Raw genomic sequence first — 136,821 nt, 5'->3', positions numbered from 1 at the left:
CGTGCGCCGGGCCTATTTTCAAAAGGCCCAGCGAAGCACGTGTAAGACCCGGGGCTTGCAAGAGGGGGCACGAAGGAGCGGTATGGGGGGCGGGGTCAGAGGCTCCCAGCACAGCGGCCATTTGCCGCTTGGCGCGCATAGCTGAAGTATGTTTTAAAACAAAAAAAAACAGAAGAAAAAGGTATGGGAAAAAGGGCGGGGTAGGTAGGGGAAGGGAAGTTCTCCCAGGCCGCTCCAATTTCAGAGTGGCCTGGGAGGGAACGGGCGAAGGCAGCGCGGCTTGGCGTTGCGCAAGGTGCACAATTGTGCACCCCCTTGCAGGCGCCAACCCCCGATTTTATAACTTGCATGCGCAAGGCTTAAAATCAGGCGTACATGTGTGCATGCTGTTTTGAAAATCTACCCCTAAATTTTCATCTTCCATATGAATACCCAATCTTCTAGTCTTTCAGGGTTTATACTGCAATTTATCACAATCCGCATGTGATTTAACTACTCTGAATAATTTTGCATCATCCACAAATTTGATTACCTCACTCGTCATAACCCTTTCCAGATCATTTATAAATATATTAAAAAGTACCAGCCCAAGTAGAGATCCCTGAGGCACTCCACTGTTTACCTTTTTCCACTATGAAAACTGTCCATTTAATCTTACTTTTTCCTGTCTTTTAACCAGTTTGTAATCCATGAAAAGACATCGTCTCCCATACTATGACTTTTTAGTTTTCTTAGAAGCCTCTCATGAGGGACTTTGTCAAACACCTTCTGAAAATAAAAGTACACCATATCTACCGGTTCCCCTTTATCCACATGTTTATTCACCCCTTCAAAAAATGTAGCAGATTTGTGAGGCAAGACTTCCCTTGGGTAAATCCATGTTCGTTGTGTCCTATTAAACCATGTCTATCTAAATGTTCTGTGATTTTACTCTTTATAATAGTTTTCATGATTTTTCCTGGCACTGAAGTCAGGATCACTGATCTATAGTTTCCTAGCTCACCTCTAGAGCCCTTTTTAAATATTGGGATTACAATGGCCGCCTTTCAGTCTTCAGATGTAACGAATGATTTTAATGATAGTTTACAAATTACTTGTAATAGGTCTGAAAGTACATTTTTGAGTTCTTTCAGAACCCTGGGGTGTAAACCATCTGGACCAGGTTATTTCCTACTCTTCAGTTTGTCAATCTGGCCTACTACATCTTCCAGGTTTACCATGATTCTTGTCAGTTCATCTGAATTTTCACCCTTGAAAACAGTCTCTGAAATGAACCCTGAGGAAAAACATTCCAACGGGCCAATTTTTAAGGCTCTGTAGACTTTGCTCTACTCGGGGTGAATTTTTGGAGCAGGCAAACATTATGTCCACAAGATTTCTATCTAGAGGCTACCCGCGTAGGGTTGTGAAAAATGCTTTGAAGCGTGCATTATTCATTAATCGTGATTTGCTTTTTCTTCCGCACTCCCGCACATCTGACACCGTTAATAACTGTATTTTACCCTTTTCGGTTTTAAGTCGTCAAGTTACAAATATTATCCGCAGGCACTGGCAATCCCTCTCTTTACATCGTCTTTTCCAGGGACCCCTCCATTTCACCTACCGTAGAGGAAGAAACCTACGTGACAGGCTTATCCGTGCAGACTCTACTGTACCCAGTGGGGGACCTGCCCCCATTACTATACATCAACCCTGCGGCCATTGTTCCATGTGTTGTCATATGGCACCCCTTTCATCTTTTATACACCCGGGTACCCATAAATCTTTTTCTCTGAGATCATTCTCCGATTGTACCACTCAAGGCGTTGTATATGTTATCACGTGTCCATGCCCTTTACTGTATGTTGGAAAAACCTCTTGAATGGTGAAAACCCGTATGATTGAGCATTGCTCAAACATATGGAACGCCCAGGAAAATGAACCCTTAGTTGAACATTGGGTCCAGCATTCACACACCATTTCAGATCTTTTATTTTGTGTGATTGAAGTAGTTCCCCGCTCCCCTCGGGGCAGTAATTATGCTGACCAGCTTGGGCGAAAAGAGCAAAGATGGATTTTTCTATTAGATACAGTCATCCCTAAAGGGCTTAATTGCGAATTAGAGTGGTATTTATTCACCTGAGGTTTGAGTGTTATCCGTGTGTGTGACTGCTAGTTGCGCTTCAGGGACGGGGACCAACTTGATTGGCCCCCTGGAACCACATGACCTGTTCACCTGAATTTGGCACCATTTCTGCAGGGTTCAAATACCTGTCTTATCTAGGTTGTATGCACTCCCTGTCAAGTGTCAAAGATATCTGCATTCAGGTAGGCTGAACCCATGTACCTTTGATATGCTGTAAGTTGGGTCGGAAATAAGTCCATTGATTTGTCCTGATCTGTATATATGTTTTTTACAGCTTTCCCTTTGAAATGTGTGTGTTCCCTCCCGATGCAGCCCGAGGCGAAACACGGGACCGTGTCGGGGGATGCTTATAAGATGTTTGCATTTTAAGTCAGTGGAGTTGCCGCATTAAATAATAAACAACACTTGCTTCTTAAAATCTGCATTGAAAGAGATTGATTGGGACTCAATATATAGATCTGCACTTTTGTTCTGGATGCTATTGTTTGAAGTGCAGCAGGTGCTCCGTTGTGTTTGGGTAATTGAAATCTCCCATTATTACTGCACTATCAATTTGGTTAGCTTCCCTAATTTCTCTTAGCATTTCACTGTCCATCTCACCATCTTGGCCAGGTGGATGGTAGTCTACTCCTATCACTATACTCTTCTCCAACACACAAGAGATTTCTACCCATAAAGATTTGATTGTGCATTTAGGGCTGGATTTTAAAAGGGTTATGTGCTCCGGGCCTATTTAAAAAGGCTCAGCGATGCGCGTAAAGTCCTGGGGCTTTACAAAAAGGGCGATCCGGGGTGGGGGCGAGGCCAGAGGCCTTCGACAGTGCGGCCATTGGCACCGTGTCAGAGGATTGCATGCCGACAGCCTGCCGGCACGCACAATTTGCGCCTGCACAGAGGCAGGCACAAAAGGTAAGACAAAGGACAGGGTGGGGGTTAGAATAGGGCTGGGGGGGAAAGGTCAGGTTAGGGGGGAGGGAACGGGGGAAGGCAGTGTGATTCGGCGTGTGCAAGGTGCATAATTGGCCGTGCGCGCTTCTTTTAAAATCTACCCCCTTAGTCTCTTGCAGGATCTTTATCCTGTTGGACTCTATGCCATCCCGGACATAAATTATCACCCCACAGAAAGATGCTCCTCTCTGTCATTGCAATATAATTTGTACCCCGGTATAGCACTACCCCATTCATTATCCTCTTTCCACCATGTCTCAGAGATGCCAGTTAAGTCTATGTCATCATTCACTGCTATACGTTCTAATTCTCCCATCTTACTTCTTAGACTTCTGGCATTAGCATACAAACATTTCAAAGTGTCTTTTGTTTGTATTAACAACCTTCTTTTCAGTTGATATGGATAATTTGGAATTCTTTAACTCTGGTGATTCTTTACTAAAAGTCACATAGGCTACTTTTGTTTTTATTGGAACTTCTCTGTTGGGATGCCCTAACTCTCCTGTTTCATCAGTATCCTTGAAAGGTCCATTCCTCCGAACGATGCACTGCTAAGTGACTGTTGACTTTCTAGTTTCTTTGCTTACAGGTTTCAGCATCTCTGAGATATGCTTATGGGATTCTGTGCTGGTTCTTTACCAAGTTTGAGTCTCTGCAGTGGCTGAGTCCAGTGTTTCTTTGGATCAGTGGCTGTGAATGTCAGTGTTAAACAGTTATCACATCTATAAGATTCCTTTTTGAAAGATCGCGTTCTTCGTTTCTATGACTTCCAGGGTCACTTTATGAAATTTCAGCACCAGCCAGTTTCTTGCCAGTCACTTTCAGTTCCAGCGATGTTCACATAGGGCCGGATTTTAATATTTAGGCGCGGGCGTAGATTTGTGCGCGCACCTGGTGCTCACAAATATATGCCCGATTTTATAACATGCGTGCGCAGTTGTGCACCTTGCGCGCACCTTGCGCGCAGCCTTCCTCCATTCCCTCCAAGGCTGCTCCGAAATCGGAGCAGCCACGGAGGGAACTTTCCTTCCACCCCCCCCACTTTCACCTCTTCCCCTACCTAATCCACCCCCCAGACCTACCTAAAACCCAGCCCTTACCTTTAACTTAGAAGTTGTGCCTGCCTCCCGGGGCTTGCGCATAGCCGGGCCTATACAAAATAGGCTCGGCACGTGCAGGAGGAGTTTTAAAGGGTTACGCGCGTAACCCTTTTAAAATCTGCCCCATAATGGATTTCAGTATTTACAAGCTAGTGATTTTCTTTTCTAGTGTCTTTACCATGGTGGCTGGTTTCAGTGCAGTGAGCTTTCCTGTTGACTGCCTCATTGGATTTGAGTTTCAGGATCTGTGCATTATAGAGCTTATGAATCTTATTTATTATAAGATTCTGTGCTGAGTTTTGATTCTCCATGGTGGTTAATTTCAGTGTTGATAAGTTACAGTGCTTTTGTCTTTTGAATTTCATTGGTTTCGGTGCACCTTCCCTGCAGCTGTTATCTAACTCCCCACCCCTACTAACATCAGCAGGGGATGGCTTAAAGACTCAGAAGGCCACCAAAGTCATGCATGCTGAAGTATGTGTTCAAAGATCCTTTGTGCGCTCCTTCATGCGTGCATAGTGCATGCAGGGGCATATTATTGGTCACTTTGATTTGTCTGTGGTTCCTCCTTGGTTACGCTATGATGAAGCTAGACCTTGTTGCTTGCCCTTCTCATCCCATTCCAGTTGTGACCGGTAATGGAAGGTAGAGTGGCTTAGTTTGGGTTAACTGTCATAGTCCGTGGCCATTAAGTATGTTTGTATATCCTAAACTACAATCTGTATCTCAGTGTTACAAACGCACCTGGCAGGCCCTGAGGAGAGATGCAGGGACGTGATCGTTGCTCCTGGGAGAGAGTGAGCCCTTGGCCCATGAAGCGACTCAGGAAGGAGCCCCAAGAACATAAGAACATAAGAAAAATGCCATACTGGGTCAGACCAAGGGCCATCAAGCCCAGCATCCTGTTTCCAACAGTGGCCAATCCAGGCCATAAGAACCTGGCAAGTACCCAAAAACTAAGTCTATTCCATGTAACCATTGCTAATGGCAGTGGCTATTTTCTAAGTGAACTTAATAGCAGATAATGGACTTCTCCTCCAAGAACTTATCCAATCATTTTTTAAACACAGCTATACTAACTGCACTAACCACATCCTCTGGCAACAAATTCCAGAGTTTAATTGTGCGTTGAGTGAAAAAGAACTTTCTCTGATTAGTTTTAATTGTGCCACATGCTAACTTCATGGAGTGCCCCCTAGTCTTTCTATTATCCGTAAGAGTAAATAACTGATTCACATCTACCCGTTCTAGACCTCTCATAATTTTAAACACCTCTATCATAATCCCCCCTCAGCTGTCTCTTCTCCAAGCTGAAAAGTCCTAACCTCTTTAGTCTTTCCTCATAAGGGAGCTGTTCCATTCCCTTTATCATTTTGGTGGCCCTTCTCTGTACCTTCTCCATTGCAATTATATCTTTTTTGAGATGTGGCAACTAGAATTGTACACAGTATTCAAGGTGCCGTCTCACCATGGAGCAATACAGAGGCATTATGACATTTTCCATTTTATTCACCATTCCCGTTCTAATAATTCCCAACATTCTGTTTGCTTTTTTGACTGCCGCAGCACACTGAACCGACGATTTCAATGTGTTATCCACTATGATGCCTAGATCTCTTTCTTGGGTTGTAGCACCTAATATGGAACCCAACACTGTAATTATAGCATGGGTTATTTTTCCCTGTATGCATCACCTTGCAGTTATCCAAATTAAATTTCATCTGCCATTTGGATGCCCAATTTTCCAGTCTCACAAGGTCTTCTTGCAATTTATCACAATCTGCTTGTGATTTAACTACTCTGAACAATTTTGTGTCATCTGCAAATTTGATTATCTCACTCGTCGTATTTCTTTCCAGATCATTTATAAATATATTGAAAAGTAAGGGTTCCAATACAGATCCCTGAGGCACTCCACTGTCCACTCTCTTCCACTGAGAAAATTGTCCATTTAATCCTACTCTCTGTTTCCTGTCTTTTAGCCAGTTTGCAATCCACGAAAGGACATCGCCACCTATCCCATGACCTTTTACTTTTCCTAGAAGCCTCTCATGAGGAACTTTGTCAAACGCCTTCTGAAAATCCAAGTATACTACATCTACCGGTTCAACTTTATCCACGTGTTTATTAACTACTTCAAAAAAGTGAAGCAGATTTGTGAAGCAAGACTTGCCCTGGGTAAAGCCACGCTGACTTTGTTCCATTAAACCATGTCTTTCTATATGTTCTGTGATTTTGATGTTTAGAACACTTTCCACTATTTTTCCTGGCACTGAAGTTAGGCTAACCGGTCTATAGTTTCCCGGATCGCCCCTGGAGCCCTTTTTAAATATTGGGGTTACATTTGCTATCCTCCAGTCTTCAAGTACAATGGATGATTTTAATGATAGGTTACAGATTTTTACTAATATGTCTGAAATTTCATTCTTTAGTTCCTTCAGAACTCTGGGGTGTATACCATCTGGTCCAGGTGATTTACTACTCTTCAGTTTGTCAATCAGGCCTACCACATCTTCTAGGTTCACCGTGATTTGATTCAGTCCATCTGAATCATTACCCATGAAAACTTTCTCCATTACGGGTACCCTCCCCAACATCCTCTTCAGTAAACACCGAAGCAAAGAAATCATTTAATCTTTCTGCGATGGCCTTATCTTCTCTAAGTGCCCCTTTAACCCCTCGATCATCTAATGGTCCAACTGACTTCCTCACAGGCTTTCTGCTTTGGATATATTTTAAAAAGTTTTTACTGTGAGTTTTTGCCTCTACAGCCAACTTCTTTTCAAATTCTCTCTTAGCCTGTCTTCAATGTCTTACATTTAACTTGCCAACGTTTATGCTTTATCCTATTTTCTTCTGTTGGATCCTTCTTCCAATTTTTGAATGAAGATCTTTTGGCTAAAATAGCTTCTTTCACCTCCCCTTTTAACCATGCCGGTAATCGTTTTGCCTTCTTTCCACCTTTCTTAATGTGTGGAATACATCTAGACTGTGCTTCTAGAATGGTATTTTTTAACAATGACCACGCCTCTTGGACATTTTTTACTTTTGTAGCTGCTCCTTTCAGTTTTTTTCTAACAATTTTTCTCATTTTATCAAAGTTTCCCTTTTGAAAGTTTAGCACGAGAGCCTTGGATTTGCACACTGTTCCTCTTCCAGTCATTAAATCAAATTTGATCATATTATGATCACCATTGCCAAGTGGCCCCAACACCATTACCTCTTTCACCAAGTCCTGTGCGCCACTGAGAATTAGATCTAAAATTGCTTCCTCTCTCATTGGTTCCTGAACCAATTGCTCCATAAAGCTATCATTTATTCCATCCAGGAAAGTTATCTCTCTAGCGTGTCCCGATGATACATTTACCCAGTCAATATTGGGGTAATTGAAGTCTCCCATTATTACTGCACTACCAATTTGGTTAGCTTCCCTAATTTCTCTTAGCATTTCACTGTCCGTCTTACCATCTTGACCAGGTGGATGGTAGTATACCCCTATCACTATAGTCTTCCCTGACACACAAGGGATTTCTAGCCATAAAGATTCAATTTTGTATTTAGTCTCATGCAGGATGTTTATCCTGTTGGACTCTATGCCATCCCGGACATAAAGCGACACACCTCCTCCCGGGTGCTCCTCTCTGTCATTGCGATATAATTTGTACCCCGGTATAGCACTGTCCCATTGGTTATCCTCTTTCCACCATTTCTCTGAGATGCCAATTAAGTCTATGTCATCATTCACTGCTATACGTTCTAATTCTCCCATCTTACTTCTTAGACTTCTGGCATTAGCATACAAACATTTCGAAGTTTGTTTTTTGTACTTTCATTCTGCTTTTTAATTGATAGGGATAAGTTAGAATTTTTTAGCTCATTTGAGTTTTTAGTTACAGGCACTTGGACTATTTTTCTAATTATTGGAACCTCACTGTCAGGATGCCCTAATTCTAATGCATCATTAGTATCCTTTGAAGATACCTCTCTCCGAACTATGTGCTGCTGAACGACTGTCGGCTGGGTTAACTGAGAGGGGGGGCTACAGGCAAACAAACTGGCAGGATTTGGAGGACCCAACTGTAGACTGGGCAAACTGGTGGATGAACTGATGAAACTGCTCATGCCATGGACATGTGCTGTTACAGTTATGCAGCTAAAACCCAACTTATGCTGCTGGGCGCACATAAGCTTAAAATTAGTCAGACATATACATGTAACTAGCCTATTTTATAACAGTCACATTTCTGGCCGGGCGCTACACAAGCACATATATGTGTGCCTGTCCACATATTTTGAAGTTACCATCCCTGTGCATTTGGATTTTCAGAAAGTGTTTGACAAAGTCCCGCATGAGAGGCTTCTGAGAAAATTAAAAAGTCATGGGATAGGAAACCATGACCTTTTGTGGATTGCAAACTGGTTAAAAGACAGGATTAAATGGTTTGTTTTCGCAGTGGAAAAGGGTAAACAGTGGAGTGCCTCAGGGATCTGTACTTGGACCCGTGCTTTTTAATACATTTATAAATGATCTGGAAAGCAGAATGACGAATGAGGTGATCACAAGAGAGAGAGTTATACTTCACCTAGTGCTCACTAATGGAGATAATGTCTCTAATGTCCGGTTGGGTGCCCTCCTCAGCACCAGTGATCATCAAACAGTATGGTTTAATATTGCAAATAGGATCCAGAGACGATACACGAAGAACCAAGTTTTGAACTTCAAAAATACAGATTTTGTGGAAATGGGGAAATATCTGGGGGCAGAACTAGAATACTGGGAGAAAATGAGAGAGGTGGAACAACAGTGATCCAAACTAAAAGAAGCAATTACAAAGGCATCTAATCTATATGTTAGAAAAGCAAGAGAAATAAGAAACCGATCTGATTCTCAAAGGAGGTGGCTGATAAAATAAAAGTAAAAAGAATAGCATTCAAGAAATATAAAGGATCCCAAAAAGAGGAACACAGAGAAGAATATCTGGTGAAACTGAGGGAGACAAAGAAAGAAATCAAAAAAGTCAGAGAGAAGAAATGATTGCCAGAGAGGTAAAGTGAGATGACAACATTTTTCAGATATATCAGAGAAAGGAGAAAGATCCAAAGTGGTAAAGTGAAATTTAAAGGTGATAAGGATCAATGTGTGGAGAGAGACAAAGAAATGGCCGAAATATTAAATGAACACTTCAGTTCAGTGTTCACTTTAGAAGACCCTGGAGAAGGACCGATGCTACTTAACAAGACATTGGAGGGGGGTGGAGTAAATGAAACTCCGTTTACAGAAGAGAATGTATGGGAAGAGATAGAAAAACTGAAAGTGGACAAGGCCATGAGGCCTGATGAGGTTCATCCCAGGATACTGAGGGAGCTCAGAGATGTGCTGGCGGGTCCATTGAAGGATCTGTTCAATAGATCCATGGAAACAGGAGTGGTGCCATGGGACTGGAGAAGAGCAGTGGTGGTCCTGCTTCACAAGAGCGGGAGCAGAGAGGAGGCCGGAAACTACAGGCCAGTTAGCCTCACCTCGGTGGTGGGAAAATTAATGGAGACTCTGCTGAAGGAAAGGATAGTGAACTATCTACAATTCAGTGGGTTGCTTGACCCAAGACAGCATGGTTTCACCAGGGGAAGTTCCTGTCAGACAAATCTGATTGATTTTTTTGATTGGGTGGCTAAAGAATCAGATCGAGGAAGAGCGTACAATGTGATCCACTTGGATGTCAGCAAAACATTTGATATGGTCCTGCACAGGAAGCTTATGAATAAAATGAGAAGCTTGAGAGTGAGCACAAAGCTGTTGGAGTGGATTACAAACTAGTTGAAGGATAGAAGGCAGAGTGTAGAAGTGGGTCAGGTGCTGGACAACCCCCCATCCCCCTCCTAGGAGAGGACGCCCAGCCCCAATGTGGGACCACACTGATCAACTGCAAAGGTACAGAAGTGTTGAATATACAAATGTTTGTTATTTGATGTTTTGTGCATGTCAGTACCCATTTAGGGGTAGATTTTAAAAGGTACGCGCGCGCACATGGACGCCCAATTTTATAACATGTACGCACGTTATAAAATCGGGGGTCTGTGCACGCAAAGGGGGTGCACATTAGTGCAACTTGCGCACACCGAAGCCCACGGCCTTTCCCCGGTTACCTCCGATTTCGGAGCGGCCTGGGAGAGAACTTCCCAACCCCCTAATCTAACCTTCCTACCCCTTACCCTAACCTTCCCGCCCCCTAACCTTATCCTAACCCCCCCCCCCCCCCTGACCTTTACCTTACCTTTTGTGCCTGCCTCTGGCCAGGCACAGGTTGGGCATGCCGGCAGCCTGCCAGCACATGATCCCCCGGCACGGCAGCAAATGCCCCAGGACATACGTGTGTGGCTGAGCCTTTTTAAAATAGGCCAGGAGCGCATTAGCCCTCCAGATTTACACGCGTAGAGCTTTTAAAATCCGGGCCTTAGTGTGTCGTTAAAATAGTGCACTGTATACACTTGTGCCATCAGTTCAGTGAAATACATGTTATACATCATGGTCTCTATGTGGTGCGACTTGATGAATAGTGCCTGCAGGGATTATTACATACAAGAAGTTATTCTAGAGTTTTTTATTTACTTAATTTCAGTTTTTATGCATCTCATATCAGGTATTAATCCATAAACACAACCATCTGACCTAGTGATGAGAGTGCAGAGGCTGTACTTCAAGAACAGCTTCCAGAGTGCTGTGCTGCGAGATTTGTGCACATCATTTGTCATTGACCTCATAACTTGAAATTATTCCACCCTTTGCCACAGAAGATATCTCAAATTCTTCATTTCAAGAACTGAAGTGCTTCGAATATTGTTTTCCTTTGCTTTCTGTGAAATTTTATCACTGATACCTAGTTAAATACTTACTTGCAAATGCCACTATTCTGATTCTCATGTTAATGCTACAGTCCAGATTAATGCAGTTTTATTGGTCCTGAATTGTGCTACTCTTTGTGTTCATGGTTAGCAAAATCTGCTATCTGAATGCATATAGTAATTTTTCTTTTAATAAGGTACTTTGCTGTCCTACTTCAGTAAACGTATTTTGCGTGTCGCAGACCGGGGATACAGTACCTGAATGTAATCCACTTTGAAGCGCTGAAAAAGTGCAAAAAGCAGAATATAAAAAATCTAAATAAAATAAATAAATAGAACTATTTGGGAGATGGCTGGAGGTGGACAGAGAGAAATTAATAATAGTTAAAGGGAGACTATAATGTTACAAATTGTACTTTCGGTGAGAAATGTTTTTTCCTCTAACATTCAAGGGTTACTAGATAATTTTGTACAATACTTTTCGGTCTTTTTGAGAATAAAATGCTGTCAGTTTTTATAATGAGTTTTGTGTCACTGTGAGGCAGATCTTGCTTTGTGCTGTGAATCTCCTCCAGCCCCCACCTTTGTTCATCTTGTTGATACAGAACGTTCAGTTTAAACTCGCAACAGAGACAATATCTTGTAATAAAACTGGCTGATAAAGGAGGAGCAGTGGTGGTACAATTCATAACACAATATGAGTCTGAAGTTATGAACCAACCAAATAATTCCACTTATTATACTAAATTAGATGAAGACCTAACTCCATACATACAATTGATTGATAGAAAAATTTCAGTAGCAAGGGAACTTGGTTTTTTAACTGGGAGAGAAATTAATGTTTTGATTTCAAAATTTCCCATTACTCCACAATTTTATATAATTCTGAAAATTCACAAACGGTTGCAAAATCCTCAAGGACGTCCCTATTGGCTCTATTTTGGAACCTCTATCATCATTGATTGATATGTTTTTTTTACATGATGAGGTTAAACAGGCTAAGTCTTACAGTCGTGACACTACACATATGCTTACCCTTTTACATGTTCTTATTCAGCAATCAGATTTTTTTTATACTTACTTTGGACATTAGTTCTCTATACACGAATATTCCACAACAAGCAGCTCTTCAACTATCCAGCCCATACTATCGAAACGCTCTAGATCACAACGCATCCCTTCAGACTTCATTTTTAATATGGCAAAGATTGCATTAACTTGGAAATTTTTTGGATTTAAAGGAGATATTTTTTTTACAACATCACGGTATCACCATGGGGTCTACAAGGGCCCCCAGTGTGGCTAATTTATACATGGCCTCCTTTGAAGACAATTTCCTGTATTCCTCTTCACATTTTGAAAATAACCGATATTGGTCAAGATATATTGATGACATATTTTTAATTTGGACTGCGATAGAACAACTAATTGCATTTGTGAATTGGCTTAATAACGTAGATAAGAATTTTCACTTTACTCTCACGTTCCATTCCACTCAGATTGCTTTCTTAGACATTTTAATTTTTAAGAAGGGCAATACAGTTGGTACAACGTTGTATTGTTAACCAATGGAGGGTAACTCTTTATTGCTATACTCCAGTTTTCATCTGCATAACCTTTGAAACCATCTCCCAAATTGGACAATTCCTAAGAATTAAATGTATTTGTTCTGAGAAAACTGATTTTTTGGCCTGGATTTATCAAAATGTGGTAAGTACCACATGTGATAGAAAAAGGGGGGTGTTTTTTGCTAATATAGCATTTATCACAATTTGCGCTAATTACCTGTGCGAAGAGCTAAGTTAGCACAAATTGCGATACCCTTTTCAGATTCTGCGATAAGTGCCAACCTGCTGTATTTCCTGCATTCAACCACTGGGGGACCATGGTCCCAGACACAAGAGAGAGAGAGAGAGAGAGAGAGAGACTGGCCATAATGTCATGGCCCATAGGTAGGTATTTGTATCCCTATGGTAGGCCCACCTAGTAACTCGAGGTGGGGATTAGGTAAGAGTGTAGGGGATTAGGGGCCACTTTGACATTGTACATGACACCTACGAACAGAACAGTGGTCTCATGAAGACTTGATGACCTTTGGAGTGAGGAAACTCACTCCAAGATGAGATTTGGGCAAGGTTCTCTCCATCAAGCTAGGACCTGAATGCTTCTGGAAAGCCAACAACATTATGTTGGTTAGTAAACAGTCCCCCGACCATTCCCAACCCTTTCGGACCTGCTGCTAAGTATCGGCAAGAAGCAGCAGGCCGGATTGAGGATGAGGGCAGACAGAGGCCTTGTGACACAGAAGACTCAAGACAAGATGAGAAGACTCTGAATATGGACCAGGAACTTGGAAGACTCTAGACGAGACAGGAAACTTGGAAGAGTCTGGATGAGACGAGAAGCTTGGAAGGTTCAGACATTGGCACTGTCTCTCAGGGCGCCCAACAAAGCCCACCTACACAGGCGGACCCAATGGGCTGGTCGTGGACCTCCCTGTCCCACTGCGCGCCCTACACAACCTGAAGAGGCTGGTCACGGACCATGCGAAGAGCGGGACAAGCGCAGGAAGGGAATCCAGCTGAGACGAAACTCCAATGACGAGGCTAGGTGTCATCTGGAGAACCACAGGAGATGGAGGGTCAAGAGGACTTGGAACCACAAGACGAGAATCCAGCCAGGATGAGACTCCAATGACGAGGCAAGGTGTCATCTGGAGAACCACAGAAGCTGGAAGGTCAGGAGGGAATCCAGCCGAGACAAAAACTCCAATGACGAGGCAAGGTGTCATCTGGAGAACCAAAGGAGCTGGAGGATCAGAAGGACTCGAAGCAGGCGAAGGAGGAGCGAAACATTGGAACATCAGGAAGTGGAACATCAGGAAGTGAAACATCAGGAAGCCTGGAATATCAGGAGGTGAAACATCAGGAAGCCTGGAACATCAGGAAGCCTGGACTAGGAACCTCAAAACATGAAAACATGGAACATCAGGAAATCACAGGAAGCAACGGAGACTCAGGAAGCAAGACGAGACATGGCGCTCCCACGAAGAACGAAGACCTGACGGAAGCACTGGAAGACGAGACTTCCAGAGACAGGAAACTCCAATGCCAGGCAACACAGGAGTGCAGGAGAAGCCCTTAAATAGGGCTGACACAGGAAACTAGGTGAAGCTGCCTTCCGGTGGGGCCAGGAGGATCCCACCTACGCTGCCCCTTTAAGAAGGGGAAGAAGTCGCGGGCCTGCCCCTTAGTAAGGGGACAGGACCTTGGAGAGCGGCCATGCTGCCGCAGAGACGCTGAAGGCAGGAGAAGCTGGGCCTGCGCACAGGCAGGCCCCGACGTCGGCAGCAGCTCCTGCCGCTGCCAGAGAAATCGAAGGCGGCTCCGGCCGCCAGGAGAGACTGGGGACTGCGGCCTCATGCCACGAAGATGGAACGGACGTTGGCGGCTGAAGACACTGAAGTCTGCGGCTCCTGCTGGCGTGAAGAGGAGTCTGATGGATGGCCTCCTGGCCACGTGGAAGGAAGCAGGGTGCGCGGCTCCTGCCGCGATGAAGGCCCGCTGTCGGCGGCTTCCAGCCGCATCGAGAAGGCAGCGCCGAAAGGTAAGAGGCCTGCTCCCGGGGAGTAGCTCTGCGGGCAGGAGTCATAACACTTAATTTAGCACTTGAATGGTATTCAGTAATAAATTAGATTTTAAGCACCCTGGGGATAGGGAAATACCTACAGTACCTGAATGTAATCCACTTTCAAGTGCCGAAAAACAATATAAATTAATAACATGATGTTAGGTTCCATATTAGGAGTTACCACCCAGGAAATAAATCTAGGCATCTTTGTGGAAAATGCATTGAAATCATTGGCTCAGTGCGCTGCATCGGTCAAAAAAGCAAACAATATTAGGAATTATTATGAGGGAATAGTGAATAAAATGGAAAATGTCTTAATGCCTCTATATCGTTAGGGCTGTTCAGCTTGAAGAGACGGCTGAGGGGGGATATGATAGAGATCTATAAAATCATGAGAGGTCTAGAATGGGTAAATGTGAATCAATTATTTACTCTTTCGGATAATAGGACTAAGAGGCACTCCATGAAGTTAGAAAGTAGCACATTTCAAACTAACTGGAGGAAATTTTTCACTCAACGCACAGTTAAGCTCTGGAATTCATTGCCAGAGGATGTTGTTATGGCAATTAGTTTAGCTGGGTTTAAAGGAGGTTTGGATAAGTTCCTGGAGCAGAAATCCATAAATGCTATTAATCAAATGGAGTTAGGGAATAGTTACAATGTAATCATGGTAGAAAAAGACAAATAGTCCATCCAATCTGTCCAGCAAGTTTCATAAGTGTTATTTTCTGTTATTTATTTAGTAGAGTAGTGGGTGGATCCTTGGGCCGGTGGCAGATGACCATGCCCCCGGGGGAGATCCCGAGAGAGACCACCGGTCAGGCTCAAAGTTAGGAGACAAACACACACTAGTTCTTTATTTAGACAGTATACTGAACCACCAGAGATGGCAGTAGTGAGCTGGTAAGCTCAGCTGGGTTGTAGTCCCTCAGATACTGGAACAGCGATCCCTGGAGGCTGAGCTGAAGAGAGACTGAGAATATAGTGAGTGTGCAGGGTATGCAGATGATAACACTCACACAACGTCCCAGTGAAGCCCAGGAGCTGGAAAGTATAGGCCCTCGAGGAGCGAGTACCTGGTTCCAGGGAAAGCTCAGAGAGAAAGCTGGTAACTTACTGATGTAGCTGATATAGTTGGTAGTGATGACTTCCAGGCAGAAGAGTATACGAAGCAGGCTTGGGATCAGGGCACTCAAGGAGCGAGTACCGGTTCCAGACTGTCACCTGAAAAAACAAGGAGAGAGCGAGGCCCCCGAGGAGCAGGTTCCTCTGGTAAGTCCGAGGAGGCAGAGTAGCTTAGGTAGCGAAACGCCGAAACCCTTGCTAACTCGATGTGTTAGCAAATTCTGAGACCTTAAATATCCGTCGCGGGTGACGTCATCCTCGGGGGAAGCCCCCGAGGTTCTCGCCAATGCCGGTACTTCAATCGGGGCCGCACCGCACGCGCGCCCCTAGGCCTCCAGGAAACATGGCAGTTGCAGCGTCGAGCTGGTCCGGGAACGCCCGAGAACAAGTGGCAGGAGAACGCCGCGGCAGCCAAGCTTTTCCCGCCGTCGGAGAGGGAGGCGCCGGAGAGGTAAGGAGGGCGGAGAGAGGGCGTCGGGCACTGACGGACACAACAATAAGGTAGTAACTGCTACTCTGTGCAGGTTACCCCCAAACTTTATGTTAAGGGTAGTAATATTAACCATCAAAATGAAGCTACACTCAAATCCGTGACAAAAATTTCTGCTAGCAACATTTTGCAGGATGAACAGCCTTCCTGATAATTCATACAATGCTGCTTGAAAGTTCTTTGCTTTTGGAGGTGGTCTTAGAGCACTGCTGAGCTTTTTCCTTAATGTCTGCGTATCAGCACCGCAGACTGTAAAAGCCATAACCCAGTGTTGGTTGTTGTCGGAATCCAATCCCCCCCCCTCCCCCAAGTCGAAGTGGATAGTGATGCTGCCTTTGTGTCAAAATCATGTAAGCTTATTGGATTCAGGTTGTAATCCCCATGCCGTTTGTCAAGGGTGGTAGCTGCCACTCCGTGTAAGTTACAACCCCCCCCCCCCATGCAGCCTTTTCTTAATTTCCAATTCTAGCCTTTAGAGATCCACAGTGCTTATCCCATGCCTCTTTTAATTTGTTTACTGTGTTTGTCTTTACCATCTCTTTCAGAAGGTCATTCCAGGCATCTACTACCCTCTCTGTGAAGATATATTTCCTGATGTTGGTTCTGAGTCGTCCCCCCTGGAGTTTCATCATCCTCTAGCTCTAGTTTCCTTTCCAGTGGAAAAGGTTTGAAGGACATACATCATTAAAACCTTTCAGGTATCTGAAGGTCTGTATCACATCTCCCCGGCACCTCCTCTCTTCCAGGGCGTACATATTCAGGTCCTTCAGCTTCTCCTTCTAAGTCTTCTGATACAGACCCCCATACCAGTTTGGTCGCCTTTCTCTGGACAACCTCTCTAGCCTTTTTGAACCTCCTTGTACAGGTCCTTGGTGAGGCCTCATCTGGAATACGGAGTTCAGTTCTGGAAACCGTATCTCAGAAAGGATAGAGACAAGACAGAGGCAGTATAGTCACTGCTTATTCATTTGTTTGGGTATTTGCCAGGTTCTTATGGCCTGGATTGGCCACTGTTGGAAACAGGATGCTGGGCTTCATGGACCCTTGGTCTGACCCAGTATGGCATGTTCTCATGTTCTTATTGTAGCACCCCAAAGGCACAGGGGACTTTGCTTCACAGTGCCAAGGGTGATTTCAGTGAGGTTCAATGTCTGATGTTATAAGTTGTCTGCTAAATTCACGAGGGTCTATGGATGGGGGACGGGGAATCCTGCCACATTTTCACTGCAAACGTATGCTTTACAGGGCTATATTCCCACTCTCTCAATAGGTATCCTGGGGCTTGGAAGCAGATTGGTCATAATTAGGAAGCTCAGGCAGTTTGCGTTTGAAGGATGGGTATTCCTTTACAGAAAAAAAGCAAAACTCTATATTCAATCTTCTAGCTTGAATAGGATCTAGTACAGGTAAGAATACTGCCAGCTTTGTCTCCAGACCCAGTACTTCTCTTCTCCATGAAGATAAGTCTGGGTGTCACCTCGTACCAGTGCTAGGGGCGCTTTTCCACTCGCCTGCATTCAATTGCAGGGACACGCTGTAAATTGACACTAAATGCTACTGATTGTTCTTTACTTTGTATTTTTTTTTTTTATTTTGTTGTTAGCCACCTTGGGGTTTTGGGGAAGGCGGAATATAAAAACATATAACTGAGAAAGAAGCGTACGTGATAGGAGGCAGAAAGCACCCTGCTCTGAGTTAATTGTAATTTTGTGCACAAGCAGCGTCCGCCCTTAACAGCAACGTAACTTTTGGCCCCTGAGCCTCATGAACGGTGTAAGAGCCGCGGCTGAGGAAACGGGCCATGTGAGACCTCTCGCGGCAGACCCGGCCCGAGAGCGTGCCCGGGCTACGCGTGTCACTTCCGGCGGCTCTCAGCCTCTGCCCGGAGCTCAGTGACTGGGAGAGAACAATAAATAAAACCCGAGGCGTGAGCAAACAGTGGCCCGCTCAGCGTGCACCGCCCTCAGACCTGAAAACACATTGCCAATGGTGAAATATTAAAACCGCCAACAGCATCACTGGGCTGATTGGTTAACTGCCTCATGCAATCACGGATGCGTCACTTCTGCTCGGCCAATGAGAATTATCCGCAGCAAAGCATATTCTCATAGCTTTATTAGCATGACAATCAGGCCAATACAGTAAACTGCAGCCGCGGTTACTCTGCTTCTAACCCGCGTTAGCCCAACCTGCGATTCACTATCCCCTTTAACCCATCCTTACCGCCTCTTTAACTCAACGGGTAACCCTTTCTGCCCGCGGCATGTATATGAGATGTAAGCGATCGGATTAGCTATTCCCTCCCATACAGTAACGCGCGCCTCGACTATCGCTTTTTAAACCTGCAGTTTTCCCGCACGTTTAACCTGCTAACTTACCGCCTACTCTTACCCCTGCGTTAGAGGCAGGGGTAAGGGTAGGCGGCAAACTTTCCCCCAGCCCCCGCTCACCTGCCCTGGACGCGTCCATGGGTGCCGGTCTCTGGGGCAGCCCCAGTCCTCTCAAACTGACGGGCCAATCCTCCCGGGGTCTCCGGAGCAGCAACCCAGCTCTGCCCCAGTCTTGCAAAAAAAAAAGTTTCCTTTCTTATTGCAAACGCGTTTGTTAACGGCAGAAATAATTGCAACTTCTGTTCCTTGCGTGAAGCCGGGTTAAAACACAAGGGAATAAAGTGTGATAAAAGTAAACTTACAATTCGGGCGCTCAAGGCGTGGCGTCACGAACGCCGACGTCACACGCCGTGACGCCAAACGTCGTGACGTCACGCCTTGAGCGCCCGAATTGCACAGGCGTGCATTCATTCACCGCCGGCGGGGGCTGTTGGAGGCCGCTTTCGCCGCTGGCTCCCGCCGCCTCGAAGAATGCACGCCCGCCGGCTCCCACCGCCTCGGTGAATGCGCGCCCACCGGCTCCCGCCGCCTCGGTGAATGCGTGCCCGCCGGCTCTCGCCGCCTCGAAGAATGCGCGCCCGCCGGCTCCCGCCGCCTCGAAGAATGCGCGCCCGCCAGCTCCCGCCTCGAAGAATGCGCGCCCGCCGGCTCCCGCCAGTAAGTTTACTTTTATCACACTCCCTTTTGCTTTAACTTTCGCCCTGCGCCTTGCTTCGGGAGGGAGGGAAAGAGGACCATCCACTTCCTGGTACCTGTCATTTCAAATGTCATTTGAAATGACATTTGAAATGACAGGTACCAGCGCACCCAGGATACTGTATAGGCGCTGTATAGCGCTCTATACAGTAAAATGGATTGCGCGGGCCTAACGCTTCATGGACGCTTCTTGGACGCGGCTTGCATTTGCAAGCTATTTAAATACAGTATCGAGCAGTAGGTGAGCCGGACTGTGCGTGCGGCAAACGCGGGTGCGCCCAGCACTAACGCAGCTCTTCCTACCGCTCCTTACTGTATCGGCCCGAATGTTAGGTATGCTGCCGGAATGATTAAAATAAAAGGGTAGAGATCTGTAACGTATCTCTCACAGCCAATCACATGATGGCTTCTGTCACTGTGACAACCGTGCAGAGGCACGCTTCAGCACGTGCCCCAGTGCTTTCCCCAGGGAAAAAGGGCAACAAGGACATTGGCAAGCACTGCGCACCCAAGCTCGAATTCCCTTTTCCTCCCAAGTCTGAGGCGATACTACATCGTCAGACGAAACAGTAACGGGATTCCAGAAAATGAGAAAGTTTCAGCAGTGGAAGGCGCTCACATTATCCCTAAACGAGACCTTTACATATCAATATAGGACATAAGAACATTAGGACTGGTGCTAGTGTTTTTTCTGCCCTGTGTGAAAGATTACTATGCTGCCCTCCCCCCGATTCATTCAGTGTTTGTTCTGGACCTATCAAATAAAACCCAGCTCCCTCCTGCAATCTATATTTTTAAAAACTGACAAGCCCCCCTGCCCCCGGCTTGGGTGGCAAACTGCCCGGTGTTGGACCAGAATGGCTGCTTACAGAGGTAATCAAAGTTGCTTACCTGTGACAAGTTCTCCGTGGTCAGCAGCACATAACAGTCACACATGCTGGGTGACGGCACCCACGGCGGACCAACGAACACTCTTAGGGGCTGATGCAATTATATGCGCTGAAAGCGGGCGTTGACATTTCAGTGCCCACTTTTTTAATGCATGCATGGTGCCCGCAAGGGGGGTACCATGCAATATGGAAATTATGGGGTCACGCTAGGACCTTAATGCCTCCTTCCTAACTGCCAATTATGAAGACCAACTCTGGTAAACTCGGCATCAGTTTTCATAACCAGCCGTCTGGCAGTAATGAAAATGGCCGCCGATAATGCCAGGTAGGCATTAATATCTGAGCGATAAATGTTCGTCTGAGACGTACATTTATCTTTTTGCATTCGAAGTGAATGAGTAATAGGCTCATTCACATGCATTTGCATGTGATGAGCACTATCTCATTCACTCCACATCGGATACGCTTTAATAGGCGTTAATCCCCAGGGCCGGAGGAACCACTAGGCGAGCTAGGCCTGTGCCTAGGGCGCCGAGACTTAGGGGGCGCCACGGCAGGCAGCAGAATTTTGAAAGTGCAAAAAGTGCCCTTTCAAAATTCTGCCAGCCTCCGACTCACCTAGGTGGAGACCAAACGCTGAGACTAGGGGGCGCCGCAGCAGGCAGCCAGCTGCTGACTCCCCCTACCTCCCCGCCACTGCCACCCTCCCGACACCCCCCTAATGGTCCAGCAGAGGTCCCGGGAGCACTCTGCCACTCCCGGGGCCTCGGCTGCCACTAAGCAAAATGGCACCATTGGCCTTCAGCCCCTACCATGTGACAGGGGCTACCAGTGCCATTGGTTGGCCCCTGTCACATGGTAGGGGCTGAAGGCCACCGGCGCCATTTTGCTTAGTGGCAGCCGAGGCCCCGGGAGGGCAGATCGCTCCCGGGACCTCCGCTGGACCACTAGAGGGATGTCGGGAGGGTGGCACTCGGGGGGAAGCAGGGCGAGTCGGGAGCTGGCTGCCTGCCTGTCGCGGCGCCCCCTAAGTCTCGGCGCCGATCTTCTTTCTGTGAGTGTGTGTGTATGTGAGAAAGGAATCTGCCAGTTTAAAAAAATGAAATATGATAATACATATAGCTGAACTTTTGAAAAGTTGGATGAAAGATGAAATTACTGAATTTTAAGCATCCCTCTTCTGGAAAATAAAATTTAACAAAGTGGGTAGAGACAAATACTAAAGCAAAAAAAATTAAAGTATTTAAAATGTTCATCTCAGCAAAATCACAAATTTAAGATACTGATGCCAGGTGGGGTTTGGGTTTGTTTTTTTTAAGCATAATTTAAGCAGGAAGACTAGAATAGAATCTGAAATGTTTTTTGTTTTTTTAAGCCTTTAGAAAATGTATATTTTTAAATGACTAAGACTGGATTCTTCCCATTTAAAAGGGAAGCCGACTAAGAATGTCTTTCTGTTCCATATCTCCCACATGAATAATCATATGACTGATAGTTTGAAGAAAGACACTTGCTTTATTGCCTGAAAGCGTAAAACAAGAGAAGCTGTACGGTGTGGGTGGCCGTCCCTTGGAAGGACAGAACCTGAAGGAAGGGTGTCATTTCGCCTTTTGATAGGAATGTGGTACTCTTATTTAACGTTGGGAGCATCACTTTAACGTTTAGTAAAAGTGAAAAATGCTACAAGTCTGAAAGCAAGGTGCTTCTGTGAGAGTGTAATGTGTATGTGAGAGAGGGAGGGTGCTTCTGTATGTGTGTGGCGTATATGTGAGACAGGGAGGGTGCTTCTGTATGTGTGTGGTGTATATATGAGTCAGGGAGGGCGCTTCTGTGTATCAATGTGTGTGTGCGAGAGAAATGGAGCATGTTTTTGGCTGGCTTGTGACTGTGAGAGAGGGCATATGTGTGTGATTGAGCCTGTTTGTAAGTGAGATAGAACATGTGTGTGATTGAGAGCTTGTGTGTAAGTGAAATAGAGCATGTGTGTGATTGAAAGCCTGTGTGTAAGTAAGAGAGAGCGAGAGCTTTGTGTGATTGAGAGAAACTGGCCAGAGAGGTGACGTGTGTATGTGTGAGAAAGACTGATCAGGGAGATGACTGGTGTGTGTGTGTTTGTGAGAGAGAGAGAGAGAGACTGTTTGGGGAGATGATTGGTGTGTGAGAGACAGAAACTGCTCCTGAGGGTGTGACTGGTGTGTATATGTGAGAGAGAGAAAAGAGACTGGTTGTGGTCCCTAAGGAAGAGGACTGTGAGGACAGCTTCAGCAGCTACTGCTGCTTCTGGTATGGCCTGCAAGGGAAAGGAGTAGGAGAACTGCTGGAGAGGGTAAGTAAAGGTGGCTTTTTAAGTTCATTTTTCTTGATTGACTACCATTTTAATTATTGGGTAGTATGTGATGTGTCTGCTGTTTGAAATATTTTATTGGTGTTTGGTAAAGCTTTCAAAATTTGCATGAGTCTTTAATTATTGGATATTCTATTCATCAGCTGTTTTGAAATTATTTTATTTGTATGATTTTATAATTATGATTAATGATTTATATATCTTTATTTTATTGATTTGTTTCACAAGGAATGGTGAAATTTTGTTTTTCCATTGTTACACTGTATAGAGTCTGGTGTGATGCGTTTTACAGTTTAGTTTTTGTCTGCACATTTCTATTTATACTTTATGTGGCTTTATTCTGTATTTGGTGAGGGTTTGTGTTCTGCATGCAAAGACTGAGATGAAGCATTCTTTTAGCATGTGGTTTCTCTGTAGGGATCTGTAGTAGCTTGGCCTGTTCTGTATTCCTGATAGGAGGTGTATTGATATTTTAGATTCTGGTGTAATATTTCTGGTATTCTTTTTCATAGGTAGGGTTGTTATTCTTTGAGTGTTGGCAGATAGTACTGTGTTGATACGGGAGGACCATGCTGAAATATATCATAATAGGTATGATGCCATATGAATTCCAAGTTGCAAAGTTTTCTTGTTGGCATCACAACGGTGCATGAAATATCACAACAACTTGTATATTAATTCTACCTCAGAATGTCATTTTTCATGTAAAATATGTTATAAATGCATAATTTAAAATTGTGTATGGGGAGGGGGCATCAGACTGTAAGGTTTGGCTAGGGTGCCTAATACCCTTGCACTGGCCCTGTTAATCCCCTTATTGCATTAGGGGGTGGATTAGCACCTATTTATCCCATATCCGACTGCGGATTAAACAGTGCGCTCGGCTGAGCGCACTGTATTGCATCGGCCCCTTAGCTCCTAAAACTCTAGAAGAATCTTAGTAACTTTTGTTTTTAACATGTGAGCTGTAACTTGAGATGGGAGGGAAATAGATAATATGAGTAGCCAGGACTTACACTTCTCTCACGCCCGTCCCTTCACAAAAACAATGCAATAAATATACATACAACTGAGTGGGATTGTTGCGCCCATCGTTCGCAGATGGTTGCGACCTTTGCTGCTCACCTCTCTTTTCCCTGCACCAGCGATTCTCAGAGCATTGGTGGTCTCAGCCTGCAAATGCCGCCTTCCCTGGCGTCCCCGGGACGGAGTTGGGGTGGCCTCAGGGCGGGCTCCATAACGACTTTGCTGATGCGAAAGGTAAGAATCCTTATTGCCGCCAGTATCGCGCCCAATAATACCACCTTTCACGGTGGCGCTATTGGGTGCGAAAGCCGGCAGCGTGTGTGTCAAATTTCATTTAATTTGTATATAGGACCATCATAACACCCACGGTATGCAAGCGGGTAAGCTTGTATTTTCAACCGCTACGGGTCATGTTTAATCATCGGTCCAATTATCTCACTGTCCTTTTTATTAATGAATATATCTTTCTGCTTTTTCTTTCTTTTTCTTTCTTTGTTCTTTTTATATTTATAAAAAAGATGTGGAACAGTACTTCCCTTGTTTTGATGGCGCTACCACGCTTTGGAGATCCAACGATTTAAATGAGGTCCAGTCCGACGTACGTTTCGCAGGGCTGCTGCTTCAGGGACTGTAATGGACGTTATTCTCCAAATAATTCTGCTGAGAAGAACTCTGTTTATCGTATCCACATAGCTCTGGTCCTAATTACTTTCACTCTAAGAAATTTAGATTCAATGGACCATCCTGGAAATCACACCAGCACATTGGAGAAGAGGAGACAGAATCAAACGTCTCTGTCAAAGTGAACAAAAGTGGATCTATCGATTACAATCAGTGGCCCCGCACGGGCTTAACAGGGAGATTGAGTGGATTCACTTCATGTGAGCACCATCTCATCAGACAACATTGACATACAGGTGAAACATGGAAATTTACATATAAACCACACTGGTCTCGCGGTCTCACCATTCAGACGCCGACAAGAGGAAATGGCGGTAAGGTTTGGTGAGTTGCGATTTCAAACATATCCAAGTAACCCTAGGGATGTGCAGTAGGGATGTGAATCGTTTTAGGACGATTAAAATTATCGTCCGATAATTTTAATATCGTCTTAAACCGTTATGGAACACAATACAATAGAGATTCTAACGATTTATCGTTATAAATCGTTAGAATCGTGAGCCGGCACACTAAAACCCCTAAAACCCACCCCCGACCCTTTAAATTAAATCCCCCACCCTCCCCAACCCCCCCCCCCAAATGAGTTAAATAACCTGCGGGTCCAGCAGCGGTCCGGAACGGCAGCGGTCCGGAACGGGCTCCTGCTCCTGAATCTTGTTGTCTTCAGCCGGCGCCATTTTCCAAAATGGCACCGAAAAATGGCGGCGGCCATAGACGAACACGATTGGACGGCAGGAGGTCCTTCCGGACCCCCGCTGGACTTTTGGCAAGTCTCGTGGGGGTCAGGAGGCCCCCCACAAGCTGGCCAAAAGTTCCTGGAGGTCCAGCGGGGGTCATGGAGCGATTTCCCGCCGCGAATCGTTTTCGTACGGAAAATGGCGCCGGCAGGAGATCGACTGCAGGAGGTCGTTCAGCGAGGCGCCGGAACCCTCGCTGAACGACCTCCTGCAGTCGATCTCCTGCCGGCGCCATTTTCCATACGGAAAATGGCGCCGGCCATACGCGTATGGCCGGCGCCATTTTCCGTACGAAAACGATTCGCCGGTTTTGCGATTTTTAGATTTTTCACGATTTTTCACGATATTTTACCCCCCCAAACGGCAACAATACGATTCCCTCCCCCTCCCAGCCGAAATCGATCGTTAAGACGATCGAGGACACGATTCACATCCCTAATGTGCAGTATATATATTTTTAAGAATATGTATGGTAAATTGTTTGAATCTAAATTTCTTAGAGTGAAAGTAATTAGGACCAGAGCTATGTGGATACAATAAACAGACTTCTTCTCAGCAGAATTATTTGGAGAAAAACGTCCATTACAGTCCCTGAAGCAGCAGCCCTGCGAAACGTACATCAGACTGGACCTCATTTAAATCGTTGGATCTCCAAAGCGCGGTAGCACCATCAAAACAAGGGAAGTACTGTTCCACATCTTTTTTATAAATAAGAAAATTATAAAAAGAACAAAGAAAGAAAAAGAAAGAAAAAGCAGAAAGATATATTCATTAATAAAAAGGACAGTGAGCTAATTGGACAGATGATTAAACATCACCAGTAGCGGTTGAAAATACAAGCTTACCCGCTTGCATACCGTGGGTGTTATGATGGTCCTATATACAAATTAAATGAAATTTGACACACTGAAATTTAAAATCCTTGTTTACAACGTGTTTGTTTTGAAAAAAAGGTAATTGAAATCCCCAATTATTACTGTGCTGCCAAATTGGTTAGTTTCCCTAATTTCTCATCATTTGATTGTTCATTTTGGCCAAGTGAATGGTAGAAATCCTCTGCCGCTATACTCTTCCCCATCACACATGGGATTTCCACCCCTAAGGATTCTCCTGCAGGATCTTTCTCTATCCCTAACCTAAAGTGCCACCCCCTCCTCCCACAAGTTGATCCATCCTATCATTGCAATATAATTTATACTCTGGTATAGCAGTGTCCCAGAATCAGGGAGATATAGAGGGATTGTACCAATTTTTGCATTTATATTCCACCTTTCGTGGCAAGCAGATTATATTCAGATACTATAGACATTTCTGTTCCCCTGGTGCAGTGCATGGAGGATGGGAAGAAACACATAGGAATGAAGTATACGTCAGACACATTAATTTATTATTGGTTTTACTGGCATGGGACTGGCATCGAGGCAAGTGTAAGTTGACCGATTCTAAGAGATTTCAGCATAGCAGGTATGATACACTGTGCCACTGTAAAATAATTATTGTATGCTGGCTTTTATTATAGGCTCATTTTTAGCTGCTATTAAATTACATTTAAAACCATTTCATGGGAAGTCTGATTCCTTTCATTTTCCCTGATGCTGGGTTAATAGGCAGATGTGGAAAGCGCTATAGTTAGACGGACAACTTGCCCTCTACAATGTGAGTTATCACAGTGCTGGAGGGGGGGGGGGGGCTAGTCTGCTTCCAAACCTCCATCACCCCCATTGTGCAAGACGTGAAGTCTTCTGTCTGCTATTGATCTTCATCCTGATGGATACATCGGGAAGTCAGTGAGCCCCAGAATGTCATCACTTGAAATATTGATGCTCTGCATATTAAATAAACTGATTTTTCTGAAGGTTTTGGTTGATGTTCAGGCCATAGACACGTCAGTGGTAGACTTCTGCTTGGGAGATTACAGATTAGTATCATGTGGAGCCAAACAATAACCCTGAGAAGGAGGAGTGCATGTACTCTGAGGCATACAGACCATTGGAGTCTGCACTAGGTAACTGCAGCCAAACTTGATCATTTTCTGTTAATTCTAAAATGGCGCTGCCAGAGGCCTGGTCAAGATGTCCTTTTTTGTATTCATCATATGTGTACATGACGGGGTTGCTGTTCTTATACAGGGCAACCCAGACATTGGTACCTTTCACATGAACATGGTAAGAGAAATAGTAAAGTCCTGGAATCCTGCATGTAAATATTCCTGTTCTGGGATCATAATGCTGCTGCCTATTATACAGGATTTTGTCAAATTTGATGGGAAATCCTGAGAGTGGGAAGGCTTTGTTGAGCATGGCTGTAAAAGCGGACACTGGCCTTCCTGTTAAACCTGGAATTTGTCCTGTCTTCATGTAACCATCTGGCATGTGGTAAGGAAGTATTGCTTGGCCTGGTGTGCCAGGGGGACCAGGAGGACCGGGTAAACCTGGCTCTCCATTAATACCTCTTGGCCCTGGAAGTCCAGGTGGCCCTATTGGTCCAGTTAAACCTTTTGTAGAAATGGCAGATGGCCCTGGCAATCCAGGCAACCCTGGTTCCCCCTTATGGCCAGGAAGTCCTGGGATGCCTGGAGGCCCAACAGGGCCCCTCATACCAGGTATTCCAGGAGTTCCTCTGTGACCCGGCTCACCATTATATCCTGGTATCCCTTTAAGTCCTGTTGTACCCACTGCACCAGGTAGACCAGGAGGCCCTACAAACCCAGTATCTCCTTTCTGGCCTGGTAACCCTGAGTCTCCTTTAAGGCCAGTAGGACCCTGCTTCCCTGGGTATCCTAGCTTTCCCTCTAAACCAGGTAAACCTCTTTCACCTTTGACCCCTGGATATCCAGGTGGACCATGAGGTCCTACCTCACCTTTAAGTCCTTGCAGCCCAGGTTCCCCTGACATCCCTTTTAATCCTTGAGGTCCCACATTGCCTGGTAATCCAGATATTCCTGGTGCTCCAGGAAGTCCAGCTGGTCCTTGTTCCCCTTTAATTCCTGGAAGACCTGGAGTGCCTTCATGTCCTTGTTGTCCTTTAATTCCTGGTACACCTGGTTTACCAAATCCTGATGGTCCCTGAGGCCCAGGCATACCTGGAGATCCAGTTATTCCTTTCTGTCCAGGAGGCCCTGGCAATCCTGGTATCCCACTGACTCCAGGTTTTCCTATTCCTAGTAGCCCAGGCTCTCCTCGAGGCCCTTGAGTGCCTGGAGTACCTGGCAGTCCTGGTTTACCAGGTAATCCTCGATCACCTTGTCTTCCTGGTTGTCCTTGAGGTCCTCTTTCACCAGGTTTCCCATTGCCATTTATTCCAGCAGGCCCTGGTTGTCCTTGCAGTCCTGGAGGACCTCTTTCACCTGGACGTCCAGGAACACTGTATCCATTTTCTCCCTTTATTCCATTTATACCAGGCATGCCAACTTCCCCCTTCAGTCCTGGAACACCTCTTGGTCCTGGGGCCCCTGGGGGTCCCATGGGTCCTGTCTTTCCAACAGCAGAAATTCCAACAGGCCCTGGAATTCCAGGTGGCCCTTGTGGCCCTCTTGGTCCTGGGAAGCCAGTGAGTCCCACATCTCCTTTTTCTCCAGGAAATCCCCTATCTCCTGGCTTTCCTAGAAGACCTGGGAGACCTTGTTTTCCAAGTACAGGAAATCCTTGTGGTCCTGGGAGACCTGGGGGACCCTGTAGGCCTGGACTTCCATAACCTGTCTTTCCTTGTGGTCCAGGAGGTCCTGGATGCCCTCTTGGGCCAGGTGGGCCAGGAGGTCCTTGTTGTTCCTTGCCTTGCAAAACTGAAAGAAAAAACAAGTTTATTTTTCTTTAATTTTGTATTTTTCAAGTTTCAAGTTATAATACATTGCATAGAAAATATCATTAAAATAACCAAGCAAACTGATTAATTCTATATGTGCCAATACTGGTGTTTTCTGATAGTTTCCTAGACTTGTAACACTGTGATTCATATAAATATGCAATTAATTAACCCAATGTATTAAGTTTTCAGATTAGATTCAACTAAAGACCAATATAACTGTGAAGAGGCTTTATCAGAAATTCAGCTGGCTGTTGTGTCAATAATGTAAATAAAATTAATATTTGAAAATATGTTCTTCCATTTTGTTTTCCGTTAACCATTTCTAAGGCAATAAACGCTCCAGAGAAAGCTGCTGACCAACTCTACGTGTAAGGAACCTCTGATTTCCTTCCCAGATGGAGTGTACTAACTAGCTGGGTAGGTTCGGGGCCATGAAATAAAAAGTGAGGTTTGGGTTTTACTCTCCCATGTGGGAGAGTAAAACCCAAACCTCACCAGGCATCCTTCCTAGGAGCATGGATTTTAGTTTGGATTTCCTGAAGTTAGACGCTCTTTGTCTCCTATTATTTATTTTTGTAAATTATTCTAGAAGGGCTGTCTCTTTTTTCCTGTAGTGCGTCAGGTTGTTCAACTGACCTATTTGCGATTGCTTTTTGCTCTTTTAATTCATTTTTGGAGACCTCCATTGTGAGACCCATGTGTGGACTACTCACAGTGGATTGGAACATCTTTGTGATTGGTGAAATCAAAGATAGGGAAGAGCGCTATCACTCCTCCAGAGGAAAGACCTGTTAGTGACCTGATGCAGAGGAGTTTTAGCTTTAAAGGATCTGTTTTGTGCTAGGAAGTTTTTCTATCCTTCCTGTCTCTGGTTGGTTTTTTTCCTATTTTTGTAAAAGATTACTGATCTTTCCCACGAGGAGCTGAGTACCCTTGGTACCAGGGAATCAGTTTGCATTCTGTTGGGAGGCAGCATCTTTCACCCAGGAAAAGCCTATGGAGTAAAGGCTTTTTTTTATCTAAGAAGTGTACTCCTGTCCTGTGCTGGAGGGAAGGGGCAAAGAGTAATTAAGGACTGTGTTTGCTGCTGGCTCAGGTGGGTTACACTTGAGAGGAAAGTGCCATCTGGTACTTCATAAGGAGAGTTAAAGTATTTAAGAAGACTTCAGGAAAGGAATGAGACTTGGGACTTGATAAATTATTGAGCTTTAATCTAATCACTACACAGTGGGGAGAAAGCAGTGATAAAAAATTAAGAATTAAACAACAGAGTGTTGAACTATCTGCAATCTGAGTGACAGGGAAGAGAAAGAGATCAAGTGTTAAGAAGTGAGTGTCCAGAGACATTACAAGACTTTACTCGAAGACTGAGGTCACACATTTATTAATTTCTCTGCCATTCTATTATATATTGACTTTATTTAAACTCCGAAGTGAGTGCTGTAAATATTCTTCAGTAAAAATGTTGGAAACCATTTTGCTAGTCAGTGTGCTTTTTGAATACATAGAGACTATTTATCATTACTGCTGTGATCAGAGAAGAAAAAGGGGCTTGCACTGGGACAAATGTACAAGAGCCTTGAGGTTAAGCCTCCCCCGATAGGGAGCCCTGGAGCTCAGATGTAGAGACGGAGAGAACTGCATGCAGAAAGGGTCCATCATTCTTTCATGTGCTCTTGGGTGCATCCTAGCCAGGGCTTATATATGACACTCACTATTTCCAGGGCAGTAAAATGTACAGAAGAAGCCACTGGACCAGGATTCATGGCATACCAATTTTTCCAGTGGTTTTTTTTTGTTGTTTTTTTTTAAGAAAACACAAAGTAGTTGGACCTTAAAAGTAGAGATGGGCTGTGATCCCATAGCCTGTCCTTAATCCACAGGCTAAGGAGTCAGAGTAACACAGAACCATGATGTCAGAAAAATACCATACAAACTACTGGCTCTGGTCTCTCCATCCACACTAGATGATGGCAGATAAAAAACAAATTGTCCTATTCGGTCTTTCCAGTTATGTTTCTACTTTGGTTAAAATAACATGTAAATTCTAGAGATGTGAATCGTGTGATCGATTGTCTTAACGATCGATTTTGGCTGGGGGGGGAGGGAATCGGATCGTCGCGGTTTTGTTTTTTTTTTTTTTAAATCGTGTAAATCGTATATCGGGGGAGGGCGGGAAAACCGGCACACTATATTTATTTATTTATTTTATTTATACGTTTTTTGATACCCTGTCACATGGTAAGGGCAAAGAGGCATCGGCGCCATTTTATTTTAGCGCAGCTGATGCCTGGGAACGGGAAATCGTCCCCCGAGGCCCCCCTGGACCACCAGGTAATGTTAAAATGTTTTGAGGGGGTTGATTTAAAGGGTCGGGTGGGTTGTTTTTTTAGTGGCGCAGGCCTCCCTAAAAAAAAAATTAGCGATGTGAATTGGAATCGGAAACGATTCCAATTCACATATCTTAACGGTCAGATTCCCCCCCCCCCCCCCCCAGCCGAACCTGATCGTTAAGACGATCTGGCACACGATTCACATCTCTAGTTAATAAACATGTGGATAAAGGTGAACCAGTAGATGTAGTGTATTTGCAATTTCAAAAGGCATTTGACAAACTCCCTCATGAGAGGCTTCTAAGAAAACTAAAAAGTCATGGGATAGGAGGCAATGTCCTTTTGTGGATTGCAAGTTGGTTAAAAGACAGGAAACAGAGTAGGATTAAATGGTCTGTTTTCACAGTGGAGAGAGGTAAATAGTGGCGTGCCTCAGGGATCTGTACTTGGACTGGTGCTTTTTAATTTATAAATTATCTGGGAAGTGAGGTGATAACATTTGCGGATGATACAAAATTATGCAGAGTAGTTAAATCACAAGTGGATTGTGATAAATTGCAGGAGGACCTTGCAAGGCTGGAAGATTGGGCTTCCAAATGGCAGATGAAATTTAATGTGGACAAGTGCAAGGTAATGGGGCGGATTTTAAGAGCCCTGCTCGCCTAAATCCGCCCAAATCCGGGCGGATTTAGGCGAGCAGGGCCCTGCGCGCCGGTAAGCCTATTTTACATAGGCCTACCGGCGCGCAGAGCCCCGGGACTCGCGTAAGTCCCGGGGTTTTCGGAGGGGGCGTGTCGGGAGCGTTCCGGGGGCGGGCCCGGGGGCGTGGCTATGGCCCGGGGCGGCCCGGGGGCGTGGCCGCGCCCTCCGGACCCGCCCCCAGATCGCGTCCCGGCACGCTAGCGGCCCGCTGGCGCGCAGGGATTTACTTCTCCCTCCGGGAGGCATAAATCCCCCAACAAAGGTAAGGGGGGGGTTTAGACAGGGCCGGGTGGGTGGGTTAGGTAGGGGAAGGGAGGGGAAGGTGAGGGGAGGGCAAAAGACAGTTCCCTCTGAGGCCGCTCCGATTTCGGAGCGGCCTCGGAGGGAACGGGGGTAGGCTGTGCGGCTCGGCGCACGCCGGCTATACGAAATCGATAGCCTTGCGCGCGCGCCGATCCCGGATTTCAGCGGCTACGCGCGTATCTACTGAAATCCAGCGTACTTTTGTTGGCGCCTGTAGCACCAACAAAAGTACGCCTATTCGCGGTTTTTGAAAATCTACCCCAATGCGTATAGGGAAAAATAACTCATGCAGTATTTATACAATGTTAAGTTTCATGTTAGGAGTTACCCCACAGGAAAGAGATCTAGGCATCATTGTAGATATTACATTGAAATTGTCAACTCAGTGTGCTGCGGCAGTCAAAAAAGCAAACAGAATTTTAGGAATTATTAGGAAGGGAATGGCGAATAGGGATGTGAATCGTTTTTGAACGATTAAAATTATCGTCAGATAATTTTAAAATCATCCTAAATCGTTAGAGTGCACGATACAATACAAATGCCCCCGATTTATCATCAGGGGCATTTGTATTGTATCGTTAAATAGGGCACGGGAATTATTTGGGGGAGGGTGGGAAAACCGGCACACCAAAACAAGCCCTAAACCCACCCCGACCCTTTAAAACCAATTCCTTACCCTCCCCCACCCTCCCGAACCCCCCCAAAATGTTAAATTACCTGGTGGTCCAGTGGGGGGGGGGGTCCCGGCGCGATCTCCCGCTCTCGGGCCATCGGCGCCATTTTGGCTGCCACTAATTAAAATGGCGCCGATGGCTCGATAAAAAAAAAAAAACCACCCGACCCTTTAAATCGACCCCCTTTAGCCTCTCCCACCCTCCCGACCCTTTTTTTTAGGGAGGCCTGCACCCAACCCTTTAAATCGACACCACCCTCTATATGAGTCCATCTTTAAAGATGGCGCCGGCCATCCAGTGCTCCTACCATGTGACAGGGGCCGGCCAATGGCACGGATACCTTGTCACATGGTAAGGGCAAAGGGGCATCGGTGCTATTTTTTTTTTTAGAACAGCTGATGCCTGGGAACGGGAAATCTCTTCCCGAGGCCCCCCTGGATCTCTCCTCTCCCCGAGGCCCTCCTGGATCTCTCCCCGAGCCCCCCCGAGTCCCCCAGGTAATTTTAAAAGGTTTTGGGGGGGTCGGGAGGGTGGGGTCGATTTAAAGGGTTGGGTGGGTTGTTTTTTTTAGCGGCGCGGGCCTCCCTAAAAAAAAAATTAGCGATGTGAATTGGAATCGGAAACGATTCCAATTCACATATCTTAACGATCAGATTCCCCCCCCCCCCAGCCGAATCTGATCGTTAAGATGATCTGGCACACGATTCACATCTCTAATGGCGAATAAAACAGAAAATGCCATAATACCTCTTTATCACTCCATGGTGAGACTTCTGATATGATTTGTGGGTATGTGGGCCCTTGGCCGAAGATGCAAGTTGTTACTACCTGTGGGAAGGACCCTCACAGGTCTGTACCATCAGGAGGCAAGGTCAGAGACAACGGAGAGCTCTGGTTGAGGCAATAGAGAGGTCCCGCGGCACCAAGAGAGGACCCCCGTAGAGGCAATACCTGGGCAGTGACCCCGAGAGTAGGAATGCCAGACAGACCGCAGAGCGAGGGGAGTAAGGCTTGGCCAATTAGGAAGTACTCCGGAGGGCAACCCCGAAGGGAGGAACTGCACAGTGTAGGATGATGATGTAATGCTGTAGGCCAGCCCACAGGACAGGGAAGCCCGAGCTGAGCCTATAGTGATGATGTGGCACCACCCCGAGGACCGGGGAAGGGTTGGCAGTCTCAATATAGTATGTAGGCACAACCCCGAGGAATGGGGAAGCGTGCAAGTCCCAGGGAAGCCGGAGAGTGCTACCCCGAGGAGTGGGGAAGCTCTAGCAGTCACTGTAATATGTAAGCGCGGTCCCGAGGAGCTGGAGACGCGGCCAGTCTTGTTCAGGCTGTGGGCACAACCCTGAGGAGTGGAGAAGACCCTCTTTAGAACTCACTGATAGTTGAGGTGTCCCAGACGTAGTCCCGAGGAATGGGAGGCCTTGCAGGTTAGAACCCAGGAGACACAGAGCCAGCCCGAGGAGCGGGGTAGGCAAGGAGAGTGAGACCCGAGCACATGCACTGGCCCCCGAGGAGCGGGTACCAGACAGGGTCCAAGTCCAAGGCACAAAGCGTAGTCTCAGGAACATGTAGCAGTAGTCGAAGATGTGCGGAACTTGTTGCCAAGCTGAGGGCGAAGGTGGAGTTTAAATACCCCGGTCTGATGATGTCATCAACCGGAGACACCCCTGGGGTTCCCGCCGAAGAGGCTTGAAAGGAGGGCCCAGTGAAGCACGCACATGCCTAAGAAGGCCCAAAGTCGAGGAAGATGGTGGAGGCGTCAAGGCCACCATGAGGAGTCCCGGGGAACGCAGCGGTGAAAGCTGGCCTGAGCCACGAGCAGCCCCGGGGAGGGCAGGAGAGCAGTGCAGGAAGTAAGAACACGCGGTCGCAGCCATCTGCGACCGACGGGCATAACAACTGTACCTTGAATACTGTGTACAATTCTAGTCGCTGCATCTCATGAAAGATATAGTTACGTTGAAAAAGGTATAGAGAAGGGCGACCAAAATGATAAAGGGGATGGAACAGCTCCCCTATGATGGGAAGCTAAAGAGATTAGGAGAAGAGACAGTGGACGGAGGATATGATAGAGGTCTATAAAATCATGAGAGGTCTAAAATGTGTAAATGTGAATTGGTTATTTATTCTTTCAGATAATGCAAGAACTAGGGGGCACACCATGAAGTTAGCAAGGAACACATTTAAAACAAATCAGATAAATTTCTTTCCAAATTTAGGTGAATTTTCAGTGGATATGTTAGGTATTTATATTGAAGCTGAGCATTTTATGAAAATTGACTGCTAAATGTATTAAATTATGATCCAGATAATACGAACACTAGAAATCCAGGAAAATAGCCTAATCCCTGCTATGGTTTTTAGGTTCATCTTCAAGTGGAATAAGTGATGTTATATACTTCTGTATTGTGAAAGTATTTCATACTGCACCTCATGGAAACTCATAGGGGCCGTTGCAATAAAATGCACGCTGAAAAAAGGCACTCATAGGGGGTAATTTTCAAAAGGAGTTACGCATGTAAATGTAACTACTATTGTAGCAATTTCCAAAAGCCATTTACTGGAGTAAAGTGCACTTACACAAGTAAATCCTATGGACAATTCAATGGCATATATTATAGCAATTTTCAAAAGCCCACTTACTCAAGTAAAGTGCATTTACTCGAGCATCTGTTTTCCTAATGTGCGCACAGCCTCATTCTTGTGCATCTCGATGCAATATGTAAATGAGAGGAAGCAGAAAAAAGGGCATACTACCAGAGAATGTGCATTTCTGGCACTCAAAAAGGTGCAGCAGGCGCCATAATTGCTACGGACGTTCAATACGAGTGTCCATTTTGATCACACTTGGTTTGATTATTTTGCTAGGTGCCGATTTTGCATGGTGCAGTTTATTACATCAGGTGCCATTGCTATGGGCATCCTATTTGAGTGGATGCCCTTAGCAATAAGAAACGTGCACTTCCCTTTGAGCCAATCAATATACATTTATTTTTTGCCATTGCAAGTAGCAAATTCAAGAGCTGTGATAATATTAAAGAGGACACATTTATTGCAACACAGAGAACCATATTTTGCAATTTTTCTCATGTGCCTTTGACTATGAGTTGACTTTACTTCACCTCTGGAGCTGGAGTTAAATTCCCAGCATTAAAAATTAGGGGTGTGTGCATTCGTTTTGAACTTAAATGGAAAACGCAACTTTTTTTTTTTTTTTGACTTAAAAAAAAGATGAGGCGTAAACGATCGGATTTCCATCTTATTCAACATAGCTATGTTGGATACGTTGGAAATCGCGATTGTTGATCTAAATACAAATTTAAACCCCTCACCCTCCTTAATCCCCCCCCCCCCCCAAGACTTACCAAAGCTGGCCAAAAGTTCCGTGAGGGTCCGGGAGCGACGCGTGGGGAATCACGTGACGCCGCGTCACTCTGACGTGGCGCCGACGTCACGTGATTCCCCTCGGGTTCGCTCCCGGAACCCTCGTTGGGCTCAAAAGGCACTTTTGGCCAGCTTGGGGGGGTCAGGAGGCCACCATGCCAGAACCGTGCATAAATCCGTGTGCTAGGCTGGGCGCACTTTATTGCATTGGCCCCTAAGAAAATGTTAAGAAGATGGAATTATATATGAAAATATGCAGTGGTTTATGCTAAATGGAGATCTATCTCATTGCACAGATGTAAGAAAGCATATGCCATAGGGGCCAGAACTGTGTCCATTACTTTTTATAATATTCATAAATGGGTCAGCAATGTGTACTAAAAACTTTGATATATTATACTTATAGATGAAACACCAGGGCAGATATACATTATACAAAGCTTTTTTTCCTATAAACACAACATGGGAAAAACCTTTTAATATATCTGGGTCGTAAGTCCATTGATCATGAGAATGAGAGGAGGTTCCATGTTGACTAGGATAAATTATCCCTATGGGCAAGAAGATTGCAAATAAGTTTCAGAATAGAGCAATGCAAGGTGATTGCATTATAGGGATCATATTACCCTGATTCTTCAGGAATTACATAGGCTTCATATAAAATTGCCTGCACAGTTTAAAGTTCTTATGTTGGTATATTCTAAGTAGATCTTTAAGGTCGCCTACACATGCTCGTTTATGTATTCCTACCATAAAATTCATCATCCCATGTGGATACTAGAGAGTGCACTTTCATAGATAGCACCTTCTCTTTGGGACGCTCTGCAAATTATTTAGTCTTCAGGCGAGAATGTAAGTCATGGCTTTTAGATGTGCTTGGGACTAGAAATATGTTATTTTATTCAATTCTTTTGGTATTACTACCTTTATTTTAGCATATTGCTTTATTGTACTGTAATATGTAACATGAGGTGGATAAACAAACGGTAAATAATAGCTAGATAAGTAGTAGTTATCCGGCTACCTAGCAGCCACTGAATATTTGATTATGTTCAGTGCCCTCAAGATAAATGAATAAGTGATAAAAACTGGGCAGGCAATGGGTGGATAAGTGATAAAAACTGGGTGAATAAGTGATCAAAACTGGGCAGGCAATGGGTGGATCGGGATGGCATTACTAGCAATATTTGGCCTTAGTCAGATAACTTATAAAGCTAAGTTAGACCTGTTGAACAGCAGATAAGACTTATCCATGTTGCTGAATATCCCATCTAAGGGCTAGATTTATCAAACTATCACATGCGATAGGAAGAGGGGCGTGTTTTATGGTAATAGCTTATTTATCACAAAGTGCACTATCTTAGCACTTCACATAGGGGCGGATTTTAAGAGCCCTGCTCGCCTAAATCCGCCCAAATCCGGGCGGATTTAGGCGAGCAGGGCCCTGCGCGCCGGTGAGCCTATTTTACATAGGCCTACCGGCGCGCGCAGAGCCCCGGGACTCGCGTAAGTCCCGGGGTTTTCTGAGGGGGCATGTCGGGGGCGGGCCCGAACCGCGCGGTGTTTTCGGGGCGTGTCGGGAGCGTTCCGGGGGCGGGCCCGGGGGCGTGGCTACGGCCCGGGGCGGTCCGGGGGCGTGGCCGCGCCCTCCGGACCCGCCCCCAGGTCGCGTCCCGGCGCACTAGCGGCCCGCTGGCGCGTGGGGATTTACGTCTCCCTCCGGGAGGCGTAAATCCCCCGACAAAGGTAAGGGGGGGTTTAGACAGGGCCGGGCGGGTGGGTTAGGTAGGGGAAGGGAGGGGAAGGTGAGGGGAGGGCAAAAGAAAGTTCCCTCCGAGGCCTCTCCGATTTCAGAGCGGCCTCGGAGGGAATGGGGGTAGGCTGCGTGGCTCGGCGCGCGCTGGCTATACGGAATTGATAGCCTTGCGCGCGCCGATCCAGGATTTTAGCAGATACACACGGCTACGCGCGTATCTACTAAAATCCCGCGTACTTTTGCTGGCGCCTGATGCGCCAGCAAAAGTACGCCAAATCGTGCGGTTTGAAAATCTACCCCATAGGTATTACTGCAGAGTGCGATAACTTTTCACTCTTTGCGGTAAGTGCCACAATTGTTGTAATTCCTACCTACAACCACTGGGGGGGAGGGGGGAGAGAGAGAGAGAGAGCGAGAGAGAGAGAGAGACTAGCTATAACACCCTTCTAGTAGTTAGGTATTTATACCTCTATATGAGTCCATCAAGCTAGGGTGAGAGAACATTGTGCAAATCTCAACTTTGGGCCCATTTCCTCACTCCGAAAGACATCAAATCTTCAGAAGAGTGCACTGTTCTTTTTGTACATCTCACCTCGAGTAACTAGATGGGCCTCATATAGAATATTAATACCTAAATACTATGAGGACCTTATAGCTAGGTTCTCTCTCTCTCCCCCCCCCCCCAACGGTGGTAGGTAGCTTAAAAAACTAACAATGCTATGTGCCGAAACATCTCAAAGTGTGATAAAGCCATATCGCACAGCTTAACGCAAATAAAAAGGTGTAGTTATTAGCCACGTTAAAACTGCAAGTTGCAAAGCCAGCCCACTTGGCCAGAAATCCCGCCCCAAACTCCACAGCTTTTCTAAATTAGCATCACACCATGCGTTATGGTGCTTTTCGCATGTGAAAAATGCCTTAACGCACGCAAAAAGCCCATAATGCAGCTTGGAATATAACCCCCTAAATTAGCCAGATATGTCTATCTGGCTAATTTAGTTAACTGGCTAGGTTTTCAATAATGAATCCCCATCTGTTTTATTGCTCTTGTGTTTTTTGGATGTATGTTAATTATTCAATTTTATGTTTGCATTTAAAGGTGAATTTAAAAGCCCGGCATGTGCATCAATTAGGGGATACATGTACAGACTGGGCTGTGCACACATCTAACTGTTTAAAAAAGGGGCGTGGCATGGCAAGGAATAGTCATTCTGGGGGCGGGGCCAGAGATGTGCATGTATCTACCTACACGCTTGGACGCATGCTCAGGTCGCCTGCCGCATGCAGGAGGTGTAAGTCAGAAAAAAGAGCCCCACTTGTTTGAGAGGGGTTTAAAGGATCCAGGGTATCTGGGGGGTTTGGAGGACCTAGCTCATAACTGGGTAAATTGGTGGACAAACTAGTGAAACTGGATATGACCTAGACAAGCGCCCCTTTTAAAATTCCCTGACTTACATGTGGAAGTGGCGTTAACATGCCTAGGGATGCACCTATTTAAAACAGTGTGTCCATGGGCTTGCACCTACTGTTCTATAATGTACGCATATGTACGCGCAGTTTATAAAATCGCAGAGTCCCTGAGCGTGAGCCGTCGCACACGCACCAGTTTGAAAGTATTTATCAGTAAGTTGTCTTGGGCTTATGATGGGAAGGTGATTAATAATGTAATAAATACATGACACACCTGCCATTAGGAACCGATATACGTGCGGAGCACTGAGTTCAGAGACTGGTTTGTTGGGCTTTGTCTGATGATGTTTTACAAAGAATGAACAGGGATACCATGCTCTCCTTATTTTGTGCCTTTGACCTGGTATTTCATGAGATTTTAGTTTTGAGGTGTAAAGAAATTGGGTTGAGGGAGCTGTTTTGAGGTGGACTTCCTCCTTTTTACAGGACAGATCATTTGCTTTTAGGGTAGAGAATTCACTCTGACTTTTCCCAGCTACAGTGTGGTGTCCCGCAAAGCACAGCCATGTGGCTATTGCTGTTGTAATGTCTTTATGTATCTTTTGAAAACAGGTGATCTATGTAGTTTCTGGGAGTTGGGTGGGGGAGAGAGTGGGAGAATGTCAGAAATGGAGCTGAAGAATAGTCTGCAGATTATTACACACTGGCTGGTGGTGAATCATTTGTTATGTCATGGGCAAAAAATGGAAATTGTAAGGAGTTTCCCCCCTTTAAAGATTGAATTGGAAGATGAGACAATATATTTTTCAGAGATGGTTAAAGATCTGAGGGTGCATGTGGATGTTTTGTTTAATTTTGAGTCCCATGTACAGTTAGTGGCATGGTCAGTACACTGTGGCCTTTCCTGTATATGCTCTCAAATTATGATTCTGGCTTAGTGCAACAGCCTATGGATGGGTGACCTAACAGACTGACTCATAGACTTCCGATGGTCCAGAAGGAATATTGCTGCCCGGGCAATTTCTCAGAAGGCACAGGGAGTGAGAGCAGCACTGCTATTGGCTTTCAGTCAAGGCTCTGGCCAAGTTTAAAGTTTTGGCATTACTCCAACAGGTGATGAAAGGCAGTGTCCCGGGGTATCTTGATCCAACCAGACAGCATTACTTAAGGATTTATCTTTTCAGAAAGTGAGGAGAGCTCAAGTGAGAGAGAGAGAGAGAGAGAGAGAGCGCTTTCTCTGTACTGGCTCCCTCATTGTGGAATGCACCCCCAGCAGATTTGAGGCTGGAAGGGGATTATGCCAGGTTTCAGGGAAAGTTGAAGACCTGGATTTTTCCATGTTCTTAGTCTGATAGATTGAAAGTGGATTCATGAGAATTACTGGTGTCTGCACCAAGATCAGTTTCATGAGAGAAGGAATAAGTAGAAAGGGGTGTTTTGAATTTATTTGCACGTATCATTTTGGCTTTGGGGCTAGGGGAGGAGGATTTTGGGCTGGTCAGTTGGGAGGGTGAGTTGATTATATTTTTTGACTTCACAGATATTGGTGATCTGTTTATTTTGTTGTGTTTTTGTTTTAGTTTTGTTATATATTGCCTTGGGTGATTTCTTGGGAAGTTGAGGGGGGGGGGGGGGGAGTGTGGTAAATATATTTGATGAATAAATTTATACTGAGCGCAGTTATACAATTAGTAAAGTAGTTGCAATGGAAAGCATCTCCATGTCATTGTTGATACTGAAACAATATCAACCACAGGCGTGGGTGAAAGGGAAGTTCCCCAAATCTAGTGCTTGAGGGCTGCAATTAAGTTGGCTGTTCAGGATTTCCACAGAGAATATGCATGAAGTTTCTTTGCCTGCAATGGAGGCAGTACTTGCAAATAGATATGCATATTCTTTGTAGAAATTCTGAAGACCAGATTGGTTTGCGGCTCTTGAGAACTGGATTTTGGAGAACCCTGGGGTAAGGGATGGCTGCTAACCAATGTTACAGGGTAACAATTTAGACAAAAAAATTTTTTTTTTAATCCACTGTACTCCTCACAAAAACTCTAAAAATCATATAAACGAACGAGTTGATAGTTTCATATAAAATAACGAACCACCTGTCAATATTTTTTTATTTTAATATATCAAAACATTTTTATATCAATTTATGTGAAAACATATATTTTTAAATAATGTGTAATAGCACTCCATATGCATGTTTGTAATGATCTATGTTAATTAAGAGTAAACTGTTTGTATTTATATCATCCTTGGCTTCAATTTATACTAAGGTCAAAACTTTTTTTTTAGAGTTTTTATGGGAGTACAATGGATTAAAAAATTGTTTTTCATCCATAAAAGCAATTTCAGGTGTATGATTTATATATTGATGTTTTAAGTTACACCTGTGTTTTTGTGGTGATTTTGAGTATCAGTTTATTACAGGGTGACAATTTCCAGAATTTTCATCTCTCCAGCCTGAGCTTCTGGGCTCACAGAAGGAGTAAAATCAGTAGGGTGTGGCTGCCTCTCTCCAGGTGAAGGCCACTCCTATTCTGGAGAACCGAAAGAAGCCTGGTTGGTTGCTTAGAAGTCAGAATGGCAATGTCCTGTTGTCCTTTCTATACTGGTAAAATCTCCAGCGTTAGTATTTCCTTGTGAAAGCTGAAGTTATGCTGGGATTTCTCGTATTGACTTAAAGCTACTGCAAAAGTTGTTTCTTTTGCAACTTAAAGCTGCCAAAATAAAATTTGTTTTGGCTATTAGCTATGTCTGAGCTGTTCTCCCACAAGTCAGACTCCTTTGCATACAAAGAGGATTCGTACATTTCGCAACATTTTGACAGAATCATCAGAGTAATCCTGAAGCTATATGTCAGACATAGACTGCATACAATCAATTCTAGGTTTAGTATGGGCAACAAGTGCTCTCACCTATTGTTTTAACTTGATGGTAAGCTCTACAGGACAGGGACCAACTCTTCTTTGTATCTGTAGAGCACTAGCTACATCTAGTAACACTATAGTAATCATAAGTACATGATACTGCTTACAGTTCTGGAACCCGCACCTTCAAAAGAACATAAACCAGTTGGAGTTGGTCTGGGGGAGGCTACTAAAATGATCAGTGGTCTTTGTTCTAAGGCATATGGGGATAGACTTTTAGATCTACACATATTTACCCTAGTTCACCATTGGGCACATGATTCAAAGTTCGCTGGTCACCCAGGATGGGCGCAAACTCTTGCTCTTCTCCAGTGATTCTTCTGGTGGCCCACCATGGTCACTGATACCAGAGCCAATGTCGATTCCTGCAACACGTGTGTTCAGCAGAAGCCCCTGGTCAGTCGACCCTGGGGCCTTCTCCAACCACTTCCTGCTTCAGAGGAGCCGTGGACGCACCTCTCCATGGATTTCGTTGTGGATTTGCCTCCGTCAAAAGGAAACACGGTCATTTGGGTCACCATTGATAGGTTCTCCAAAATGGCCCATTTTGTTCCACTGCCTGGCCTACCTTCAGCTCCAGAACTAGCACGTCTCTTTCTTTTTTCTTCACGTGTTCCATCTGCATGGCCTACCCAAAGATATAGCTTCGGACAGAGATCCCCAGTTTGTTGCTCATTATTAGCACACTCTGTGCAGCAAGTTCGGCATTAACATTAGCCTCACCACAGCTTACCACCCACAGGCCAACGGTCAAGCTGAATGCATGAACCGTTCCCTGAAAGCCTTCCTACACACCTACATCAATGATAGGCAGGACAACTGGGCAGAACTTCTCCCATGGGCAGAGTTTTCCCACAACTCCCACATCGCCACTGCTACTGGGGTATCACCAGTCACTATTGTCTATGGCAGGCAGCCTCGGCCTCCGTTACCTATCCCTCTGACTGTGCCCTCGCCAGCCACTCAGACCACTGCTGACGCTCTTAAAGCCCTTTGGAACCAGAAAACCTCCGTTTGTGTCAGGCAGCAGCTCGGGCTAAGAGGTCCATGGACGCCCATCGAAGTCCTGCTCCTGAATTTTTACCTGGACAGAAGGTCTGGCTGAGTATGCGATACATTCACCACAAAATACCTTCCCAAACATTTGTACCTAGATACATTGGACCTTTTTCGGTCACCTGTCATATTGGACCTGTCATTTATCAGCTCCTGTTGCCACCGACCCTTGGCATCCATAACACGTTCCATGTGTCCTTGTTGAAACCGGTGATTCTCTTTTGGCCTTTCCGTAAGGCACCTGAACCGTAAGGCACCTGAACCATCTCAGCTGAGTCTGATACTACCTACAAGGTCCAAGAACTCCTTGACGTCTGCTGTAGGGGCCGTCAGTGGGAGTACCTCCTCTCATGGGAGGGTTACGGCCCAGAAGAAAACTCTTGGGAGCCAGTGCATAACATCTTTGACAAAAGCCTCCTTCTGCAGTTTCATCGTGCCCATCTGGGCAAACCCAGACCTCCAAGAGGAGGGCATAAGGGAGGTATTGTTGCTTGTGCCGGCTGTGGCAGGCCCGCGGCCAGGCCCTCTTACCCCCGTTTGCCTGCTCCAGTACCTGGTTCTGCCTCTCTTGCAGCTGCCTCCAACTCCGGGCCGCTCCCCATGCTCCCAGCTCCGCAGTGGATGTCTCAGCTCTGCGGCAGGCCCCCCCGCTTGATCCGCGGGGAGACACCACTGTCTCATGCTGTGCTGCGCCCCTCTCTAGGCGCGCGCACGCATCAGTTCTCCTTTTAAAGGGGCCGAGGCAGGAATCCAACCTGTGGCCCGGATGATGACTTCACTGGGTCCTGGTACTTAAGGCTGGGCCCAGCCAGTGCTTCCTTGCCTTGGCAACAGGTCTCTATGCTAGTTGTGTGCTTAGTTGCTTGTTCCTGCATTTCCTCCGTGTTCCTGGTTCCTGATTTGTCTGAATTCCTGTTCCTGATCCTAGTACCCGTTTCTGCTCCTGTGTTCCATGTCTACCCTGCTTGTTGCTACTGACTGACTCCTGGCTTTGACCACTGCTTATTCTGACCACGCTACTGATTGTCTCCTGGCTTTGACCTCTGCTTCGTTCAACTATGATCCTGCCCGTCTCCTGTTTGCCTTTTGCCTTGCCTGACCATTCTTTAGCTGACTTCTGGTACTGACCCACACTTGTCATGCCACTCTTCCATGCCTGCCGCCTGCCCTGACTTCAGCCTGTTCTACGACATTCCTCTTGTCTTCGCTCTGGACTTGGCCTCTGAGGCTTTGGCCTGTTCTCATTGGCGCCAGGCTTTGGCCTGTTCTCATTGGCGCCCGGGTCTCCAGGACTCCGCCTCATCCAGATCAGACCACCTACTCCTACTACCACTGCTGGCCCCTGGCTGACTTCCTCGTCGTCCCAGAGAAGACCTCAGATGGAGGCCCACCCAGCCAGCCCCGGTACCCAAGGGCTCAACCTGCGGGGAACGAAGACTGGTATCTGCGAAGCTCCAGTCGGCCTCCATCAGTCAGCCAGCTCCAACTGCCAATGGTGGGGACCCGTAGGGTCTGCCCTGCGGGTAGCAGCAACCCCCACCTTAGCCCAAGGGTCCACCTCCTGCGCAACAACTAGCAAATCAATTTGCATATTTTTTTTATCAAAAAAGTTAACTATATCAGAAACTCAATAAAAAATCCTTTAACAATAACTGATGATACATTCTGTCTAGACAACTTCCCTTGGTCTGAATTTGAAACTGTTACAGAAGAAACTATTTTAGATTCAATCTCTACTATTAATTCTTCCACCTGTTCTTTGAACCCATGCTCTACAATCATTTTAAAATCAATTAATTTGAACACAGTTAAGAACATAAGAACATAAGAAATTGCCATGCAACCTGTTTCCAATAGAGGCCAAACCAGGCCACAAGAACCTGGCAAGTACCCAAACACCAAGAAGATCCCATGCTACTGATGCAATTAATAGCAGTGGCTATTCCCTACGGGGTAGATTTTAAAAGGTGCGCGCGGGAGTAGATTTGTTCGCGCAACCCGGTGCGAACAAATCCACTCCCGATTTTATAACATGCGCGCACGTTATAAAATACAGGGTCAGCGCGCACAAGGCTGCGCAAAATCGGCAGCCTGCATGCGCCAAGCCACGCAGCCATCCTCCGTTCCCTCCGAGGCCGCTCCGAAATCGGAGCGGCCTCGGAGGGAACTTTCCTTCTGGCCCCCCACCTTCCTTCCCCTATCTAACCCACCCCCAGCCCTAACTAATTCCCCCCCCCCACCTTTATTTTACAAGTTATGCCTGCGCATATCTTACGCGCGTAACCCTTTAAAAATCTGCCCCTAAGGCAACTTGATTAATAGCAGTTAATGGACTTCACCTCCAAGAGCTTATCCAAACCTTTTCTGAACCCAGCAACACTAAATGCACTAACCACATCCTCTGGCAACAAATTCCAGAGTTTAATTGTGCATGGAGTAAAAAAGAGTTTTTTCCAATTAGTCTTAAATGTACTATTGCTAACTTCATGGAGTGCCTCCTAGTCCTTCTGTTATCCGAAAGTATAAATAACCGATTCACATCTACTCGTTCAAGACCTCTCATGATCTTAAAGATCTCTATTATATCCATCCCCCCGCCCCCCCCCCCCCCCCCCCCCCACCCGTCTCTTCTCCATGCTGAACAGCCCTAACCTCTTCAGCCTTTCCTCATAGGGGAGCTGTTCCATCCCCTATATAATTTCGGTTGCCCTTCTCTGTATCTTCTCCAATAGTTAATACTTCTTTTGTATTAACTGAAGCATGCAGTTATTCGTCCAATTCTAAAAAAAACACAATGCTGACCCTACTGTATTTGCAAACAATCACCCAATCTCATCATTATTTTACATAGCTAAAATCCTTGAGACGTGCCTTAAAACAAATTTCCGCATTTATTGAAAAATTTAACATCCTCGACCAATACCAATTTGGCTTCCATAAACTACATAATACAGAACTCATTACAATCTTCCTTTGATCTAATCAGACGCAGATTTGATCAAGGTACAACTTTCATCTTGGTACTATTAGACATCTCGGCCGTGTTTGACACGATCAAACACAGTATCTTAAACAGTAGACTAAAATCAATAGGTCTAACAGGTACTGTTTTGAAATGGTTTTCATCATTTATAACTAATCACACTCTGCAAGTTAAAATACAATCCCAGCTTTCTTCAAGGAAAATTATTACATCCAAGGTTCTGTGCTATTGGCAGTACTACTTAATATATATTTCACCCCACTATGTCAAATTTTAGCAAGTTTCAATGTTCACTATTGTCTATATGCTGACGATATATAATTATTTTTTCCAGTTAAATCAACATGGTCCGTAACCGAACAATTCTTATCCTATGTATTGCTAACAATTCAAAATTGGCTATCATCTAACAAACTTGCACTTAACATTCAGAAAACAGAAATAATTTGTCTTTCAAGATTTCCATCTGATTCCACTCCCTCTGAATTGTTACTAAACAACCAATCAATAAAACATTCTTCTTTTTTTTTTAATTTATGTATTTTCAAATTATACAAGACTTAATTTTGATCAGAAATATTAGAACAGAGTTAGAAAACAAATAATGAAGCATCACAACAAGAAAATTTAACATTCTCATGTTCTCAATACAAGTCCTCAATCTGGGAGCGATCCAATCCCCAACCCAAAGAAATATATCAAAGAATGGAGACAATAGACAAACAGCAGCCTTACTATTTATCTAAGGGGAACAAGAAGTATATTTACGACTGGAGGTTACTGGCTGCACTAGTTTTCCTTATCAAAAATTGTGTTAACTGAGGGGGATCATAAAATATGTATGAATTATTCTGATATTTAATCATGCACTTGCATGGAAATGTCAATTAAAAAAACACCCCCCAATTTGCTGAACCTGCGGTTGCAACAAAAAAAATAATTTTCTCCTTTTTTGAGTCTCCCTCGAGACATCTGGAAAGACCCTAACTTTGCACTGAAGAAATAACTCTGATCTGTGTTGGAAATAAAGTCTCATTAGCCAATCTTTATCTGGTTCAAGTGCGAGAGTCACAATAAGTGTAGCTGGTATAGCCAATTCTGTAATCGACGTCTCCAACATAGTTGAAAGATCCACACTTGGTTCCCCTACTGGAATTAGCGGTGTTATTCCCTCTCTTTGCATGTCTGATCTTTTAAACATTGGCAAGTAAAATATTTTAGACACTGGAGGGATTGCATTTTCAGAAACCTATAGAAGAATTTCCATTAAATAACTCCTAAACATCTCCCTAGAAGGTATTAGGGGAATTTGGGAAAAATTAATAAATCTTAAATTCCTATTTTTCAATGCATTTTCCAGGTTTTCAATTTTTAAAGCAGTGCTGGCATTTTCTTTAATCATGGCAATCTGCGCCTGTTGAACAGTACTTACTTGATCTCTTATAGCCGAAAATTGTTGGTCCAACTCAGTTGTTGTATTAGAGAGAACCGAGACGTTTTCCTCCAGGTCATTACATTTTGAAATCATAGGAGAAAGCTGTTGTAGAATTGAACTCCGAAGATCTATAATAGCTTCCCAGATAATCTTGAGTGAGAAAACTGGAGGTCTTTGGACAGCAGGTAACAATAAAGATAATCTCGACAAGGAAACCTCAATAGTGCTGCTGTCAGATCCTCCCAGTCTTACATCTCATTCCATGTCCTTACCCGGCTGTCCACGATTTAAATCTGAATTCACAGCTCCCAACATTGCTCCGTCGTTCCCCGCAGGATTTGGTTCGCCTGTTCCCAGGTTTAACAGCATCTCCCCTGACACTTGGGCAATTTGGATGACAGCTGGATTACCGGGTGGTGTTCCCTTGGCGGGGCTCAGAGGTGACAAAGAGCCCAGGAGAGAGGGGAGCTCAAATTCCCCTCCCCCTCCTACCAGCAGCTGAGTCCCCGATACCGGGCTGCTGCGCAGAACATGGGCGTCCATCAGGCTGGAGAAGGGAATCGTTGAGGGGGCCGCAGGGAGAGGCCCCGGCCTTGGTTTCAGCTTTCTGCCCATTCACCAGGCAGTAACAAGCAGGAAATAATATTTTAGAGAAATGCCTGAGAGCCGACAGCACACTCCATCTATCGATCTTGGATCTGCCCCCATCAATAAAAATTTCTGTTGATGTTCGCAATTTAGGCATCCAAATTGATCAATCACTGAACCTGCGAGTGCATATAAAAAATCTAACACAAACATCTCATTACAAACTGAAACTTCTCCAACATGTAAAACCTTACCTTGAACCAAACGACTTCCGAACCATACTGCAATCACTATTATTTTCAAGTATGGACTATTGCAATTCCCTATTAAATGGTATTCCCAAATACATTATACGCCCATTACAGATCATTCAAAATACATATGTTAGACTATTAAAAAATAGTTCAAGTCGTGAACATATCTCCTATTTAAAACAATTGCATTGGTTACCCATATCGGTCCATGTTCAATACAAACTGGGGCTAATTGTTCACTCCTTAATGTTTAATCTGCATTCACCTTGGGCAAAAGCAATTATGAAATTCTATTCCCCGGCAAGATCACTTCACTCAGCAACCAAGAATCTCCTTGATATTCCTTCGCCAAAATTTATACACCTCGATGATACCACGAGAAAGAGCTCTCTCAGCAGCAGGTCCAATATTTTGGAATACTCTCCCTTTGGAATTAAGAAACTGTAATGACATCAAGATATTTTAAAAATACCTGAAAACCCACCTTTTTAGGATTGCCTTCAATGACTAATCTATCTTATTTGACTCTTTGTTTTAGGGATTATTTTGATTTTATATTTTATGTTCATATTTTATGATAGTAACAATTTGATGTATATTCATTTTATATTGTGAAATATTATGTGTATTTTTGTAATCCACCCTGAATGTAAGAAGGGCAGAATAGAAATATTTTAAAATAAATAAATAAATCCATCTTTCATCCCCCCATCACATACAGCTCTTTTGGGATACTGCTCCCTGGATTTATGACTCTGCCTTTCTTGGCATTGAATCCCAGCTGCCAAACTTCAACCACTCTGAGTTTTATTAAATCACTTTTCATTCTCTCTACTCCTTCTGGCATGTCTACTCTGTTGCAGAAGTTAGTATCATCTGCAAAAAGACAAACTATTCCTTCGTTGCATTCTGTAATGTCTCTCACAAAGATATTGAACAGAACTGGTCCCAACACCGATCCCTGTGGTATTACGCTTAGCACTGTTCTCTCTTCAGAGTTGGTTCCAATTACCATTACACACTGTCTCCAGTCAGTCAACCAATTTATAATCCATGCCACCCACCTTGGTGCTCACTCCCAAGCTTCTCATTTTATTCATGAGCCTTCTATATAGGACTATATCAAAAGCTTTGCTGAAATCCAAATAGATCACATTGAGTATTGTTCCTTGATCTAGTTCTCTAGTCAGTCTATCAGATTTATTTGAAAGGAGTGGGGCACTGGCTCTCATTTCCCTGCCTCACTTCCCTCCCTCTCCCTAGGGTTGACCCTACATCTGAGTACTGAACCTTTTCTAGGGAAGAAAGCCCCATTTGACTAAACCCTTTGAACACTGATTACTCAGACAGACAAGGGCTTCTGCACTTCATTCTTCTGGGAATAAGCATTAGACTTTCCTAGAACGATCTGCCCAGTTCTTCCAAGTGACTCAGGCTGGCCTCTGTCACAAGATGCTGGCTTTGATGGACCTTCATCTGTCTCCGCAGTGCACAGTACCTCTTACCTTCTAGGAGTGGATTTGAAACATTGATATGACTTACCTTGACTTTTTACATTATACGGCAAGAGCAGGGGCCCCTTCACACTGCTCTGCTTTGAGTATCTTTCAGAGTAATGAATGCCTCCATGGAGCAAGGCTGGCAACAGGAAGAGAATCAGTAGCAGTGCAGGTAAATTCATGATCACAGTTCAGGCCTGTATGTAAAAGAGACAAGTTTATGTGCAGCGCTCAGCAGCTCATTACTGCAGTCCTCCTCCACAACACAGGAGAATCATCCTCATTTTCCAGGCCATGGCCGAGCTAATACTTTTATCACATGCATCAACATATGCATGCTTCATTATTATTCCCTTGCTCATGAAGGCTGCATCCTATGTGTGATCTCTGAAGATAGCACACCTTCTATCCTAAGTGTGATCTTTGGAGATAGCACAACTTCTATCCAAAGTGTGGTCTATGAGGAGACCGAGCCTTCTATCCAAAGTGTGGTCTCTGGAGATAGCATATCTTCTATTCTAAGTGCGATATTTGGAGATAGCATGCCTTCTATACTAGTTGTGATTTCTGTAAATAGCATGCCTTCTATCCTAAGTGTGATCCTTAGAGATAGCATGTCTTCTATCCAAGTATGATCTCTGAAGGTAGCATACCTTCTGTTCTAGGTGCAATCTTTGTAGATAGCATGCCTTCTATTCTAGGCATGATTTTTGGAGATAGCATGCCTTCTATCCTAGTTGTGATTTCTGGAAATAGCATGCGTTCTATCCTAAGTGTGATCTTTGGAGGTAGCATACCATCTATCCTAAGCATGATTTTTGGAGATAGCATGCCTTCTGTCCTAAGCGTGATCCTTGGAGATAGCATGCCCTCAAAGCTAAATCTGATCTCTGAAGGGAGCATACCTTCTATCCTAAGTGTGTTCTCTGAAGAGAGCATGCCTTATACCCTAAGTGTGATCTCTGGAGATAGAAAGCCTTCTATTCTAAGCGTGATTTTTGGAGATAGCATGCCTTATGTTCTAAGTGTGATCTTTGGAGATAGCATGCCTTCTGTCCTAGGCGTGATTCTTGGAGATAGCATGCCCTCAATGCTAAATGTGATCTCTGAAGAGAGCATGCCTTCTATCCTAGTTGATATTTCTGTAAATAGCATGCCTTCTATCCTAAGTGTGATCTTTGGAGATAGCAAGTCTTCTATCCTAAGCATGATTTTTGGAGATAGCATACCTTCTATACTAAGTGTGATCTTTGGAGATAGCATGCCTTCTGTCTTAAGTGTGATTCTTGGAGATAGCATGCCCTCAATGCTAAATATGATCTCTGAAGTGAGCATGCCTTCTATCCTAAGTGTGATCTCTGGAGAAAGCATACCTTCTATCCTAAGTGTGATCTCTGGAGAAAGCGTACCTTCTTTCCTAAGTTTGATCTTTGGAGATAGTATGCCTTCTATCCTAAGTGTGATCTCTGGAGAAAGCATACCTTCTATCCTAAGTGCGATCTTTCGAGATAGCATGCCTTCTATCCTAAGTGTGATCTCTGGAGATAGCATGCTTTCTATCCTGTTTGTTCTTTGCAGATAGCATACCTTCTATCCTAAGTGTGATCTCTGGAGAAAGCATACCTTCTATCCTAAGTCTGATCTTTCGAGATAGCATGCCTTCTATCCTAAGTGTGATCTCTGGAGATAGCATGCCTTCTATCCTAAGTGTGATTTTTGGAGATACCATGCCTTCTATCCTAAGTTTGTTCTTTGCAGATAGCATACCTTCTATTCTAAGTGTGATCTCAGGAGAAAGCATACCTTCTATCCTAAGTTTGATCTTTCGAGATAGCATGCCTTCTATCCTAAGTGTGATCTCTGGAGATAGCATACCTTCTATCCTAAGTGTGATCTCTGGAGATAGCATACCTTCTATCCTAAGTTTGATCTTTCGAGATAGGATAGAAGGCATGCTAAGTGTGATCTCTGGAGATAGCATGCCTTCTATCCTAAGTTTGATCTTTAGAGATAGCATGCCTTCTTTCCTTACTCGTACCTCTGACTCCTCCCAACTCTTCACCAAGGGAGGTGTGCCTGCCTACCTGCTGCCGGCACTATTGCTGCTTTCCCCAGGTTGCTGCACCCCTTTGCCGTGTGGGTTTGTCCCGCTCTGACTCTGATGTCATCATTGAGGTGCCGACTAAAGGGATCCAGTGTGTCGCCGGAGGCTCTGCATGCTAAAGTAGCACAATAAAGGGGTATGCCCTTTTGTGCGCCCCCTTCTTGTGACCTTCTGCACCATCCATCCTTCGCTCTCCATGATCCTGGACACAATTGCATCTTTACTCAGGTTGAACTCAAATTACTTGTTTTCTCTCTTATTCTCTTTCATGTTTTTTTTTCTCAAGTTTATATACTTAAACACTATGGGGCGGATTTTAAGAGCCCTGCTCGCCTAAATCCTCCCAAATCCGGGCGGATTTAGGCGAGCAGGGCCCTGCGCGCCGGTGAGCCTATTTTACATAGGCCTACCGGTGCGCGCAGAGCCCCGGGACTCGCGTAAGTCCCGGGGTTTTCTGAGGGGGTGTGTTGGGGGCGTGTCGGGGGCGGGCCCGAACCGCGCGGCGTTTTCGGGGCGTGTCGGGAGTGTTCCGGGGGCGGGCCCGGGGGCGTGGCTATGGCCCGGGGTGGTCCGGAGGCGTGGCCGCGCCCTCCGGACCCGCCCCCAGGTCGCGTCTCGGCACGCTAGCGGCCCGCTGGCGCGCGGGGATTTACGTCTCCCTCCGGGAGGCGTAAATCCCCCTACAAAGGTAAGGGGGGGGTTTAGACAGGGCCGGGCGGGTGGGTTAGGTAGGGGAAGGGAGGGGAAGGTGAGGGGAGGGCAAAAGAAAGTTCCCTCCGAGGCCACTCCGATTTTGGAGCGGCCTCAGAGGGAACGGGGGTAGGCTGCGCGGCTCGGCGCGCGCTGGCTATACGGAATTGATAGCCTTGCACGCGCCGATCCAGGATTTTAGCGGATACGCACGGCTACGCGCGTATCTACTAAAATCCCGCATACTTTTGCTTGCGCCTGATGCGCCAGCAAAAGTACGCCAAATCGCGCGGTTTGAAAATCTACCCCACTGGAAATTAGCACAATTACTGGTTGTAGATGATATGGACAACTTAATATAGGTCATCTTAAACCTCCTCATCTCCACAAATCCTCCCTAATCTCCATTACACCGTCTCCCAAAACAGCTGCTTTAATACTTAAAGCAGCTGTTTTGGGAGACAGTGTAATGGAGATTAGGGAGGTGTAAAGCTATCTACTTTAATTTTAATTTTCAATGTCCAATCCATCAGGAAAAAAGTGCCTATTATCTATTATTTAATACCCACCCATTCTACTGACACTGTTTTTATCACAGAAACGTGGCTCTATGATCATGATAACCTAATTTTAAACAATATCTGTCCAGATGGTTACATTGCTTTTTCAGAACCCTGGCCAAATCAGCATGGAGGAGGTTTACTGATAATTGTCAAGGCCTCCCTACATCCTAGCAGGATGGCCCTGTCATTTAATAGTCCTCTTGAAATGATGCTTATTTCTTCTACTATTACACATTTCTGCATTGTGTACTGTCTGCCTGGCCTACTCGGTCATGACCTTTCCCCCTACTAGAGTCTTTGGCCACCCTGACCGTGGACCTAACCAATACTATTCTAGCCGGTGACTTCAATTTACACTTTTTTACAAACCCTCTTCCCACTGCAGCATCACACCTGATTGAGGCCCTAGCTGGGGTGGGGTGGACACAACTGATTAATGGGCCCATGCACAGGTGAGACCAAACCCTTGACCTTGTATTTTACAACCAGGATAATGCAAGCCTAACTGCTGCCACTCAGATTGTACCATGGTCAGATCATTCTGTAATTCTAGCAACTGGCAAACTTAAATGTAAACATCTTCACTCCCATAATGAACCTAAACAAATATATACAAGAAAAAAGTTGCCCCAGAATCCTTTGCTACTTTCCCTTTTCCTCATATTCCTGTTGTTGCTGAAACTGACATTGTTACTGATGTTGATCATCTTGTTGAGAAATGGAACTCTTTCATATAGCTCCTAAAAAGCTTTGTACTGTCTTTTCCAGGTCTAATGCTCCTCGGTTCACACCTTTTCTGTGCAACATGAAACTCAAATTCAGACGCCTTGAAAGACGCTGGCACAAAAACCTACTCCCTGGATGAAAAAATTATTATTTTTCCCATTTATACAAACACAAGAAAGAAACTGACTGTGCTAAAAAATCATTCTATGCTAATAAAATACAAGCAGCCAACAGCAACCCTAATACATTGTTTAATATTGTGAAATCCCTAACTACAGTAAAAACTGAATCTTCCACTCACATTACTAATGCCTTCTGTGATGATACCGCGCAATATTTCAGAGTTAAAACAGGCAAGGTCTCATCTGAATTCCCTCACCTACCTGGTCTGACTTTACCAACATAGCCGCTCCCACTATAACCTACATTCTCTCCAGAATGAAGGCCTCTAACAGTCCGTATAAGCCCTGTCTAGGACAATTACTGAAAGACATTTGAGAATATATTTCACCTACATTAGCTCAATTCAGTGGCATACTAAGGGAGGTGCGGCGGTGTGGTCCGCCCCAGGTGACTGCCAGCAGGTCGGCAGCAGCGAGCGGAGCCCGTCCTGCTCACACTAGAAGAAAAGGGAGGCCTCCTGGCTGCAAGGGGTGGGGAGCACCAGACGGCCGCCTAGAGCACCACGGGTCTGGAGACGGCACCGCATAGCCTTTTCTTCTTCCCACTCCCCGCGGCCCGGAAGAGGAAGTGGTGGGTCCGCGTGGGCAGGAAGAAGGAAAGGTCCATGTAGTCGGGGCCTGAAGCAGGAGGAAGAGCAGCAGTGCTGGCCCCCCACCCTCCCCACTGCAGATGCAGGAGGTAGAGCCACACCAGCCCCCGTGCTGCCTCAAGAAAAATGAAGAGTCCCCCTCTGTCTTGAGGGCTGAAAGAGGAAACTGCTGTTGTGCTTCTGATGGGGAGTGGGGTAGGAAGTGAGAGAGAGTGTGTTTGTATCTATGTGTGTGTTAGAGTCTGTCTGTGTGTGTATGGGAGTGAGGGTGCATGTTGTGTGTGAGAGAGAGGGAGCTGTGTGAAGGGGTGTGTGACAGTGTGTGCAAGAGAGAGAGCCTGTGTGAGGGAGAGGGGAACCGGAGATCACTGGGGGGGGAGGGGAGGAGTGATGGAGACGTGAATGGGGGGGAGGAGGGACAGAGAAGTGAACTTGGGAATTTGGGTGGGCTGTCAAAGGAAGTATCCACCCTGGGTGACAAATACTTTAGGTATTTATCACGTAGTACTGGTACGTTTCCAAGTACTCTAAAACAGACATCCATCTTACCTATTCAAAAAGAGAAATCAATAGAGACTACTGTCTTTACCAACTTCTGCCCAATCGGCTCATTGTCTACCTTAGCCAAGATGATCGAATCCATAATTCTCCACCAATTAAGTGAATATATTGATGATAACAACATCCTTCACCTGAATCAACTTGGATTCCGCAAAGGTCACAGCACTGAATCTCTCCTTCTTTCATCTTCTGACTCTATTATCCGTGGTTTCGTCTCTGGCATAGACTATATTCTAATCCTTCTGGATATCTCAGCTGCTTTTGATACTTTAAATCATGAAATTCTCCTTGCTAACCCAGTACATATAGATATCAAGGACACTGTTTTTCAATGATTTAAGTCTTTCCTACCTAACTGCCCCCAACAACAGGTTGATCTTGGGCAGCACCTCTCTAACTGGTATTTCACTAACTTGGGTGCTCCACAAGGTTCTTTTCTGTCTGCCATTCTATTTAACATCTACTTGCTTCCTCTCTGTCACTTGTTGGCTGGCCTAGGAATACATTTTAAAATATATGCTGATGACATCCAGTTCATTATACCATATATTTCCTCCTCTACATCTCAAAACTATAAATACATGGCTATCTCACAATCATCTCAAACTGAATGCCTCAGAAACTGAAATGATACATCTATCTACCATTCCTCACTCTTCCTGTGCCCCTCCCTTGAACTTCATCTTTGAAAATTGCACCAGTCCTACTTCAAGCCATGCACGTAACTTAGGAGTTACCTCAGACTCAAGCCAATCAATGTCTGCCAATATTTTATCAGTGGTAAAAGGTTCATTTTACAAACTCCATTTACTAAAAAGACTAAATCCTCTCCTATATCCTAATGACTTCCTCACTGTACTACAAGCCTTGATTTTGACTGGCCTAGATTATTGTAATTCACTTTATCTATTGCTTTCAGATACTAATCTGTGCCCCCTTCAACTGGTTGAAAATGTTGCTCAGGGGAATAGGGATCAGATTCTATAGGATACCAGAACACTATAGGAGGTATAGCAGGAAGTGCCTTGTGCAGGGTACAGGAATCCCCTCTTCTCAGGGGAATATGGATCATAATCTATAGGATACCAGAGCACTATAGGAGGTGGATCAGGATGTACCGTTTGCAGGGTTAGAGGAATCTCCTCTTCTCAGGGGAATAGGGATCAGATTCTATAGGATATCATAGCGCTATAGGAGGTGGATTAGGAAGTGCTGTGTGTAGTCATACCAGTGTAGTCTGACCCAGCATGGCAATTTCTTATGTTCTTATGTTCTTAATCCCCTCTTCTCAGGGGAATAGGGATCAGAATCCATAGAATCACAGAGCACTATAGGGAGTATACCAGGAAGTGCTGTGTGCAGTGGTACAGGAATGTCCTCTCCTCAGAGGAATAAGGATCATATTACATAGGATACCAGAGCACTGTAGGAGATGTACCAAGAAGTGTTGTGTGCAGTAGTACAACAGTCCCCTATCAGAAGGGAAATATTGATAATATTCTATAAGATACCAGAGCAGTATAGGATTTGGACCAGGTAATGCTGTGCGCAGTAGTACAGGAATCCCCTCTCCTCAGTGGAATATTGAAAAGATTATATAGGATAACTGAGCACTGTAAGAGTTGTTCCAGGAACTGCGATGTGCAGGGGTATAGGAGACTCCTATTCTCAGGGGAATAAGGAACAGATTCTATAGGTTACCAGAGCACTATAGGAGGTAAAACCAGAAGTGCTGTATGCAGGGGTACAGGAATCCCCTCTCCTTAGAGGAACAGGGATCATATTCTATAGGATACCATAGCACTATAGGAGTTGCATCAGGAAGTACTGTGTGCAGGGGTACTGCAATCTCCTCTCCTCAGTGGAATATGGATCATATCCTATAGGATACTAGAGCACTATGGGAGGTGGATGAGGAAGTGCTGTGTGCAGGGGTACAGGAATAGTCCAAGCTGCTTATTTCAAGAATAAGCAGTGGATATCTGCAACTCCACCTTAATAATGGTTTATGGACTTTTCCTCCAGGAACTTGTGCAAACCATTTTTAAACGCTGTTACACTAGTCACTTTCACCATATCCTCTGGCAACGAATTCCAGAGCTTAATTATGTGTTGAGTAAAAAAATATTTTTTCTTATTAGTTTTAAATGTATTACCTACCCCCTGGTCTTTGTAGTTTTTGAAAGAGTAAAAAACTGATTAACGTTTACGTGTTCCATTCAACTCATTGTTTTATAACTCTATCATATCTCCCCTCGCTGTCTCTTCTCCAAGCTGAAGAGTCGTAACCTTTTTAGCCTTTCCTCATAGGGGAATTGTTCCATCCCCTTTATCATTTTAGTCGCCCTTCTCTGTACCTTTTCTAATTCTGCACACAATACTCAAGATGAGGTTGCACCATGGAGTGATACAGAGGCATGATGATATTCTCTGTTTTATTCTCCATGCCTTTCCTGATAATCCCTAGCATTCTATTTGCTTTCCTGGCTGCTGGTGCACACTGAGCAGATTTCAACATATTTTCAACGATGATGCCTAGATCCTTTTTCTAAATGGTGACTCCTAATGTAGAACCTTGCGTTGTGTATCTACAATTTGGGTTACTCTTCCCTAAGTGCATCACTTTGCACTTGTCCACATTAAATTTCATTTGCTGATTGCATAGCCAGTATCCCAGTTTTGCAAGGTCCTCTTGCAATATTTTACAATCCTCTTATGATTTATCAACTTTGAATAATTTGGTGTTATCGGCAAATTTGATCACCTCACTCATTGTCCCAATTCCCAGTCATGTATACATTTATTAAAAAGCAGTAGTCCCAGGAAATAAATAAACTTTCTATATGAAAACAGCACTATTTGCCAGCACTTAAAGAACAACAATCCTACCTATGAAAAGGCAACACTGCAAGTATTACACCATTACACCCCCTATTAGGAAAACAGAACATACAAGCTGCTATAGTCCCTACATAGAAATTACACTTGGAATACCTCACTTCAGTCACACATACAAAATACAGATAGATCCTCAAATACAGAATAAAGAGACCATAAAATAGAAATGTGTAGACAAAAACTGCACTGGAAAGTACAAGCCAAATTCTGTATGCAGTGCAATAATGGAAATATAGAAACATCACCATGCATCATAAAACAATAAAATAAAAAAATATAAATATTATCAATAATAGTAAAGCCATACCAATAAAAAGAAAAATTAAAAGCAGCTAAGGCACAGAATAATATCCAAAAATTAAAAACTCATATAAAAATGTTCCAAACACCAATAAAATATTTCAAAACAGACTCATCAAATATCACCTAATAAATAAAACTAATAAGGATTCTAAAAAATACCCCACTTTCCATACTTGGAAACTTTTGATTTCCAGATGACCTGAGATTGTCATGGATTAGCTGGCAGAAGGCGAGATGGATTGTTTTGCATAGACTTTCTTCTCTATATATCTATCTCTCTCACACACACTTGCACACACACATACATTCTCTTTCTCTCACAAATGCACACGCTCCCGTTCTCCTTCTTTCTCATTTTCTCTCACACACATGCTCTTTCTCTCTTCCTCACACAGATGTGCTCTCACATGCACACATACTCTCTCCCCCCCCACACACACATGCTCTCACACACATACACATGTTCACTCTCACACACACTTGCATTTAACACTCTCACATACGCACATGTGCTCTCTCACTCTCACACATATACAAAACATGCATGTTCTCACACACACACACAGGCTCTTTTACTCTCACCCACAAACACATGCTCTCATACATGTGCATTCTCTTACTCTCACATAGGGATGCACTTTCTCTCGTTCCATCAGGCAATGAAGGTGAGGGGCAACCCACTAACATCAGGTACCATGAGAGACAATCCCGGGCTGAAGAAAACAAATAAAAATGAAAAAATCGCCATGAAACTGAAAATGAGAACGGAGGGAGTCCTCAGAGAGAATGAGACCCGCCCACAAAATGACATCATCATGCTAACGGCAGAGCCGGTAAAATACGCCGTTCCATCGGGCGTCGCGCGCCAAAGGGGCGCAACAAAGGGACTTTCCCCTTTGTGCTCCCCTTCGTGCTAACTTTCGTGCTGTGTGTAAAATAAGTATAGTTATGTTTGTTATTTAAATAACCTCTAATAAGCTGTTTAATAATTTTTCTTTTACATTTTTAATTCTAGATGTTCTATGTATTCGACTAAGGAATTATATTTCCTGCTTATTCAGTTTTCAGTGTAAACCGGCCTGATTTGCAGTTTATGCAAGAAGGTCGGTATATAAAAATTAAAAATAAATAAATAAATAAATTCCCATACACACATACACACATACAGACAATCGCTTACTCCCCCACACACATATATTTATGCAGATGCTCTCTCTCACACACACGTGCTCACCCCCACTTCTGTCATTCACTCGAAGCAGCAGCAATAGTCTCCTTCTTCAACGCTCCCCTCCCTACCCTCCGTGGCCAAAAGGACTACTTCTTCGGGGCATGATGACCAACCCTACCATATCTGTGTGTTCCTTCCTACAGGGCATTCCATGCATCTCCTCCTCTTCCTAGGCCCTGCCAGAAAGGCTACCGCTTCCAGTGGGGCAGTACAACACAGTAAGGCTCCTCCTCTTCTTAGGCCCTGCCAGCAACACTGCCACTTCCAGTGGGGCAGCACAACATAGTGCATCTCCTCCTCTTCCTAAACCCCACTGCTACTCCTTTTTCTAAGGCCCTACCAGTGCGTGTTTACTTTTCTTCTTAGGCCCCGCCAGCCATGCTACCAATTCCTGTGGGACCACGCTACTTTTGATGGCTGCAGCAAGCAACATCTTCCCTTCTGCACCAGTGGTGCTATAGTGCTCTTTGGATAGCGGTGCTTAAGGCCGAAGCCATATTGGCCAGAGGCACGCTATGGCTCTGCTTAGCAATCCCAGACACACCAGGCCAGGGTTACGGTATGCTGCTACCATGATGCAGGTGGATTGAAGATTCTGGAGGTTCCTTGAGGTCTGAAAGTGTATAGGTTTGAGTGGAGAAAAGGTCGAGGGGGCCCTGGATCCAATAAATATTTTAAAAAATTGCTTGGCCCTCTCCTCAAGGAAATATATATCATCTTCTGTAGGATACCCATGCACTATAGGAGGTATAATAGGAAATGCTGTATGCAGGGGTACAGGAATGCCCTCTCCTCGGGGGAATATGTATCAGATTTTATAGGATACCAGATCACTATAGGAGGTATAACAGGAAGTGCTGTGTGCAGGGGTACAGGAATGCCCTCTCCTCAGGGAAATATATATCAGATTCTGTAGGATACTAGAGCACTATAGGAAGTGTAACAGAAAGTGCTGTGTGCAGTGCTATAGGAATGCCCTCTCCTCAGGGGATTATGGATCAGATTATATAGTATACCAGAGCACTATAGAAGGTGTACCAGGAATTGCTGTGTGCAGGGGTACAGGAATGCCCTCTCATCAGGGGATTATGGATCAGATTCTATAGTATACCAGAGCACTATAGGAGCTATAACAGAAAGTGCAGTATGCAAGGGTACAGCAATATCCTCTCCTCAGTGGAATAGGTATCAGATTTTATAAGATGCCACATCACCATAGGAGGTGTACCAGGAATTGCTATGTGCAGTAGTACAGTAATTCCCTCTATGCAGGGGAATAGAGATCAGATTCTGTAGTATACCAGACCACTCTAGGAAGTGCACCAGGAAGTGTTGTGTACAGGAGTACAGGAATCCCCTCTCCACAAGGGAATAGGGGACAGATTCCATAGGATATGAGAGCACTGTAGGTGATATATATGTGCAAGTGCTGTGTGCAGTATTACAGGTATGTCCTCTCCTCAAGGGAATATGTATCATTTTCTTTAGAATACCTGAGCACTATTGCAGGTGTACCAGGAAGTGCTGTGTGCAGGGGTACAGGAATTTCTTCTCCTCAGGGGAATATGGATCAGATCCCATAGGATATCAGAGCACTCTAGGAGGTGGTCCAGGACATACTTTGTGCAGTGGTACAGGCATGCCATCTCCTCAGGGAAATATGGATTATTTTCTACAGGATACCAGATGACTATAGTGGTATAACAGGAAGTGCTGTGTGCAAGAGTACAGGAATCCCCTCTCCTCAAGAGAATAGGGATTAGATCCTATAGGATACAGAGCACTGTAGGAGATATATGTGCAAGTGCTGTGTGCAGTGGTACAACAATCCTCTCTCAGAAGGGAAATATGGATCAGATTCTATAGGATATCAGAGTAGTGTAGGAGGTGTGTAGGTAGTGCTGTGTGCAGTGGTAGAAACTTCCCGTCTCCTTAGTGGAATATGGATCAGAGTCTATACGATATCAGAACACTATAGGAGGTTTACCAGGAAGTTCTGTGTGTAGTGGTATAACAATCCCCTCTCCTCAGGGGAAAATGGATCAGATTCAATAGGATACCAGAGCACTATAGGAGGTTTACCAGGAAGTGCTGTGTGCAGTAGTAGAGAAAATTCCTCTTCTCAGTGGAATCGGGATGAGATTCTTTATGATATCAGAGCACTATAGGAGGCATAACAGGAAATGCTGTGTGCAGGGGTACTGGAATCCCCTCTCCTCAGGGGAATATGGATCAGATACTATATGACACCAGATCCTAAGGAGTAGATTAGGAAGTGCTGTTTGCAGTGCTACAGGACTGCCCTATCCTCAAGAGAATATGGATCAGAATCTACAGCATAGCTGAGCACCATATGGGGTGGTTCAGGAAATGCTGTGTACAGGAATCCCCTCTCCTCAGGGGAATAGGGTTCAGATTCTATAGGATACCAGGGCAGTAAACGAGGTGGGTCAGGAAGTGCTGTCTGCAGGGGTACAGGAATCACCTCTCCTCAGGGAAATAGGGTTCAGATTCTTTAGGATACCAGGGCAGTAAACGAGGTGAGTCAGGAAGTGCCTTGTGCAGGGGTACAGGAATGTCTTCTGCTCTGGAGAATATGGATCAGATTCTATAGGATACCAGGGCAGTAAACGAGGTGGGTCAGGAAGTGCTGTCTGCAGGGGTACAGGAATCCCCTCTCCTCAGGGAAATAGGGTTCAGATTCTTTAGGATACCAGGGCAGTAAACGAGGTGAGTCAGGAAGTGCCTTGTGCAGGGGTACAGGAATGTCCTCTGCTCTGGAGAATATGGATCAGATTCTATAGGATACCAGGGCAGTATGCGAGGTGGGTCAGGAGGTGCTGTGTACAGGGGTACAGGAATCACCTCCTCAGAAGGATGTGGATAAAATTATTGCAGGAATTTCTGTCTCCTTGGCATAGGCTGTAGAGCTTGTGTTTTGCTATTTATAATTGGAGGGTTTTTTTCACATTCTGAGTTTCTGTATTTTTCCAGGTGCATTTCTTCTTGTGAATCCAGTTCAGCTCTCTCTGTTTGTTTTGTGTGTGCATACTTTGGCTGGAACTATTGGGTTGACTCCTTGCTCTAGCACTTCCTGTTTCATTTTTTCTACCTGGGTTTGCTTTTAAAAATAAAGGTGAACATAAAGAGACATATTTTCCTGCCTTTTTTTCCCTTGTTTTTTCCCATTCTTGCAAAAGCAGAGGAATGTCAATTCTAGCTCTGACTGCTGTCAGGATGTTGACTATTTTTACCTCTTTCCATCTAAGTCTCTCTCTTACTGACTGGCAACCTTCCTCACTTTAACTCACTAATTCTGTGTGACCTGAAGCCCCGGACAGCAAGCCATGCCACTATTACTAATAGCTTCATTGTACGGAGGCACATAACAGACAGTCCCTACTCCAGGGAGCTTACAATCTATTCCAGACTGACAGAACACACAAAATGGAAAATGAGGCTTTCAGTTAAGACAGCAAGGCCATGAATGAGAGGATTTAAGACAGATGTGGTTGAACTTTTAATTGAGTAGGAAGGTGGGGTCTGCAAATGTTACATGGAAGGCTCTGGTTGCTAAAGCTTTTGGTATTCAGACACATTTTGTATAGAATACTAGCCCTTCTTCTGTGCAAAACCAAGAAATACATTCTCCATTTTGAGCCCAGATCCATAAATGGTACCTGAGCAGAAAGTATTGATGTTTAGGTCTTAAGTGCAGCTGTGAAGAGTTGAGATCTAAGGCTGGATATTAATCTGGTAAGAGACGTAACTTGGCCCATGCATTCAAGAAGGGCATTCCAGGCATTTGGTGTGGAAAGGTAGAAGGCATGGAGATGAGATTTGGTGATGGGGGAGCGAGCCTGATGATTGAAATTTGGGGTGCATGGGGATGTAACAGAGGTGAGGTAAGAAGGAGCTGCAGAGGGAATGCACTTATACGTGAGGATAATTTTGTGGACGCGGATGGGATGCAGTGTAGTGATCTGAGAAGGGAGGTTGCACTGTGGTGAACGCATCGGTGGTAGATAAGCCATGCCAGTGAATTAACAATGTCATTAAAATGCTGTTATTTCCTTAGAGGACTGGAGGTTGAGGAGAGCTCAGGAGTTTAAACTTCATGGTGTGAATCTGTGATATCCAGACTCCATCTATTAGTGTCAGTTATATTAAGAATGATTCGCCTTGGCAGAAAAAGACCTTAAGCCTATCCAGTCTGTCCAACCACACCAACTGCTCAGCACTACAATCCCAGGTACTGCCTCACAGATCCCCTGTGCTTATCCCATGCCTTCTTGAATTCAGACACTGTCATAGTGCAAAACGCCTCACATTGTGTGCAAATTTAATGTTACACTAACCATGCAGTACAGGGGCAGAGGGTGTAAGTGCAGGTGTACTTTTCAGGGATTTCAATATTCAATATATGAGCAAGTGCTGCTTTCCATAAAGCTTTATTGCTGATCACTTCTTAAATTATATGTCCTACTCCTTAAGGACTGGACAAGATGAGCACACACCACAGAAGTGGGCCAGTGCAATACAGTATGCTCAGCTGAGCGCAATGGTTAACCTGTGGTTGGACAAGCATTTTGGACATGCTTACACAACCCCTTATGCAATAAGGGGATTAGCGCATCAAAAAAGCACATCCAACCTCCCGGGAAGCTAATAGCATTCACCACATGTTGATGAGGCTATTAGTGATTCTTTTCAAAAAAAAAAAAAAAGTGTGCCCAACGCACATATTTTTACTCTCAGAAATTAATGCCTGTCATGGAGCAGATGTCAAGCTTTGAGAAGCCCCTAACATTAACAAAAAAGCAGAAAATACTACTTTTCTGTAGTTCCTCCAACTTAATATTGTGGCAATACTACCCTTAGCAGAACACATGAGGGTAAACTGTACACAGTGGAAGTTACCACCCTTAATAGAAAGCTTGGGAGTAACCTGCACAAAATGGCGAAACATGGGGGTAACCTGCACAGGAGGCATGGGAGTAACCTGCACGGAGTGTCCGTTACTAACCTTAACAGAAGGCTTGGGAGTAACCTGCATGGAGCAGCAGTTACTAACCCTAACAGAAGGCATGGGGGTAATCTGCATGGAACAGCAGTTACTAACCTTAACAGAAGGCATTGGGTAACCTGCACAGAGCGTCCGTTACTAACCTTAACAGAAGGCATGGGGGTAACCTGCATGGAGCGGCAGTTTCTAACCCTAACAGAAGGCATGGAGGTAATCTGCATGGAACAGCAGTTACTAACCTTAACAGAAGGCATGGGGGTAATTTGCACGGAGCGTCCATTACTAACCTTAACAGAAGGCAAGGGGGTAACCTGCACGGAGCGTCTGTTACTAACCTTAACAGAAGGCATGGGGGTAACTACACAGAGTGGCAGTTACTACCCTTAACACAAGGCATGGGGGTAACCTCCACAGAGCGGCAGTTACCAACCTTAACTGAAGGCATGGGGTAACCTGCACAGAGCGTCCGTTACTAACCTTAACAGAAGGCATGGGGGTAACCTGCATGGAACAGCAGTTACTAACCTTAACAGAAGGCATGGGGATAATTGCACAGAGTGGCAGTTACTAATCTTAACAGAAGGCATGGGGGTAATCTCCACAGAGCATCCGTTACTAACCTTAACAGAAGGCATGGGGGTAACCTGCAAGGAGCGTCCGTTACTAACCTTAACAGAAGGCATGGGGGTAACTGCACAGAGTGGCAGTTACTACCCTTAACACAAGGCATGGGGGTAAGCTCCACAGAGCAGCAGTTACCAACCTTAACAGAAGGCATGGGGTAACCTGCACAGAGCGTCCGTTACTAACCTTAACAGAAGGCATGGGGGTAACCTGCATGGAGCAGCAGTTACTAATCTTAACAGAAGGCATGGGGGTAACCTGCATGGAGCAGCAGTTACTAATCTTAACAGAAGGCATGGGGGTAATCTGCACGGAGCATCCGTTACTAACCTTAACAGAAGGCATGGGGGTAACCTGCACGGAGCGTCCGTTACTAACCTTAACAGAAGGCATGGGGGTAACTGCACAGAGTGGCAGTTACTACCCTTAACACAAGGCATGGGGGTAAGCTCCACGGAGCAGCAGTTACCAACCTTAACAGAAGGCATTGGGTAACCTGCACAGAGCGTCCGTTACTAACCTTAACAGAAGGCATGGGGGTAAGCTCCACGGAGCAGCAGTTACCAACCTTAACAGAAGGCATTGGGTAACCTGCACAGAGCGTCCGTTACTAACCTTAACAGAAGGCATGGGGGTAACCTGCATGGAGCGGCAGTTTCTAACCCTAACAGAAGGCATGGAGGTAATCTGCAAGGAGCCGCAGTTACTAACCTAAACAGAAGGCACGGGAGTAACCTGCACGGAGCATCCATTACTAACCTTAACAGAAGGCATGGGGGTAACCTGCATGGAGCGGCAGTTACTACCCTTAACGGAAGGCATGGGGAAACCTGCATGGAGCGGCAGTTTCTACCCTTAACAGAAGTCATGGGGTAACCTCCACAGAGCGGCAGTTACCAACCTTAACAGAAGGCATGGGGTAACCTGCATGGAGCAGCAGTTACTACCCTTAACAGAAGGCATGGGGTAACCTGCATGGAGCAGCAGTTACTACCCTTAACAGAAGGCATGGGGTAACCTCCACAGAGCGGCAGTTACTAACCTTAACAGAAGGCATGGGGATAACCTGCACGGAGCAATAGTTACTACCCTTAGGAGAAGGCTGGGGGTAGCCTGCATGGAGCAGCAGTTACTATCCTTAGGAGAAGGCATGGTGCTAAGCTTCTTGGAACGGCAGCTACTCCACTTAGGAGAAGGCATGGTGGTAAGCTGCATGGAACGGCAGTTACTCCACTTAGGAGAAGGCATAGTGGTAAGCTGCATGGAGCAGCAGTTACTACCCTTAGGAGAAGGCATGGGGATAGCCTGCATGGAGCAGCAGTTACTATCCTTAGGAGAAGGCACTGTGGTAAGCTGCATGGAATGGCAGTTACTCCACTTAGGAGAAGGCATAGTGGTAAGCTGCATGGAATGGAGGTTACATCTGTGAACACCTTGCTAGGCAGACTTTCTGGACCACTTTTGATCTTTATGTGCTGTTATATATTATTTTACTTAGTCTGGCATTAAAGTAAGCAATATGGGGGAGGCACAGATAGTTATTCTCACCCCCCCCCCCCCCCAAGGAAATGCAGGTGCCACGAAACGGATAAAATAACAAATTCAATCAGACAACCGTGATGAGAGAGCTGCCAACGTATTTAGGTGCAGAATAAGGCGACTGAGAGTGGTGCTGGAGAATCAGGTGTGCAGATGCTTGAAGTCTTGTTAATGGAATCGCAAAGCCAGAGGTGCCAGGGCTCAGGCAGACTGGGGCACAGAGAGTGACAATCACCGAGTCTTGCTGTAATGGAGGGCGGGATTGGCGCCGGACCATCCCGGACTGTAATCACTTCAGAAACGGACAGAGCAGACAAATAGGGGCGCTGCAGACGGAATAGCTCTTTACATTAGGACAAGAAAGGGAGAGCAGGGAGTGGCTGAATTCCTGCAAATGGCCCTGGAAAACCGAAGTGGAATTCCGTGCACATGGGAGCATTAAGCGCACAGCCCCGGGATCCTGTTACGGATTCTGCAGTAGATTTTACTAACTTCTTTGGGAAATGTGCATAATTTTGCAGAAAGTTTTGCTTCTCTCACTAGGGCAGCAGCCTCATGAAGATGCAGGCGCCAGGAGGATCAGAGTGGGGTAAGGAGGACTGGCGTGGTGGTTCAGTTCTGCACATACCATCCCCCCCCCTCCCCACACCAGGGAGACCTGCCTACCCCACCCCTTCTAATATGGCTTTAGGTGATGCATTTGCGCTCAGGAGAGAGGGAGAATGGCCGCAGAGCCATAGCCTGTGAGGGTCCCTATATCAGGGCTGGAGGATTCAATAATCACTGAAAAATGATAGGGACGGGGCAAGATATGGTGCAGAGAAATACATTTAGGGGCGGATTTTAAGAGCCCTGCTCGCCTAAATCCGCCCAAATCCGGGCGGATTTAGGCGAGCAGGGCCCTGCGCGCCGGTGAGCCTATTTTACATAGGCTCACCGGCGCGCGCAGAGCCCCGGGACTCACGTAAGTCCCGGGGTTTTCGGAGGGGGCGTGTCGGGGCGTGTCAGGGGCGGGACCGAGCGCAGCGGCATTTTCGGGGCGTGTCGGGAGCGTTCCAGAGGCGGGCTCGGGGGCGTGGCTACGGCCCGGGGCGGTCCGGGGGCGTGGCCGCGCCCTCCGGACCCGCCCCCAGGTCGCGTCCCGGCGCACTAGCGGCCCGCTGGCGCGCGGGGATTTACTTCTCCCTCCGGGAGGCGTAAATCCCCCGACAAAGGTAAGTGAGGGGTTTAGACAGGGCCGGGCGGGTGGGTTAGGTAGGGGAAGGGAGGGGAAGGTGAGAGGAGGGCAAAGGAAAGTTCCCTTCGAGGCCGCTCCGATTTCGGAGCGGCCTCGGAGGGAATGGAGGTAGGCTGCGCGGCTCGGCGCGCGCCGGCTATACAGAATCGATAGCCTTGTGCGCGCCGATCCCGGATTTTAGCGGATACGCGCGGCTACGCGCGTATCTACTAAAATCCAGCGTACTTTTGTTTGCGCCTGGAGCGCCAACAAAAGTACGCCTATTCGCGGTATTTGAAAATCTACCCCTTACTGCATATATAAATACAAAATATGAAAGGGAAAAGATGGAAGATAAAAAGAGAACATGCTGTAAAATTACTCCATAAAAAAGCCCATGTATTTATATAAACAAAAACAGGCTGAATAATTATGTAAAGTCTGGTGGATTTCTGTGAGCTCTTGCAGGGTGAGAGCAGTCCTGGCAGCAGATAATTCTGCACTTCGCCACCAGATGGCAGCAGAAATATTAATGTTTCTGGACAGAGTTTGTCTCTAAGCCGCACGTCCTTGTGCCTGAAATGCTGCTGGCTGTGCGGATCAGCTCTCTTTCCTGCTGCTGTGAACTCAGTTCCGAGTAACATATAAAACATAGGAAATGCCATCCTGGCTCAGAGCCATCCCACCCAGCATCCTGTCTGCAAGCAAGGCCAGAGCAGGTCACAAGAAGAGATCCAATCCTTCTTGTTAATAAGCAGGGGTCAGTGGCGGCTTTCCCAGGGTCACAGGAACTGGTTCAAACCAGGGAAGGACTGAGAGTGATCTGGGTCCCTGGGCTGTAAGGGTCATTGACCCCTAACCACCCATCTGAGGCCAGGAGAGTCTGACCCTGATCTAATCCTTTTTAAACCCAGCTAAGTTAGCTCTTTCACCACGTCCTTGGCCAAGAAATTCCACTTGTTTAATTAAGAAATGAGTGAAAAAATACTTTCTCCAGTTTGTTCTAAATGTGCTAGCTATGAGCTTCGTGCAGTGTCTCCTAGTCCGGGTACCACTCGAAAGGATAAAGAACCATTCTCTGTTTACTTGTTCCACGTCTGGCATGTCTCTTCTTTGGGCTGAACGGCCCTAACCTCTTTAGCCTTTCTTCATAGAGGAACCGTAGGAAACCGTTCCATGCCCTTCCCTGTACCTTTTCTAACTCTGCTACGTCTTTTCTGAGGTGTGGTGACGAGGGCAGCACACCATACTTAAGGTGATGATATCTTCCTTTTTATTTTCCCTTCCTTTCCTGATAACACCTAACGTTCTGTTAGGTGTCATTGAGAGTGTAGGAGCACACCTGCCCTGCTCACCACTAACTGTAAAAGTGACTTACACCACATGAGGCATAGCCTAGAGGACAGCAGCTCTTCCTCATTGCCCTCAAGTCATGCCAGCCATGTGAATCAGCAAGGGCCTGGAACCATAAAACCACAGAAACGTGGGGACTGATGTTGGAAACAGAACAATCTGCAAGCTGCAATCTGCAAGCATATAGGCACCCTTAAAGCCTGTGTGCTTTAAGGATGTTCACAGATCGTATCAAGACTGTAAGAGATACTAGCTATTGCTACAAGAAAACTACTCTGCATATTTTCTGGGTCCTTCCAAGCTAGGCCAATACAGTACAGTGCTTCCTTACAGGCCAATACAGTACAGTGCGCTCGGTGGAGCGCACTGTTAACCTGCATTTAGATGCACATTTTGGACGCACTAGCTTTACCCCTTATTCAGTAAGTGTTACGCTTGGACTCCGGACAGGAGTCGTGCACACCACCCAGCAGGGTGGCTCCAGGTGGAGAGAGACAGGAAGCTCGAACAGAGTCAGGTACCAGGCTGGGTCAGGGCAGGCAGCAAGAATCAGAGTCTGGGTTCAGGCTGGGTCAGGGCAGGCGGCAAGTGGCAGTGTCTAAGTACAGGCTGGGTCAGGGCAGGCGGCAAGTGGCAGTGTCAAGTACAGGCTGGGTCAGGGCAGGCGGCAGTCAGCAGTGTCTGGGTCCAGGCTGGGTCAGGGCACAGTAAGCAGGGCAGGGCAGGTCAGAAGGCCCGTAGGCCACACACACACACACACGGAGGGCCCGTAGGCCACACACCAATAGCGGGGCAAGGCAGGTCAGAAGGCCCGTAGGCCACACACACACACACGGAAGGCCCGTAGGCCACACACCAATAGCGGGGCAAGGCAGGTCAGAAGGCCCGTAGGCCACACACACACACACGGAAGGCCCGTAGGCCAGGTATGGAAATCAAGGAAGAAGGCCAAAAGGCCGCACAAGGCAAGGCAAGGAAAGGAAAGGCCCGAAGGCCACGCAAGGCAAGACAAGGCAAGGATAGGCCCGAAGGCCACGCAAGGCAAGGCAAGGCAAGGATAGGCCCGAAGGCCACGCAAGGCAAGGCAAGGCAAGGATAGGCCCGAAGGCCGCGCAAGGCAAGGCAAGGCAAGGCAAGGATAGGCCCGAAGGCCGCGCAAGGCAAGGCAAGGCAAGGCAAGGCAAGGATAGGCCCGAAGGCCACGCAAGGCAAGGTAAGGCAAGGATAGGCCCGAAGGCCGCGCAAGGCAAGGCAAGGCAAGGATAGGCCCGAAGGCCGCGCAAGGCAAGGCAAGGCAAGGATAGGCCCGAAGGCCGCGCAAGGCAAGGCAAGGCAAGGATAGGCCCGAAGGCCGCGCAAGGCAAGGCAAGGCAAGGGTAGGCCCGAAGGCCGCGCAAGGCAGGCTAGAGCAGGGAGCCCAGGTGAGCTCGATGCCGAAGCACCGAGGCAACTGTCAGGCAGGGTTAAGAGGGCACACCCAGAGCATAGAGTGGACATAGGAGATGGACTGGGCCTGTCAGGAAAGTCAGCACTAGAGGGACCCCTGGTGGTGAGGCGGTAGCACAGCAGCCACAGCCGTAACAGTACCCCCCCCCTCAAGGCCTCCCCCTCCTCCTGGATCCCATCTGTGCAGGAGGTAGTCAAGAATAACGGGAGACCACTCCGGGGGTGATGCGGCAGGTTCAACTCCTTTCCGAGGCAAAAAGGCAGTCCATAACCCCTCCTGGGACAAGGCGGCAGGGTGAGACCCCTCCTGGGGTAGCAGAGGCGGTGCAGATTTCCATAACCCCTCCTGGGGTGACAAGGGGAACACAAACCCCACCTGGGGCAGAGAAATAGTCCGTAACCCTTCTTGAGGCGATAGTAGGACCGGTCCGGACCCTTCCAAGGTCGGCATTAAGACCGGTACAGGCCCCTCCAGGGGCGGCAGCTGGGCCAGTACAGCAGGCTCGGATCCTACTCGGGCAATTGTAGCAGGCTCGGACCCCTCTCGGGGCGTTGTAGCAGGCTCGGACCCCTCTCGGGGCGATGAAGCAGGCTCGGACCCCTCTCGGGGCATTGTAGCAGGCTCGGACCCCTCTCGGGGCGTTGTAGCAGGCTCGGACCCCTCTCGGGGCGATGAAGCAGGCTCGAACCTCTCTCGGGGCGATGAAGCAGGCTCGGACCCCTCTCGGGGCATTGTAGCAGGCTCGGACCCCTCTCGGGGCGATGAAGCAGGCTCGGACCCCTCTCGGGGCATTGTAGCAGGTTCGGACCCCACTCGGGGCGTTGTAGCAGGCTCGGACCCCTCTCGGGGCGATGAAGCAGGCTCGGACCCCTCTCGGGCGTTGTAGCAGGCTCGGACCCCTCTCGGGGCGATGAAGCAGGCTCGGACCCCTCTCGGGGCGATGAAGCAGGCTTGGACCCCTCTCGGGGCGTTGTAGCAGGCTCGGACCCCTCTCGGGGCGATGAAGCAGGCTCGGACCCCTCTCGAGGCATTGTAGCAGGCTCGGACCCCTCTCGGGGCGTTGTAGCAGGCTCGGACCCCTCTCGGGGCGATGAAGCAGGCTCGGACCCCTCTCGGGGCGTCAGCAGGACCGGTATGGACCCCTCCAGGGGTGGCAGCAGGACCGGTATGGACCCCTCCCGGGGTGGCAGCAGGGCCAGTTCAGCAGACTCCGATGGCTGACTCAGGAAGTCTGTCAGTAGGACTGGTTCGGACCCCTCTGAAGACGGCAGCAGGGCCGGTTCGGCAGGCTCAGATGGCAGAGGTAGAAAGTCTGTCAGCAGGGCTGGTGCGGACCCCTCCGAGGACGGCAGCAGGGCCGGTTCAGCAGACTCAGGCTCTTCTCGGGGTAGTGCAGCAGGTTCAGATGGCAGAGTAGCATGGTTAAAGGTGGTGTGCATGGAAGACACAGATTGTACTGCCGTGGGCTTGATACCTCGAGCCAAAGTCTGATGCTCCTGATTTTGTTTCTGGAGGAGCAGTTTAGAGAAGGCACAGGCAGTTCTAGGACGTCTAGGGAAGGTGCTCGTTAGTGTCCACTTGGCAGCTGTGGGAAGCTGAGCCCTGCTAGAGTTAATCAGCTCTCTCCGTTGTAGAGAAACCTGTTCCCGAGGCTCTAGCACTGGTCTCACAGAAGCCTTCTTGGCCAGGTAAGTCCTGGGTTTTTCTACCCACAAACTGCCAGCAAAAATGTCTGTTTTAGTCGAGCCAGAAACAGAAAACTGGTTAGGAGAGCTGATAGCTTTTTCTAATTGCACAGCTGGTCCTAGAGCAGAACAACAGGGGCAGGGTTTGCCTGGAGGTAACAAACACGGGAGACAGGAGCATTTCCACCACCCTGGTTTAGGAGCCAGACAGTTCAAACACTCCTGATAGACAGAGACATTTTTCTTGTTGCAGTTATTGCATGACCAGTGTTCCTGACCAACAAGTTCACAGGCAAGACAGTTCTGATAGCTTGGATAATTCAAAGTCTGACAGGAATGGCAGGTATAAAACTTTAAAGAAGGAGGCATCTTGAATTAGTGAAAAGATGACTCACCGGCAGAACACAGACCTATCTCTTCCCCTGGAAAATGTGATGGCTTCGGCATACTGTTACGCTTGGACTCCGGACAGGAGTCGTGCACACCACCCAGCAGGGTGGCTCCAGGTGGAGAGAGACAGGAAGCTCGAACAGAGTCAGGTACCAGGCTGGGTCAGGGCAGGCAGCAAGAATCAGAGTCTGGGTTCAGGCTGGGTCAGGGCAGGCGGCAAGTGGCAGTGTCTAAGTACAGGCTGGGTCAGGGCAGGCGGCAAGTGGCAGTGTCAAGTACAGGCTGGGTCAGGGCAGGCGGCAGTCAGCAGTGTCTGGGTCCAGGCTGGGTCAGGGCACAGTAAGCAGGGCAGGGCAGGTCAGAAGGCCCGTAGGCCACACACACACACACACGGAGGGCCCGTAGGCCACACACCAATAGCGGGGCAAGGCAGGTCAGAAGGCCCGTAGGCCACACACACACACACGGAAGGCCCGTAGGCCACACACCAATAGCGGGGCAAGGCAGGTCAGAAGGCCCGTAGGCCACACACACACACACGGAAGGCCCGTAGGCCAGGTATGGAAATCAAGGAAGAAGGCCAAAAGGCCGCACAAGGCAAGGCAAGGAAAGGAAAGGCCCGAAGGCCACGCAAGGCAAGACAAGGCAAGGATAGGCCCGAAGGCCACGCAAGGCAAGGCAAGGCAAGGATAGGCCCGAAGGCCACGCAAGGCAAGGCAAGGCAAGGATAGGCCCGAAGGCCGCGCAAGGCAAGGCAAGGCAAGGCAAGGATAGGCCCGAAGGCCGCGCAAGGCAAGGCAAGGCAAGGCAAGGCAAGGATAGGCCCGAAGGCCGCGCAAGGCAAGGTAAGGCAAGGATAGGCCCGAAGGCCGCGCAAGGCAAGGCAAGGATAGGCCCGAAGGCCGCGCAAGGCAAGGCAAGGCAAGGATAGGCCCGAAGGCCGCGCAAGGCAAGGCAAGGCAAGGATAGGCCCGAAGGCCGCGCAAGGCAAGGCAAGGCAAGGGTAGGCCCGAAGGCCGCGCAAGGCAGGCTAGAGCAGGAAGCCCAGGTGAGCTCGATGCCGAAGCACCGAGGCAACTGTCAGGCAGGGTTAAGAGGGCACACCCAGAGCATAGAGTGGACATAGGAGATGGACTGGGCCTGTCAGGAAAGTCAGCACTAGAGGGACCCCTGGTGGTGAGGCGGTAGCACAGCAGCCACAGCCGTAACAGTAAGGGGTAATAACGCGTCCAAAACCCGCGTCCAAACCCCCCGAGACTAATAGCGCCTGCAACATGCTATACACAGAGCAAATGCATGTTGATGGCCCTATTAGTCATTCCCGCATGATACAGAAAGTAAAATGTGCAGTCAAGCCGCACATTTTACTTTCAGAAATTAACGCCTACCCAAAGGTAGGCGCTAATTTCTGTCGGCATCGGGAAAGTGCACAGAAAAGAGTAAAAACTGCTTTTCTGTGCACCCTCTGACTTAATATCATGGCGATATTAAGTTGGAGGTCCCAAAAGTTAAAAAAAGTTAAAAAAAAAAAATTTGAAATCGGCCGCGGGTTGAAAACCGGATGCTAAATTTTGCCGGCATCCGGTTTCCGAACCCGTGGCTGTCAGTGGGCTCAAGAACCGACGCCAGCAAAATTGAGCGTCGGCTGTCAAACCCTCTGACAGCCGCCGCTCCTGTCCAAAAAGAGGCACTAGGGTCGCACTAGTGTCCCTAGCGCCTCTTTTTACCGCCAGCCCTAATTTAAATATTTTAGTTTACTGAATCGCGCGTACAGGACACTGGCCTGTGTGCATGCTGGGAGAGCGGGCGCTCGCCCCCTCTTCCGCGAACTTTACTGTATCGGCCTGTTACAGAGGCCCGGTGCCCATGCGGTGCAGAGAGAGAAGAACCACTCTTCAGTCAGCTGCAAGCACCAAGCCACTTCTGACCAGATAAGTGAATTCTGTGGTGGGGGAGGCAGCAGCAGCATGCTAAATCTATGGTTTTTACTGTGGCCACAGCTTCACAGGAGACTGGCAACAGGGATGATACAAACTTCCAGCACAGGGGAAAGGGGGCGCGTTGAGACAGAAGAGGTGTCACCAGGATGACATGCATAAGGATAATCTTGCTTCTCCATGACTTCAATCCACCTGGAAACATCACCTTCAACCTGCTGTAAAAGAGCAAGGCATGAGCAAAAGCAGAGTGAAATATTAATGTGAACCCCCACCAATGGAAGGGAGCCATCTAGATAAGTCCACCTTTCAGCTGCATGACTTAGGATGGGCATGTATAGCACACCCAGCAGAAAATAAAAGATAGTTGGCTAGGAAAGTTAGCCACATAAAGATATTCAGCAGCAAGGCAGCACCACTGAATATACCCAGATAACTTTTAGTTAACCACATCAGTTTATCCGGCTAACCAGAAAGCAGGTCTAACTTATCCAATTAACTTAGGCCTAGATTTATCAAAATGCTATTTCCTGATTCCCTAAAGTGGCAAGCCTCTCTGGCAGCTGAAGCTCTGGGAACTCTGCACACCCCCCAAATAACTGGACTGCTAGGGCCACTCCAAGTAATAGGTGGAAAAGCTTCAGTGGCAGGGGGTGTAAGGTGTGCATTAAACGCAAATATCACTTTTCTTTCATGTCACCTGTATTCATTTATTCTTATACGTTATGTTCCTTTGTTCATTGTTACTTAATTGTTATGCACATTGTTCTCTGTTTCACTGTAAAGCTCTTTTAGCTGCATTTCGTTCATTGTGAACCGATGAGATGTTCCCAACATTCATCGGTATATAAAAGCTTCTAAATAAATAAATAAATGTATGTAAGATTGCATATTTGAGGTGTCATGCTGGCCACTTTCATACCTCCGCCCCTCTCTCAACCCAAAGTCTAAACAGTGAGCAGCCTAGGGGTAATTTAAGAGTACAATGCATGACCCCATTCATACAGCAGCCCATTTGGTCAACTTTCTAAGCCACCCCTTTTCAAAAGTGGAAGCACTGGAACACTGCTGTCCACAGTGTGAATGCACACACACTTCCTGCTCTGGTATGCATTGCTGTGGTAAGTGAGAGACCTCTGCATGCACCCCCAGACACCAAGATTGACAGAGGCTAACGCAGCTCGTCACTCACCGAGTTGCACACTGACACACTTATCTATTGAATACTAACTACCTGCAGCACTTTGTGCACATACATATGGGCAATATGTATGTTCCTGGATTGTTTGTCATCAAACAACAGTGATGTCTGTGGCAGCCTGTCCCTAACTGCTAATGAGGTAGTCTGAGTTCTTACTTGGCATAGAAGATTATCTATACCTGGCTGCATAAAAAACATCTGTTAGAGCATATATGAAATGTACTTTGTCTGAGGTACTGACATGGGCCCCTCAAGGCATGAGGTGGCACTAAATGTGTGACTGGCAAGAGAACAACACAGAAAGGCCATCAGCCATCATGCCAACTACATGAGACCTCTAGGAGCAGTAGGCCTATATATTCAGGACAGTGGCCCATTTACTATGGAGGCAGCTTATAAACTCTTGGAGTTGTCAGCTGACAACAGTTTCTCTAGCTTTAATGCTATACACAGAGCAGATCATTGAGAGTGTAGGAGCACACCTGCCCTGCTCACCACTAACTGTAAAAGTGACTTACACCACATGAGGCACAGCCTAGAGGACAGCAGCTCTTCCTCATTGCCCACAAGTCATGCCAGCCATGTGAATCAGCAAGGGCCTGGAACCATAAAACCACAGAAACGTGGGGACTGATGTTGGAAACAGAACAATCTGCAAGCTGCAATCTGCAAGCATACAGGCACCCTTAAAGTCTGTTTGCTTTAAGGATGTTCACCGATCGTATCAGGACTGTAAGAGATACTAGCTATTGCTACAAGAAAACTACTCTGCATATTTTCTGGGTACATACATGCATACATACAGCAGCAGCACATGACTATCCATGAGCTACAATGGCCAAGGGCCTTGCAGCACCTTGACATCTCCATATCCTTCTAAGGCTACCTGTGATGGCTCAGTCGAAGCCAGGAGCTGCTAACACATCTTAGCGTTGAGTTCTGTGATGTCAACCTTTGCTTAGGAGAGATGTGGGTGCTCTTAGAGTCATTAGAAACTATACTGTGATGATGACATTTCAGAGGTAATTGGAAAATACAAGTGAAGGCAGGACACCATTTGATTCCCAATCCTGCCATCACAGAGCCAGACGTGCATCCTTGTGTAGCCTCCCCGAGAAGCTAACTGAACTTACATGGCATCCCAATGGCCAAGGCCCTCACCTTCTGCACATTATCATTGACAAATAGCATAGCTAGGTGTAGTAGGGTGCATCTGTGTATGGGTGCATGCGACCACAAAGAGGAATGCTAGCTTGGAAGGACCTGTGAGCATTGTAGGAATGGCACCAGGTAGCACAGGCATTTTACCCAAGGCTGTAAGTGACGGCCTGCTACGTGATCACTCTGATATGAGCAGTAGGGTTGCCAACTCACTTCTATTTTCAGGACAGGTAGATCCAGTCCTGGTTTTAAAGACATTACATGCTGGCATTTCTTTTGATATCTCTATAGCTTTTCCTAGCAAAACAAAGGTTATAAATACCTGCATGCATGGGAGTAAGACCAGGACTGGATCAACATGTCCCGTAAATCGTTGGTAACCCTAGTAAGCAGTGGCTCTGAAATGTCTGAGGCAGTGGTGTCAGCTGTGTCTTGGCATGCTCATGTGAAACTAAGCCTCCCCAGTTCAGGGGTATAACTTCACATGCACACGTTTGTCAGTTAGGAATGAGGCTGTAAAATAGGGATGTGAATCGTGTCCCCTATCGTCTTAACGATTGAAATCGTCTGGCAGGAGAAGAAAATCGTGTTTGGCACGATTTTTTAGTTAAAAAATCGTTAAAAATCGTTTTTTCCGATTAGTGCGCACTAACTCCCGTTAGTGCGCACTAACGATTGTTAGTGCGCACTAACAGAAAATGATACAATTTGACACTTTTCAGGTCAGTTAAGGTCAGTTTAGGAATGAATATGTATTCCTATTGGCTGCCCTCTTATTTATTCATGTTACCAAGGTTCCCACTGACAATATATGGGGGATGGGAAATGGAAACAGTTGGTAGCTTGACAAAAAAAGTAATGTGATCAGTCAATGTGACTAGAACTTGTGCCCTAACCCTGATACCAGGGGTGTTGTGATCTTTCTGCACACAGTGCCCTAACCCTGACACCAGGGGTGTTGTGATCTTCCTGTACACAGTGCCCTATCCCTATTAATACCAGGAGTGTTGTGATCTTCCTGCACACAGTGCCCTAACCCTGATACCAGGGGTGTTGTGATCTTCCTGCACACAGTGCCCTATCCCTATTAATACCAGGAGTGTTGTGATCTTCCTGCACACAGTGCCCTAACCCTGACACCAGGGGTGTTGTGATCTTCCTGCACACAGTGCCCTATCCCTATTAATACCAGGAGTGTTGTGATCTTCCTGCACACAGTGCCCTATCCCTATTAATACCAGGAGTGTTGTGATCTTCCTGCACACAGTGCCCTAACCCTGATACCAGGGGTGTTGTGATCTTCCTGCACATAGTGCCCTATCCCTATTAATACCAGGAGTGTTGTGATCTTCCTGCATGCAGTGCCCTATCCCTAATGCCAGGAGTGTTGGGACCTTCCTGCACACAGTGCCCTATCCCTATTAATACCAGGAGTGTTGTGATCTTCCTGCACACAGTGCCCTATCCCTATTAATACCAGGAGTGTTGTGATCTTCCTGCACACAGTGCCCTAACCCTGACACCAGGGGTGTTGTGATCTTCCTGCATGCAGTGCCCTATCCCGCCTGCATTACTAGTGAGAGGTTGGCTTCACAGACAGGGGGGAGCTTCCTGACCCTCACTCCTCCCCTCCCCCATGTCCCAGCCATGAATGGTGTGTGGGTGAGGGGGGGGGAGGATGGTGAGGCTGAAACAGCTCCTTCCCTGCATTACTAGTGAGAGGCTGGCTTCACAGACAGGGGGGAGCTGCCTGACCCTCAATCCTCCCCTCCCCCATGTCCCAGCCAGTGAATGGTGTGAGGGTGAGTGGGGGGAGGAGGATGGTGAAGGTGGAGACAGCTCCCTCCCTGCATTACTAGTGAGAGGCTGGCTTCACAGACAGGGGGGAGCTGCCTGACCCTCACTCCTCCCTTCCCCCAAGTCCCAGCAAGTGAATGGTGTGTGGGTAAGGGGGGAGGAGGAGGATGGTGAAGGGTGAGACAGCTCCCTCCCTGCGTTACTAGTGAGAGGCTGGCTTCACAGACAGGAGGGCGCTGCCTGACCCTCACTCCTCCCTTCCCCCATGTCCCAGCCAGTGAATGGTGTATGTTTGGGGGGGGGGGGGAGGATGGTGAAGGCTGAGACAGCTCCCTCCCTGCATTACTAGTGAGAGGCTGGCTTCACAGACAGGGGGGAGCTGCCTGACCCTCACTCCTCCGGGGTGTTGTGATCTTCCTGCACACAGTGCCCTATCCCTGATACCAGGGGTGTTGTGATCTTCCTGCACACAGTGCCCTATTCCTGATACCGGGGGTGTTGTGATCTTTCTGCATGCAGTGCCATATCCCTGATACCGGGAGTGTTGTGATCTTCCTGCACTCAGTGCCATATCCCTGATACCGGGGGTGTTGTGATCTTCCTGCATACAGTGCCCTACCCTAATACCAGGAGTGTTGTGATCTTCTTGCACACATCCCGGTATCAGGGATAGGGCACTGTGTGCAGGAAGATCACAACACTCCTGGTATCAGGAATAGGGCACTGTGTGCAGGAAGATCACAACACCCCTGGTATTAGGGATAGAGCACTGTGTGCAGGAAGATCACAACACTCCTGGTATTAATAGAGATAGGGCACTGCATGCAGGAAGATCTCAACACCCCTGGTATCAGGGATAGGGCACTGTGTGCAGGAAGATCACAACACCTCAGAGGAGTGAGGGTCAGGCAGCTCCCCCCTGTCTGTGAAGCCAGCCTCTCACTAGTAATGCAGGCGGGATAGGGCACTGCATGCAGGAAGATCACAACACCCCTGGTATCAGGGTTAGGGCACTGTGTGCAGGAAGATCACAACACCCCTGGTATCAGGGATTGGGCACTGTGTGCAGGAAGATCACAACACCCCAGAGGAGTGAGGGTCAGGCAGCTCCCCCCTGTCTGTGAAGCCAGCCTCTCACTAGTAATGCAGGGAGGGAGCTGTCTCAGCCTTCACCATCCCCCCCCCCCCTCACCCACACACCATTCACTGGCTGGGACATGGGGGAGGGGAGGAGTGAGGGTCAGGCAGCTCCCCCCTGTCTGTGAAGCCAGCCTCTCACTAGTAATGCAGGGAAGGAGCTGTTTCATCCTCACCATCCTCCCCCCCCCTCACCCACACACCATTCACTGGCTGGGACATGAGGGAGGGGAGGAGTGAGGGTCAGGAAGCTCCCCCCTGTCTGTGAAGCCAGCCTCTCACTAGTAATGCAGGCGGGATAGGGCACTGCATGCAGGAAGATCACAACACCCCTGGTATCAGGGTTAGGGCACTGTGTGCAGGAAGATCACAACATCCCTGGTATCAGGGTTAGGGCACTGTGTGCAGGAAGATCACAACACTCCTGGTATTAATAGGGATAGGGCACTGTGTGCAGGAAGATCACAACACCCCTGGTGTCAGAGTTAGGGCACTGTGTGCAGGAAGATCACAACACCCCTGGTATCAGGGATAGGGCACAAGTTCTAGTCATATTGACTGATCACATTACTTTTTTTGTCAACTACCAACAGTTTCCATTTCCCATCCCCCCAACCATCACCTCAGTTGGAACCTTGGTAACATCAATAGATAAGAGGGCAGCCAGCCAATAGGAATACATATTCATTCCTAACTGACCTGGAAAGTGTCAATAATTTGTATCATTTTCTGTTAGTGTTCCTGAGTTTCCATTTCCATTTCCCATCCCCCCAACCATCACCTCAGTGGGAACCTTGGTAACATCAATAGATAAGAGGGCAGCCAGCCAATAGGAATACATATTCATTCCTAACTGACCTTTACTGACCTGGAAAGTGTCAATTTGTATCATTTTCTGTTAGTGCGCACTAACTCCCGTTAGTGCGCACTAACACGATTTAACGATTTTTAACGATAAATCGTTAGAATTTCTATTGTATTGTGTTCTATAACGATTTAAGACGATATTAAAATTATCGGACGATAATTTTAATCGTTGAAAAACGATTCACATCCCTACTGTAAAATGAGAACGCTGTCACTGAAACCTTCAACTCTGTACCTGTACCTTTAGGCTGTGCCTTTAAGCTTCAGAGCTAATTGATATTTGCAGCTTTTCCAGAGCTGTTGCTCTTCATGCTCGAGACCCAGATGGGATGCCATTACACTTATGGCACTATCTCATCTACATGTGAGGGATAGGATGTGGTCCACTGGGGAGGACCAGCAAGTCAAACAGCAATAGCCAGGCCAAGCTTGTACACTGTGTTGGCAGTCGTACACAAACTTGCATGCCACACGTACCTCTTTCAGTCTCACTATCAGGTAGAACACATTATGGCAGCCACATGCATTTGATGTTAACTTTACCTTGACTACTGTTTTTCAAGTACAATCTACTGCTCCATTGTCAAGAGAAATACTAAGTAGGCATATGTGTTTTCTGCTACACACTGACCCAGACAGAGAAGCAGTGAGAGAAAGAAAGATGATATTGATGAGAGCAGCATCTAACACTCTACTGGTTTCCCTTCCCTGGAAGAGGATGTGGTAGGTGAGGCCTATCAGGCAAAGTAGCATTGTATAAGGTTTTGCCGAAGCTGACTGCCACTCAGTGTCGAGTCCTCAGCTCGTGAGGGGACACATGGGGGATCCAGGGAGAGATTTGGAAGTATCTACATTGGTAGTCCATGGCGTAGAGTGAGATTATGGAAGACACAGCAGAGAAGCACTATATCTCCAACTTTGGTTGGGGCATACATTAAAGCTCCACCTGTCTTGTCCAAACAACAAAATCGACTTTTGAGAACTCCAAAGATGCATTCAATGACACAGCAGGTACCATGTAAGGCCTCGTTGTACTTCATCTCTGCTGGTGTGTTGGGAATGGCAAAGGGGGTGAGAAGCCAGGCCCTGCAGCAATACCCAGAATCTCTTGTGGCCACGACACATTTAAGGCATCAATCATAGTACTGTCACTTGCAGATCTGGCTGGCAAAAACCACAAAATACTATAAGATAGTAGAAGCTCTCCTCCACGAGTCCTGGTGGTGCCGGTTTACGTGGAGACCCGGGGCTAAGAGATGTTTCGGGAGTCAGGGAGAGCAGATCACGCTCCGTATCCGCTCCCACAGCGACTTGCTCTCCGGGTGTTCCAGGCAAGACTGCCGCGAAAAAACTCCCGATGCGGGGTTGACTTGACTCCAACGGAAGCTGTAGCCCCCCAGGAGTGGGAAGAAACAGCTGGACGAGAGATACCACCGGAAGGTCGTGGAAATCTAGAGCAAACGGCAATGGTACAGCCCCAGAGGGGTAATGGCGTCCTGGGACTGGAAAGTGCTGTTAGGCTGTGTAATCCGAGCCTGGATATTGGTGCCGGGGAGATAGTGGGTGGAGGAGACGAGAGGGAAGATTTAACTAAGACTGAGAGAGTTATAATTCCTTCAACAGAAATTTCCCTAACAATGATCTGGAATGCTTTGCAAGCACTGGAAAAAGCAGTTGTGGGTCTCACTAAAGAAATTCGGGAAGTTAAAAACCAAGTAACAAAAAATGCAATTGAACTTACACAACAAGAAGTGAGAATACAAACAATGGACGGACGTATAAAGGAAGTGGAAAAAACACAACTAAATTTAATTCAGAGTGAATCAATTGCTAATAAGAGGCTTGAGAATATAGAAAATTCCCTGAGATCCCACAATCTGAGATTTTTGAATTTCCCGGTTTTGAAAAACATTTCCCCACTTGATCTGTTCAGACTTTATATAACTCAAATTTTGAAAATGCCTGAAGAGGTGAAACCTGTAGTAACGAAAGCATACTACCTACCAACAGCGGATTCTAATCCTGGAAATATAGATGAACATTTATTACCTGATGTTACCACTTTACTTGAATCCTCACAAGAGATGATTGTGACCCAGAGGAGAACTTTACTGATTTCTTTTGCGTTTCTTATGGATAAAAATAATGTTTCTAAATATTTTTTTGGTCATAAATTGTGGTGCTTTCCTGATATTGTTAAAGCAACCCAAACCCGGCGTAAACTTTTCATTGATATGAGAGCTGAAGCGATTCAAAAAGGGGCTCAATTTAAACTGCATTTCCCGTGCAAATGTTTTATTTTTTACCAGCAACAGAAATATATTTTCTTAGAACCCTCCCAGCTTAGGGATTTCTTGGCTTCTCGCCCCTAAGAAGTCTCACTATATAAGTGGAAATTGAAATAGGCAAGAGTTCTATCAGGCTGTTAATTTTCATGTAGTAATAGATTACCTTAAAATCGCTCCTTTATATGAGGTGTCTCCGTATTTCCTATATTATTTAAAATACAAATAGTATGTTGCCTTATAAGATGTATGTTGCCTTATAAGATGTAAAGATTATTGTGTTTCCATTTGTACTTTATAATTTTCAAACAAGTTTTGACTTGGATGTATATTAAAATGAGAAATTAAAAATTAAAAAAAAAAAAAAAAAAGATAGTAGAAGCTAGCCTGTAGCTGTGCCTGAGCCTTAAAGGCCGATTTTCCTCCCCTAAGTGATGCCATATTGTTCTGGGCCAGTATATGTGCAGGATAGCAGTAGCCAAATGTAGCTCTGTTCTTCTGGACTACTAAATTGTGTCTGGGGATTCGTACAAATATGTGCTAAGGCTCCTCGTGTATAGTAGTCAGCCAACCTTGAAGCAATTCATAAGAGCTGTCACACCTGTGCTAGCAGAAAAAAATGCTACCTCATGGTGTAATTGGGCAAGTCCCTGCCTGCTTTGCAGTATGTCCTCCAGAGAAACCAATTTGTGAGCCCTGACACAGGGAATATGCCTGGTCCCCCAAAATGCACGGGACACTGCTTCCGGTTTAGCTGTGTGAGGGTCAAGACAAACTGTGGCTGACATTCTGCCTGACGCATCACTAACAGGCCACACATGATCGTGCAGTACCAGCAGTACGGACACTTTAAGCTTGTGCTTAACCAATGAGATTTCAGTTGCACCCAATGGGCCGATAGGAAGAGGACAATTTTAAAAGTGAACATATAGAAAGTGTATAGTACATGCTCACACACCAAGCTTTAGGGCAGGTGCATTGTTTTGACCTCACAAGATTAGCAGCCTCTGCAGCATGGGACGAAAAAGCCAGGCCCTGAGGCAATGGCCTGCAGACGTAACTGTACAAGCCACTTGTTATGGCAACGATACAGTTATCTCCCCCCAGCCATCCCCCGCTCCCCCTATGTCCGTGCCATTTGCCTCAAACACATAGCCAGAGATGGAATATAGAAAGAAGCATCTCTTACCTATGAGCAAACAGTCACCATACAGGCCGTCCTCAAAATTTTCACACAGGCCCAATTGCCTAAGTGTAAAGGAATAGTGCGTGGCTCCCAGGTACCTGGCCATCGTGTCAAGGATGCGCATTCGAGTGTCAAAAACCACTTGCACGTTGATGGAGTGGAAGAGCTTTCAATTGCGGTACGTCTCTCCCCTGTCACAGGGTGGGATGATGGCCACGTGAGTGCAGTCGATAGCTCCCAGAACATTGGGAAAGTTTGCAAAAGGCATAGAAACCTCTCTTGAAGTCCATCAAGTCTTGCCTGTCACGAGCAAATGCTATGTAGCGATTCACGGGGTCAGATACAGCTGTTATGACCTGGTCCAGACAGCGGGAAAAAGTGGTTTGGGACATCCCCCCCCCACGATCCCTACTGTCATTTGGAAGGAGCCGGTTGCCATGAAATGCAGGGTGGCCAACACTTTGGTGAGGCCAGGGATGGTGCGGGACCCGGCAGTGTCCAGATCCAGATCATCTCGTCTGTCTTCATATAATTACAGGATAGCCTGAGAGCTGAGGCGATAACTGCTAAGCACATAGTCCTCTGAAAAGCCGGGGGCGGCGCGGCATTCGGGGGCATTCCGGGGTGGGGCCGTGGGCATGGTGCCGGCCCGGGGGCGTGGCCTCCGAACCAGCCCCTGGGCCGGGGAATAACACGCCGGCAGCCTGCCAGTGCGCGCAAGTTACGCCTGCCTTGGGCAGGCGTAACTAACTTTCTTAACAAAGGTGGGGAGGATTTAGTTAGGGCTGGGGGGTGGTTAGGTAGGGGAAGGTGGGGGGGGGCCAGAAAAAAAGTTCCCTCCGAGGCCGCGGCTTGGTGCACACAGGTTGCACAATTGTGCACCCCGCTGCGCGCGCCGACCCTGGATTTTATAACATGCGAGCAGCAGCGTGCGCATGTTATCAAATCAGGCGTAGATTTGTTCGCACCGGGTTGCGCGACAAATCTACACCCGCGCATAACTAAAAATCTACCCCATTATCAATGTCAGTAGGAACAATCTGTTTGTCTTGATTTGTTGTTAACACACGCATCTTCTTTGTTGTCCAAATGGGAAAAACAATGTGGACTAATGTGATTCAAATAGCAGTTTTAAGTTAACGGTAGAAGTATGTTCCTTTGTAAGGATTATGTTTTTAGCTGTTTTATTGTATAACTAGCGGTACCCGGCCACGCGTTGCAGTGGCAGAGTCAGGTTCTTTACCCTCCCTCCCCCTTCCCCTTGCTCATTTACCTCAGTCACTCATCCTCCTCCCCCTTGGTCACTCACCCCCCCTTCCCTCCCCTGTCCCCACTCCAACTCTCCCCTCACACTCACCTCTCCCCTCATTCTCCCTCCCCTCACACTCACCCCCCCCCCCCCCATTCTCCCTCCCCTCAATGTCACCTCCCCCCGCCTACTGCCTACCCTTCAGATTAGAAAACTTTTGTCTTTCTATTTCTGTGGGAACCCAAAAATAAAACCCCAATCCCAACCCTTTAAATCAAATAATAACCCCCCACCCTCCTGCCCCCTCCTAAGACCTGGGAAATTAAAATTGTTGGTGCTACATGTGGTCTGTCCCTGGGCGTCTGTGCGCGTTATGTAGCCAAATAGGGGAGTGCCTAACCAAATTTGCACTTCCAAATTTGTTTTGTGGTCTGGGGAGGGCTATTTTGGTGCGTTCCCGAGATCGTGCAAGTTTAGTGTATGTATTTGTGTGTGAACCTCCCCCTTCCCCCCAAAAACAACCCTATGAGAAAAGTTCTCTTAAACTAACCACCCCACACTCTCCTGCCCCCCTCCCCAAGCCCCACGAAAAATAGTAGCCCCCCTGCCCCCCCCAAGTTGCTGAATGAATGAAACCTGCCCCCCCTCGTGACCCCTCCCCAAGATGTTCGCAATAAATTCATTACCACCCCCCATCCTCCAGACCCCCGAGACATGATAAAAATGTCAGTCGGTGGAGCGGGGCGTTCAGGAGCGGTCCGGGAGCGATGTATTGGCGTTGGTCTGTCGCCAGCGAGCACTGAAACGGGTTCCGACGGCCCTTTGCCCTTACTATGTCAGAGGGGTGGAGCAATGGCAGCGGTAGGTCCTCTGACATATAGATCGATACTGTAAAGTGCAGCTGGAGATTCCCCGTCTGTAACTCGCTGTGGGCGCACAATTCAGACACGTAAGGCGATCCTGCGATACAGTCTCCAATTTCACGCGTCCTTAGCGCTTCTTGAAACCGACCCGTAACCCCTTCCGCACGCGGCATGTATATCAGATGTAAACGATCGAATTAGCTATTCCCTCCCATATAGTGACGCGCGCCCTGACTATCGCTATTTTACCCTGCCGTTTTGCCCCGCGTTTAACCTGCTAACTTACCGCCTACCCCTACCCCTGCGTTACAGGCAGGGGCAATGGTAGACGGCAAACTTTCCCTCAAATCATTGCACTACACATGCGATTCCTTAAATTAACTTAAAACAATAATGCTAGATCCATATATACAAACATTTGCAGCGAGCCCCGCTTTTGGTAACTTGTTATATATATATATATATATATATATATATAAATACCTAGATGTCAGTTTCGAATCCCCCATCTCCACGCGTGTTTATCCAGGTGGCGGCGGGAGCCGGCGGGCGGGTGGGCGCCCGTTCATCCAGGCGGCAGGCGGGAGCCGGCGGGCGGGTGGGCGTGCGTTTATCCGGGTGGTGGCGGGAGCCGGCGGGCGCGCGTTTATCCGAGCGGCGGCGGGAGCTGGCGGGCGGTGGGCACCCGTTCATCCGGGCGGCAGCGGCGGGAGCCGGCGTGCAGGCGTGCGTTCATCCAGGCGGAGGGAGCTGGCGGCGAAAGCGGCCTCCAGCAGCCCTCGCCGGCAGTGAATGAATGCACGCCTGTGTACGACCGTGCAATTTCGGCGCTCAAGGCAGTCACATGCCGTGACGTCAAGCGTCGTGACGTCACACCTTGAGCACCGAAATTGCACGGGCGTACACAGGCGTGCATTCATTCACCACCAGCGGGGGCTGCTGGAGGCCGCTTTCGCCGCCGGCTCCCTCTGCCTGGATGAACGCACGCCCGCACGCCTGCCGGCTCCCGCCGCCGCCCGGATGAACGGGTGCCCTCCCGCCGCCGCCTGGATGAACAGGCGCCCACCCGCCCGCCGGCTCCCGCCGCCGCCGCCTGGATAAACGCGCGTGGAGATGGGGGATTCGGAAAGTGACATCTAGGTATTTATATATATAACAACTTTTGTTTTAGTTTTCGCCCTGCGCCTTGCTTCGGAAGGGGGGAAACCATCCACTTCCTGGTACCTGTCATTTCAAATGTCAGTTGAAATGACATTTGAAATGACAGGTACCAGCGCACCCAGGATACTGTATAGGCGCTGTATTAAGCGCCTATACAGTAAAATGGGTTGCGCGGGCCTAACGCTTCGCAGACACGGCTTGCATTTGCAAGCAATTTGAATAGAGTATCGAGCGGTATGTGAAGAGAACTGTGCGTGCGGGGAACGAGGGTGCGCCCGGCACTGCCGCTCTCTTTCTAATGCGGCACAACTGTATCGACCTGTTAGTAAGGGCAAAGGTCCGCCGGCTGCCAGTCCTGAAAATGGCTCCGAGGGGCCCTCGCCCTTACTATGTCACATGGGCTACTGCCGCCATTGCTGTCCCCGAGTGGCATAGTAAGGGAAAGGGCCGTTGGCGCCATGTTGAGTGCTGGCAGCCGACGGCCATACTGCAGGAGATGTGTCCCGAACCGGTCCTGGCCCCCCCCGCTGGAGCCTCCCGGACTTCTGTCAGGTTTTGTGTGTGTTGTGAGCGCCTGGGAAGTAAATAAATTTGGCATGTGTGTGGGGGGTGTGAGGAGGGTGGTTTTGTGTGTGTTGGGAGGCTGTGGGAAGTAAATCAATTTGGCATGTGTGTGGGGGGTGTGAGGAGGGTGGTGGGTGTATTTTATCTGTAAAGGAAATAGTTATCTTCCGGCGAGAAAAGTGCGCGAATGTGTTAAAATGCAAGTGAAACGTGGACCTGGACTGGCAAAATGATTAGTGTAGCGTGTGTTAGTGTAAGGTGTAACAGATGGCGCTTACGTCCAGCAGATGTCGCTGTTTTCTGGAAAAAATGTTTAAACCTATTTTACCTGTCACAGGTGTGACAAATCTGTAATGTAAGTACAGAAGACCCTTCCTGTATGCGAAATGAAGGTTGTGTCCAAATTTGAAAGCAATCGGTTCAGTGGTTTCTGAGATTAGCGATTTTGCCCAAACTATTTAACATTTTTATTTATATAGATTGGGGTATCCTATTTTATTTTTGCATTATTTCTGTTTTTTAATTACTGTATATCGCTTTGGAAGATTTAACTGTAAAACCTGGAAAAAGATTCATAAATTGTATAAATAAATAAATAAATAAATATTTAAATAGTGGCAGTATTCATTCTTTCATAGAAATGCTGAATAAAGGAATGCTCCCCTGAGGCAGGATATCAATACTCTGAAACATGGATCAAGTCGGGACTTGCTATCATCAAAAGCTAAGTGGAAATTTATCAAGTTTGAGTTTCAGAACCTATGCTCTCTGTTATGAATTTTTTTTATCTGTGTAAGAAAGAAAAACTTGAACAAAAAAACAAGACATTGATATTATATGGACAAAACATATCTGTGATTAAAAGAAGTCAGTGGAAAGAGAAGTGTGAGCACACAGACCACATTTATGGGGTCCGAGTAGGCCTATAAATATATATAAGACTCTTGATCAGAGTTTCTGTGTAATTGCTGTAGATTTGAGACAGCAGGTGTGAAAGTGAATGGCAGAGGAGATTGAGAAGTTCCGCACTATGTCCTGTGCCAATCAAGGTGCTCATTACATTGAGCTCTTCACTTCAGGGCCTATTTTTATTTTTTTGCAGATACGTCAGTGATTTGGGATATGTTTATTGTTTTTGGTTCGCCGGTTTTAATTGCAGCCCACTTTGAATGTTGGATATATGTAGGGTAGAACTATTTTCAATAAATAAATACATAATACACTGAGGCCCTAAGTCAGAGCTTAGCAGCCTGTGCCTAAATCTGTCACTGAGGAAACCTCTTGTGGACTCAGGTTCAGGTCCACAGTGACGTACAGTCAGGGTAAAGAGGTTTTGTATGGACTCTTTGTACCTGAGGCAGCTCTGAGATAGTTTGCTTTTGCTGTTTTTATTAAAGCTTCCCAGCACAGTAAACAGGAATGGGTAACTACAGCTGTGCAAAGTGCAAAACAGCTCTCAAAATAAGTTTTCCCTCCCCAGGCTATCTTTAGAGAGATACAAACCTAGGTCCAAGTTTGAAAGTGGAACGAGACAGAGAAATAATTATATTTAGTAAATTAAACACAGCTGAAATTATGTAGTCTGGCAAAACTAAGATTGTTTCTGCATGGTGTAACCCACGGGCCCATCCAAATGGTAGCAGGAAAGCTTGGAGGAGGAGGAGGTACTGGAGAGAGAGCTGTGCCAGCACGATGCCATCCTGGAATAGGGCATCCATGCTTTCTGAGATGTCCTTCCTGCCTCCTGCTTTGTTAGACGTATGTTGTCGGCCCCAGTGGGATCCCTACGAAGGAGTGTGGCCCAGTAGGTAGGCTGGGGTAGTGCAGATGTTGCGACCATCGCTGCCCGACGTCTCCACTATGCCCACCTTACCGCTTTGGCGACTCCCTCTTTGCCTGTGGGAAGTTTGGCTGCCGCGGTGTCCTCTTGCCGTTCTCCGGCGTCCCCGGACCGGCTAAACACTGCAGACCGCCATGTTCCCTGGAGCCTAAGGGCGCGCGCGTGGCACGGCCCCGACTGAAGTACCAGCAGTGGTGCGAATCTCAGGGGCGTCCCCCAGAGATGACGTCATCCGCACCAGATATTTAAGGTCTCTGAAATCGCTAACGTATCGAGTTAGCAAAGGTTAGCAAGGACATGGGTTACTCTACCTAAGCTACTCTGCCTCCAGGGACTTACCAGGGGTACCCACTCATTGGGGGCCTCGTTTCTCTTTTGCTTTTCAGGTCGCAGTCTGGAACCGGTACTCGCTCCTCAAGGGCCCTCGTTCTTGGACTTGCTACTGAATACCACTTCTGCCAGGAAGTCTTCGCTGCCTACAACATCAGTGAGTTATTTCTCTCTCTCTCTCTCTCTCTCTCTCTCAGAGCATTCCCTGGAACCAGGTCCTCGCTCCTCGAGGGCCTACTTCATTCCAGCTCCTGGGCTGCCTCCATGAAACCATTGTGTGAGTGTTACCATCAAGGTTCTGTTCCTGAACTCTGCATACCCTGCCTACTCACTATATTCAGTTTCTCTACAGCTCAGTTATCCAGGATCGCTGTTCCAGTATCTGAGGGACTACAGCCCAGCCAGGCAATTCTGCTCACTACTGCCACCTCTGGTGGTTCAATATACTGTTTAATAAAAGAAATAGTGTGTGTCTGTCTCCATACTCTGAGCCTGACCGGTGGTCCCTCTCGGGATCTTCCACTGGGGGCATGATCATCTGCTACCGTCCCAAGGATCCACCCACAACTACCTCAAACACTAACAGATTGCTAACTCCATGGATCAGGCACAACTCAATGCCTTGCAGGCCATACCGGGCCTGGCCCAGTGCATTGTGGAGCAGCAAGACACCTTGGAGAAACTTACTTCAGCGTTTCATCAGCTACACACACAGAAGGTTCAAGGCACAGCTTCCAGCCATGAAGGTCAGTTACAGGAGGTAACTAAAATCTGCTGTACAACTGGTGGCGCCAATCCGCTTTTCCGGTGAAATTCAGAAGGCTCGGGGCTTCTTAAACCAGTGCTGCATGCACTTTGCCTTACAGCCATCTTTATTTCCTACGGCTCTTTCCAAGACTACCCACATCCTTCATACCTGGATGATAGGGCCTTGTCTTGGGCATCTACCTTGTGGGAGCACAAGGACCCCATTTTGCAGGACATAGAAGGATTTATGGATTTGTTTAAATCCATCTTCAATGACCCTGCTCGAACTACTGTAGCCGGTTCTGCTTTGGTGGAATTGAAGCAAGGCAGCAGATCATTGGCTGAATTTGCCATCGAGTTCAAAACTCTTGCGGCTGCAAAAGAGTCTCAAAACACTCTTTTGCAGAGGCCTGGATACCTGTTTAAAGGACGAGCTGGCTGCCTGCGAAACACCTGACTCGCTGGATGAATTAGTAGCTTTGGCCACTCGGATTGATCACCGGCTCCGGGACAAAGTGAAGGAACTCCGGCCTAAGGTGTTACCTGGGTTGAAACAGGCTAGTTCTATATCCGCACCTCGGATGGTTCCAGTAATTCTTGCTGCTGATAAAGAGGAACTGATGCAACTTGGACATGGACATTTAACTTCCAAACAAAGAAGACTTCGGAAAAAGCGCGGGCGGATAGAGGATGGAATACCTTGGGGGAAGACCCGAAGGTTCTCCCGTTGGGTGGCGAGGCAGGAACCGAAGATGTGACCGGTGGACCCTCGATACTGTAGACAGGTGTGACGGTAGAGGCGGACAAAAAGTCGTGACGTCGAGGAACAGAGATGTGTCTTCACCCCTGGAAGCCCGTGGTCCCCCCAGGAGGAGCCCGTAAGGACCCGGGCCACTGGGACTTAGGTGGACCTTTGAGAGGTCAGGTGACGGTGCAAGGGCTGACTGGAGCTTCACCCTGGAAGCCCGCGGTCCCCCCGGGAGGAGCCCGTAGGGACCCGGGCCGCTGGGACTTAGGTGGGCCCTTGGAGACGGTAGTCTTGAAGAAGTCCTAGGTCGGGTGCCAGAGGGTCGTCGCTCACCAGTCCAAGTCGTATGCCAGAGAATCACCACTTGCCAATCCAAAGTCAGGAACCAGAGAGTCACCGTAAGCCGATCCGAAGTCAGGAACCAGAGAATCACCGTAAGCCAATCCGAAGTCAGGAACCAGAGAGTCACTGTAAGCCGCTCCGAAGTCAGGAACCAGAGAATCACCGTAAGCCAATCCGAAGTCAGGAACCAGGAACACCAAGACGAAGCAGGAACCAGAAGCCAAGCTCAAGGAACTCACCGAAGCAAGCAGACTAGACAGCGATCGAAGACATTGCCAAGTCAAGGAATGGTCGGAGGAAGTCTCCTTTTATACTTCCTCTGACCCTGTGGATAGGATTCAGCTGTGGCCAATTAAAGGGACGAGGTCCCTTTAAATCTAGCGAAGAGGCGCGGCCTCGCGCCTAAGGATGACGGCGGCCATCTTGGGTCCGGGCCGCGGAGGAGAGCAGTGGCGGCCGTGAGGGAGGAGCAGGAACGGCTCTGGTCCCGGCGGCCAGCCCAGGGGCCTGCGGCGCCTCGCGGGGGCGCCGGGCCTGGCGCAGGGCATTTGGCCCGCCGCGGTCGAGGGTCCGGTCGGGGAACAAGGTAGGGGGCCTCGCCCGTGGACGGCCGTGGGCGCGGGACACAACACCTGTCATCAATGCAGAAGACGACTTAGAATTCAAAGTCGAAGAGGTCCTGGATGTTTGTAAAAGAGGCAATAGCTGTGAATACCTTCTAAAGTGGGAAGGTTTCGGCCCCGAAGAAAACTCTTGGGAGCCTCAGACCAATATTCTGGACAAAGAGATGCTTTGTCAGTTCCACCTCGCGCATCCTTCCAAACCCAAGCCTGGTACCCACAGAGGAAATCGCCCTTTGAAGGGGGGTATTGTGACCGTCGCTGCCCGACGTCTCCACTATGCCCACTTACCGCTTTGGCGACTCCCTCTTTGCTTGTGGGAAGTTTGGCTGCCGCAGCGTCCTCTTGCCATTCTCCTCCGGTGTTCCCGGACCGGCTAGACGCTGCACACCGCCATGGTCCCCAAAGCCTAAGGGCGCGCGCGCGGCACGGCCCCAACTGAAGTACCAGCAGTGGCGCAAACCTCAGGGGCGTCCCCCTGAGATGATGTCATCCACACCGGATATTTAAGGTCTCTGAAATCGCTAACATATCGAGTTAGCAAAGGTTAGCAAGGACATGGGTTACTCTACCTAAGCTACTCTGCCTCCACGGACTTACCAGGGGTACCCGCTCCTCGGGGAACTCGTTTCTCTTTTGCTTTTCAGGTCGCAGTCTGGAACCGGTACTCGCTCCTCGAGGGCCCTCGCTCCCGGACTTGCTACTGAATATCACTTCTGCCAGGAAGTCTTCGCTGCCTACAACATCAGTGAGTTATTTCTCTCTCTCTCTCTCTCAGAGCATTCCCTGGAACCAGGTACTTGCTCCTCGAAGGCCTACTTCATTCCAGCTCCTGGGCTGCCTCCATGAAACCATTGTGTGAGTGTTACCATCAAGGTTCTGTTCCTGAACTCTGCATACCCTGCCTACTCACTATATTCAGTTTCTCTACAGCTCAGTTATCCAGGATCGCTGTTCCAGTATCTGAGGGACAACAGCCCAGCTGGGCAATTCTGCTCACTACTGCCACCTCTGGTGGTTCAATATACTGTTTAATAAAAGAACTAGTGTGTGTCTGTCTCCATACTCTGATCCTGACCGGTGGTCCCTCTCGGGATCTTCCCCCGGGGGCGTGGTCATCTGCTACCGGCCCAAGGATCCACTCACAACTACCTCAAACACTAACAGCAGAGGAGTGGACTGGACCACTAGAGGCTGCTTTCATTTGGATTTGGAGATGCAGAAGGGTTTCTTTTCAGCCCAAAGTCTAGGCTGAGGAGTCTTAGACAATAAAGAGACATTAATTTCCAGCTCATCAAAGTGATTTTTGCAGCTAATTATTTGGTGTGATTTTTGTTTGGGAGGAATCATTTTATCTACCTACTTTCCCAGAGAAAGGAGAGCAAGAAAACAGGTTTTTTTCATCATCTCGGTGTCCCTTCCTCCACGGGGATTCCCTTGCCTGGAAATTGGTGGAGAAGGAGTGGAGGAGGAGCGAGGAGAATCTGAGCTACCCCCCTGGAGAACTCAGGAAGAGCAAACAGCTGAGATGGAGCCCTCAGGGTACAGGGGGGATGCAGAGTTCACAATCAAGCAATGGATTCCACCTCTTGTGAAGGAGAAAACTTTCTCTTTCTAAGCTGGCATTTAACATTTCTTAATCAACACTGCTCCCTTTTATCTTGTTTGTTTTGATTTTGTTTCATCCCCTTTTATTTAATTTTTGTATTTTACTTTTATTTACTTGAGTCATGTTTCCACTGTATGTGATCATGATCTCTGTATGTTCCTGCTCTATGAGATCAGATTTATGTATGTTTTTACTGTACCCTGCCCTAAACTATGGAAACTCTTCAATAAACTGCTATACCGTGTAAACCATTACATCAATACTCGTAACACTGATTAAATATATTGGGTTTGAAATTATAAATACAACCTGACCTCATACAATAATTTGGAGAGTGTATTTTGTGCTTACTCTCACAATCAAGTATACCACATATACCAAGCTTTGTGTATGTTTGTGGTTCCTTTGAGATTTTTCAATCATTGGTCATGGTTGTGTGCTCTTATTTCAAAAACATCTTTTTTTGTTTTTTTTTTTTTTTAAAAATTTTCCTTTTGTAAAATTTTTACTGCATTTTTTATGTTTAAAGAGCTTTAAATATATTAATAACAGCTATATGTAACACTTATCTTTTGACTTGAGTGATCAAAAAACGCTGAGATCATGAGCTCTGTGCCCGAACGCTGAACAATAAACTTTATGCCCGACACGGCTCGTGTTTCTTTATCTCTTCTTCAGGGGCTTTGCAATTTCTTCTGAAACACAAATGTATTAATTAAATATCACCGAATTCATAATGAAACACCAAGCATTTAATACTCGTCCATACATTCAGCAATTCTCCATTTTCACCCGACTTGAACAGCGTAACCCAACGAATGATCCTCCATTTTGTAAAAGCATACAAACGGGCAAAATATTCAGATCGATCAACACTTTTAGAATATCAGTCAAGAAGACAGGAAATTCCAGATGTGTGCGTGTTACAGCACTCAGATAAATCAAGGTTGATTGCGCAAAGTATCAGGAGGCATTGGCATATATTACAATTGCATTCTTCCGTATTTTCAGATCTCCCCCTCTTTTCTTACTCTCGGGGTAGAAATATTAAGGAATATATAGTTCGCACGGACACCCGCAGTTTTACTACACCGGTTATTGGGGTACATAATAGATGTGACACATGTGATATGTGTAAATCGACTATAATAGGGGAAGAATGGCGACATCCGAATACTGGAATAACATATAAAAAGGTTACAGTTACAAATTGCTTGTCCACAAATGTAATTTATGTGATTCAATGCCCATGTCCAATGATCTACGCTGGACGGACCAGCAGACAAATCAAGATCCGTTTGCGCGAACATCGGAGCAGGCTAAATACTTTGAATTTGGAGGCTCCTATGGTTAAACATTGTGTGTAAAAGGGACATCAATTTCAAGATTTGAGATGGACCATACTCGATCAAATTTTACATCCAGATCGGAAGAGTGACATTCAATCTCAATTAAACTTTATTGAACAAATATGGATATTCAAACTATCCGCTTATTCGCCAGGCGGCATGAATGAATCAGTTGATTGGTTGACTTTGATCTGACGCGTGATCATGTGGGCTTGTTCTTAAGATTACACTGTTGAGATATAGAAAGTTCCTATTGGTTAAGATACCATTCCATGACGGCTTTAAAAGCTGCTTTAAAATTTTACAAAATGGAGGATCATTCGTTGGGTTACGCTGTTCAAGTCGGGTGAAAATGGAGAAATGCTGAATGTATGGACGAGTATTAAATGCTTGGTGTTTCATTATGAATTCGGTGATATTTAATTAATACATTTGTGTTTCAGAAGAAATTGCAAAGCCCCTGAAGAAGTGATAAAGAAACACGAGCCGTGTCGGGCATAAAGTTTATTGTTCAGCGTTCGGGCACAGAGCTCATGATCTCAGCGTTTTTTGATCACTCAAGTCAAAAGATAAGTGTTACATACAGCTGTTATTAATATATTTAAAGCTCTTTAAACATAAAAAATGCAGTAAAAATTTTACAAAAGGAAAATTATTTTTTTTAAAAAAAATACAAAAAAAGATGTTTTTGAAATAAGAGCACACAACCATGACCAATGATTGAAAAATCTCAAAGGAACCACAAACATACACAAAGCTTGGTATATGTGGTATACTTGATTGTGAGAGTAAGCACAAAATAAACTCTCCAAATTATTGTATGAGGTCAGGTTGTATTTATAATTTCAAACCCAATATATTTAATCAGTGTTACGAGTATTGACTAAACTATGGAAAGGCAGGTAACAAATGTTTTCAATAAATACATAAAGTAGCCTGGGAGAGTTTCCCCAGGGACCCCATAAAAAATGGACCCTGAGTGACATAAATATACAGATTTACTATTCCAGATTGCATTATGGATATTATCTGTGAGACTTATAGCAAGTGGCAGATGAACATAAGAAACATAAGAAAATGCCAAGGATCCATCAAGCCCAGTATCCTGTTTCCAACAGTGTCCAATCCAGGCCATAAGAACCTGGAAAGTATCCAAAAACTAAGTCTATCCCATGCTACTGGTGCCAGTAATAGCAGTGGCTATTTTCTAAGTCAACTTGATTAATAGCAGGTAAAGGACTTCTCCTCCAAGAACTTATCCAAACCTTTTTTAAACCCAGCTACACTAACTGCACTAACCACATCCCCTGCCAACAAATTTCTGAGTTTAATTGTGCATTGAGTGAAAAAGAACTTCTCTGATTAGTTTTAAATGTGCCCCATGCTAACTTCATGGAGTGCCCCCTAGTCCTTCTGTTATCCGAAAGAGTAAAATAACCGATTCACATTTACCCATTCTAGACCTCTTATGATTTTAAAGTCCTCTAACATATCCCCCCTCAGCCGTCTCTTCTCCTTTAGCCTTTCCTCATAGGGGAGCTGTTCAATCCCCTTTATCATTTTGGTCGTTCTTCTCTGTACCTTCTCCATTGCAACTATATCTTTTGTGAGATGCGGCGACCAGAATTGTACACAGTATTCAAGGTATAGGGGTATAGGGGGATAGGAGGCGATGTCCTTTCGTGGATTACAAACTGGTTAAAAGACAGGAAACAGAGAGTAGGACTAAATGGTCAATTTTCTCAGTGGAAAAGGGTAAACAGTGGAGTGCCTCAGGGATCTGTACTTGGACCGGTGCTTTTCAATATATATATCAATGATCTGGAAAGGAATACAATGAGTGACGTTATCAAATTTGCAGATGATACAAAATTATTCAGAGTAGTTAAATCACAAGCAGACTGTGATACATTACAGGAGGACCTTGCAAGACTGGAAGATTGGGCATCCAAATGGCAGATGAAATTTAATGTGGACAAGTGCAAGGTGATGCATATAGGGAAAAATAACCCTAGCTGTAGTTACACGATGTTAGGTTCCATATTAGGAGCTACCACCCAAGAAAGAGATCTAGGCGTCATAGTAGATAATACATTGAAATCGTCAGCTCAGTGTGCTGCAGCAGTCAAAAAAGCAAATAAAATGTTAGGAATTATTAGGAAGGGAATGGTTAATAAAACGGAAAATGTCATAATGCCTCTATATCGCTCCATGGTGAGACCACACCTTGAATACTGTGTACAATTCTGGTCGCCGTATCTCAAAAAAGATATAGTTGCAATGGAGAAGGTACAGAGAAGGGCAACCAAATGATAAAGGGGATGGAACAGCTCCCCTATGAGGAAAGGCTGAAGAGGTTAGGGCTGTTCAGCTTGGAGAAGAGACGGCTGAGGGGGGATATCATAGAGGTCTTTAAGATCATGAGAGGTCTTGAACGAGTAGATGTGACTCGGTTATTTACACTTTCGAATAATAGAAGGACTAGGGGGCATTCCATGAAGTTAGCAAGTAGCACATTTAAGACTAATCGGAGAAAATTCTTTTTCACTCAACGCACAATAAATCTCTGGAATTTGTTGCCAGAGGATGTGGTTAGTGCAGTTAGTGTAGCTGGGTTCAAAAAAGGTTTGGATAAGTTCTTGGAAGAGAAGTCCATTAACTGCTATTAATCAAGTTTACTTAGGGAATAGTCACTGCTATTAATTGCATCAGTAGCATGGGATCTTCTAGGTGTTTGGGTAATTGCCAGGTTCTTGTGGCCTGGTTTGGCCTCTGTTGGAAACAGGATGCTGGGCTTGATGGACCCTTGGTCTGACCCAGCATGGCAATTTCTTATGTTCTTATGTTCTTATGTATAGTCTCACCATGGAGCGATACAGAGGCATTATGACATTTTCTGTTTTATTCACCATTCCCTTTCTAATAATTCCCAACATTCTGTTTGCTTTTTTGACTGCCGCAGCACACTGAGCCAACTATTTCAATGGTTTATCCACTATGATGCCTAGATCTTTTTCCTGGGAGGTAGCTCTTAATATGGAAGCTAACATTGTGTAACTACAGCATGGATAATTTTTTCCTTATATGCATACCCTACACTTGTTCACATTAAATTTCATCTGCCATTTGGATGCCCCAATTTTCCAGTTTCACAAGGTCCTTCTGCAAATTTATCACACTCCGCTTGTGATTTAACTACTCTGAATAATTGTGTATCATCTGCAAATTTGATTACCTCACTCGTCATATTCCTTTCCAGATCATTTGTAAATATATTGAAAAGCACTGATCCAGATACAGATCCCTGAGGCACTCCACTGTTTACCCTTTTCCACTGAGAAAATTGACCATTTAATCCTACTCTTTGTTTCCTGACTTTTAACCAGTTTGCAATCCACAAAAGGACATCATCATCTATCCCATGACCTTTTAGTTTTCTTAGAAGCCTCTCATGAGGGACTTTGTCAAATGCCTTCTTAAAATCCAAATACACTACATCTACTGGCTCATTTTATCCACATGTTTATTAACCTCTTCAAGAAAATGAAGCAGATTTGTGAAGTAAGACTTGCCTTGGATATATCCATATTGACTGTGTTGTATTAAACCATGTCTTTCTCTATGCTCTGTGATTTTAATCTTTAGAATAGTTTTCACTATTTTTCCCAGCACTGAATTCAGGCTCACTGGTTTATAGTTTCCTGGATTGCCCTCTGGAGCCCTTTTTAAATATTGGGATTACATCAGCCACCCTCCAGTCTTCAGGTACAATGGATGATTTTAATTTTAACTAATAGATCTGAAATTTCATTTTTTTATTTCCTTCAGAACCCTGTGGTACATACCATCTGGTCCAGGTGATTTGCTATGCTTTAGTTTGTCAATCTAAATCTTCCAGGTTCACAATCTGGCCTACTACATCTTCCAGGTTCACAGTGATTTGGTTCAGTTCATCTGAATCATCACCCTTGAAAACCTTCTCTGGAACCTGTATCTCACCAACATCTTCACTAGTAAACACAGAAGCAAAGTATTCATTTAATCTTTCTGCAATGGCCTTAACTTCCCTAAGATCTCCTTTAACCCCTTGGTCATCTAACAGTCCAACCGACTCTCTCACAGGTTTCTTGCTTTGGATATATTTTAAAAAGTTTTTATTATGAGTTTTTGCCTCTACGGCCAACTTCATTTCAAATTCTCTCTTAGCCTGCCTTGTTTTACACTTAACTTAGCAATGCTTACGCTTTTTCCTATTTTCTTCAGAGGATCCTTCTTCCAATTTTTGAAGAATGTTGTTTTGGCTAAAATTGCCTCTTTCACCTCACCTTTTAACCATGCTGGTAATTGTTTTGCCTCCTCCCACCTTTCTTAATGCATGGAATACCCTTACTGCCCCACCCAGCTATGCTCTCAAACAATTCCCTTACTACACCCACCCAGTCCAGCCATGCAGACCTATCAATTCTCCTGCATTGGGCAGAAGTATACTGCTTCAGAAGTCCATTTCACATGCAAAGGCAGGAAACTTCCCCCAAAGCATCAGCCACAGCTGGCTTCATTCAGTGTGAGGCTGGGGGATGTGGAAAGATATGCTGTCAGGTCTAGAACACTGTTCGTTCTCTACCTTGCAAGTGCCTCACACACCTCTGGACTGACATTATACACAAAAGAGTGACAGAAGCCCCTCTGCCACTGCTGCTCTGCACCGGCACAGCAACTAGCAGGTTCAAACCTCACTGGCAGGCAGTTCATGGTACTGATCTTACAGTGCCTGAAATGAGAAGCAGGATGTGCCCACCCCTGAGGTTTGAAGCTGCTAGTCACTCTGCCGGCACAGAGCAGGTCCCTGGGTAGTAGTGGGGGATTACCACATAAATTAACTGAAGTATGGAAATGGAAACAGGCGGGGAAGATACTGGTGAAGGGGAAGTGATGGCAGACAGGTAGAGACAGGTGCCGGGAAAGGGGAGAGAGACAGAGGTAGATGTTAAGGGAAAAAGGCATGGGGCAGATGTAGAGAAAGGGGAGATTAAGGCAGATACTGGGGAAGAAGCAAGGTAGCTCTGGAAGAGGAAAGGCAGGGGAACAGATGGCAAAGAGAGGAAGAGAAATTGAGGGCTTATTTCAGGCAAAATGTAATGACCCCCTTCCCCCTCAGGTAAGGGGGAAGGAAGAGCAAACTGCCATGCAAATGAATTGCAGCAGGGGAAAAGGCCATGTAGGAATGTAACATGAGCCATCAGCCTGGAAATCAGAGAAAGACTGAAAAGGTTATCAGACCCCCTATTGTGAAGGTGATTAAATGACTATTGAAGAGAAGAGTCAGAGTTTCAGGTTATAAGATTTGCATGTGATAACCCTCTTCCCTCTGGCTCAGACTACTGCTACTGACTTATAGTGAAATATCACTTCAGAAACAAAAAACGTCAAAGTCCTAAATTGTAGTACTTCAACTGAAAAAAAGTCCTAAACTGTACAACTCTGACTGAAAGAAGGATTTGTGTGAGAAATGTACTGAAAGACATTTCTGTCGTACAAAGAAGTTCTCACCCTGAATGACAAGGCAGGTCAGAATCCTTGAGTACCTGGTTCTCTGAGCAAGAGAAAAACATTCCAAGTAGAATGAAAGAGCTTGTCCGTGTTCTCTTTCCATATTCCTGTCTGGGTATATCTATCTACCTTGTGGCTGAGAGTTGGTGATCCCTCCGAGCTGGGTAAAAGCAAATAGCTGGTCAAGGGCACAGCTGAGCTAGAATCACTGAGAGCTGGAGTCATTAAAAGCAACAATTACTGAACAATGAGCAAGCCATGTGCCCTCTTAAACTATAACCCCAAGCAAAGCAAACCTCTTCCATCAAGGAAACAGAGGATGTGCAGAGGCAAAGTCAGGTTTCCCTTGGGAGGGCATTGGCCCCAACAGTTGATCAGGATGCAACATTGGGTCCCCCAGAAGAGTCTGGTTGGGGAGAAAATTTAAGATCTCTCAGGAGGGCGTGGACCCCAGCAACTGATTGGGAAGTGATGTTTCATCCCCCAGGGGGATGTGGACTTCACAGCTGACTGAGAGGCAATCCTGGGTCTCTCAGGAGGGTGCAAATCACAGCGGCAGATCAGGAAGAGATGGCAAGAAGTCATGGACCCCCAACAGTGGATCAGGAGTTGGAATCAGGTCCCTCAGAAAAGCACCGATCCCAGAGGCAGATCGGAAGGCAGAGTTTGATCTCCCAGGAGGAATGGGGACCCAGTGGTGGATCAGGAGTTGGAGATGTGTCCTCTAGGAGGATGCAAACCTGTCAATGGAGCAAAGTGGAAGTGGAGCAGAGGAGAAACAATGGATCCCCCCCCCACCTTACCAGCAGCACCCACTGGCCCAGTTACACTTCTTCACATGGGTGAAACATAGAAATGATGGCAGAAGTAGACCAAACGGCTCATCCAGTCTGCCCAGCAAGCTTTCACACTCTTTTTTTTTTTCTCATCCTTATCTGTTACTCTTGGCCCTTAGTAACCTTTTGGTTCTATTTCCCTTCCACCCCCACCATTAATGTAGAGAGCAGTGTTGGAACTGCATCTAAGTGAAATATCTAGCTTAATTAGTTAGGGGTAGTAACCACTGCAATAAGCAAGCTACACCCATGCTTATTTGTTTACCAAGACTATGTAATTCAGTCCTTGGTTGTTGTCTGTATATAGATCCACTTTTCTTCATTCCCCCTGCCATTGAAGCAGAGAGCTATGCTGGATATGCATTGAAAGTGAAGTATCAGGCTTATTTGGATTAGGGTAGTAACTGCCGTAACAAGCAAGCTACTCCCCGCTTTTTTGTGAATGGAAATCCTTTTTTCTACATTACCTCTTGCTGTTGAAGCTTTGAGCAATGTTGGAGTCGCATTAACCGTGTGTATGTTTATTGAATAAGGGTATTATCTCCAGGTAGTAGCCGTCATTCCCGCGAGCCACCCACTCTTCATTCACGTCCTCTAGACTTTATGGATCCACAGTGTTTATCCCACGCCCCTTTGAAGTCCTTCACAGTTCTGATCTTCACCACTTCCTCCGGAAGGGCATTCCAGGCATCCACCACCCTCTCCGTGAAGAAATACTTCCTGACATTGGTTCTGAGTCTTCCTCCCTGGAGTTTTAAATTGTGACCCCTGGTTCTGCTGATTTTTTTCAGACGGAAAAGTTTTGTCATTATCTTTGGATCATTAAAACCTTTCAAGTATCTGAAAGTCTGTATCATATCACCTCTGCTCCTTCTTTCCTCCAGGGTGTACATATTTAGATTCTTCAATCTCTCCTCATAAGACATTAGATGAAGACCATCTACCTTTTTGGTCACTCTTCTCTGGACTGCCTCCATCCTGTCTCTGTCCCTTCAGAGATACGGTCTCCAGAACTGAGCACAGTACTCCAGGTGAGGCTTCACCAAGGACCTGTATAAGGGGATAATCACTTCCCTTTTCTTACTCAATATTCCTCTCTCTATGCAGCCCAGCATTCTTCTGGCTTTAGCTATCACCTTGTCATATTGTTTCGCCGACTTCAGATTGTTAGACACTATCACCCCTAGGTCTCTCTCCTGCTCCGTGCACATCAGCCCTTCACCCCCCATCGAATACAGTTCTTTCGGATTTCCACACCCCATATGCATGACTCTGCACTTCTTGGCATTGAATCTCAGCTGCCATATCTTCGACCCTCTTCCAGCTTCCTTAAATTCCATCTCATTCTCTCCACTCCTTCCGGCGTGTCCACTCTGTTGCAGATCTTAGTATCATCCGCAAACAGACAAACCTTACCTTCTATCTCATCCACTATGTCTCTCACATAGATATTGAACAGGACCGGTCCCAACACTGATCCTTGCGGCACTCTGCTTAACACTGCTGTCTCTTCAGAGTAAGTTCCATTTATCATCACACATTGTCGTCTGTCCGTCAACCAGTTTGCAATCCAGGCCACAACCTCGACACTCACTCCTAAGCTTCTCATTTTATTCACCAGCCTCCTGGGTGGGACCGTATCAAAAGCCGTGCTGAAATCCAAGTAGATGACATTGAGCGCTCTTCCTTGATCCAATTCCCTAGTCACCCAGTCGAAAAAGTCAATCAGATTTGTCTGACAGGATCTTCCCCTGGTGAATCCATGCTGCCTCTGGTCCAGCAATTCTTCAGACTGTAGATAGTTCACTATTCTTTCTTTCAGCAGCGACTTCATCACTTTTCCCACCATTGAGGTGAGGCTAACCGGCCTGTAGTTTCCAGCCTCCTCTCTGCTCCCACTCTTGTGAAGCGGGACCACCACTGCTCTTCTCCAATCACTCGGCACCACTCCCGTTTCTAGTGATCTATTGAACATGTCACGCAGCAGACCCACCAGCACATCTCTGAGCTCCCTCAGTATCCTGGGATGAACCTCATCAGACCCCATGGCTTTGTCCACTTTCAGTTTTCCCAGCTCTTCCCACACATTCTCCACTGTAAACGGAGTTACATCTACTCCACTCCCCTCCAGTTTTTTGTTAACTAGCGACGGTCCTTCTCCTGGGTCCTCTTTAGAAACTCAGGGTAAAGGGGGGAGGATAACATACTTGATCAAATGGGAACACAAGAGTTTCCCCCTATTCTATATGGTGGTATTCTGTGGGGACCTACACCCCCAAATAGCTGAATGTGCTTGCTATCTTGTAGAAGTGTATATAGTTGTGTAGTCTAATACCCACAAATAGATAAATGTGCTGTTTGATTTCCTGCAAAAATGTACATAGTCAAGTAGCAATGTATATAATTGTATAATCCAATAAAACTTGCCCATATTTATAAATACGGTCAGTCCTGTTTATGATCCCATGTGTTTTTCCAGGGGGAGAGAATGGAAAATCTCACCATCAAGCCTTCTTCCCCAGGAAGAGGCACCAGGCGCAAAGAACGCGAGTACAGACAGAGTTAGTCTGAGTGAGGCTCCTGCCAGGTCAGTCCTAGATGTAGAAATGCCCCTGCAAGGTAATTGGGAATGGGGCCATTACAATAAGAAATGTAAAGGAATGGGAAAGAAGAAATTACAGGGATAAGGAATGATGCAGACTAAGATGGAGGAGTCGGAGGCAGTGGAGGAGACGGGAGAGATTGAAGAAAGGAAGTGTAAGAGAGGAGAGGAGTGAGATGACACAGCAGTGAAGGGAAGAGATGGGAGAGGAGAGAATAGAGTACTGAAGTTGAACCCATGATGGAGGGAGAGGGAGAAAGAGAAAGGACCTATGATAGAGGGGAATGAAAGATACAACAAGAAACATACTTTGAAATGTCTGTATACAAATGCTAGAAGTCTAAAAAATAAAATGGGAGAGTTAAGAGTATATAGCACTGGATGAAGAGGTAGATATAACTGGCATCTCAGAGACCTGGTGGAAAGAAGATAATCAATGGGATGCTGTGATACCAGGGTATAAATTGTATTGAAATTATAGGATGGATTACATTGGTGGAGGGATGGCACAATATATTAGAGAGCATTGAATCAAACAGGATAAAAGTTCTGCAGGAAATAAAATGCAATGTTGAATCTTTATGGATAGAAATTCCAAGTAAAAAGGGGAATAAAATAGTAATGGGGGTGTATTGCCGTCCACCTGGCCAGAATGAACAGACAGACAATGAAATGCTAAAAGAAATTAGGGAAGCTAACAAAATCAGCAGCACAGTAATAATGAGAGATTTCAATTACCCCAGTACTGACTCAGTGAATGTTACATTAGGACATGCTAGAGAGGTAAAGTTCCTAGATGAAATAAATGACAGCTTCATGAAGCAGCTCATACAAGAACCAACAAGAGGGGAAACTATTTTAGACCTAGTCCTTAGTAGAACACAGGATTTGGTGCAAGAGATAACAGTGTTGGAGCCACTTGGATAGTGATCAAATCATCATCAAATCTGACTTAATAACTAAAGGGAGCACAAAAAAGAAATCTACTACTATAGTATTTAACTTTCAAAAGGGTGACTATGGTACAATGAGGAAAATGGTTAGAAGAAAACTGAAAGGAGTAACTGCAAAGGTTAAGAATTTAGCTCAGGTATGGATTTTGTTTAAAATTACCATCTTGGAAGCCCAGACCAGATGTATTCCATGCATTAGAAAAGGTGGAAAGAAGGCTAAATGACTACCAGCCTGGTTAAAAGGTGAGGTCAGAGACTCTATTTCATCTAAAAGAACATATTTCAAGAAATGAGAAGGGATCTGAATGAAGAACAAAGGAAACAGCATAAGCACTAGCAAGTTAGATGCAAAGCAAAGAGAGAATTCAAAAAGAAACTTGCTGTGGGAGCAAAAACTCATAATAAAAAGCTTTTTCATGTATACTCATTTACATTTACATGTCAACGGAGCTTCAATATTTAAGCGCAGGCTCTGCTCCCTAGCATTGCCTTTACAACAGGTCTCCTCGCTGGTCGAGTACTCATTGCCTCCTAGAGATTGGTCTCACTCCTGCATTCCTGTTCCTCGTTTGTTCCTGGTTCCTGTCTCCTTCTTCCTGTCTTGCTCCATACCTCGGATTTCCTACATGGATTTTGACTCTGGTTTGCCTGACCACGCTATTGACTCTCTCCAAGCCCGAACCTCTGCTTCACCTGACCGCACCGTTGCCTTTCTCCAGACCCAGACCTTTCCTTCGCCTGACTGCGCTGTTGCCTATCTCCAGATTCAGACCTCCGCATTGCCTGACTGCGCTATTGCCTCTCTCCAGACCCAGACCCCTGCATTGCCTGACTATGTCATTGCCTCTCTCCAGACCTAGATCTCTGCATCGTTTGACTATGCTTGACTATCTCTGTGATCAGACCTCAGCCTTGCTTGCCACTGCCTCAGGATTGCTGCCAGCCCTGACTCAAGCCTGTTCCTCGATGCCTCTCCAACTTATTTTCTGGACTTGGTCTATTCAGGCTTTGGCCTGCTCTTGCTCGGGCACTCCCTGTCTGCCTCTGTTCCTTTGGCGCCCGAGTCTCCAGGACACTACCTTGTCCAGTGTAAGACTGCCATCTCTCACCTGCTGTCGATGGGCTGAACTCAGTCTCAGGATTAGCAGCCAGATGTCCAAATGATTTCCTTTATTGGGTAGTAACACGAATATATGAACAATGCATTGTTCATATATATGGCTGCTAATCCTGTTTTGTCGCCCTCACGGCTTTGTTAGACAGCCTTCCTTGCTGTTTCTTCAGTCCTGAACTCAGTCTCTACATCGACTACATACAGAGGCCCACCTAAGTCCAGCTGGCCCTGGCACCGAAAGGCTCAACCCGTGGGGAATGAGGGCTGGTATTGGTGAAGCTCCAGCTGGCCTCTGTCCATCAGCCCACTCCGCCTGCTGATGGTGGGGACCCGTAGGTCCCTACCTAAGGGTTGCATCAACCCAAACTCAGCCCAAGGGTCCACCTCTGGTGCAACAGCCATAGCAGAGAGACTAAATGAATTGTTTGCTTTGGTCTTCACTGAGGAAGATGTAAGAGAGATATCCATGCCAGAAATGATATTCAGAGGTGATAATTCAGAGGAACAGAAACAAATCTCAGTGAACCTTGAAAATACACTAGGGCAAATTGGCAAACTAAAGAGTAACAAATCACTTGGACCAGATGATATACATTCCAACATGCTGAAAGAACTGAAATGAAATTCCAGACTTGCTATTGGAAATTTATAAAATATCAATAACATTGTCTATGGTACTGAAGACTAGAGGGTTGCCAATGTAGCAACAATTTTTAGAAAAGGGATCAAGTAGTGATCCAGAAAACTACAGACCAGTGAATCTGATATCTGTGCCAGGCAAAATGGTAGAAACTATCATAAAGAACAAACTTGCTGAACATATAGATAAGTATAGTTTAATGGGAGAAAACCGACATGGATTTAGCCAAGGGAAGTCTTGCCTCACAAATTTGCTACATTTTTTTGATGGCGTAAATAAACATGTGGATAAAGGTGAGCAGTTAATATAGTGTATCTGGATTTCCAGAAGGCATTTGAAAAAAGTACCTCATGAGAGACTTCTTAGGAAATTAGAAAGTTATGGGATATGTAGCAATCTCCTATTGTGGATTACCAACTAGATAAAAGATAGAAAACAGAGATTAGGGCTACATGGTAAATTTTCCCAATGGAAAATTGTGAATAGTGGTGTGCCCCAGGGATCTGTTCTGGGACCGATGCTTTTTAATATATTTATAAATGACTTATAAATGGGAACGATGAGGTAATCAAATTTACTGATTATTCAAAGTTGTCAAATCACAAGAGGATTGTGAGAATTTGCAAGAGGACATTGCAAAACTGGGAGACTGGGCATGCAAATGGCAAATGAAATTTAACGTGGGCAAGTGCAAAGTGGTGCACTTAGGGAAGAGTAACCCAAATTATAGCTACACAATACAAGGTTCCACATTAGGAGTCACCAATCAGGAAAAAGATCTAGGTGTCATCATTGATAATACATTCAAATCTTCTGCTCAGTGTGCAGCGGCGGCCAAGAAAGCAAATAGAAAGCTAGGGATAAATAGGAAAGGAATGGAGAATAAAACAGAGAATATCGCTTTATTATTTATTGTATCGCTCTGTGGTCCAAGCTCATCTTGAGTATTGTGTGCACTTCTGGTCACCACATGTCAAGAAAGATATAGCACAATTAGAAAAGGTACAGAGAAGGGCGACCAAAATGATAAAGGGGATGGAACAATTCCCCTATGAGGAAAGGCTAAAGAGGTTAGGACTCTTCAGTTTGGAGAAGAGACGACTGAGGGGGGATATGACAGAGGTCTATAAAATAATGAGTGGAATGGAATGAGTAAATGTGAATTAGCTGTTTACTCTTTCAAAAAATGCAAAGACTAAGGGACATTCAATGAATTTACTAAGTTGTACATTTAACGCTAATAATAGATAATATGTTTTCACTCAATGGATAATTTAACCTTGGAATTTGTTGCCAGAGGATGTGGTGAAAGCTATTAGTATAGCTGCATTTAGAAAAGGCTTGAACAAGTTCCTGGAGGAAAAGTCCATAAACCATTTTTATGATAAAGTTGCAGAAATGTACTGCATTTTCATGGGATAAGCAGCTTGGAATCTCTCTACCCCCTTGGGATTCTGCCAGGTACTTGTGGCCTGGATTGGCCTCTGTTGGAAACAGGATGCCAGGCTTGATGGACCCTTGGTCTGACCCAGTAGGGCATGTCGTATGTTCTTATGTTCATAAGGATGGGGGACAAAGGGAAGAAAATGAGAAATGGAGGAAAGAGAATAGGAGAAAGGAGAAGAATGGGGAAAGGAGATTATTCAGGAAGAGAAAAGAAGAGAAGAAAGGAGAGAAGCAGGAGAAGGAAGAGAAAGAATTACAACATAAGAATATAAGAAGTTGCCATACTGGGTCAGACCAAAGATCCATGAAGCCCAGCATCCTGTTTCCAACAGAGGCCAATTCAGGTCACAGTACCTGGCAAGTACCCAAGGGGTAGAGAGATTCCAAGCTGCTTATCCCAAGCTCCGATTGTTGTGCAGCCAGGCGCTGATACAAAAGGATTAAGTGTCCAACTCTAAAAGCAACTCCCAGCAAGTCAGCTCATCCTTGATCCAATCCACTAATTTATTCCAGAAGGGTCTTATTCTTCCAGCCTATCTCTGCCATGACCGAGCAAAATTCCACTGCGAACTGCCGCACTGCATGAGTTCCTTGTTTCATGTGAAGAAGAGAGGTAGAGGCTGACATCAAGCAACCTGGGTCATCAAAAATGTATTTAAATGCTTAAACAAAAGTATCACAGTCTGAAATGAAAGTGCCCTATTTTTCTGCAGAGTGGGGAGGCTCAGGCCAGACCCTCCCCAGTCAATAGTGATATTATGTATGCCACTCTTGACTTGTGATTAGGCAAATGGGAGGCCTGAGGGTAAAGACTATAGAGTATTGGTTCAGAAACCCATAGCAGGATTTTGAATCTCCAGTGAAGTGCAAAGGGGGTCTCCACAGCTGCAGGAGGAGGCCCCCAGGTTGGAAGTTCCATGGAAGTGCTTTGACTTTCTCCTGCAGGCTCCCCAACCAGTGCTTCAGCTCTTCTAGGAGCTGACCCTTGGCTGTCAAGCCTATGTCCAGCTTAGTGGGGTCCATATTGACCACAGCTTTGTGTGATGACAATGCTTGGTAGGTATCTCCAGGAACAAGCAGCCAGAAGCAAACTGTAAGGACACTGAAGCTAGGTCTCTTCCACTTGCAGCAAGCACCTACCTCATAGATTGAGTCCTCAGATGCTGGTGGCCAGTGAGGCATGGGTAACAGGGGGTAGCCCTTGATCCAAAGCATGGAGATAGAAGCTAGGAACAGAACAAGAGGCTGGGGCACACCAGAAAACCAGGAGCTCAAAAGTAATTAAACAGGAATGGGACAGCAAGGCAGGAAGCCAGGTAACCAGAGCAGAGACAGGGTAAAAGGAACATAAACTAGTGACAAAAAGCCTGAGTATAAATACACAAGCAGGCAGGAAACAAGATGGCTGCTGGAGGAAGTGAGGGGCACAGAGCTGGGAGGTCTGAATAAGTCCAAGTGACTCACAGCACTATCTACAGGCCATAGGTCAATTTGGCAGTGGATCCTCATATATCCTATCTAGATAACCCTTACAGTCAGTCCCTCGCTTCCCAAGCAAGGTCAGGTGACACAGATAGGGAATGTTAACTGCTCATCCTCTGGTTTATGGGATTACCTTTTGCTATCAATCCTCCAACAATCCTTAGGACAGGGGCTTCCCAAACCTGTGCTGGGGACCCCACAGTCAGTCAAGTTTTCAGGATAAAGCTACATGTCATGGGGTCGCAGTATGTACAAATTTATCTCATGCGTATCGATTGTGGATATCCTGAAAACACAAGTGGTTGTGGCATTTCCAAGACAGGTTCAGGAAGCCCTGCCTTAAGAGCTAGCGATGCTCAGCTTAGAAGCTGGTGCAGCACCCATACTCAGCATTCTGTTAGCTCAATGCAATAAAACTTTAAAAATCCCTTTCATCCACCTTGCGCAACATATAGAAGTATTAGAGACAGGTCTCCCTCACAGCGGGGCTGCTCTGTCAGAGCTCAAGCAACCTCACCTGTAACTCAGCACAGAGCACATTCTGATCACTCAGGGCCCTACCAAATCAAAACCCACAGCAGGGTGGCTGCAACTTGCCAGTTTAGTAACCACGGCTTGCACGTGTATGCACACCTCTAACACCCCAGAGTTTACAGACAAACATCTTCCAGCACAAAACCAGATCTGCAGACTCCGGGCACACAGGAACGGTAACTTAAAAAATGAGCGCACATAGGTGTGCGAGCGGACATGTGCTGAAATTTTAAATCATGTGCACAATTGCATGCATATGATTTAAAATACGCCCACCACTCCTAATTATAAGCCATTACTTGAGCAAACGGACTTCGTGTATCTTTCTTAGGACCTTGCCAACTTTAATGCACGCAGGTAAGCGGATTTTAAAACCATGCTCATGTGAAAGACATTCCCAGTTTTACCATTTAGTCCACCCGTTTTCACAGTTTGTCTTGAGTCCATCCATACCCCTCTGGTTCTTCAGCCTGAACCCCCACCAGTTGATCCAGACCTGTCACTCGTGTATTTGGAAACTTTTAAAATTCACCCCCAGAGTGTGTGAGTTTTTGACTGCGCTCGTCTGCCATTGCAGCTATGCGCGTCCTGCATCATGCATTTTCCATCACTTAAGTTTGCAATTTGCATTCACCCCTGCTAAATTACAGAAGCTCCTCCATCCCACAGAAAACATGAGAAGAATCCCTCTATCCCAGGGCCAACCAATCTGTCACGTCCTCGGCAAGAAAGACTATCATGACATTTTTCATAATCAAAGCTAATATCCCAAGCTGAAGAGGTCAACTCCACTGCAAACACATGCATGTTCAGTTACTTTCCAGACCTGGAAGTTTGGAAGAAAATAAACGTGGAGGAGGAAAGAGATCTACAGCAATCTGAGACCAGAGGGATGAGATGGAGACTGACCTCTGTTTTTGAATCTCTGTGTGACTCTGGGTGAGTCACTTTATCTCTCTGTGCCTCAGTTCTAATCCTAGCTCTGTCACTGACTCTTTGTGTCCATGGGTGAGTCACTTAATCTCCCTGTGCCTCAGCTCAAATCTCAACTGTCACTGACTCTCTGTGTGTGACCCTGGATGAGTCACGTTATCTCCCTGTGCCTCAATTCTAATCCCAGCTCTGTCACTGCCTCTCTGTGTGACTCTGGGCGAGTCACTTAATCTCCTTGTGCTTCAGCTCTAATCTCAGTTCTGCCACTGACTCTGTGTGTCACCCTGGGTGAGTCACTTAATTTCCCTGTGCCTCAGCTCTAATCTCAGTTCTGCCACTGACTCTGTGTGTCACCCTGGGTGAGTCACTTTATCTCCCTGTGCCTCAGTTCTGATCCTAGCTCTGTCATTGAGTCCTGTATGTGATCCCTTGTGAGTCACTTTATCTCCCTCTGCCTCAGTTCTAATCCCAGCTCTGTCGCCAGTTCTGTGTATGATCTCAGACTGTGCTTTCCTGTGATCAGTTTCCAAAGGTATAATAAAGTAATACTTTTAATATATCTCTTTCCCAATGGGAGCTGCCCTGCACTGCAGGTGCCAAAAATACATCTGAGATACTAAACATTGTAAAGGAATATAAATGCAAATACTAATTCTGGTTTTTATGATTTGATGTCTCTCCAGCGAGCTGTCAGGGCACTCTGAAGTCACAGCTTGGCTGATAGGGACTCTGGGATGTTTTATTTCATGATCACTGGAAGGGCACAGCATTGCTTCGGTAAAGGTTTACAGATGCAGACGTTTTCCCTGATTAATGCCCATGGTCTGCTGGCATTGCACAATTGTTTGAGGCAGATATTTTGAAAATGTGAGGAATATGTTTTTGGTTATGTGATGTGGCATGTTCCCATCACTCACGCGCTCGATCTCTGACTCAGATTTGAGAAATATTCCTGGCATGAGGACTTGTGCATCTGCTGCCAGATTAATACAGAAAGCGTTATAAAGTGAAGAAGGGAAATCACCAAGACTGTTCCTGCATACCGCGGCCGGTCCGTGTTTTCCCTGCTCAGATTATATTTCGCAATGCCTCGGATTTTGCTGCCCTCACTGCAGTCTTTCCTTGATCCCCCAGGTTTATAAAGAGCTTTTCCTTTCATTCTTTCCTGGGAAATCTTGGATTTTCTCTCTATCTAGTCAGATTCAGGAAACTTTGAGCCAAGAATAGGGATAAAAAAGCCTTAGTTAATCAGGCCCTTTATTGGTACAATAATGAGAGCACATGCTGCCAAAATAACACACAGGAAGGGCAAATATTCACAGCCATCTCCATGCATGAGAAATGTTTTACGTGGGGCTATGGGGAGTTTGAATATTGTCCCCACTCCCCCTCCACCCACTTTTACTGCCAGCAAATGTTCCTGCGCAGGTCACAACATCACAGCAGTGATGCTGTAACCTTGTCTTACTGTCCCTTTCCCCACTGGCCTCCACTTTCAAAAAGTTTGAATATTATCCCCAAAGTGGTTACAGTAAAAGGGACCAGAGCAGAGTGTGTCCTTTCATGCCATCATCCCCGGAAGGATAATTACAAGCAGCACCTTTACAGATCCCCATGCAGAGGATACTCTACACGCCAGCAGAATCCCTCAGCAGAAGGCAGGCAGACAGACCCTCAACAAATACTGTGCCACAGAAGGATGCAAACAGAAGGATGCAAAGACTGCACCCCAGAAATGAAGCTAGACTGCATGCAATGCCAGAGAAACAGAAAAACAGCAAAGCATTTCCCCCTGTGCTGTGCAGAGCTGCACATTTCCCGGAGCTGAGAGAGAAAATCCAAGCCTTCCCAGAAAAGAATAAACAGGAAAAACTCTTTATAACCCTAGGGAAAGAAGAGAAACAGCAGCTATAAAAGAGAATCTGTGGGACTGTGCCACCAAGCCAGAGATGAAACCTGACCAGGGACAATTGGGACCAGAACCAGAACCTGGGACTTGTCCTTGCCATTTTATCCCTACGGTGCTCAGATTTTCTTCCTTTTATTGTCACTGCTTTGGTCATTCATGTACAGAATGTTCTGCCCGTGAAGCAGCCTGAATCTTGTACTGGGTAAAATTTAATGAGCACGGACTTCCCCTCCCCTCTCCTCAGGCTTTTACAAAGTCCGAAGCATCATTCAGGTTCTGAGAAGCAGGTTCTCTGCACCAGACCCTGAGCATCTCATAGCAAATCTTCAGTACTGCAATCTTCTCCTCCCTTCCGCCTCATCTGAAGATGAATAAAAGTAAAGCGGGGTTCTGTCTGAAAGGGGACAACTCCCTGGGAAGCAGCCAGCCATGCCTCCCTCGCTTACCTCTCCGTGCAGGACGTGCTCTCTCTTAGCTGGGTCCCTTTAATGATCTTAGGCTGTGCTGCCCCTGTCAGAGGCTTTTCTGCAGCTGCTCCCCTCTTCCTAGCTTTCAGGCTGTTTTTATATACAGAGCCGGTGACTGAGCGGAGATCAGCTATCGGCGTCCTGGCCAAGGACGGCTCCCTTCCAGCAGTCAGAGGTGGAAGGGGATTGGGCATCCTCATTTACCTCAACCCAGGCAAGGATTTCCTTTTGGCAGTCTTTGGGATGCTACTGTGGTGGGAACAGAATGACTTGGTTTCTGATTACTTGATCATAATTTGTATACTCTGGTGGGATACGGCAGTGTGCTCTTACTGATGTAACCTTCTGCCAACTTTCTCCTCTATGTAAGGACTGCACTCATCAGAGTAAAGATGTTGAATACTTAGACTGATGGTGGTTCTTGCTGCTGGAAGTGATATCTTTCTAGAATACCTGTAAGAACATAAGAACATAAGTTGCCGTACTGTGTCAGACTGAGGGTCCATCAAGCCCAGCATCCTTTCTCCCAGTGGCCAATCCAGGCTACAAGTTCCTGGCAGGTACCCAAACATTAAATAGATCCCATGCTACTAAAGCACAGTGATAAGTAGTGGCTATTCCCTAAATCTATCTGGTTTATGGACTTCTCCAGGAATTTGTCCAAATCTTTCTTAAACCCAATTACACTAAATGCCTTAGCCACATCCTCCAGCAATGAATTTCGGAGCTTAATTGAGCATTGAGTGAAAAATAATTTTCTCTTTGTTTTGAATGTGCAACTTACTAACTTCATAGGATGTCCCCTAGTCTTTGAATTTTTTGAAAGAGTAAATAATCAGTGCACATTTACCTGTTCTATTCCATTCATGATTTTGTAGGCCTCTATCATATCCCAATCAGCCGTCTCTTCTCCAAGCTGAACAGTCCTAACCTCTTTAGCCTTTCCTCATAGGGAAGCTGTTCCGTCCCCTTTATCATTTTGGTTTTCCTACTCTGTACATTTTCTAATTCTGCTTTACCTTTTTTGAGATGCGGTGACCAGTATTGTACACAGTACTCAAGATGAGGTCTCATTGTAGAGCGATACAGAGGCATTATGAGATTCTCTGTTTCATTCACTATTTCCTTCCTAATAATTCCTAAGATTGTTTGCTTTTTAAATGCAGCAGCACATTAAGCCGACGATTTCAAAGTACAGCTTATTTATTTATTTGAAAATATTTCTATACTCTACTCCATAGTGTTGGATTAATAAACTTTTGGACCAAGATGGAGTTGATGCAACCTGCAGAGAGGAGCCCTGCAGGTCTCCACCATGAGCAGACGGACCCGGATGAGGCAGAGGCCCAATTAGAGCTTCACCTTTATCAGCCCTCGTTCCCCTCAGGTTGAGCCTTTGGGTGTCGGGGCCGGCAGGTCTTAGGTGGGGGCCTCTGCTGATGAGATGGAGATCCATTGAGGGTAGAGCAGATATGGCACAGATGAATCCAGTGGCATGCAGCATTTGAGGAGGTCCAGTGAGCAGGCTGTGGTCACAACCAGGTATCCACATGAAGGGAGGGCGGGACAGATAGGCAGGTCAGGAAGGTAAAGAGCAGAGCAGGCAGGCAGACGAGTCAACGTGGAGCACAGAAGAACTGAAGGACTGACCACGAGAACTGAAGATGAAGACACAGGGACTGGAACTGAAGATCACAGGAACTGGAGAACACAGGGACAGGGACACTGAGGCAATTCACACTACTAAGGCAGCAGGAAGACCTGTTGCCAATGCGCCAAAGGAATATCTACAGTGGTCTTATTTAGGCCAGAGAGGGTGATGTCATCAGATGGCACCTGCTTTGTTTTCCCACCGCTGGCCCTTTAACACTGGGGAAGTTGGTGTGCGTGCTTCCTAAGAGGAGCTTGACTCAGTGATGGCAGCGGGGTCCTACTGCGAGGATCTTTGGTAACAACCTGCCCCCCCCATATTATCTGTTATCTTGTTATCTTGTTGCAATGTAAACTGCCCACTGAGGCGTCAGTTTGAGTTCCTTGTAAACCGGTGTGATATGTATATTATACAGGAACATCGGTATATAAAAACTAAAAATAAATAAATAAATAAATAAATGTTGCACCGCGGCCTCTTGCTGTGCTCTGAGGAGATGCAGACTGGCGGCATCCTGTAGCAAGAGGGAAGCCCAGCCAGCGAGGTAAGTGTGTCGGCTTGCAGGAGGAACCCATGGACCGCCAAACGCAACACATAGATTGCAGCGGTTTATGAACATAAATAGAGGTCCATATTCTGACATAGTCTGGATAGCAAAGTTAGCTGGATAAACTAAATTTGGCTAACTTTGGAGGTATATTCAATAGTGCAGCTGCAGTACTGAATATAGTTGGCTATCTTAAAGATAGGAGGCTAACCTCAGCTGACTAACTTTAGCACAGCTCTGTGGCCTTGCCAGGCTTAGCCAGCTAAGTTATCTGGCTAACTGTAAATATTAGGGTTAGCCAGTTAACTCAGCTCCTCCCAGTTATGCCCCCAGAATGCCCCAGAGTTAGCAGGCTAAATGTGTTTGAATATGGACCTCATAGTTTTTACTTTAATTATGTTTTAACAATAACATGAACAGAAATATTACAAAACTGCTTGGGACAACATCTGAGCCAGACCTATGGTTATGATGATGAAAAATCAATTCTCAAATTCCTGCTCAAACTCGCAAGTTTTCAAGGCTTTCTTGAAAAGTTTTGTGGTAGATTACGTTCCCAGTTGTTCCCGTATGAAATTGCACAATGCAGGGCTTAAGCCAGCGAAAAAGCCAATCCCCAACATCCCACAGGTGAGCATGAGGGATTGCGGAAACCGCTAGAAGACCTTTCTTTTGAGAACGCAGGCCCTTGATGGTGTACAGATACATAGGTGGCACCCACTCATGGCACATTTGTGGTGTTAATTAATTTATGAATTAACATCAAGGTTGTTTAATGTATTCTTGCTTGGATTGGGAGCCAGTGTAACGCAGCCAGAACTGGGGTGATATGAGCATACTTTGTCCAGACAGTATATGTGCTGCAGCATTTTGGAGAAGCTCTAAAGCCCGCAATGTGGATGTATGTACCCCAACAACAAAGAATTACAATATTCAGTGCCCGCAAAAATCAGCAATTGCAGTTCTGTAAGATTATCCACTATGACTCCTAGATGTCTTTCCTGGGTTGTATCTCCTAATATGGAACCTCACATTGTGTAATTACAACAAGGGTTATTTTTCCCTATATGCATCACCTTGCACTTGTCCACATTAAATTTTAGGGATGTGAATCGTTTTTTAACGATTTAAATAATCGTCCGATAATTTTAAAATCGTCATTAATCGGTAAGGGACTCGATACAATAGGAATTCCCTCGATTTATCGTGAAAAATCGTTAAATCGAGTACGGGAATTATTTGGGGGGAGGGCGGGAAAACCGGCACACCAAAACAACCCCTAAACCTACCCCGACCCTTTAAAACCAATCCTTTACCCTCCCCTACCCTCCCGAACCCCCCCCCCCACACTGGTGGTCCAGTGGGGGGGGGGTCAGCCCCTGTCACATGGTAGGAGCACAAGATGGCGTGGGCCATCCAGTGCTCCTACCATGTGACAGGGTCCGGCCAATGGCACGGATACCCTGTCACATGGTAAGGGCAAAGGGCCATCGGCGCCATTTTGATTAGTGGCAGCCGATGGCCCGGGAGTGGGAGATCGCTCCAGGGACCCCCATTGGACCACCAGGTACCTGTAAAAAGTTTTGGGGGGGGGGGTTAGGAGGGTGGGGGAAGCTAAGGGATTAGTTTTAAAGGGTTGGGGTGGGTTTAGGGGTTATTTTTGTGTGCCATTTTTCCCGCCCTCCCCCAAAATGATAATAGAACCCCCACAATCAATATCGTGGGGTTTTCCTATCGTTTTGGGGGAGCCCCCGATTTCTGACGATTTTGAAAATATCGTCTGATATTTTCAATCGTCCGAAGCCCGATTCACATCCCTAATGAGTACAGAAGGAATGCTGGCTTAAGATGGCCTTTATCCCCACAGAGGAGGCATCTACTTCAATGATGAAGGGATGTGTAGGGTCTGGGTGATGAAGACATGGTTTCAGCAGAAAGGCATCCTTTAGTTTTTGGAAGGCCACCATGACTTCGGGTGGCCAAACTTGGCATTTTCCCCCTTTCGCGTGAGGGCAGTGACAGGAGCAATGATCTTGGAATAGTTAGCGAAGAAGTGTCTATAATAGTTGGTGAAGCCCAAGAACCTTTGCAGCACCCATAACCTGCTTGGCTGGGGTGAACCTTGGATGCTTTTTGGTTTGTCTGGGTCCATGCTGAACCCTTTACTGGAGACAATGTACCATAAAAAGGGAAGGCTCTCTTTTTCAAAAAGACACTTCTCCAGCGGTTTAGCATACAACTGGTTGTCACGGAGACGCTGAAGTACCTGGTGAACATCCCGGCAATGTGAGTTGAGATCCTTGGAAAAGATGAGGATATCGTCGAGATACACCCAAAGACAAGGTCCCTGAAGATTTCATTCAGCATTTTCTGGAACACGGCTAGGACGTTACATAGCCCAAAGGTCATTACTAGATGCTGGACCCATCCCGCATGTTGAATGCCATTTTCCATTCATCACCGTAGCAGATTTGGATCTGATTGTAGGCTCCCCAGAAGTCTAGTGCTCAAATAGCTCCGAGATCAAAGGCAGTGGGTAGCAATCCTTTTCAGTAAGCACGTTTAACCCCCGACAATTGATGCAGGGGTGGAGTGATCCATCCTTCTTTGAGAAAAAGAAGAAACCAGTGCTCACTGAAGAAGTGAAGTAGCAGATGAATCCCCTATTGTGGTTCTTGCAGAAGTATTCAGATATTGCTCTGTTCTCTGGGAGCGACAACAGGTATACCCTGGCCCAAGGTGGTTTGGATTCAGGTAGCAACTTGATCTCACAATCATTTCCTGTGGGGAGGTAGAGACTCAGCTCTTTTCTTAGAGAAGACATCACAGAAATTGCTGTATTGTAGAGGAATTCCAGATGAGGCAACTGCCATGGGGAGGCATTGAAAAACCTCCACCTTCTCCAAGCAAGAAATATGGCAGTTGGAGGCCCCACTTGGAAAGCTGCAATGAAGTCTAGTCCAGAGCCCATCCTGAAGCAATAGGCAGAACCAACAGGCGTTTCATGGTCTGCTTCTCACCACAATTGCAGGTCTCAGGTCTAGCGGAGTATTTCCATTTTGTCTCTTGATGTGCAGATTTGGGTAGTATGTCAGTAGAAGTGTCCCTATTTCCAAGCTGTGACTGCCACATCTCCTTACCAGCAGTCAGGAGTGCAGTGCTAATTACCTTTGTTGTCCTAGGATGTTTCCTTACAATTTGGGGCATTTTTTCCTGCACTGTATATGAGGGAGGGGTTCATGTTTAAAAGTTTTACCCAATGAAAATTCTCACCTTTATTTGACTACATTTGTGCAAGTAAAATTGCTACACTCACAAATTTAACCAGATAAGAAAGGTGCAGAATTGATAGGTTTCTGGGGCAGGATTTTTAAATCAAGCCAGATAATCATATTCAATTTAAGTTCACAGAATTTGTGTGGATAGATTTAGTCAAGTATTTAGCAGCACTTCTAGCTGGAGAAGTGCCACTGAATTTCCATGTAAATGTACCCTGTTATCTGTACCACACTATGGTCTTTTACCTCAGTGTCAGGCCGATTCAGTAAAGTCTGCGGGAGAGCGGGCGAATGCCCGCTCTCCCGGCGCGTGCACAGGCCACTCGCCTGTGTGCGAGATACAGTATTTAAATGAGGCCCGGCGGTAGAAATGGGCAAAAGGAGGCGCTAGGGATGCGTCCCTAGCGCCTCCTTTTGGACCGGAGTGGCAGCTGTCAGCGGGTTTGACAGCCGACGCTAAATTTTGCCAGCGTCGGTTCTTGAGCCCGCTGACAGCCACGGGCTCGGAAACCGGACGCCGGCAAAATTGAGGGTCCGGTTTTCGACCCGACAGCCGTCGGCTGACTTCCAATTTTTTATTTATTTATTTTTTTTTTTTACTCTTCGGGACCTCCGACTTAATATCGCCATGATATTAAGTCGGAGGGTGCAAGGAAAAGCAGTTTTTACTGCTTTTCTGTGCACTTTCCCAATGCCAGAAGAAATTAGCGTCTACCTTTGGGTAGGCGCTAATTTCTGAAAGCAAAATGTGTGGCTTGGCTGCACATTTTACTTTCTGAATCGCGCGTGAATATCTAATAGGGCCATCAACATGCATTTGCGTTTTCTGCCCCTTACTGAATAAAGGGTAAGGGAAAACGTGCGTCCAATGGCAGGTAAACAGTATCGGCCTGTGTGACTTGTTTCCTCTGTTTGCCACTTCTTTTGGGCAGCTGGGCGAGTTTCTTCAAATGTTTGGTGGAGCTAATATAAACATAATGGGGAAGATTTTCAAACCACGCGATTTGGCGTAATTTTGCTGGCGCATCAGGCGCAAGCAAAAGTACGCGGGATTTTAGTAGATACGCGCGTAGCCGCGTGTATCCGCTAAAATCCTGGATCGGCGCGCGCAAGGCTATCAATTCTGTATAGCCGGCGCGCGCCGAGCCGCGCAGCCTACCCCCGTTCCCTCCGAGGCCGCTCCGAAATCGGAGCGGCCTCGGAGGGAACTTTCCATTCACCCCCCCCGCACCTTCCCCTCCCTTCCCCTACCTAACCCACCCACCCGGCCCTGTCTAAACCCCCTCCTTACCTTTGTCGAGGGATTTACGCCTCCCTCTGGGAGGCGTAACTCCCCGCGCGCCAGTGGGCCGCTAGCGCGCCGGGACGCGACCTGGGGGCGGGTCCGGAGGGCGCGGCCACGCCCCTGGACCGCCCCGGGCTGTGACCACGCCCCCGGGCCCGCCCCCAAAACGCTGCCGACACGCCTCCTAAACGCCGCGCGGCTCAGGCCCGCCCCCGACACGCCCCCCTCGCCAAACCCCGGGACTTACGCGAGTCTCGGGGTCTGCGCGCGCCGGTAGGCCTATTGAACATAGGCCTACCGGCGCGCAGGGCCCTGCTCGCCTAAATCCGCCCGGATTTGGGTGGATTTAGGCGAGCAGGGCTCTTAAAATCCACCCCAATAAGTGCCATACTGAGTCAGAACAAAGGTCCATCGAGACCAGTATCCTGTGCCCATGATCCTAATGGAGAGATCCATTCCTTGTTCTTCACTCCCAGAAGTGAGAGGGAGCAATCTTCAAGCCTTCCTAGCTAGTATGTGTTAATGGACAGGCCCTCCAGGAAATCAACCTGTCCTCTGACAGCTGATTCCACAGCTTGATAGTGCAATGAGTGACAAAGTACTTTCTATGATTTATTCTGAATCTGCTGGTTGTTGATTTCATAGAGCGCTCCCAGTTTTAATATTACTTATTTACCTGTTCCACCCTACCAATGATTTTATAAACTCCTATTCTGTCCCCTCTCAGCCGCCTCTTTTCCAAGCTGAAGAGCTCTCGCCTGAGTAACTTCTCATCATAGGAGAGATGTTCCTTCCCCTTTATCATTTTTTTCACCTGCTGTGGCTTTTTTGAGATGCAGCAACCAGATCACTAGATACAAAGGCAGTATGATGTCTTCCATTTTATTTACTGTATACAATTCTGATCGCCACATCTCAAAAAATATATAGTTGCAATGGAGAAGGTACAGAGAAGTCGAACGAATTGATAAAGGGGATGGAACAGCTCCCTTATGAGGAAAGACTAAAAAAGTTAGGACTTTTCAGCTTGGAGAAGAGACGGCCGAGGGGGAATATGATAGAGGTGTTTAAAATCATGAGAGGTCTAGAACTGGTAAATGTGAATCGGTTATTTACTCTTTTGGATAATAGAAGCCTAGGGAGCATTCCATGAAGTTAGCAAGTAGCACATTTAAAACTAATCGGAGAACGTTCTTTTTCACTCAACCCACAATTAAACTCTGGAATTTGTTGCCAGACAATGTAGTTAGTGCAGTTAGTGTAGCTGTGTTTAAAAAAGGATTGGATAGGTTCTTGGAGGAGAAGTCCATTACCTGCTATTAATCAAGTTGACTTAGAAAATAGCTACTGCTATTACTAGCAAGAGTAACATGAGATAAACTTAATTTTTGGGTACTTACCAGGTTCTTATGGCCTGGATTGGCAACTGTTGGAGTCAGATGCTAGGCTTGATGGACCCTTGGTCTGACCAGTATGGCATGTTCTTATTCTGTCTTCTTCTACATTCTGCTCATTGGGAGGATACTTTTCAAAGCTTTTTACATAAGTAAATACTTATTTATGTGCGATCTGAAAATTGCTCCTGTATATGGGCAATGCTTGTGCACTCTCAAACCGTTCATATCAGTAGCCACAATAAAAACAGTCAGAGCTGGGGCAGGGCTGGAGGCCTAGAGCACCAATATACCTCCTATAAGGAAGAGCAAATTGGAAAGGAGAACAAGTTGGACTGATACAGATCCCTACACAGAAAATATACGCTAGAAGAATACTTCACATTTACATTTACATTAGATTTTTTAATATTTCTTAATCACTTAACACTACATTAGGTCTAAGCGATAGACAATAAACATACATAAATATACACCAAAAGAATACCTCACATTTACATTTACATTTAATAATATTTCTTAATCGCTTAACACTATAATAACTCTAAGCGATATACAATAAAACATACATAGTAAAATAAAAATCTAAAACATGCAAAATGAAAATTAACAGCATAATACATTAAATAATTGAAATGAACAAACAGGCACTAAAAAAATATTATATATACAAAATTAAAATGTCACAGGTGTGCCAGCTTTCCTGGGTGGCAGCTCCTTAGATAGAACTCCTTGGTTCTATCTTGGGAGTTACCACCCAGGAAAGAAATCTAGGTATCATAGTGGATAATACAATGAAATTATCGGCTCAGTGTGCTGCAGCAGTCAAAAAAGCAAACAATGTTAAGAATTATTAGGAAGGGAATGGTGAATGAAATGGAAAATGTCATAATGCCTCTGTATCGCTCCATGGTGAGACCACACCTTGAATACTGTGTGCAAACAGGATATTGCTGCACTGGAGAAAGTGCAGACGAGGACGACCAAAATGATAAGGGGCATGGATCAGCTGCCCTATGAGGAAAGACTAAAGAGGTTACGGCTGTTCAGTTTTTAGAAGAGATGACTGAATGGGGATATAATAAAAGTCTACAAAATCATTAAAGAACTTGAAAAAGTTAATGTAAATCGGTTATTTACTCTCTCAGATAATAGAAGGACCAGGGGGCACTCCATGAAGTTAACAAGTAGCTCATTTAAAACAAACCAAAGAAACTTTTTTTCACTCAGCACATAGTTAAGCTCTGGAATTCATTGCCAGAGGATGTGGTTACAGCAGTGTAACTGGGTTTAAAAAAAGGTTTGGATAAGTTCCTAGAGGATAAATCCATAAACTGCTATGGTAATTAATAAGCAGTAGTAGCTTGAGATTTTATCTAATGTTTGGGTACTTGCCAGGTTCTTGTAGTCTGGATTGGCCACTGTTGGAAACAGGATGCTGGGCTTGATGGACCTTCTTATGTTTTTATACTGCCACCAGGCCAGAAATGAAACCTGAATAGGGATAATATGGACCGGCACCAGAACCTGTGACCTCTCCCTGATGCTGTGCTTTCCGTAACCTGTACCTTTATGTGACCTTGCAATTCCTTTCCTTCTTTCCCTTCCCTTTGATTTCACTTATTCTTAATATTACTTTGGTATTACAGGTACAGTTGTCCTGTTGGGGGCAGAGTTAGAGACCGTCTGGGGCAGGGCTGGGGCACAGTTAGAGACATGGCTGGGGCACTACTGGAGACAAGGCTTGGGACAAGGCTGGGGGCAGGGCTGGGGACAGAAATGGGGGAGGGGCTGGGGCAGAGTTTGAGACAGGCAAGGGCAAGGCTGGGGTAGGAATGGAGGCAGAGCTAGGGCAGTTCTGGGGGCAGGGCTTGGGACAGAAATGGGGGAAGGGCTGGGGGTAGAGACATGGCTGGGGCAGTACTGGAGACAGGGCTGGGGACTGGGTTAGGGGCAGGGTGGAGGGAGGGCTGGGACTTCAGCACAGGTGCAGTGTGCGTTTCTGCACAAACCCATATCACTGGCTTTGAGAATAGCGCTCATATCTTTATGATGCACTCAGGGAATGAGATTACTTAATCTGGATGTGAGAGATGTTATCGGTAACGGTTCACATAATTTGATGGCAGATATAAGCATGAATTATGCCAAGTCTGAAAGTGAACTTTCATGTGGAAGTTTGCTTTGGAACTGATATCAGCAGAAGAACTCAGGCCTGCTTCATAAGGACGCTGGTGTTGCTATTGACTGTGGGCTGATTTAAGGGCACTTTTATGTAACAGTACCTAACTCCCGTTGTGCAGGATGAGTTTGATTATGACAGCTGGTTTTATGTCTTTGATTTCTGCTTTATGGGCAGCCCTCCAGCACGGATGTGCGGGCACTGCAAATAATCGGGTGCTCGATGCACTCGTGTGGGCTGCCACCCCCCCCCGTGCTGGTGACGTACCTTTGCACGGTGTGAAGGGAGGGGTCTGACCCCCTTCCTCTCCGCTTGCGGGCAAGAATGGTTCTGGCCTCCTGTTGAGTTATCGTTAGGAGGTGCTGCCAACATTTATACAGATGTCCCTGAGGTCTGACTCCTCAGCTGTAGCTCAGCAGGCCCCAGCACAGTGCGCTACGGGGGGCCTGCTGAGCTACAGCAGGCCCCCCCATTCCCCGTGGTCCTCCCACCCGCTGGCATTTCTGACCGCAGGAGAGCTAGAAGCCGACGGGGAGGAGGTAGGGCACCTGGGCCACCTCGAGGAGCAAATGTTTCCAACAAAGGAACCACGAAGCCTGGGGCTAGGGCCCAAAAGACCCTAAACGTAAAGCATAATTTGGCTAATTCGGCAAAAAATGGGTGCCACGGAGGAAAAGCATTAAAGGGTAGCAGCAGCAGCACCTTCAGTGCCCTCAGCACCGATGTAACACAGCTCACCCCTGCGGAAATCAAGGATTGGGCAGTCATCCAGACGCAAGTCCCTCTCCCACCTGTCCTGACAAAGGTGCTCAAAGTCCAGCGGGCCTCAGCATCTTCTCGCAAGCCCTGCACCAGGAACTCACGCAGCTCACGTTTGATGCGGTACAGATCCCCCATCCTGGCATGCTTCCTGCTCACCGTCCGAACGTTTAAGCCTCAGCCCTTGGCACTGAACGCACCACTGGCATTCCTACGACTGTCACCCCCCTATAGGGACCCGGCCGGCGCCACGCATTGCTGGGATACAGGCCTTACGAGGTCAACCCATGGCCCAGGTGAGACAGTTGGCCTCACTATTCCCCAACTGCTTTTCGATCTCTACTATACCCACACCGGGATCCCTCACCATATCCCGAATGGGGGTCAGGAATGCGGAGGGCACAGACCCTTCCCTGAGCAATATAGAGGTAGCCACAGTCACGACGAGCGACCGCCAGCATCTCTGGAGGGCCCTCAGAGAAAGGGAGATGGTGACACATGCAGTCAAAGATAACTCTCGTCATCAGTGCACTCAGCTGAGTCCCACCGTAGCGGCCCTGCTCACAGATCCTTGATGTTGAAGCCACCACTAAGGACCCTGCATCGTTGGCGTGGCCAGATGAGGAGCATAGCGTAGAAAAAATTCCCCTAAGGGAGTGCACAGGCAGGGAAAGGCGCAAGCAGCTGAGACACAGGCCGTCATTGTCTTCCTCTTTCTCACTTAGTGGCTCTTCAGGCTCATTCTCCTCTTCCTCCCGTAGTTCAGGTCTGCCTCGGCATCTTGCGGGTGGGTGGGACTAAGGGGGAGGGGGGGGGCTGCTGTCCGTCCCGGTGAGCTGTCGGTATCAGAACACGAACTGTGGGAACCTGTGCCTAGGCCCCTCAGGCATCATATCAACGACCTTCAGTCATACTCTGACGCATCAGGAAGCATCAGTTTTGGTGTCTATTTTAGGGGCAATTGGTATGCAGCTCGCTGGTTGGACAGCTGGACCGCTCACAGCCTAACCAAGAATATCACATTTCTCGAACTCTTCCCCATCGTAGTCGTCGTGCAAATCTGGGGCGGTGCTCTCCGCTGCCAGTGGGTGGTACTATGGTGCCACAACATGGCAGTAGTTCAATCAATTAACTATCAGACTTCCAAGTGCCTCCTGGTGGCACAGCTGCTGAGGGAATTCGTCTTATGCTGCCTGTGTGTGAACACTGTTGTGCGAGCGAAGCATATTCCTGGAATGTGCTGACTCTCTTTCTGATTGCGAGTGGTCCCTGTTCAGGAAGCTGGTCCTGCATGCCCAGCAGAACTGCAGAGAGGTCCCGGAACAGCTCTGGTCCTTCAGAACCAGAGAGCGAGTGAGATGCTGCAGAGATCACTTGCCCCATCTGCATGGAACTCGTACATCTGTAACTACAGCAAAGTGAAGGCGTTTTCTCATAGCAAACCGCTGGTCTGGCCACCGGGTTCCAGGGAACCTCTTAATTAGATACATAGTTCATGCCACGAGGCAGGGACTGTCCAGGAACATGATGCATTCGCACCTAGCCCTGGTGTTTTTCTCAAAGCTCGAAATAGATCACACTGAGCACAATTTCGCGGTGAAAAGAGGGATGCTTGGCTGAGCCAGGGAGCCTCTGCCTCAGCAGGACGGTCAGAGACCACTAACCCATGATCTGCTGTTACAACTGTGGCATGTCCTGCACACGGTAGCCTACGATGAGTTTGAGACTGCGCTTTTCCAGGTTGCTTTTGTGTTGGCATTTTTTTGGTGCTTTGCGTGTCAGTGAGTTTTCTGTGCCTTCGCGTAAGGCATCACAGCTTTGGGGCTTGCTGAGGGAGGATGTCAGCATCTCAGGCAGCACCTTATACCTAAAATTGAGGCAGTCTAAGACCGACCAGAGCACCCGTGGCCAAATCACGCTGACAGCAGCAGGTAGAGATCTGGAGACATGTCCGATAGCAGCTGTAACCCTATACCTTCCAAAAGGGAATGTTGGGGGTTTTTTTGCTACACCGCGATAAATCCCATTTAATTCACTATCAGTTTTCGGCAGTGTTCAAGAAAGCCCTAGCAGAGGCGGGACTGCAGAGCGAATGTTTTGGGACTTACTCATTCTGCATCAGAGCTGTTTCCAGTGCAGCCACCGTCGGGATCCCGCAGGCAGTGATTCAGCGGTTGGGTTGGATCGTTGGAGGTTGGGAGCTTACACGACATATGAAAGGCACAAGGACGGTTCCGCTGTGCTTGCACCTGGCTGGATGTGCATCATGACCTAACTTTCTATTTCATTTTCAGCTGTCATCTGGTGTCGCTCTGCGTGGATCATCGGTCACTCATTCATCACGCATGCATGGAAAAGAGCCTTTGAAGGGAAGTTTTGTCATGACCTTGGGTCTCGCAGAAAGGTTGGACAATTGATTGGCTGGGTCAGGGAGGCATGCGGTAGCATCAGCTATGGCCCAGGTTGCAGCTGAGAAGCACCACCTGACCTAATCATCATTCACCTTGGCAGCAATGACTTAGGCAAAGGTGTCAGCATTGCCCTGATGAACATGATCAGGAAGGACTTTAACTGCCTGGCCTCCTAATGGCAGCCCACAAAAATCTGCTGGTCCGAGATCATACCCCGACATAGCTTATTGTGCACCGGGTGGTGGGGTAGATACTGTCCCAAGTTCAACCGGCTGGAAGCCAAAGCCATACAACTCCAGGGTGATTATCATTTGTGACAGGAATGGGTGGATGGGTACTGCGCAGAACTATATGCCCTGGACAGGGTACACCTGTTGAACTTGGGAAACAATAAGAACTTAAGAAATTGCCATGCTGGGTCAGACCAAGGGTCCATCAAGCCCAGCATCCTGTTTCCAACAGAGGCCAAACCAGGCCACAAGAACCTGGCAAGAACCCAAACACCAAGAAGATCCCATGCTACTGATGCAATTAATAGCAAAAGCTATTCCCTAAGTCAACTTGATTAATAGCAGTTAATGGACTTCTCCTCCAAGAAATTATCCAAACCTTTTTTAAACTCAGCTACACTAACTGCACTAACCACATTCTCTGGCAACAAATTCCAGAGCTTAATTGTGCGTTGAGTGAAAAAGAATTTTCTCCGATTAGTCTTAAATGTGCTACATACTAACTTCATGGAGTGCCCCCCTAGTCCTTCTATTATCCGAAAGTGTAAATAACCGATTCATATCTACTCGTTCAAAACCTCTCATTATTTTAAAGGCCTCAGCCATCTCTTCTCCAACCTCTTCAGCCTTTCCTCATAGGGGAGCTGTTCCTGTTGTGTTCCACGCCGTGGCCATCCACAGGCGCGGCCCCCTACCTCATGCGCGGTGGTGACCCGCCGCGGCAGCTCCGGGGTAAGTCCCTAATCCAGTGCCCGTCATTTTGGCACAGGCCCCAGTGATGGTCGCCAGGTGGGGGAGCCGTCCTTGCTCCTCCCTTGTGGCGTCCAGCAGCGTTTCCTCCACGGAGGAAATCCAAGATGGCTGCCACCATCTTTAGGCGCGAGGCCGTGCCTCCTCATCAGATTTAAAGGAACCTGATCCCTTAAACTACCCACAGCTGTTCCAACCGGCACAACACCAGTCTTCAGATACAATGGATGATTTTAATGAAAGGTTACAAATTTTAACTAATAGATCTGAAATTTCATTTTTGAGTTCCTTCAGAACCCTAGGATGCATACCATCTGGTGATTTGCTACTCTTTAGTTTGTCAATATGGCCTACTACATCTTCCAGGTTCACAGTGATTTGGTTCAGTTCATCTGACTCATCACCCTTGAAAACCATCTCCGGAACTGGTATCTCCCCAACATCCTCATTAGTAAACATAGAAGCAATGAATTTATTAGTCTTTCTGCAATGGCCTTCTCTTCCCTAAGAGTCCCTTTAACCCCCTTGGTCAGCTAACTGTCCAACCAACTCCCTCACAGGTTTATTGTTTTGGATATATTTTAAAAATATTTTATTATGAATTTTCCCTCTACCGCCAACTTCATTTCAAATTCTCTCTTCTCCTGTCTTATCAATTTTTTTCAGTTAACTTGACAGTGTTTATGCTTTTTCCCATTTTCTTCAGATGGATCCCTCTTCCAGTTTTTGAAGGATGTTTTTTTGGCTAAAATAGCCTCTTTCACCTCACCTTTTAACCATGCCGGTAATCGTTTTGCCTTCCTTCCACCTTTCTTAATGCATGGAATACATCTGGACTGCGCGTCTAGGATTGTATTTTTAAACAATGTCCATGCCTGTTGAACACTTTTAACCTTTTCTGCTGCACCTTTCAGTATTTTTCTAACTATTTTCCTCATTTTAGCAAAGTTTTCCTTTTGAAAATTTAGTTTTAGAGCTGTAGATGTACTTATTGTCCCCCTTCCAGTTATTAGTTTAAATTTGATCATGCTATGATCACTATTGCCAAGTGGCCCCACCACCGTCCGTTACCTCTCTCATCAAATCCTGTGTTCCACTAAGAATTAAATCTAAAATTGCTCCCTCTCTCATTGGTTTCTGAACCAATTGCTCCACAAAGCAGTCATTTATTACATCCAGGAACTATTTGTCTCTAGCATTTCCTGATGTTACATTTATCCAGTCAATATTGGAGTAATTTAAATCTCCCATTATTACTGCACTGCCAAATTGGTTAGCTTCCCTGATTTCTCTTAGCATTTCATCATCTGTCTGACCATTTTGGCCAGGTGGACTGTAGTATACTCCTATCATTATACTCTTCCCCCACACTTATGGGATTTCTACCCATATAGATTTTACTGAACATTTAGTCTCCTGTTGGACTCTATACTCTCCCGGACATAAAGTGCCACACCCCCACCAGTTGAGCCTCCCTATCATTGTGATATAATTTGTACCCTGATATAGCACTGTCCCATTGGTTATCCTCCTTCCACCAAGTCTCTGTGATGCCAATTATGTCAATCTCATCATTTACTGCTATACATTCTAAATCTACCATCTTACTTCTTAGACTTCTGGCATTGGCATACAGACATTTCAAAGTTTGTTTTTTCTTTGTATTAACAACCTGCTTTTCAGTTTTTAGAGATAATTTGGAATTCTTTAGCTCAGGTGATTTTTTACATATAGGCACATGGACTACGATTGCTTTTATTGGAACTTCTCTGTTAGAATGCCCTAACTCTCCTGTTTCATTAGTATCCTTCAAGGGTACATTCCTGCAAGCTATGCAGAGGGTTTTCACCCAGATGCAGTGGGTGTAGCCATTGTTTGTGGGGGGCCCGTCTCAAGTGCAGAGCCCCTCTGCGGCGGCAACAGAGTCTAGTAGTGCCTTTGTAAATGCAGAAGCATTAGAAGGAAGCTGGGAGGTGCCGATATGTACATGAAAGGCCTAGTGGCCCTCCCCCATTTGCGACAGATGATCAATGTCAGGCCCGCGCTCAGGGCCTTGACGGATCGAGGGCTGATACGTGGGGAGGGGCTCGGCAAGGCTTGATTTGTGGTGGTCCGAGCTGTGATATGCTATCTGTTTCTTGGTGGTCACGACGCCTGTTCCAGGGCTCGCTGGGCGCGAGATGCCGCAGTTCTGCTTGGGTTGATATATTAGAGTATCAGCACCTGCCCGGCTGCAATTTTGTTAGGGATTCTAATAAACTGCTGCAGCCTTTGCATCCAAACTGTATGTCATGTTTCCTTTTGGGCTCCTTATTTTTCTACTTGTATGCATCTTTTTTTTGTGTTTCTAGGAATGTAGCCTTACAATCTGCCTCAAGTTTATGATAGTGCCGACTTACACTTGTTAAGTATAAAAATACCCACACACAATTCCACCGGCTAAAATGTACAGAGACAGTTTTGGGGACTTTTTCAAATTGAAAAACACGCACCTACATGCAGGCCCTCCCCCACCCTGTGCCTGGGAGCACCTGTGCTCATTGTGGGAAACTTACACACATACATGACACACATGTGCTCTCTTACCTGTCTATCAAGCAGGACATTTTACAAGTGGACAAGTTCACAAGAAAAGTGCTGTTTTATGCACAGAAAGGCCTTTGACTAAATTGTTCATCAGAAAACCCCATGTCTGGTAGCATTAGTGCTGAGAAGGTTGGAGAGATTGATAAGCGTTAGAAAGTACAATGAAGCTTTGTGATGTGAAACCAAAAATGTATTCAAATCAAAGAACCTGAGACAATAAATGATCCTAAATTAGTGGCTAGAGATATTAAAGATGCCCGCATGCTCACGTCCTCCAGTTACGCAGAGGGTATTATATCTCTGGAAATGAATGTAATGGGCAGCTAATTCTGCTTCATGTGAATCAATCATTGTAGCAATTCTGAGCTAAAGCTCTGTAATGCGTCAGATAATTTCTTCCTTCTGAATCCTCTTAAAGCTACTTTCGTGGCTGAACCTGTTTCTCAATCACAGAATGGGTTTGAAAAACTAGCATTCATTTAAAAGAAAAATATTTTCTGGCTTATTCTATTTGTATTGTAACCCTCTTTCTTCAGGATCCTCCCAGAAACAGGGCAAGAGTGACCTACAGGTGCTGCAGAGTAAGAAATAACAAGCTGCAACTCCAGACTAGGATTCTCTAGTGCGGGGCAGTGAAAGCTGCAAAACCCAAAAGGATCACTTCCACAGTCTCAGAAAACTGGCTGTACTTGCACAATGTTGGTTTCCATATTAGGAGCTACCACCCAGGAAAGAGATCTAGGCATCATGGTGGATAACACATTGAAATTGTCGGCTCAGTGTGCTGCAGCAGTCAAAAAAGCAAACAGAATGTTAGGAATTATTAGGAAGAAAATGGTGAATAAAATGGAAAATGCCATAATGCCTCTGCATCACTCCAAGGTGAGACTGCACCTTGAATACTGTGTTCAATTCTGGTCACCGCATCTCATAAAAGATATAGTTGTGATGGAGAAGGTACAGAGAAAGGAACCAAAATGCTAAAGGGGATGGAACAGCTCCCCTATGAGGAAAGACTAAAGAGGTTAGGACTGTCCAGCTTGGAGAAGAGACGGCTGAGGGGGGATATGATACAGGTCTTTAAAATCATGAGAGGTCTGGAACAGGTAAATGTGAATCGGTTATTTACTCTTTAGGATAATAGACGGACCAGGGGCACTCCATGAAGTTAGCATGTAGCACATTTAAAACTAATTGAAGAAAATTCTTTTTCACTCAACGCACAATTAAACTCTGGAATTTGTTACCAGAGGATGTGGTTAGAGAAGTTAGTGTAGCTGGGTTTTAAAAAGGTTTGGATACGTTCTTGGAGGAGAGGTCCATTAACTTCTATTAATCAGGTTGTCGTAGAGAATAGCCACTGCTATTACTGGCACCAATAGCATGGGATAGACTTAGTTTTTGGGTTTCTTGTGGCCTGATTTGGCCACTGTTGGACCTTTGGTATGACTTAGTATGGCATGTTCTTATGTTCTTAAGAAGTCCCTCAAGAATCCAGATGCAAAAATAACATCTGATAATACTGACACATGTGGCTTGTTTGTTAATTTCTATAAGTCCCTTTACATCTCAGAAGTGTCATTTCAGCCAGAAATGTGGATGATTTTTTTATTAGGGATTCCGATAAGTGTTTTACAAGACTGTGACAGAGAATGGTTAGATGCCCCAATTACTAATCAAGAGGTAATGGACGCAATTAAGTCATTACACTCAGGGAAAAGCCCGGGAAAGGATGGTCTTACTATGACATATTATAAAAGTTATGCCACCATTTTGCGGTTCTTGAGGGGATCCCTTTGCCCAGTTGCATGCGATTGGCTGATATTGTGGTGATACCTAAGGAAGGGAAGACCCTCAGCTCTGTTCATCTTACAGACCTATTTCTTTATTAAACAATGATATAAAGATTTTGGCAAACATTCTGGCCAATAGACCTAAAGATATTATGCCAGTGGTGATTCATCCTGATCAAACTGGGTTTATATCTAATAGACAGGGAGTGGACACTGTGAGGAGAACGCTGAGGAAGAAAATACCTGGGGATACCATTCTTATGGCCCTAGGTGCAGAAAAAGCTTTGGATCGTGTTGGATGGCGTTACCTATTTTATGCTTTGTCAACATTTGGGTTTGGGGATCATTTTATATCCCGGGTTAAAAGTTGATATTTTTGACCACAGGCACAAGTAAGTGTCAATGGATGTGTTTCTGCCACCTTTTCCTTAGAAAAAGGTACTAGACAGGGGTGCCCATGTTCTCCACTCCTTTTTTCATTAGCTTCAGAAGGCCTAGCTGCTAAAATTAGGATTAATGAAGCCATTAAAGGTTTTTCTTCTTTAGATGGGAAAGACACAAAATTGCACTGTTTGCAGATGATATATTACTTTATGTGTGAGATCCTCTGACCTCTCTTCCTATTATTTTGCAGTCTATTGCTTGTTTTAGTAAAATTTCAGGATATAAACTTAATCTATCTAAAACTGAAATATCGGGATTGAATGTTCGGAGTGATGCTAAAAAATCATTAATGCTGAGTTATCCTTTTCATTGGGCATCTAAGGCAATTAAATATCTGGGAATTAATTTATATTTCAGGGAACTTAGAAAATGTGTATTATCTTAATTTTGACCCCCTACTGAAGAAGCTGAAAGAAAGACCTAATAAGGTGGTCCCCATATTCCATTTCATGGCTGGGTCGTATATTCAATCAAAATGAATGTTTTACCCAGAGTTTTATTTTCATTAGAAATGCTGCCTATTAAAATTCCAAATACCATTTTTTCCTCCTTAAATGATGTTATCACGATTTATTGAGAAAGAGAAGAGGCCAAGGGTATCTCGTGACATATTGTTTGTTCCAAAGGATCAAGGGGGGGTTTAATTTGCCAGATTTTAAATTTTATCAAAAAGCAATACATCTAAAAAATATTTTGTTATGGCCTTTGAATCCATTAGACAAACAATGGGTATCAATGGAAACAGGCTGGGCTAGAGCACAGGGTTGGAGGTTGTCTGCTTGGATATCCAGCAAAGCTTAGGCACAAACACGAGTATTCCAGTGCTCACCCACACAATTAAGTTCACTTAGAGAATAGCCACTGCCATTAGCAATGGTTACATGGAATAGACTTAGTTTTTGGGTACTTGCCAGGTTCTTATGGCCTGGATTGGCCACTGTTGGAAACAGGATGCTGGGCTTGATGGACCCTTGGTCTGACCCAGTATGGCATTTTCTTATGTTCTTCTTATTGGACCTATTTTAAATTCTCGGTATACAATTTTAGAGACTTCCTTTGTTTTTTCATCTCTAGCATCTTTATCACTCTTCTGGTATAATTCAGATTTCCCTGGTCACTTTAATGCATTTCTCTAAATGGAATAACTTAGAATTTAACATGGTTGGCCAATTTTTTGATAAAGGGGAGATTAAGACTTTCCATCAATTGCAGAGTTCTGGGGAAGGGGATGTCCCTCCTATTTTCCAGACTTTACAGATAAAAGGCTTTTTGACTCACCCAACAGTAAAAAGTTTCTGTGGTCGAAAACTGACCACATTTGAGCAATTGACCACTGCTCCTTATCATGACCGAGGTCTTGTTTCTAAGATCTAATAATTATTGTTATTTGGAAAGAGTGATGCTCTGCAGAGGATCAAATCTAAATGGGAAAAACTGGTGAATCAGAACATCTCAGATGGCCAGAGGGTGCACATTATTTCTCGATTATCAAAAGGTAGATCTATTTGTGTTATCAGCCTGGAGTCTGGTTATAAAATTTTACATCACTGGTATTACATTCCTCAAAGACTAAAGAAATGAGGTTTATTGGCGTGTGAAGCTTGCTGGCGGGAGTGTGGAAGAATTGGTTTCTTTTTTCATATTTGGAGGGAATACCCCAAAATTCAGATGTACTGGACAGAAGTCCTCTCCTGGATGTACAAGTTCACAAACATTCATCTACCCTTGGATGCTCTTGTGATTCTTTTAGGACTGCCACAAGGAAAATTCTTATCTGTTAGTAAGGGCGGTGTTAGTTTAATTAGTCATATGTTGGCAGCGAGAAGGAATATAGCCTGCCACTGGAGATCTTCTTCTGTTCCCCCTATGGTAGAATGGATATGTCTACTGTGGAGGGTATATACTATGGAAACTATTACTTTCCAATTATGGGATTTCTATTCAAATGTACCAAAAATCTGGAAACCCTTTTCTCTTAAGGTAGACCTGTTCCTTAAAGAAATACATTGAATACGTTTCTTAATAACTGAACTAGCAGAATTTAATATAGTCTGGTTAAGAACTCAGGCTAATATTTAATTTATTTATGGTTATTATTAGATATGAACCTTCAGCTAGCTCTGTATCAATGTGTACATGACAATGAATTTGACTTTAAAAAGAGTAATGTGAGGATTATAATTTGGTGGAAGAAAGGTTAAGAGTTCTTGTGCTATGTTATTTACAATTTTGTAATTGTTGAATTGTAAATATAAGCTAATCTGGCAATCCTGTAACTTTTTATGTTAAAATTTCAATAAAAATGTAATAAAGTAAAAAGAAAAGAAAAAGTCCCTTTTCAATTTAGGTGCAGGTGTCCCTGTTTAGTGCCTCTGCCATTAAAAGTCTTTTCTCTGCATTTCGCTATCCTGATGGATTTTTCACTGCCTGCTTGGGGTTTGGATAATAATAATAAGATTTTTTCTTTTATTAATAGCACTATAACTGACTGTACACCTGACTGTACCACTGTGTGTGTCTGTGTGGGTATTGGAGAACTACAAACACACAGACAATGAGACTGCTCATAGCAGGCTCCACAAAACACTGGCAGCCTGCTATGCCGCTTGCTGAACTTTCTATGCACTGCTCACCTCTCTAAACTGGTGCTGCCCAGTGCTCACCCACACAAAGAAAAAAGATCACTCAGGAGCACTGCTGCAACTCTCCCACTCTCTCCTAGTCACACCCAGAGCCTGCCTGCATTCTCCCCCCGGGGAGAGAGAAAAATCAGCAGCAAAGT

General features: G+C 46.0%; 1 protein-coding gene across 1 annotated transcript; it reads right to left on the bottom strand.

Annotated features, from left to right (window-relative positions):
• Positions 1-26,388: 26,388 nt before the first annotated feature.
• Positions 26,389-114,855, bottom strand: COL10A1 (collagen type X alpha 1 chain). Its single transcript, XM_029595234.1, has 3 exons — positions 114,709-114,855; positions 50,186-50,339; positions 26,389-28,803 (listed from the first exon to the last, which is right to left on the bottom strand). Exons 2-3 carry the CDS (start codon positions 50,322-50,324, stop codon positions 26,948-26,950), a joined length of 1,995 nt encoding a protein of 664 aa, XP_029451094.1. The 5' UTR covers positions 50,325-50,339; positions 114,709-114,855; the 3' UTR covers positions 26,389-26,947.
• Positions 114,856-136,821: the final 21,966 nt, after the last annotated feature.

This window comes from Rhinatrema bivittatum, chromosome 3, assembly GCF_901001135.1.
Source record: "Rhinatrema bivittatum chromosome 3, aRhiBiv1.1, whole genome shotgun sequence".
Taxonomy (NCBI): Eukaryota; Metazoa; Chordata; class Amphibia; order Gymnophiona; family Rhinatrematidae; genus Rhinatrema; species Rhinatrema bivittatum.
This window is presented reverse-complemented; position numbering and strand designations above follow the sequence as displayed.

Coding starts and splice junctions, on each gene's coding strand:
- COL10A1 (XM_029595234.1), bottom strand. CDS start 50,324: ATGAATTTACCTGCACTGCTACTGATTCTCTTCCTGTTGCCAGCCTTG. Junction 28,804..50,185: donor GTATAATGTAAAAAGTCAAG/GTAAGTCATATC, acceptor TTTTTCTTTCAG/TTTTGCAAGGCAAGGAACAA.